General features: G+C 42.9%; 2 protein-coding genes and 2 pseudogenes across 9 annotated transcripts in view; 3 read left to right on the top strand and 1 right to left on the bottom strand.

Moving 5' to 3' along the window:
- Window positions 1–201: 201 nt before the first annotated feature.
- ABCC5 (ATP binding cassette subfamily C member 5) lies at window positions 202–88,352 on the bottom strand. 8 transcript variants are annotated; one of them, XM_067738226.1, is made up of 31 exons: window positions 88,205–88,326; window positions 86,297–86,414; window positions 84,770–84,953; window positions 60,734–60,891; window positions 60,393–60,548; window positions 59,570–59,717; window positions 54,520–54,753; window positions 54,196–54,369; window positions 53,444–53,591; window positions 50,722–50,870; window positions 50,204–50,311; window positions 45,658–46,014; window positions 41,975–42,046; window positions 39,663–39,787; window positions 39,471–39,543; window positions 37,190–37,393; window positions 36,169–36,312; window positions 33,653–33,755; window positions 30,721–30,905; window positions 29,947–30,093; window positions 29,516–29,645; window positions 27,877–28,030; window positions 27,657–27,785; window positions 24,641–24,827; window positions 22,841–22,930; window positions 20,106–20,295; window positions 16,193–16,352; window positions 5,399–5,477; window positions 4,253–4,366; window positions 3,430–3,594; window positions 202–1,668 (listed from the first exon to the last, which is right to left on the bottom strand). In XM_067738226.1, the coding sequence occupies exons 1-31, from the start codon at window positions 88,257–88,259 to the stop codon at window positions 1,567–1,569; spliced, it is 4,542 nt and encodes a 1,513-aa protein (XP_067594327.1). In that variant the 5' UTR covers window positions 88,260–88,326; the 3' UTR covers window positions 202–1,566. The 8 variants fall into 8 exon arrangements, with proteins under 8 accessions (XP_067594327.1, XP_067594328.1, XP_067594329.1 ...); XM_067738227.1 differs by lacking the exon at window positions 86,297–86,414 and having other exon boundaries at window positions 88,205–88,352; XM_067738228.1 differs by lacking the exons at window positions 86,297–86,414; window positions 88,205–88,326 and adding an exon at window positions 86,050–86,203.
- A 9,416-nt stretch (window positions 88,353–97,768) lies between these two features.
- On the top strand, window positions 97,769–102,665 carry LOC137224274 (5-hydroxytryptamine receptor 3D-like; annotated as a pseudogene).
- A 21,249-nt stretch (window positions 102,666–123,914) lies between these two features.
- LOC137225438 (5-hydroxytryptamine receptor 3C-like) lies at window positions 123,915–127,295 on the top strand (annotated as a pseudogene).
- A 14,270-nt stretch (window positions 127,296–141,565) lies between these two features.
- Window positions 141,566–144,179, top strand: part of LOC137224451 (5-hydroxytryptamine receptor 3C-like) — a 5,536-nt gene continuing 2,922 nt past the window's right edge. Inside the window, 3 exon segments of the mRNA XM_067737240.1 lie at window positions 141,566–141,642; window positions 142,940–143,105; window positions 143,545–143,589. Of these exon segments, the coding sequence (XP_067593341.1) occupies window positions 141,566–141,642; window positions 142,940–143,105; window positions 143,545–143,589 (288 nt within the window).

Here is a 144,179-nt window from a genome sequence, read left to right on the forward strand (position 1 = left end):
ACACAGGCTGGAGGGACTAAGGCCCGCCGCAGTGATTCCAGGCAAGTGGGGTTCCACGCCCCTTGCAACCAACCAGCTCTGCTACTGGGCCCTCCCATCTGTCACTCCACAGCTGGATATTCAGATCCGAGGCTCCGGGACTCCGAAGCCATTCAAAGACAGCTTGTTCCCCTCCCAGAGAATTATTTTATACACCAAGAGTTTTAGAAAATCCAAAATAATTTTATTCACTTTTTCAGATTTTTGCCTCCACAAGGTGTTCAGCAAACATGCTAAGGCGACAGAATGTCTAGTTGGTCACGACATGCAACGCTGACCATTGGACGGATGACAGCAGCGACCACGCCCACCTGAGCTACTGGCCCCAGAGCACAAACGGGGTTTGTGGGAACACACCGAACCACACGGCACTCAGAACCTGAGGTAGGTCTCTTTACAGTACAAAAAACTTCTACACCAGTGTGAGACACTGATGAGCAAGAGCTGCTTAAAGTCGCAGACTTTGGAGAGAGGAAGAGACTCTGCAGCGACCACAGGGAGAAAGGGGAAAAGACCCACAAAATCCTGAACCCTGTCACTGAACTGTGGGCTCGTGGGGCAAATGAAGGCAAATGAAGAAGTACCACCGGGAAAAGCAGCAGTTGGCTCCAGGGTTCGGACCGACGGGTTGAGGAGCCGGAGAGCGCTGTGCGGTGGCCAGCGTTAGGAACCTGAGGCAGTGGGACACTTGGAACAGACTCGATGCTTGTTGAGAAACAGCAGAGAAAAGGAGGAAAGCAGGAAGGACACTCCCCCCTCACCGAGGAACGTCTCGGCGATTCTCATTTCCGACGGAGAGAACGAAGAGGGGTCTGGGACTTTGCCCCACTGCTCTCCCGACAGAAACAGTGAAGTGACAACAGGACAGAAAGCAGGAGCCCTGAGAATTCACGGTGCTCTGCGTGGCCTCCAGTGGCCCCCGCTCCACCCCGCCCTGGAGTGGCTGCTGGGGAGGCGGCAGGGGGCCCACTGGAGGGCCCGCTATTGCCACACGCCTTCCTTTTGGACACCCAGAAAACCCGGCACCATGAAACAACCAGCTGGGGAAGAACATATGCTACCCTTCCTATAGTCTAATAGTGAAACCAGATCCTAGTGCAGCAAACTGTACAAAAATGATAGAAAGGAATCTGCACTGTTCTTAGCACAGTGCTTATTTTAATATAAAATAAACGGCTTACATTTTCACTGGAAATATAGGCTATGTACAGAATTACATATAGATATAGCTACACGTATAAAGCTTCATTATAGGCCTCTGATACATATATAATAACGGTTCCCTGAACCTTTTAGAGTGCAATTAAGAACAAAAACTAAATTTTGTTTACATGAATATGGAATAAATACAATAATCAAAATATGACTCTCCCTAAAAGTGAAACACACAAGCCAATCCTGAATTGCTGTGCTAAAGATAAAATCGGGAAAGGCAAGGTTTCGGCAGGAGGACACGATGAGGGGCCCGCCCCAGGCAGGGAATGGCAATGCTCCAAAGAAAAGAGACTTGGGCAGCGGCGGGAGGAGTCAGCCCTTGACGGCGATCTTGTTCTCTGCAGCAGCAAACATGGCATAGAACCGGGAGCTGTCATTGGACAGAAGGACCGATGGGGTGTCGAACTCCACCACCTGTAAAGGAAGGAGATGGTATCAGAATGTGACTCGGGGACACATGGGGTGATTTAGAGGATCCACTGCTCAGGAATGGGGGCAAAGCCCAAAGCCCCCTGAGGATGGAATCAAGGTGGCAATTCAACTAGCCCTGTCATGCCCAAATGGGTTCTTTTTTTTTTTTTTTCCGACTAACCAGGGTTTAGTTAAGAGAAAGGTTAGAGAGAAAAACCTCCAGACCTCCTTCACATAAATCTCAATTCTTTCAGCCTTGGGTATGAAGGAATCAATCAACAAGGTCCTATAAGCTGCAGAGGAAAAAATTGCAGCTCAAGTCAAAGGCATACCAGGCAAATGTCATCTTGTTGTGCAACCTGATCTGAATCTATGGCTAGAAAAGGAACAGCTCAGGATGCCTAGTTGGCAGGGGGAAAAAGGGAAGTGAGTATAAAGTCAGTATAATCAACTCAGACAATTATCCATTCCTGTGATGGACTTCTAGGCGGCCACTGGAAATCATATTTCAGTAGAAAATGAATGATATGCTGGCAGAACCTGCCTCCCATGAGAGAGGACACATACTCTCCCAGCCTCCCCTGCTGCAGGGCAAAGGCATGGAACACAACTTTGGCCAAGGAGAGGAAGGGGACATCTCCTAGGGTGCTTCTAGGAAAGGTTGTCCTGACCGAGAGACAGGCATAAGGACAAAGTGTTCTTCCTTAGGACTGGCTGTGTGAGGGTATGACGTTGGGTGCTAGAGCAGACATCCTGCATCATAAGGGGAAAGGTAGACACTGGCCCTATTGAGGGATAGGCAGATTATAAGCAGATCCATATGGGAGAGGGAACAAGAGGAAAGGGCATTTTCGGTAGATGGGACTGTATGAGTAAGACACAGAGGTGAAAAAGCTTAGGGGATTCAAGATTGTTTATAGCCAACAGCACTGCAAGGAAATAGCAGGAAACGAAGAAGGCTGGGAGGCCAGATTGTTGGAAAGCTGGGACCAGCAAGAAGTTTGGCACCACTACATGACTGTAAAAAGCAGACATATAGGGACTTCCCTGGTGGTGCAGGGGTTAAGAATCCGCCTGCCAATGCAGGGGACACAGGTTCGAGCCCTGGTCCGGGAAGATCCCATATGCCACAGAGCAACGAAGCCCATGCGCCACAACTGCTGAGCCTGTGCTCTAGAGCCCGCGAGCCACAACTACTGAGCCTGTGTGCCACAACTACTGAAGCCCACGTGCCATAACTACTGAAGCCTGCGCGCCTAGAGCCCATGCTCCACAACAAGAGAAGCCACCGCAATGCCTGCATACAACAGCAAAGAGTAGCCCCCACTCAACACAATTAGAGAAAGCCCACACGTAGCAACAAAGACACAACGCAGCCAAAAATTAATTAATTAATTAATTAAAAAACAAACAAAGAAAGCAGACATATAGTGGCTGGTCTCAGTAGCTTTGGGAAATTCTTGTGCATGTGAGTGAATTACTAAGTACATGTGCTCTCTGACCTAAGTCAAAATGTTACTGTTTACAAGCAACAAAAGAACAGGTAGTAAAGCATAATGAGAACCCCATAAGAGTGCTCCCAGCTCAATCTCTTGACTGGGAGGGCTGCATCCCACCCAAAAGGAACCAGACTACAGTCATTATGGCTGCTTATCTGAATGCTCAGACTACTCTAAGAGGGCCATCTGCCCAATCCTGCCAGGGGCCAGTTTTCCTCCCAGACAAGGCCACATGCCAAGCCAAGGTCCCTTGGGGGCTCAGTACCTGCCCCTGGGCCAGCACCATAATCCTATCAGAGCCCAGGACTGTATGTAGACGATGGGCAATCGTCAGCATGGTGCAGTCGGCAAATGCTTCTCGGATGGTCTCTTGGATCAGCAAGTCTGTCTCCGTGTCCATGGCAGCTGTGGCTTCATCTAGAATCAAAATCTGCCGGGGAAGAGAAGAAAAAGAGGGGTCCAACCAATTCCTTAAGCATTCTGGTTAATCTAGGTTTCACTAAAATGTATTTTATGAGTTGAATTTTACACCGTATATATTTTTTTCTAAATAGGTACACGCATATGTAAAAATACTGTTTTGCTTAGAACTGATATAACTTCAAACCCCTAGGTTTGCCTTGATTTCCATGAATGAAAGGATATATGTGAAATACTGATCTAACAAAAGACTCGCCCCACTTGCTCTGTAATTCTAAACACGTACAGTAATCTTTCTGGACCTCCCTTTTCCAGTTTTAAAATGAGGGGACTGGATTTGAGGACCTGGATGTGTCTTGTAGTTTTAAAATTTTTCAAATCCATGGTTTCCAGTACTACAACTACTCAGTGGCTAGAAACAAGTTGCCTTTGGAAACTGAAGGCTCAGGGAAGTTAAAAATAAAAACAAACAAGCAAACAAAATATCCATATACCCAAATTGTGTCAAGGTTAATTTAGAAACATCTCTGGGCACACTCTTAAGAAGTGCTGCTGGGCTCAGAGCCAGGGATGCCTTTGGACCTCATGCCACAGGCAAAAGCTGTTCTTCCATCTTCCTGCGCATCTCTGCTGATCCCCCTTCCCCGCCACCCACCAAACTGCCTTACCTTACAGTGACGGAGCAAGGCTCTAGCTATGCACAAGAGCTGCCGTTCCCCCACTGAGAAGTTATCCCCATTCTCCATCACTTCAGATTCAAGTTTCAGAGGTAGCTGAGCAATCTAGGGAGAAAGGAAGTCGAGATTAGAAGGGTAAAAAAAAAAAAAAAAAAAAAGTAAATTTTGAAAGATAGGAGAAAAAAAAAAAGAATCTAAATTTTGTCAAAAATCCAGTGGCAAAAATAAATTATTCTGAAACAGTTGAAAGAATTATTAGCCCAGAACCTAGCTCACCTAGAAAGAAGGTACAGGTGTGATGATCACGTAGTAGGACCACATTTTCTAGGCCATTCCATATTTCAGCTAAACTATTCTATTAGTCTCATATCATCAAAACGTCCCAGAAATTCCAATATTTCGTCCCCAAAGCCTGTCATTTTTGGTTCTGAAAATATGGTCATGCGATGAGAAATGGGGTAGACGAAATTACTCTCTTTCTGAAGTCCAAAGCTGTAGGCCCATGGCTGTCAAACCTTTCTTTCCATAAACTATAGAACCTGTTCTTCAAGTGAACTTGTTTGAGGCAGCCCGATATAAAGGTGAAGGCAGAGCGGATCTAGTTGAATTAGCGGAAGAGACCCTGGGCTTGTGCACAGGAACACAAGAGACCCTACTTCAGGCCAGGGGTATCTGTAGATTGTGGCCCCTGGACGGGGCCTGCTGAGTTACCTTAAGAGGTCTGTGAATCCATACACACACTTTCTCCACAAGTGATATATCTCTTACACATATATAGATGCTTCAAAAAGATGTTGTACTGTTATAATGAATAAGAATAGAACTTGATTTTAAAGCATGACTGAATTCTGAGTGGTTGTCATTAATATCTTCTCAATGAATGGATAGTAAAAGGGGCAATATGACCATGGGAGGGGGCTAAGGGGGGAGGTGAGGGTCGGGAGAGAACAACCTTTATGCCCTTTCTGAAATGCCTGGGAAGCCCTGCTCTGAAGTGCTCCTCCACAGACATCCTGGAGGTGGAGGGAAAGGCTGGGCTGGACAGAGGCAGCCACAGCAGGCTGGAGACTGACCACAGCATCACTGTGTTTCCAGCCCTGAAATGCCAGCAAAACTCTCCGTCAGTTCTTTACTTACACATTCTTTCATGTGTGTCCTTTCTAGGGCATCCCAGATCTGGTCTTCAGTGTACTGGTTGAAGGGATCCAAATTGGACCTAGTGAGAAACATAACAGGAATTCTCAAGGATCCAACATGTACGTGACCATGCTGCACAGGCTGACTGTGGTAAAGGTTTAGACACTGGGGCTCAAACTCCATCCAGCCACAGCGGGAGGCTGAGATGGGAGCGCTGCTGCCTGCCTGTCGCAGGAATGAGCCTCTTTCTTCTTTACAAAACTTTATTATTTTTATTATGTAAATGATACAAGTTAGTTATAGAAAAATTAGGAGATATAGACATACAAAGACAAAACAAAAACTAATGTATGTTTAATGACTTCTTATCAGACCCTCAGAAACAAACACTGTTAGCTCTTTGGCATAGATCCTTCTAGATTTTTTCTATGCATATACATGTTAAAATCTCTCTCTTATATGTATAAACTTAGAAAAACGCCCTCTTTCTTCTTGCTGCACCAGGGTGAGAGCCTGTCACTGAGCAGGGGTCTCAACAGCTAGCTGACCAGGAAAGGAGCCAATCCAGCAGGAAGGCAGAGGAGAAGGCTGAGCATAATGGGTTCAGGAGGAAGGATTTTACTGGCACCGAAAACTAGTTTGGGGACTCTTGCTTACTGTACTAACAGTATCCACCTCAAGGACATCAAGATTGATACCAAAAGAACAGGTCTAGGTATTTCTGGAAGTGTTAAAGACAGGAGAAAAAGCTCTTTGTCATGGAGGATGAGGGTGAACAGGTGGTGATGAAACATATTGGGTGGAAAGGGGGCTGTTGCATTAATTTGGGGTGTCTTGTCTCGATCTAAACATCGCGTTTGTGGGTCTAGTAATCTGAAAGGTATTAGGTATAATTTGCTTTGCTCATAAATTATGGTTGGCATATGGGAAATAGAAAAATATTTGAGAGAACCTTAGCTCTGATCCACACTCGCCTCTGTGTCTGTGGAGACTAATCCCAGGCGTGCAAACGCAAGCAGGTCATTAAAGCAGAATTCTGCCCGAGAGGAGAACGCAGGTAGGCACACGCCATCTCCGGACTCCTGAGCAACTCTCTAACCAGCCCTGCTCTCTCGTGACCCTTTGCACGTGTGCTTCCCCCGACTTAGAACATGCGACCTCTCCCCACCTTTTTACTTGAGAGGCACTGGTAAGACAAGGGCTCTGGAGCCAGACTGCCTGACTCCTTCACAGCTTCTATCAATGACAGCTGTGTGACCTTGGCCAAGTTAGCCTAACTACTCTACGCTTCAGTTCCCTCAACTGTAAGACAGGGATAAAAGAGCACCTTCTCAAAAAGGTTGTTTCGGGGACTATATTTCACATGTATAAAGCACTTACAGGAGTACCTGCGGCAGGACCGGCAGTGTGTACGTGAGAGCTACAATTACTGTGTTATTATTATTATTGTTCTTATTCCCTGGCTGTGATTCCTTCTTGTCCTTCAGCTCTCAACTTAGATGGGGTCTTCAGGAAGTGTCTCCTTACCCTTCAAGCTTGGACTGGTGGTCCCCCTGCCCACCCCTATAATGGCACTCGTCACTTTGTTCACTTGTCTCTCTCCTCCATTGGATTAGAATCCTTGTCTGGATCTTATTCACTGTTGTAGCCCATGTATACTGTCTAATATTTTTTGTAAGAAAGAAGAACTTATTCCTCCCATGCTTATTTGAGGTCCTGATAACACATTAGTATGTCACAACTTAAGTATTTTCAGTAATAACAGAGGCAGAAAGCAGCATGGTGGAGGGCGGTGTGTGCACACACAGGATCCGGGCAGACTGGGTTCGATCCCTGCTCTGCCTCTTACCATCCGCGTGACCTTGGACAAGTTAGTCCTCAGTCTCCTCATCTATAAAATGGGGGGATAGTGACACAACCTGGTAGGCTGCTGTGAACATTAAAGCTGTGTAGATACAGTGCCTGGAACACGGCAGACACTTGATAGCTGGTAGCTGTTAAACTGACAGGGGACATGGTCACTTTAGATGCCTGGTTGCACTGCTTGGTGGTTTTGACTCTTATATTTGATGCATTTTTCAAGTGGACACAATAATCCCAGGATCCTGAATACCAGGATCCGAAATAGTTCTGATCAAGTCCTAGCCGTGAATGGTCTAGATGGGGAAGACATTCTCTGCAGGCATGCCATCTAGGAAGAGCCCTCTCACTTAAAGAATGATGGTCTAAAACTGAAATGGCAGAGCATGGGCCTAAGTCTAAGGAGAAGCTCACCTGCTTCTAATCAAAAAGAGATGCTGAAAGCACCTGATCTTGCTTGTCCCTCTAACACTCTGGAGTCTGCCTGAGCTTGCCTCAGGGTTGATGAGATCTGCTCTCTCTCCAGCTGCCTTGTACACTGATACACCAACAGATCAGGGTGAAACCTGTGTTCTCCATCCCAAGTCTGAGGGATAAAAGGTTAATCACGTTTTTGTTTGGTTCAACACAGACTGGTGGGAATTCCCATGGGGCAAGATTAGCACAATCCACCCCCCCCCAAAACAACAACAACAACAACAAGATTAGCACAGCCTCTGAGTGACATTTATCTAGATGGCAATGCAAGTTTTCACAATAAAATATTTTCTCTCCTTTTGTGTCTAATATGGACTTTCTCATAGTTTATAGCAGATTTCCTGACCTTAGGGGTCACAACAGGCGTCTCACTTTTGAACCATAATGCTCAGAGCTCTGTTTTCTCTGTCTTTTTTTTTTTTTTTTTTTTAAAAAAACAAGTTCCTCGGAGCTCTTTACAAGAGTCTTCGGAAGTCCTCATCAAACCTAGACAGAAGGGGCACCCGCCCAGCGGGAAATCACAACTGGTTCCATACAGGGGTCATGTCCTGCTTTGCCTGGTCTCTTGCTCCTTGCCCTCCATCTCTATCCAGCTGCCCCACGGGACTGCACGCTGGAGAATGGCCTCTGCCCATTACAGGGAATCAACTCTGACCTCGGGCAGTAGGACCCGAAGTCGGTGCACATGTGGTTTAGTGCCGGGCTGCTCTGGATCTGCATCCTGCTCTGACTGTGATTCCCACTTAGCGTCATGGGACCCTATCGAGCTAGAATCTCCCCCTGTCGGACAGTTCTGCTAGGTCAGTTCCTGTTGTGTCTCCATGGGCCCAGGTTCCTATCTTGACAGCCTGCTCAGGCTCCCAAGTTTCGGGGCCCCACCGTGCTCTGGTTTTATCTGTGAGCTCCCTGATTATAAATATCTGCCTTTTGGGGTCTCTGAACACCGCCCAGTTGCCACTGCTGTGGTCTATTTGCCAGAGGAAAATCCATATTACCTAAGGCTGGAATTCCCAGCACCAATAACTTGATAAATTGCCACCTATGGTTTGATACCTCACTTTCTGGATTTCCGGTTTAGCCCATCTCCTACCTCTTAAATCTTCCCTTTCTCTACCTCTTCCTGGAAGGAATGTGTAATTCAAGGTTTTAGATTCTACCACTTGTTCAGATTCCTCCCATGTCTGCTGAGTTGAGTCCTTTGAACAGAGTTAAAGACCTCAACAAACATATGTTCAAGATTGAAGGGTCTGTAATGTTGGTTTCCAGGAAAGGAATGTGTACAGTTTCCCTAGACTTAGTCTAGGAAGTGTTCTTTAATACTGTACAGTGATGCCTAGTGTTATGGGTTGAAAAGTATCTCCCAAAAAGATATGTTGAAATCTAACCCTCAGTACCTAAGAATGTGACCTTATCTGGAAATAGGGTCAGTGTAGATGGTATTAGTTAAGATGAGGTCATCCTGGAGTAATGAGGTAGGGTGGACCCTTAATCTAGTAGGACTGATGTCCTTATAAGAGAGCCACATAAAGACAGAGACACAGAATGAGAGGGCCCATGTGGCAACAGAGGCAGAGACCGGGATGATGAACCTACAAGCCAAGGACACCAAAGACTGTTGGCAAACCACTAGAATGTAGTAGAGGCAAGGAAGGATCCTACTGGTTTCAGAGGGAGCATAGCGCTGCTGACAACTTGATTTCATACTTCTAGCCTCCAAAACTGTGAGAGAATAAATTTCTGTGGTTTGGGGCCACCCAGTTTGTGGTACTTTGTGGCAGCGTGCCGAGAATACAAATACATCTAGTAATTCGTCAGACACCTCTTACCAGACAAATAGTAAGTACGCAAGAGTGTACTGCTCACTGAGCAGCTGCCCCATCAGACTCGGCAGACACATAGAGGGGCTTGACATTCAACCCCGCCCAGGCCCATCACACCAGCTGAAGGAGACTCCCAAGACTAAGCAATGGGTTCCAGATATGTAAGGAATATTTACGTACACCAGCAGGTGGTAAACATGCACATTAAGGCAGACCAGACTGATCTCAACAGGGAACTCAATCAGGAATGAAAAAGAAATATATACCCTCATTAGAGGGGCCAGATGGTCCTGGTCTCACCCACAGATACGAATGAAAGCGAAGTTATACATCCACTGCATCAAGTACTCAGCTGGGTAGATGGAAAGAAAAGCATCTGAGCATGAAGGCACTTATTTTTTAACAGTCGGAACTCCTGGAGTCCTATGTTGCTCAAAGTGCATTTTCATCTTTGGTTCTTTATATGTTATTTTTAGCAATGTTCTAAGTTTACCTATTGACTACTACTGATTAAGGTCAAGAGTATCTCCCGGGGTGTTTGAGGATACAGCAATCCCCTCCAGGCACACAGAAGACACCATGCTCAACCACATCGTCCTCTGTCGGTGGTGCGTGCCTCCCTGCAGCCTCAGCCTCAGGACAGGAGACTACGGGACCCTCAGACCTTCGTCTCTCAGGAAGTTAAAGGAAAACTCAAAGTAGTTATTCAGAAACAAGGCTTGGCTTTTAGTTAAGAGTACATGAAAAAGACTAAAGAGAACAGCAGAGGTTGTGTGAAAATGTTTTTCAAGAAGGGGGACAGAGGCTGTGCAAATCTGAAAGCAGATGAGAGTTTGAAGATGTCGGAAAAAGAAAGGTAACTAATGGTCAAGACCCCTGCGGCAGCAGGCGCAACCCTAGTTTTTGGAGAAAGAGATTACCTCTCAAGGTAGTGAATAAGGGGGCTGTGGTGATAACTTCAGAGACAATACAGTGAGTGGAGTGAGGGAGAGCCCAGGCTCTCAGCCAGACAGCCCAGGTTCTTATCTTTGGGCAAATTATTGAACCACTCTGGGTTTTAGCTTCTTCATCTATAAAATAGGCATAATAATAGCACCTACCTCATTTGAGTTTCGAGTGTTTGATGAATTAATACAACTTAAATGCTTAGGACAGTTCACCGCGTAATAAGGCCTCAATATGCTTAGCTACTACTATTATTGTTGTTGTTCTTTAGAGCAGCAGTATCTGGCACCAAAGGACCTTTTTCTTTCTTTTTTTTTAAAGACAATTTTTTTTAGAGCAGTTTTAGGTTCACAGCAAAATTGAGAAGAAGGTACAGAGATTTCCCATATACCCCCAGCCAGAAGGACTTCAACAAAAGTTAGATAACATCTAGTGTTCTTCATACAGCGATCCTAGACTTAGCATTACTTTCTGACATTGAGATTAGAAGCTTTGGGGGAATTCCCCAGTTCCACAGGGTCTAAGACATCAAAAAAAGTAAAAGGGGGTCCCTTAAACAACAGAATAATTCAAAGACAAATGAAAGACCTTGAGATTCTAAGATTCTGCTTCAAATCTGGAGCAACTTCCATCCCCTCTAGAGCGCTAGGTGCTTGTGCTTGAAGGTGTCTGGGCCCAGAATGAACCAAAGCAGAGTGGGTCAGTGGTGGGCTCAGTTGTTTTTTGTTGTGATTTTGAGTTGAGAGCTTGAAATATTCCTCAAAAGCAGAAAAAAAAAAAAAAATTAATGGGCAGTTGGAAAAGGAGAGAGAGCAGCTGAACAGGAAGAACTGAGAACACTGCCTCCGGCTAATGAAGGGATGCCAGGCAGAGATGCTCCAGGTGATGAGAAGTGCTCACCCCCCCACAAGGAGACTGAGACTCAGAGACACACTAGAGTGACAGCTGAGGACAACTAGTCTCACTAAGGGGCAGATTAACCATCAGCCAAGGCAGGCTGCAGATAGTCCACAAGGATGGAAAGCATTTGGGCAGGAGCTGGTTACGGCAGAGGCAAAGAGATAGGCTTCCTGAGACCAGGAAGCACAGGTCCTCTGGGGAAAGGAAAGGACTGCCAGGACCACGAAAGAGGGAAGGTCAACAAAAGTGTTTAGGGCTGGATGAGAAGGGACCTCTCTTCCTGGAGCCAACCATTAGGGCAAAAGGCAGAGGAAAGGCACTGGCCACAGAAACACAGGCCTTACAATTCAAACCCAGACAGTTGGATGAGGGAGGGCTGGGTGAGCTATTGGAATGGACTGAGATTCTGGCCAATCTAGGCAGGAGTGTGCCCCTAAATGATCTGGTCTATGATTTATTTATATTTGTATGCAGAACAATTCAGAAATGTTTAACTTGCAAAATTCTCTGAGTTCTGTTTGTTTGATTTTGGTTTTACGTTGATTTCCCTCTAAGAGCTCCTGATATGTTTTAACTGCATGTTGGTATCTCCAGGAGACGTACGCACACCCAATGCTGGTTCAAGGCAGTGGAGATACAGTTTCCAAATTCAGAGTCTCCAGGAGGTAGCTGAGGAAGCAGCTGATCTACCCTGCCTTTGCCTTGGGAAACTCATTATAGGCCGCCTAATTTTCTAACAAAAGCAGAAGAACACCAAAAGCTGGATATTCTTTGAAACCTATGAGAAACCTGAGGGGATAAAGGGAAGATAGAAGGTCTGGGATTTAATTTTTCCTCAGTGTCTACTACCGACTTAAAAAGTCAAAATTACAGCAGGCAGAAAGTGAAACTTATATGATTTCCTAGGTTTGCACAGCCGACTAACCAAACAGCGCTCTGAGCTCAATTACTAAAAACCCAGTCAACAGCACACCAGCCACTGAGCCTGTCCATCAAGTGGCGACATATCTCTGGAGCTGATAGCAAATGGCCCCATCTCCCACGAAGGCTGTGCTTCCACAGTGTTCTACAAACAGTAGCCAGCAGGTCAATGCTTAACCATTAACTCCAGAAGCCCGAGTCACAGACCCAAACGAAGGGCTGTAAAAATGTGAAATGAACACTGATACTTCTTGGTGGCAGCATATTCAAGGGAAGTCTAACGTTTAACATGCCTTACTTCCTAGTTCTCTTTTTTAAAAATTTATTATTATTTTTTACATCTTTATTGGAGCATAATTGCTTTACAGTGTTGTGTTAGTTTCTGCTGTATAACAAAGTGAAACAGCTATACGTATACATATATCCCCATATCTCCTCCCTCTTGCTTCTCCCTCCCACCCTCCCTATCCCACCCCTCTAGGTGGTCACAAAGCACGGAGCTGATCTCCCTGTGCTATGCAGCTGCTTCCCACTAGCTATCTATTTTACCTTTGGTACTGTATCTATGTCGATGCTACTCTCTCACTTTGTCCCAGCTTACCCTTCCCTGTCAGAACCATTTTTTTTTTTTTTTTTTAGATTCCATATATGTGTTAGCATACGGTATTCGTTTTTCTCTTTCTGACTTACTTCACTCTGTATGACAGACTAGGTCCAACTACTTCACTACAAATAACTCAATTTTGTTTCTTTTTATGGCTGAGTAATATTCCAATATATGTGCCACATCTTCTTTATCCATTCATCTGTCGATGGACACTTAGGTTGCTTCCATGTCCTGGCTATTGTAAATAGAGCTGCAATGAACACTGTGGTACATGTCTCTTTTTGAATTATGGTTTTCTCAGGGTATATGCCCAGTAGTGGGATTGCTGGGTCATATGGTAAGTCTATTTTTAGTTTTTAAAGGGATATCCATACTGCTCTCCCTAGTGGCCGTATCAATTTACATTCCCACCAACAGTGCAAGAAGCTTCCCTTTTCTCAACACCCTCTCCAGCATTTATTGTTTGTAGATTTTTTGATGATGGCCATTCTGACCATTGTGAGGTGTTACCTCATTGTAGTTTTGATTTGCATTTCTCTAATGATTGGCGATGAGCATCCTTTCATGAGTTTGTTTGCAATCTGTATATCTTCTTTGGAGAAATGTCTATTTAGGTCTTCTGCCCATTCTGTTTTTTTGATATTAAGCTGCATGAGCTGCTTGTATATTTTGGAGATTAATCCTTTGTCAGTTCCTTCGTTTGCAAATATTTTCTCCCATTCTGAGGGTTCTCTTTTTGTCTTGTTTATGGTTTCCTTTGTTGTGCAAAAGCTTTTAAGTTTAATTCAGTCCCATTTGTTTATTTTTGTTTTTATTTCCATTTCTCTAGGAGGTGGGTCAAAAAGGATCTTGCTGTGATTTATGTCAAACAGTGTTCTTCCTATGTTTTCCTCTAAGAGTTTGATAGTGTCTGGCCTTACATTTAGGTCTTTAATCCATTTTGAGCTTATTTTTGTGTATGGTGTTAGGAAGTGTTCTAATTTCATTCTTTTACATGTAGCTGTCCAGTTTTCCCAGCACCACTTATTGAAGAGGCTGTCTTTCCTCCGTTGTATATTCTTGTCTCCTTTACCAAAGATAAGGTGACCATAGGTGCATGGGTTTATCTCTGGGCTTTCTATCCTGTTCCATTGATCTATATTTCTGTTTTTGTGCTAGTACCATATTGTCTTGATTACTGTAGCTTTGTAGTATAGTCTGAAGTCAGGGAGTCTGATTCCTCCAGCTCCGTTTTTCTTTCTCAAGATTGCTTTGACTGTTTGGGGTCTTTTGTGTTTCCATACAAAGTGTGAAATTTTTTGTTCTAGTTCTGTGAAAAATGCCATTGGTAGTTTGATAGGGATTGCATTGAGTCTGTAAATTGCTTTGGGTAGTAGAGTCATTTTCACAATGTTGATTCTTCCAATCCAAGAACATGGTATATCTCTCCATCTGTTTGTATCATCTTTAATTTCTTTCATCAGTGTCTTGTAGTTTTCTGCATACAGGTCTTTTGTCTCCTTAGGTAGGTTTATTCCTAGGTATTTTATTCTTTTTGTTGCAATGGCAAATGGGAGTGTTTCCTTAATTTCTCTTTCAGATTTTCCATCATTCTTGTATAGGAATGGAAGAGATTTCTGTGCATTAATTTTGTATCCTGCTACTTTACCAAATTCATTGATTAGCTCTAGTAGTTTTCTGGTAGCATCTTTACGATTCTCTATGTATAGTATCATGTCATCTGCAAACAGTGACAGTTTTTCTTCTTCTTTTCCACTTTGGATTCCTTTTATTTTTTTCTTTTCTGATTGCTGTGGCTAACACTTCCAAAACTATGCTGAATAACAGTGGTGAGAGTGGGCAACCTTGTCTTGTTCCTGATCTTAGAGGAAACGGTTTCAGTTTTTCACCACTGAGAATGATGTTGGCTGTGGGTTTGTCATATATCCTAGTTCTCTTCTAAATGATGATTTAAAAAATTAAGAAAAATACGGTTCTTTTTCCTGAGCCAAAATTATAAGGTTAATTTTATTCTCAAAGGCATTTCTGTGGCATCTATAAACAGAGATTTATGGGAAGGAAGAGCAGATTTGGCAACACCTTTCAATTTCTTAATTTTAGACCTGAGTCTTCAATAAATTATAATTCTCTTTAATGTTGCTTGTTTAACCTTGTTATCTCAGTACCCAAAGGGAATGATATCCTCATCAACAGATCCAGTCTATGCTGTCCAAATTCATTAGTGTTTTAGAGAAATGCCAAAGTAAACACACCCAAGAGCACTGACTCCACATGAATGCAGGTGAGAAGTCAGCTTATCCACCAAACCTCCTTAAATCAGTGGGTTCAAATGCCACTTCTGAAGAAAGCGGGGCGGGTGTGTGTGTGTGTGTGTGTGGAGGCCTAGTTTTAAAGACAAGTCTGAACATTGCCTGTGGTTATTTGAAATTAAGTTGGTACCTTTTTTTTTTTTTTTGGAAACTGCTAAAAATTAAAGAGGGAATGGCAATATCACTTTTAGAGTGATTTAATAAAAGGAGTCCTATCTAGGTCAACTGTATAGTTAAAGCTGTTTTTATTTAGAAGGAGTCAACTTAAATAGAAATGGACTCAAATTATGGAAACACATTGCTTTTAGGAGGCAGAAGCTTCAGGCTAAAGGTAGAATAAAGCCTAGGAAAAGATAACGGGGTTAAACATATATCCTTCTTAGTTATTTTATCTTTGGCAATCTGGCAGATTTCAGAGACAGGCATCATTCTAGAGTAAGAACAAAAGGCGGGGGAAAGATACTGGAAGATGAAAAAACGTGAGTAGTAATAATGCCTGAAGACCATCGTGAGAACTGTGACTTGGAGGGTACCCTGAAGAGAGTACAGCACGGGGAGGACGATGATGGCTGCTACCATGTAAAGGATGCTCACCCTTTGCCAGCCTCTGTGCTTGTATAAAATTTGCACAAATTTATTCAACCTTCACAACAATAGGGCTTAGTAGTATCCCCATTTCATGGAGGAGAAAACAAGCTTAGGCCTGGTTAACTTGTCTAAGACACACAGTCCAGATGTCTCTGACTTCTTGCCGCCACGCTGCACGGCCTCTGGGTCCCACTTAGCTAATGAGGTGGCTCGCACACTGGAGCTGCCCCTTCTGCAATGGGGAGCACATGGTGCCGTGGGAAAGCGCTAGATCAGAGGCCACTAGATCTCAGTCCCCGATGGGGGCTCTAACATGCCCACCTGGCCTGAAATGTGGCACGAAACATGTGGGTGCTGAGCTCCTCACCTGACAGTGCCGCTGAAGAGCACCGGCTCTTGGGGAATGATGGAGAGTTTGCTCCGGAGGTCAGCAAGGCCGATATCACTGATTCTCACTCCGTCGATCTTGATACAGCCTCCAGATAACTCCACCAGACGGAAGAGGGCCATGCCCAGAGAGGACTTCCCTGATGAGTCAGAAGACGGGCAGAAAAGTCATTCAATTAGCAAATTCTGTGAAGACAAAACTGGTTTATTCTCAGGGCAACCTCATCTATTTTTCTATTTCTGTTCAATCATTATTTCAACTGATTAACTCAGGTAATGTATAAAATGATAGCCAGAAACAAAAACCAAAACCAAAACCAATGAACTTTCCTGGGACTTCCCTGGCAGTCCAGTGGTTAAGAATCCACGTTTCCACTGCAGGGGGCACGGGCTTGATCCCTGGTTGGGGAACTAAGATCCCACATGCTGCATGGTGCAGCCAAAAAAAAACCCCCCAAAAACAATTAACTTTCCTGAGCTACCAAGCATATACATTTACATCACACAGCTCCAGCCTAAGAAGGAGTGGGAGGGACCGTTATACTCTCATGAGAGTAAAATGGAGAAACTCCTCCTTTTCACCTTAGGAACAGGTACACAGGGTTAATGCTTCTCAGGCAAAGTGAGAACAGACAGCAAGGAGCTAGTGGCAAGTCAGAGGACAAGCTGTTTTCTCTCTCTTCTGTCCCCTTATCTTAGCTGAGAGAGAAACAAGGCCAGGCCTTGCATCACTGTGGCAGCTGGGAAATGGAAGAAGTTCCCGGCTAAACACACAAGGGAAGGTGGTTTGGGCTTGAGAAAATGAGTGGCTATAGATTCTCTACCACAATAGGAAAATGCGGTAGAAAAGCAGGTTTGGGGGATAAAATAGTGAGTTCAGTATCACAGTGATAAGCAGAACAGCTTTGCTTAATTGACTCTTTTTTTTGGCTACATTGGGTCTTCGTTCCTGTGTGCAGGCTTTCTCTAGTTGTGGCAAGCAGGGGCTACTCTTCGTTGCGGTGCGCGGGCTTCTCATTGTGGTGGCTTCTCTTGTTGTGGAGCATGGGCTCTAGGTGCAAGGGCTTCAGTAGTTGCAGCACGCGGGCTCAGTAGTTGCGGCACTTGGGCCCTAGAGCGGGTGGGCTTCAGTAGTTGTGGCGTGCAGGCTCAGTAGTTGTGGCATGCAGGTTTTAGGGCACATGGGCTTCAGTAGTTGTGGCACGTGGGCTTCAGTAGTTGTGGCGCATGGGATCAGTAGTTGTGGCACGAGGGCCTAGTTGCTCCACAGCATGTGGGATCTTCCTGGACCAGGAATCGAACCCGTGTCCCCCTGCATTGGCAGGTGGATTCTTAACCACTGCGCCACCAGAGAAGTCCCTTAATTGACTCTTCATTTAAAAAATGATTCAAGTAATTCAAGCAGATTTAACATCAATCTCCCATAATCTCATTACTGCTTTTTTTTTTTTTGGACACATTTACTTTTAGTTTTTTCCTCAGAGTTGAGATCATACCAGAGAAATAATATTGTAACTGCTTTTCCCTCTTAACATTACCTAGCAAGCACTCAATCATATTATTACCTTTTCGAGACAAAGTTTTAGTGGCTGCAACAAATTCCATCATGTGGCTGTACTCTTACTTATTTAATCAGTCCTCTAACATTGCACATGTAGTTTATTTAAAACTTACTATACTAATGCTATGGCAACCTGGTCAGTGCTCAAACTGCTCCTATCTCAGACGATTTCCTTGAAACGGATTCTCAGAACGGAAACTACTTTGTCAAAAAGATATAAATATTTTTAAAAGCTCAGTGTTCTACCCCACCAAAAAAAAAGGTTTGACATAGTCCTATCTATCTACCATTCTGCAAGTCAGAATGGTAGATAGTTAGATGTAGAACCACAGGTTTTCATCTGTTAGAGCAGTTTTCCCCGTTCTTGACCCTCCTCCCCTCCTCTGGCTCCATGTTCTGAAAGACCTCTCATGGCAGCCTTGTGACTGTCTATTCAGAGGTCAGTGAGGGCACAAATACCTGCCTCACCCCAATGTTTGCAGCCACAGTCCTGCTGTTGAGATTTGACCCCCGTCAGACAACCTGTGGGAACCCAGAACGTCCATCTCCCTAAGGCAGGAGTCCTCAGGTCCATCTACCAGAGACGAGTTGGGAAACCTGAGTCCATGTAGCAGGACAGTTCTTGATGAGACCTCTCTTCCTGGAACTGGCTTTTTCAGGACTGGAGGATCTGGTTAGTGGTCCCTCCCAGGTAGAAGGGAGGAGGTGGAGGCCCTCCCCAGTGCCGTAGCAGTGGTTCAAGATTTAAGCTGAGGAAGGAATGGCGCTCAATTAAACAGGTTAAGTTGTTCCACTTTAACAAAAGATCTGAGACTAGACTACCTTTGTACTGATGGAACGTGCTGGTAAAAAAGGCAATGAGGTCCTCACAGTGGTTACAACCATGGTAGAGAGCCAGGGCCTATGACATAGTCTCAGAAGAAGCTTATTAGGATTACAGTTTAGACTTTGTAAGTCGGGCTATTTATAATTATTTTATTTCTGTTTATGTCTCATCTGTCACTACTCATGGTTTAATAAAGTCCTGGTGAAAATTTCGGTCTGTCTTACCTGTGTTAAAGGGAAATCACAGGAAGGGAGGTCAGTCAGAACTTTCAGGGGAGCAGTGCACCCCTGGGGGCCAATGTAGCAGAGGGAATTCGAGGGAGAAAGCAAAGTAAGAGCCGTGGGGACATTCACCCTCCTTGGCTGGGTATTCTCTTTCCAATGCACAAGCCTAGAGGCAGTACCTTGTTTTGACATGCAATAATTCCTTCAAAGAGGAAGCAGCTTTTTCTTTTCTGCTTAGCAGGTTCTTTAAAGTAAATTGTCTCAAAAAGACTTTTTTTTAATGGCAAGAAAAAAAAAGCTAAAAGAGTTTTGATGCCAAGGAAGCATGGAACTCAGAAAGCTAATGAGAAGTGACTCAGAGAGACCTCTTACACAAGGGTAAACAGGTTAATGAAAGAAGACGAGACTCAATCTTGAAATGTTATTCAGGAAGGAAAGAGGGAAAGAAACACATTATTCAAGTCTTGACTCTAGAAATCTAAGGGGCATATAGTAACACATTTCTAAGAACAAGAGTGAAATTAAATGCCTAAAATGAAGGCCTAGTCTCTATTTGCAACTGATGTCAGATCAAGAAAATAATTTGTCTTCAAAGGAACATAGGTTCCTCACTTAGAATGATGCTGGCTTCTGATAAATATGAGGCTATACAGGTAACACATCACAAAGACCTTAAATTTTTTGTATATTTTGACTTCACAGAAATAAGGATGTTCACTGCAGTGCTATTCATAATAGTGAAAAATTGACAACAACCTCAATGCCCTTCAATTGGAGCAGGGTTAATATAAATGATAGTACATCCATAAAATAGAATTTTATATAATGCTGCATAGAAATCATGTCATAGAATATTAACTGACATGGAAAATGTTCGGTAATTTTAAAAGCAGGCCATGAAACAGTGTGTATAAAAGGACCTCATTTTTGTAAACACATTTGTTGATAGAAAAAGCCTAACAAGATATCCACCAAAATGTCAGCAGTAATTATCTCTGGGTAATGGAGCTATGGGCGCCTTTCCCCTTTTGTACTTTGCTATATGTTCCAAGTGTTCTGCATTGAGAATGTATACTTCTATGATTAGAGAAAGCATTAAATGTTATGAAAGCAGCGTTGAAAATAAGCCTAGAAAAGTGGTTTCAGAGACCGAGACACTAACTGCTCATCTAACAGGAATCTGATATGAAGGGATGAGACTGGTATTCAATAAACAGGAAATCATGGGCCCCAGACTTGATTCTGGTAGGTTCAAATGTTTCTCCAGAGAGGACATCCTTACCCGATCCTGTCCGTCCCACGATGCCAATCTTCTCCTTAGGTTTGATGGTGAAGGACACTTTCTTCAAGACCAGGGGGAGATTTTCTTGGTACCTCATCTCTGCATTCTCAAAGGTGACCTCTCCTTCCTGTGGCCAGTCAGAGGAGGGAGACTTGTTCTTAATTCTGGCAGGTGCTTCCAAGGAAAGAGTCTGGGGAGACAGAAGTGGCTGGTTTAGACTGACTATAGATTCCGGGGGAGCTGCAAGACCTTGTCACAGAGAAGTAGAACCAGGACACCCAAAGCAACCACACAGAGAAAGCTGCCGCTCTGTTCCCTTGCTGAGAAAGAGACCCCTGGCAGTGAATGCTCATCACCAGTAAACTAGACAGAGACAAAGTACAGTGGTCTCTACACTTAGCAGTTTACAACGGCTACTAAGCAGCAGCTCGGGAAGGGCAGTGGCTTTCAAACTGCCTTCTGCCATAAGGAATTCTTCCCCAAAACCTCCTTGGAGGGACTCCCCTGGTGGTGCAGTGGTTAAGAATCCACCTGCCAATGCAGGGGACACGGGTTCGAGCCCTGGTCTGGGAAGATCCTACATGCCGTGGAGCAACTAAGCCCGTGCACCACAACTACTGAGCCCGTGCACCACAACTACTGAAGCCCGACTGCCTAGAGCCCGTGCTCCGCAATAAGAGAAGCCACCGCAATGAGAAGCCCGCGCACGGCAACGAAGAGGAGCCCCCGCTCGACTCAACTAGAGAAAGCCGCACAGCAACAAAGACCCAATGCAGCCAAAAAAAACAAAAAACCAAAAAACACTTCCTTGGAGACCAATGTGAGGCATGAAGCCTTCCATCCCTCTTCAAGCACAGCAGTTTTTATTGGAATTTTTTGAAAATATTCCTCTTGAAACAGGGTTCCATCATTTGAAAACCACTGGGCTGAACCCAAAGGAGGGAAAGTACATTTATGGAACATTAATGAGACCCTGGCATCCTGCCTTCTCAGTCAGTCCAGGAGAGACAGACTCTACTCCAAACTCCACCACTAATAGCTGCGTGACTCAGACATATCACTTCTTCACTCTTCGTCTTAGTTTCTCATCTGCAAATTGTGGGGAATAGATTAGATGATTTTGGAAATCCATTCTAGCTTTAAAATGCTGTGTTTAATACAACCATTGGATAATTTTTGTCATCAACAGTCACACTTCACGATGCTTTAAAACTCTCTGGTGACTAGTCATGGAGCTTATAGCCTCATAGGGAAGCAATGGCCAAAGACTGCAGTGTTCTGGCAGGCGGGGGTGGAGACTGAAGTCTAAAACTCCGTGTTGGGACAGGCATCCAGGTTGGGGACTGGCAGTGGGGATCCAGTCCTCAGGAATATGACTGGTTTGTGCAGAGTATACTCTGTACCACGGCTGACCATCACCCTGACCTTTCCAGCAAGAGACTCACACCAATAGTGATATTAAATCAATAAACACTACACACCCACAAGTACACCCACAAATTGTCCACAGACCAGAGCACTGGGCCAAGAGACTCATGTATAAACATGAAGAATGGCCTTTAGCAGATTTATCAGATAGCCATCCGCCATTCTTTCTGATAACAATCATTTATGAGTTTAAGAAATACCCTACGACTGATGAGGTTCATTGACAAAATAAATCAGCAGGGCATGTCTCTACTAGAAAATGCAGTTTACATAATATACTTGTTCTCAGTGAAAGGCTAGTTTTGTAAAACTATGTTTGTAAGTCAACGTTCTAGTTGGAACTTGGAATGTATTCATTATCTGTAAATAACGATATAAATGCTAATAAAGTCTCTGGGCTGTTCACAAAATAGGTAACTCCTGAGAAATAGATTAAATTGAGAATCCTAACTACTCAGGACTCTGCTTCTCTCTACAGACAACTGTTTTCGAGTTCCAACTATGACACCAGCAAGACACTGCCCCATGGCAGGGCTGCAAGGGTTACTGGGGAAAGGTGGGAAGAGTTAGATCATCTCAGTACCAACTCATTAACTGGTTTCTGAACTGTGAATGCAGTTTAGAATTAGCTACGTAGCTTTTAAAACGTCAGAAGTCTGGGTCCTATCCCAGACCTATTGCATCAGAATCTTCAGAGATGAGGCCCGTGTTAGTCTTTGCCTCAAGCTCCATATGGGATTCTGATGGCCTTCCCTGGTTAAGAACAAGTAAACTAGACTAAGACTTGAAATAATACATGGTTTTAAATAGTGTAAGGAAAATGTTACATTAGTCAGCTTAACTGAATTAATGAGATTAGTAATACTTTGGGGACTGCCCTGGTGGTCCAGTGGGTAAGACTCCATGCTCCCAATGCAGGGGGCCCGGGGTTTGATCCCTGGTCAGGGAACTAGATCCCACATGCACGCCGCAACTAAGAAGTCCGCATGCCACAACTAAGAAGGCTGCACACCGCAACTAAGACCCGGTGCAGCCAAAATAAATAAATAAATAAATAAAAGGAATGCTTTGGAAATTAGCTGATGAACATAGGTTCTCAATCAGGCACAATTCACAAATATATTTAGATAATCTTAAGATATTCTCTTCTCCACTCCACACATGCTGGAGAGACCGCTGCCTCTCCTGTGGGACAAGATAAGGCAGAGAAAACAAGCATCCTCCTGGGACATTCACTCGAGGCTGTAAAAGGGTAAAACTGCTCCATGAAAAGTCAGATTGTAGCAAAAGGCCTGTAGCAGCCTGACCTTGATGTAGTGGTTGATCCTCTCAACTGAGGTGAAGCGAGCTTCTGTCTCAGATGCCAGTCTGACAGTAAACTGGAACAGTCCTGTTAACTGACAACGGAAAACAAGAATCCAAGAGAGAATTTACTGTTAATACACACCAGGCCAACGCCAGAAAACCTCCTTCATCTAAGGGATCACAACTCAAGTTACAAGAACTAACTGGGCACATGCAGCAGCTGATTTTAGGGACCGAATCATTCTCTAAATATTTAAGACAATGCCTAATAGCACCCAATCAACTGCAATGCTCAGTGAGTGCAGGTGGCGTTCTGGTACTGCTGGCACTAACTTTCCTGTATCTGAGGGCTTTCCGCCCGTCTTTACATTTCCAGTAATTCAACTGTAGCTGAATAACTGCTGTGCTTCATACTTGCATCTACACCTGATGTAGTAGTCACAACAAATGGAGATTATATCAAGCTCTGCGCAGCAGTGAGAATGCTTCCAGCAAGGTCAAATAAGAGAAATGAGGCTGGGCCAAAACTGAATGCAGAGCCCCTGTGTGCCTCAGACTGAGGACTCTGAAACACAGCATACATAAAACACAGATTCTCCCCCCACCTCTAATAATCAAGGAAGTCTGCATAACATGGACAAATATCTTTGGGTATCTGTGAAGATACGTATCTCTTCTTAGGTTTCTTCTGGCTACTTATTTTTATCTTTCCAATATAGAAAAATGTCAAACGTATACAAGAATAGAGAGGAAAGTATAATGAACTCCCATGTATCAAACATCCAACTTAAAAAATTATCAACTTACAGCCAATATTGTTTCATCTATACCACCCCATCCTTCCGTATTATCTGGAATCAAATCCCATATAGGCTATCATTTCACCCATAAATATTTCAGCTTATATCTCTCTAAAATATAAAGACTCCTTAAAAACAACCATTGTCACATCTTAAAAAGTTAGTAACAATTCTTTAACATCTTCAAATATCTAGTCAGTGCTCAAGTTCCCAATTGTTCTTTGATCTATTTGAAGACCTTCAACCATTCCTAGGAGCCAGAAGGGTTTACATATGTAACAGTATTGGGAAAATCAGGGGCCTGAAAATAAAACACACAGGAGAAATGTATTGATATATATTTCTTAGAAGATTAGGAAGAGGCCAGAGATGAAAGGGTAGTGAAGACAGAAACCTACAATTAAGAAACCATTTTCAAAATCATATTTATTTAAGAAAAAAATAGCACCTATTTCATAGACAAATGCAACAGAGTTAAATCCCTTTATTCCTATACAGTCAACCTTCAGTATCCATGAGGGATTGGTTCCAGGACTCCCGCCAATAAAAAAAATCCACGGACGCTCAAGTCCCTTATATAAAATGGCATAGTATTTGCATATAAACTATACACATCCTCCTGTATCCTTTAAGTCATCTCTAGATTACTTATTATACCTAATACAACGTAAATACTATGTAAATAGTTATAAATACAATGTAGAAAATAGTTGGGCAAAAATAAATAGTTGCCCACCTACAGTAAATTCAGTTTTGCTTTATGGAACTTTCCAGAAATTTCTCCCCCCAAATACTTTTGATCTGCAGTTAGTTGAATCTATGGATGTGGAACATGTGGATGTGGAGGGCTGACTGTATACCAGTCCAGAGTGTTACTGCCAAAGCAGACGGGGAAAAGCTCTAGGAGTCGGAAGTAAAACAATGGCTTAGGGTAGAGCCCCCTACCAGCTCTCTCCTAGGCCAACATACGAGCAAGAGGACGCCCCCATCCCAGAGACTAACCTGGACAGCATAGGAGATGGCAAGCCCCGCGTAGGCCGGGGGAATCTGCCCATGCATGAGAACAATCATCAGCCCGGTGGTGGTGATCAGGGCAATGCTGATCAGGTCTAGCCGCACTGCCAGCCACCGCATCGCACACGTGAACAAGAAGAAGGGTCTCTGGTTGTTATCCAGTAGCTCCTGGTACCTGTGAGGAAGACAGAACACCTAATAGGCAAATAAAGTACCACACAACCCTGGGCATGGAGGATGCCAAAGCTCTGGTGAGTGCTGGGTGGAGGGCTAATACTGAAGTACTACTGTTTGTAACCAGGAGTGTGAGATGGAAACTTAAGGAGTGCAGAGTATTCCAGGCTCCACAGACAGGAGGACACGAGGGTTTTCTAGTTTTACCCTTTCAAAGAAACGTGTTAAAGATGCTAGGGAAAGATACCTACTTCTAAAGCGTAGGGAAAGCAGGAGGGAAGGAGACCAAATAAAGAGGCTGCTTAAGCTTTATTTGATTTTATTTTTTTTTGCGGTACGCGGGCCTCTCACTGTTGTGGCCTCTCCCGTTGCGGAGCACAGGCTCCGGACGCGCAGGCTCAGCGGCCATGGCTCACGGGCCTAGCCGCTCCACAGCATGTGGGATCCTCCCAGACCGGGGCACGAACCCGTGTCCCCTGCATCGGCAGGCGGACTCTCAACCACTGCGCCACCAGGGAAGCCCTGCTTAAGCTTTAGAAAAATGTTTTAGGTCAGGGGTCATTTCCTCAAAGAAAGAGAGGTTACAAAGGTAAACTGCAGAAATGGCACAAGACCAGAAAAAAAGAAAACCTTGGACGGAAAGTGGAAATTGCCTGCTGACACACTTGTTTCCCAAGGCCATGGAGCAAAGAACCAGGAGCAGTGATTTAAACCAGAGCAAAAAGACCTAGACAATCTGTCACTGCAGGAGCAACACACCACTGTCACCAGGGGGCTTAGAGAGTAGATCACGCCCCACCTGAAAGTCTGGCACCTACACACAATTAGAACTCCAGAGTGGGAGATCTGGGTGGGCAAATGCGCTTTGCTTTAAAAAAAATCACTACCCTCCTTACAATAAGATATGTGCACTTTAGAGAAAATTAAGAAAATGCAATAAAAGAGGAAACTGTAAAATTCCAGTACTCTCACCACTCAGCTAAAACCAGAGTTAATATTCTGCTGCATTTACTCCCAGCATTTTTTTCAATGCACTCACACTTCTGTGGGTATGTACATACACACGTACACGGTCAGCATATTTCACTTTTTTCACTTAAAGTTAGGATGCATTTTTCTGAATTGTTTAACTAACCCTTCCTATTTTAGAGTTCCTTTTTAACATTAATTACTTAATTTTGGAATGAATGATATACTCTACAGGACAGAATATTCACAAGGTACAAAAGGTTTTATCCTAAAAAGTTGGTCTTTCTCCTGCCCTCCTCCAACTACTCAGTTCCCCTTTCCAGTGGCAACTATTAGTTTCTTATGTGTCCTTTCAGAGATATTCTAAATGTTACAGATACAGACACATAATTAAAAGGAGCACACAATACCCGCCCATCTGTACCTTGCTCTTTCACTAATATACCTTGGAGATCATTCATTATCAGTACCTAGAGAGCAGTCTCATTCTTTTTAGGGGCCATATCATATTCCACCACATGGGGACAACACAGCTTATTTAACCAGTCCTCTACTGAATGACCTTTAGTCTAATTCAATCTCTTGTTAACACAAATCTCCACAATGACTATATATGTACATAAATTTCTCATACAAACAATATTCAACAGCTAAATAAAATGTCAGTCTAATATCAATGAATGTCTTTTACTGTTCAGAAGATAAAAAAGTAAAAAGAAAAAATAATAATAATAAAAAGCAAAACTCTGGGACTTCCCTGGTGAGGTGGTTAACAATCTACCTGTCAATGCAGGGGGCACGGATTCGATCCCTGGTCTGGGAAGATCCCACATGCTGCAGAGCAACTAAGCCCGTGTGCCACAACTAATGAGCCCGCGAGCCACAACTACTGATCCTGCGCCCTAGAGCCCGTGAGCCACAACTACTGAGCCTGCATGCCACAACTACTGAAGCCCATGATCCTAGAGACTGTGCTCTGCAACAAGAGAATCCACCGCAACAAGAGAATCCACCACAACAAGAGAAGCCACCGCGGACCTCCCTGGTGACACAGTGGTTAAGAATCCAACTGCTAATGCAGGGGACATGGTTTTGAGCCCTGGTCTGGGAAGATCCCACATGCCGCAGAGCAACTAAGCCCGTGCGCCACAACTGCTGACCCTGCGCTCTAGAGCCTGTGAGCCACAACTACTGAAGCCTGCGAGCCACAACTACTGAAGCCCACATGCCACAACTACTGAAGCCCGCGTGCCTAGAGCCCGTGCTCTGCAACAATAGAAGCCACCACAATGAGAAGTCTGTGCACTGCAACAAAGAGTAGCCCCCACTCACTGCAACTAGAGAAAGCCTGCACACAGCAACAAAGACCCAGCACAGCCAAAAATAAAATAAATAAATTTATAAAATAAAAATTAAAAAAATAAAAGTAACCATTCCAAAAACAGCAAAACAAAACAAAACAACAAGAGAAGCCACTGCTATGAGAAGCACGTGCACCACAACAAAGAGTAACCCCCGCTCTCCACAACTAGAGAAAGCCCACGCGCAGCAGAGAAGAACCAATGCAGCCAAAAATAAATAAATAAAATAAATTAATTTAAAAAAAAAAGCAAAACTCCATCAAATATAGCCATTCAGAACTGAAAGCTAGCAGACTCCAAATCTATGTTTTTGTCTTCCCATTTGCTCAGAAGGGAGTTCCACCAAGCAAGTGAATCTTAACCAGAGATCATTAAATTACTAATACTCTTAGTAATGAGCTTTATAATCCGGAATTCTGACCTTGAAAGGCTTCTTAAACTCTCATTAAATGCTGAGATGCTGGCTCCCCATTGAGCCCTCGGGCCCCCATTGAACTAACCTGTGCAGAAATTCCTGCCCTTTGTTGTAGGCATGGATGGTGGCAAGGCCCTGTATGCTGGATGTGATGTGGGAGAGGAAAGGTGACTGCGTGATATTGTCCAGACGCTTCAGCTCTCGGATCAGAACCCTGGAGAGAGAATGTGTTCTGTGTCAGAGGGGTAGACTAGCAACTCTGGCTTCATCCTTTGCCCTGGAAGACATGAAGACTTCCTGTTTACCTGGAGACAATGTGCAGAATTGAAAAGAGGATGATGAGGGGCCCCACTGCCACAAGGAACCACGGGAAAACTCCCGCGATCATTCCAACACAGAAGAACACAAGGATGACGTTCTGGATGAACATCTCAGCCTGGAACGGCAGGCGCACATCGACTGGGGAAACCGTAAAGGAACACGTGTCAGATGCTGGGATCCACAAACCGGGAAAATGGAATTTTAAATTTCTCCCAATTTTTAAAAAACAAAAAGAGGCTCCCTAAAATCCCTATCTGAAAGTTATGATTTTTGCCTTTTAAACAGTCTGATCAAAGAAAAATCTGGAAACCTGGTTGCTCTAATTTTTCTTATCCCAAGAGCATTTAAGTGACCTTTCTCCCCTGTGCCTTCTTTTTGGTTCACTATGCTGCCCAACCCCTTTAAACATTTCTTCCACTTTGCAAAGTAATATATGCTTGTTGTAAAATATTTGGAAAATAAATATGCAAAAAACTTAAATAAACATAGTCTTTATTCTTACCAATATCAATGAACTGCCGCTAACATTTAAGAAATTTTTCATCATGGAAAATTTTAAACATACACAAAAGTTGAAAGAGTATAGAACCTCCAACAGTTATCAACATTTTCTTCACCGTTTTTTGAACATCTCCTCCCCCCGCCTATTTTCATGCAAATCTGAGACATGTTGATACCACTGATTTTTTTTTCAATCTTTTTTCCATTTGTCTGTGTGTTTAACAGAAATGGGATCATGTCATGCACATGTGTAGCACTGTTCTGTGTATCAGTGACGGTTTTGATCCCTTGTGACCTCTGGCCATGGCTTTACACTGGCCTATCAACATCGGAAACAAACTCCTTCTATGGAGGCAACACAGTACAGTAGATAAAAACATTAGCTCTGGGGTCAAAAAGATCTGGGCTCAATTCCCAGCTTGTTATTTAATAGCTGTGTGATCTTCAGCAAGTTATTTAACCTTTCTAGGCATCAGCTTTTCCGTGTATTCAGTGGATGAAACGATATCCACACCTCATAGGGCTGCTGTGAGGATTAGGATAACGCATATAGAATATTCAGTACACAGTAAGCCCTCAATAAATGTCAGGCAGCATCACTATCATTATGGGCTACGGGAGTATAGTTGACCCTTGAACAACGTAGGGGTTAGGGACACAGACCCTCTGTACAGTCAAAGGTCCACATAGAACTTACAGTCAGCCCTCCATCTATATGGTTCCTCATCCGTATTTCCATATCTGCGGATTCAGCCAACCTGTCGTTCAAGGGTCAACTGTATTTAAGTTCTGGTGCTGGCACAGCCCATGAGGCATCCAGCATCCAGCAAACCTGTCAGAGGTTATAGGTGTCCAGGAACCTATGCACTACCCACAAGTAAATATGTGTTTTGGACTCTGAGATGCCCCTGTCCAAAGCCTCTACGCTAACTCAGTGCTCTGAACTGGTTTTCAGTTTAAATAAGATCAAATAAGAACTCAGACAAAAGGTGAAAAAGCAGATAGGTCCTTAGCCTAAAGAGTTTGCAATGTGGAGAAAATGCCAAAACTAAAATGTTCCTGACGCAAACATCGACAGCCACCGTGCTCCAGAGCACAACAGAGAGGAGCAGTGAGAAATACCTTCATCCATGTCTTTGGAAAACCTGTTGAGAATCCTCCCAGTGGGGGTAGTGTCAAAAAACTTCATAGGGCTTCGAAGGATCCTTCGGAAAAGCTCGTCGTGGAGCCGGGAGGAGGCTCGCAATGTGCCCTGAGGGGCAGAGCACAGCGTGATCAGAGATCCGGGACTCAGGCAGGCTCAGCTCCCACTCCACAGGGTCGCAGCTCCACGGGACATCGATGCCCAAAGCCGGAGAAGGGCGAATGGTCGTGGAGGAGGGAGGTGGCTAATAGGAAAAAGCTGAGGCTCATGGGATGCAGGTCACTTCGGAGAGGGCCATCCTGCTTTAAAGGAGCTCCCCGACTCAGAGTACACCTGAGGGATGCCAGGAGGAATCCTAACCACGCAGCCTCTGGGGAGAGGAGGAGCAGAGGCCCCCACCAGTGCATACCTTGACAAAGACCACTCCGCGAATGGCTTTCAGGATCAGCATGACTGCCATGGAGAGGGCGTAGATGCTGGCATAGTACTGCATGAGAGGATTGTCCTTCATGCTGCTGCTCACAGATGTCCTGTTTTCCTGAGTCACCGTGGTGTTCTGTTTGGAGGCAAGGGTCTGTGAGGCAAGACTCCCAGGGACTGCCAAGAACCCCGCATCAGGGCCATTCTTGGCTCAAGGGAGGGTACAGGATAAAAACTCTGGGACCTGGTTGAGGCAGACACAAGGCAGACTTTGCCCTGCTCCCTCTCTCTTTTCTTTCTTTTTTTTTTTTTTTTGCGGTACGTGGGCCTCTCACTGTTGTGGCCTCTCCCGTTGCAGAGCACAGGCTCTGGACGCGCAGGCTCAGCGGCCATGGCTCACGGGCCCAGCCGCTCCACGGCATGTGGGATCTTCCCGGACCGGGGCACGAACCCGTGTCCCCTGCATCGGCAGGCGGACTCTCAACCACTGCGCCACCAGGGAAGCCCCCTCTCTCTTTTCTAAGGACAAGAGCAGGCAGCCTACAGTTTGCTACTGATAAGCTCTATTGCTCCGTGAGTTGGTCAGGGAGCAATTATCTGCTGAGGTTACATTAGAGACTCATCAAGATCTTATCCTGGGTAATCTTTGTTCATTGCTTCTTTTAACTGAAAACTAGAACAGTTTCCCTAAGGAGAGACAGGGACTATGGAGAGATGGCCACTTTATGAGACGTATAATTTTCCCATTAATGAGGAACCTTACCCCACTTCCTTGCTTGATCCAGTAACTCAACCACCAGTTGCTAAAGGCGGTACTGCCCACGTTCAGCATGAAAAGGGACAGAATGACCAGGAATGCCAAGGGGCCCCCAGCAGCCTGGATGTAGACACCATATACTGACCAGGGCACGGAACCCTGCCCCTTCTCTTCCATTTGCACAAGCTGCCCTAGGTAAGGAAAAGAGAAACGTGAACTCAGAAAGGAAAGGCTGCTTTTCAAAACTAAGTCACCTGTAGAACAGCAGAATCAAAGGGAGCCTACAGTTTCACAGAGCTCTAGATGAGAATTATTTCCCCTTCATCAGGAGCATTTATTTATCCATGTAACATTTACTAAGCACTAACTATGAACCAGGCCCAGGATGAGGTCCTGGAGCGGTAACGAAGATTAAGACCAGGTCCCTGCCCTGGAGATCTGGCTCAGATCATCCTTCCACAGTCTAGTAGGACAAACAGGTAAATAAATAAATAATTATAATAAAATGTGCGAACTCCAACGCTAGAGCTATTTGCAGGGCAGCATGGGAACATCCAGGAAATGCACATAACCTACTTGCGGGAGCTGTGAGGGGCTTAGCAGGGCGTTTTCCCGGAAGACTTCCTATGCAGTCCATATTGCGTTATTTATTTATTTTTTTGGCCGTGCCACGTGGCTTGTGCGATCTTAGTTCCCTGACCAAGAATTGAACCCAGGGCCTCAGCAGTGGACACGTCAGGGAATTCCCCATACCATGTCTTGAAAGGTAAGCCAGAGTTGGCCAGATGGGGAAATGATGGGCACAGGTGTGGGGAAACAGCAAATCGGTATACACAGATATCCAATTCAGTGTGGCTGGAACATTCTGTGTGCCTAAGGAGTGGCAGGAGATAAGGCTGATTAAGGAGGCTCTGGTCAGGGGATAAAGGCATTTGAACTTTATCCTTCAGACAAGAACTCCTCAAGAGAATGGGCTACAGGGGTGTAGAGATTTGACTCCCTGGCCCTGCTGTGCACTAGATGGGCCTGGGATGGCCAGACCAGCCACCTCAGGCAGCCTCTACCATGCATCCCAGGGGCTCAAAGAAATAGTGGCGTTTTTCTGTGTGTGCCAAATCAAGAAAAAGATTAGAAAATGCGGCTTTGACATTGGGAGGCCACTGAAAGGCCTCAAGCAGGAAAGTGAGTTGGCTGGTTTTTAACTAGATCTCTCTGCTGTTCGTGTGGAGGACAGATTTAAAAGGAGGCAGCTGTAACAGTCTGGGTAGATGATAAAGGCCAGAACCAGGGTCATGGCAATGGGGACGGAGTTTCAGGAGGTAAATTCAGTAGGACGGCGTGACTGACTGTGGGAGGAGAGAAAAGATTCCAGGATATTTCCTAGGGGCTCCGTGGGCTGGTCAGGTGATTGATGCTGACAGGAGAATACAGAGAAACATCCCCACAGGAAGCAGCCTCTCCCCTTTATCATATATGATGTGTAATTACCTTGGAACAAGCAACACATGCCTTGAGCACTTTGCGATGTGAGTCTCCAGGTTAGTGGCTATGTAAATAAGGACAAATGTCCCCTAAAGACATTCTATTTTTTTTATACTGTCTGTGGCAGGAACTGACAGATGTCTCAGGCTTCTGTGCTGTGTTTGCTTTGTGTGTGAGAGAGTAAGGCATCTCAATTCACACCGGAATTCAAAAGCTCATATGTGGCTAATTGAAAGAAAGACAAGAGGCAGGGAGTGGTAAATCAGGATGGTCACCTCCTAACGCCAAATGCTTTAAGAACAAGGAAATGAAAAAAGCAGTGGCAAACCCAGGAAAGGTCCTGGATTCAACACGTCAGGTGAGGAGGTGACACAACAGAAAGAACTTTAAAACAGGACTGCATTTTTATTTATTATTATTCTTATGCTTTGCAAACTGATATGCAGCTTCAAGTTCACAAAAGTGAAAATGCCTAAGGTATTGCATATAGCTTTTCTAACTCCCAAGATTTGTTTCAGTTGATAAGATAAAGGGTTTAAAAAACAGGACCAAGGACTCTGGATAGGAAAATCAAGTAGGAAAAACCTTGGCTGTAACTCTTCACCACAGCCCTGCTGCAGTCTGCTTGGGACAAGCAGAGGAGTGTATCATTGTAACAGGAGAGGTTCTGAGGATGTAGGCATTCTTAAAGCTGGCATGCCTCTGCATTGGTTGGCATGACTTTTAAAGAGCAGAGGTGAACCCACGATTCAATTTTTGCTTAGTCAAGATGACTCAGCTATGACTACCTACACCTCACCCCACCCTGCAGAGGAAAAGAGGGCATAGGATTAAAGGACATTCTTGTTGCCTTGCTCAGCTTAAGAAAACACCAAGTGCCTCATGGTCTCCCAACAATCATACAAAAATCTGGTATTCTAGAAATATAAGGCCAGGCGCTCTACAACACACAATGCTATTAAACAGCATGAATTACCACATGGCGTAATTTCTGATAAACTTTTTTTTTTTTTTTTTTTTTTTTTGCGGTACGCGGGCCTCTCACTGTTGTGTCCTCTCCCGTTGTGGAGCATAGGCTCTGGACGCGCAGGCTCAGCGGCCATGGCTCACGGGCCTAGCTGCTCCGCGGCATGTGGACCGGGGCACGAACCTGTGTCCCCTGCATCGGCAGGCGGACTCTCAACCACTGCGCCACCAGGGAAGCCCCCTCTAGATTTGATGGGCAACACAAGATGTAGAAACATGGCAGGTCCCATCCTGTCAGTTTGGTTTCATTATACTGACAACCTCATCTAGCATCATGGACCATGAAAAAGCAAGTGTGTGAAAACACACCGGAGGGAAAACCATGGGATCCTTTTTCTAGGGATGTAATACGTATGTGCAAATAAAATGCTTCAGTGGAAAATAAAAACCAAAAAAAACTTTAATGACAAATCTCAAAAAAGTTCATTACCTTCCTCTGGCTTCACTGCTTTCTCCTTCTTTACTGACCCTGTTTTAGGACACTTGTCTTGTGTTTTCTTCTGTGAACCACTGGTTTCCTTTTTAGAATTAATCTTAAAAAAAAAAAAAAAAGTGTCTCCATCATCAATGATATGGCCATTCAGACAAATGTCCAAAGGACACGTTAGCGAAACATCCATCGAGCTCTTATTGAAAAGAGACACATCCAACTTCTTAAAAGTTAACTTCTGTAACCTCCCCAACTCCTTAAATCTTTAAGCTGGGTTCCTACCATTCCACTGACACTGCTCTCCCCAAAGTAACTGAAGACCTAAACGCCGAACACAGTAGCCTTTATGCTGTTCTCATCCATTCCAACTTGTCCAGAGTATCTGAGCTGGGGTCACTTCCATTCTGTCCATCTCTGATCCCCACATCACTAAATCAAATCACAGATCTACCATGGGATAAACTTCCGCTTCTCAGCCTGCTTTTGCAGCACCTCCACATTCTGGCCCTAGCCTGTCCGTGCCTCACATCACACTGCCATTTCCCACTTCTAGACTTTTACCCACCTGGTTCTTCACTTGGGATGTTCCTCTCCTCACCCAACTCAATCACAGTTGTCCCCATTCAGATGGATTCAAATCTTAATTCTCCCTGAGGCAACTTAACACTCCTCTAGAATAGAGTTCACCCTCCCCTGTTCTCCCAGGCACTTGTTAGTACTTTCACAGCATGTTGCTACATATGTGACCTGGTGTTGTTACATATGTACATATGTTGTTACATATGTACGAGCATAAGAGTATTGGTCTTCCCTAGAAGACTGCGAGTCTCTCAAGGACAGAGATGACATCTCACTCATGGTTATAACCTACACAGGGCCCAGCACCCAGAACTGCCCATAATGGGGCACGCTGGGACTTACGAAACATTCATCAAATTGAACCTGAGATAATAGAAACTACTTAATGTTCTCCTTTCCAAGTTCCTCTTATATCTTTATACAGGAAATTCTCTATACATGGTTTATTACATTTAATTCTATGTCACTGTCAGCCTCATGACCCCAGTTTGCGCTCCAACTAGATTTTTAAAATTGACAGTGAAAAAAACATCAGAAAATAATATAAAATTTAGAGCCACATCTGGAACATAAGATAGGACTCTAAATTTTGTATTTACCACGGTGCATGAATAAATGCACTCTCTAAAGAGAAAATTACTATTTGTTGACCACTGACTGGTATAAGAACATTACATATTATTTCAAATGCACCAACTCAAAGAGGCAGGTGCCACCCCCATTTTTAAGATGAGGAAACTGAGGCTCAGGAAAGTGAAGTGATATACTGAAAGCACGCTCCTTCACTCAACATGCTCCCTCTCGATATTCCTTTGCTCCTTGGACATTTCATGTTTTAGCTTCTCTCCCTCTCATTTTCCCCTCCATGTGTACAGTGAGGAGGAAATGATCTGAAGAGCCCAAAGCACCGTGAGAGTCACAGGGAGAGATCATAAAATCCAAATCTGGATCAGGTGTCTCTATAGCAGTTACTGATGACACTCGCAATGTCAGAGTTATATCAAAAGGCCTAAAACACATCATGAACAATGAGTTGTACTGAACCTGAAATCAAACAGGATGATACCCAAACACTGAAATAAGAGTCCCAGAAAAGGTCCCAATAACTTTTTGCTTTCATCCTACTCAACATCAAAATGACCTAGTAGCTAAGAAGCGGCTTTTAGCCCAGCCTGAGTGAACTCCTAGGACCCAAGGCGACCAGAGGATAAAAAGGTCAATATGAGAGCCAGCTCTACGCACGCCCTTGTCTTTGCCTAACTCAGAGCCCAGAACGGGCGGCCAGCTTTCCGTGTTGCTGCAGGAGGCCCGGCAGCGCAGCACTTTGGAGTCAAACTGACCTTTCCAGCAGGCTGTTTAACCCTTCTGAGCCCCCGTTTCCTCAGCTGTACAAGTGGAGGATAATCGTATCTGGCCGCAGAGCTCTGTTAAAATGGCTGAACAGGATGACAGCTATAAAGTGCCTAATCCAGGAATTGGGACACAGCTGGTACTAGTTAATGAGTGCCAAGTCGGCAGCCAAGACACCATAGATAATTTTCAAATGTATGCAGTATTTAATGTCTCTTCTCTGCCAACTTATTCATTTGATTATTAAGAAAGGAGCTTCCTAATGTTTCAGTCAGGATTTGATGGAGTTTAGGAAGCTAAGTTATGACTGAACAGCAGCACACACTGAGCCCACGTCCTTCTCCTTGTCATTGCCTTGCTGATAAACTCTCAGTGACAGAAGACCTCAGTTCTCTAACCCCACAACCCTGCCCTCGCAGAATAGAACCAGTATGCGGACTAAAGCACAGCAGTCTGGTCACCAGAGAACAGGGCCCCTGCCAACAAGACACGGACAATGAGTTCAGCTGAGATTTCTCCATCACTCACTACGGTCCTATCTCTCTTGCTGGAAAGACACACACACACACACACACCACGAATCTTACCTCAACTGGGGGTGTCTCTCCCAGCAACAGGTTATTAAAAATGGTAGCATAATCACCATTTAGATTCATCAGTTCCTCGTGGGTGCCTCTTTCTGTAATACAGCCCTCTTTCATGAAGATCACTTCATCACAGTCAGCCAGGTACTGGAGACAAAGACAGGGACAACAGCGTGGCTGATACTTGTGCGAATACATCCAAACGCCTAGACCTCAGTTCAGCGGTTCTCATCTGGAGGTGAACAAGCCCCCCAGAGGATACTTCGTAATATCTGGAGACATTTTTGGTTGTTACGGTTGGGGGGGAGGGGGTACTACGGCCATCTGGTGGATAGAGGCCAGGGATGCACAGGACAAGCCCCCGACAAGAGGGAGCTCTCTGGCTCCCAAACCCCACTGTGCTGAGACTGAGAACCCCTGCTTTAGTTTGTCCTGCCTCGTGATGTAGTTCAAAAACCAGTTCCTCTAATTTTTGACATAAATCTGCTGATGAAGCCACACAAAGGCCTGCATTAAACCTCACATCCCTTCCCTGCGCTCAGAAGTACATATAATTACAGTCTTTCTGCGGCAGAATGGGGGCTTAGCCCCCCAGACTTGACAACATATGCAAAGCGGATGGTAACATCCTTGAGCTGCTCTCTGAAGTGGCTGCTGGTCATGGAACGACAGAGGGAGAAGAACTTGTTTTCCCTAAACAGTTCCCACTCGCGCATAGATGTTAACACAACCCTTTCCAAACTGTCTCATACCCAAACTCCATTTTCAGTCTACTCCTCTCAGCCCTTTTACTTACTGATTTACATGCAGAAGCTAACATGCTCCAAGGATCTCTGACTCAGATGGCCATCTGATATAACAAGCTTTATTAGTACAATGGGACAGGGGGCTATTTGCTGAACAAGTGAACACTCGTGATTCCAGGGACCTCTAGGAGCCCCACAAAGGTACCTGGACCAAGCCCACCTCCCTGTTTCTGATTTCTCAAGCCAAGGTGGGGAGCCTGGGGAAGGAAGCACCATACCTGTAACTGGTGGGTAATGAACAGAACCGTCTTCGACTTGAGGTGCTTCTGGATAGCACTGTTGAAGATGTGGTTGCCCACATGGGCATCTAAGGCACTGAGGGGGTCATCCAGGATGTAGATGTCTCGGTCACTATACAAGGCCCGGGCGAGGCTGATCCTCTGGCGCTGCCCACCACTCAGGTTGGCTCCGCGCTCGCCAATCTACAGGAGCCCAGAAAGCACGGGAAGCCTCCAGCTCAAGTCCAGAACAATGCTCAGTGATCACCCCAGTCACCTCACATCTCCCCCACCCAAACCAGCTTCTTCTCTTCACTTCCCCACCTGGATGAAGTGCTGCCATGTCCTCCAGGGCCCACACAGAACTGGGGGGGCATCAGCCCGGATGCCTCCTCCCCTCCCACCACCATCTGGCTCCTAACCAATCCTGTATCTGAGCCTCGACACGCCCTCTTGATGCCCCGCTACAATCCATTCTCCATGGGCAGAAAGACCTTTCCAAAACACAAAGCTGACCATGTCCCACCCTTGCTTAGTCCTAAAGAACATAATCTAAGCCCCCAAATATGGCAGACAAGGCAGGCCCTTTACCACCTGGTTTCCCAGCAACTCTCAGCCTCCAGTGTCAATCCCCCTTCCATACCCTGGGATCTGAGCATTTTCAATTGTGTGTCTATTATGAACACACACCACCACTGTCATGCCTTCTCCTATACTGTGTCTGCTCAGTTCTGGCGTCCTCTCCTCTGTGAAGTCTCCCCTCCCCCTCTCCACTAACACCCAAAAGAAAGGGGACTCTTTCATCAGCCTATTTTGTGCCTATTTGTCGGGATGTCTCTCTCGATTGTAAGCTTTTTGAGGACACAGACTATTGTCCTTTTCTTTTATATTCCCAGTGCCCCCAGCAGCTTCTGCACATGCAGCCGGCATATAACAAGCACTTAATAAATATTACTAAATAAACGAATGAAAAAAAATCAATTGTCAAACGGCAACTGGCTCTGTATTTTTAAAAAAATCTTATCTAAAAAAAATTCAATTAATTCAGAGGTTTTCAAATAAGAACATGTATGAGAATTACCTGCAGGGCTTGTTAAAACATATTGTGGAGCCCCACCCTTAGAGTCTTGGATTCAGTAGGTCTTGGGTGTGGCTGAGAATCTGCAGTGATGCTACTGATTTGCTGCTAATCAGGGGACCAGGATCTGAGAACCAGTTAACTAATCAAACCATTCAAATCTGGTTTGAGGGCTTAAACTGAAGTCAGCTGAATAAAAGAGTCAGCCCCGGAGACCTCCAGGACAGGTCATGGGAGGTGAGTGTCAACACTGAAGGCACTAGCCAGTTCCAAAGACAAGCCTCTGGGAACTGTTCCAGGGCAGAGAAGCAAAGAAAGGCGGGTTTGTGCTAAGGACTCTTTCTTTCTAGAGGGAGAGGCCTCTCTAGAAACCATGTGTGAGTAAGGAAGTTGGCAGAATGAAGTTCAGGGGAAGAAGCTCAACAAGCACATGCTTGACTTTGGTTTTAAAAATGAATAGGGTAGGGGCTTCCCTGGTGGTGCAGTGGTTGAGAGTCCGCCTGCTGATGCAGGGGACACGGGTCCGTGCTCCAGTCCAGTCCGGGAAGATCCCACATGCTGCGGAGCGGCTGGGCCCGTGAGCCATGGCCACTGAGCCTGCGCGTCCAGAGCCTGTGCTCCACAATGGGAGAGGCCACGACAGTGAAAGGCCCGCATAACGCAAAAAAAAAGAAAAATGAATAGGGTAGAAAACATGAATTCTGAACCAACAATGGGATTTTGTTTAAAATCCACATGACATGAAATATTTATATGCTTAAAACAGGTAGTGTTGGGGCTTCCCTGGTGGCACAGTGGTTGAGGGTCTGCCTGCTGATGCAGGGGACACGGGTTTGTGCCCCGGTCTGGGAAGATCCCACATGCCGCAGAGCGGCTGGGCCCGTGAGCCATGGCCGCTGAGCCTGCGCGTCCGGAGCCTGTGCTCCGAAATGGGAGAGGCCACAACAGTGAGAGGCCCGCGTACCGCAAAAATCAAACAAACAAACAAAAAAACAAAAAAACAGGTAGTGTTGATATTCCTGCCCTAAGGACCAGATGCTTTCCTAACAGAAAGTCCCAGAGAAAGTAAAACTCCCGTGTAGGTTCTTCTCCCATGCATTTAAGATGCACTCCTAGGAGGTGGCTCTGGCATAGCCCTGCCACCTATCTTCCAGAATCCTCTCTGCTAAACACCCTGGCCCACCAGGGACAGAAGACTTGTACCTCCGTCAGGTCACTGTTGGGAAGGATAGCCAGGTCAGGCCTCAGGCAGCAGCTGTTCAGCACAGAGTTGTATCTGAAGGACACAAAGAGACCCAGCATCAGGGACACGGTTGGGGTAGAGCCTGCTGACTCGGGCTGCCTGTGTCTCACACAGCCAAGATGAAAGCATGACAGAAACCAAACATTCCTTGCCTTTCTTCATCAAATTTCTTCCCAAAGAGGATGTTGTCTCTCAGAGTGGCATTGAGGATCCAGGCCTGCTGCGCCACATAAGCGAAGGTTCCATTGACTGCAATGCTGCCCTCTAGAAGTGACATCTAGGGAAAGAGACACCATCTAATGGCATCACAACGCAAAACCATCACCCTAAGCCAGCAGAACCCCCGACATTCCACAGCGGAGTTGAAAATCTTGGCAATTTCCTTGGATACTTTTTGAACCCAAATCTGGACCTCACCTTTGTTCCACAGAGAGCAAAGCTACAGCAGTAGCTACAGCAGTCAAGAAAATCAAAGTTCTCCTTGCTTACGTGTGATGGGAGCCCAGCATAACCCATGACTTGAATGAACAAATACTTCATTCAGCAACCCATAAGCTACTTTATTATCCTCTTTTCCTAACTGCAAACTGTTCTAATTGAAGGAAGCACAAGCAGAAGGCCCCTGCAGAATTCCCCTGGGGAGTATGCTGTAAAGATTTAGAGCTAGTCCCTGCCTCAAGATGAGCGCAGGTCAACTCATCCACAGAATTAATACAGGCTGTTGGCTACATCAGCTGCTTCTGTAAAATGAAGACCAGAGGGGGAAACAATTCCAGTTAGACATCAACTAGTACTGCTGAGTATCTACACAATGATGACAGACCCTCCCCTCCAACATGAAGAGACTACATGATGAGCCATGTGCTTTGAATTGTGTTTTCCATTGCAGTGGTCGACATGAATCGATTTACCCATTTTATGCTCTTTCAGTGTTCCTTTTGGAACTAACAGTAGACGTTTGTCTTGGGTTAGGAATGCTATAGCTTGAAACAGTTTCATTAACCAATCTGCACATACAAGTTTGTCCTCTCAAACATGGTAATGCACAGTGTACACACACAGGCCGTAACGCAGTACCACAACTGCCCCCAAACAGGTAAGTACACTGATAACGCACTCAAGTGTTCAGAAACCCCCTGAGGGTCTAACTGTGGAAATCCAGCTCTCTCGGCTGCTACAGTACAAACACCCCACACTGCAGACCGCCAACAAAGAGTTACACTCTAAAGAAGCAGGGCTGACCGGTATTCCCAGACTCTCTGTCAGAGAGAAGGCTGTCAGGATTTGATCCAGAAGCAAAGACCCACTCATTTTTCAATTTAACTGCTGCCCACTAACCCTTCCTTCCCCTTCACTCCACCTGTATCTCTCATCACTGGCCCTGAAATCTGGCTGATGATCAGAAATTACACAGGAGGTCTTTGGTTTTTTACGAAGACCACTGGCTGAGCCCAACCACTGTACAGCCTCATAAGGCAGAAGCGGGTGTGGATGGGAAGCTGCACCTCCAGATGATTTGAATACAGGCTTCCTCAGACCACCCCGGGCACCACTGCTCTAGAGGAGAGCCACAACTCCATCAACTGTGACAGTGACGCTGAACAGGACCAAATATTCCACAAAACAATCTTCCCCAGCCCCTTCTCCCATTTGTTTAATTTCCTCAATATGGAAAAATGACTCAGAGGACTTCATCCACCAGGAGGAATAACCTTAAGTTTATCCTCATCTCACCCAACAAGTCAAGCTAGTTTAATCCAAATGCTGACAGCCTTCTTCTGGGCCCTCTGAGCACTATTCACTCACTGCCCTGTGCTGTGCTTGTGTGTCTAGAAGGCCCAGCACCCCAATCAGACCATGGACACTCCTCTTTTTTTTTGGGGGGGGGGGCAGCGCCACGTGGCATGCGGGATCTTGATTCTGCAACCAGGGATCAAACCCGCGCCCCCTGCAGTGGGAGCATGGAGTCTTAACCACTGGACCTCCAGGGAAGTCCCAGACCATGGACTCCTTGAGGGCATAATTCTTTCAATGGTTAGGCTGAAAACGGAGTGGGTCTTTACTTCTAGATCAAATCCTGAAGGCTCTCTCTCTGAGAGACAGGCTGGTGAGGCTGGTCCATTTGTTGGCAGTCTGCAGTCTGTCCATCCCTTACCTCTGACATTTCCCAACACACTGTCCGGCATACCTATGGCACTCAGTAAATACATGCTGAATAAAAGAAGGCAAGAGAAACAAATGACTCCAGCTGGGTACCAATCAGTCACTCAGCCCCCTTCCAGATACAGTGCTGTTGTTAAGGGGTAGGAAAGGCAGGGGGCGGGGTATGATACAGACCTAGGGTCATTTTGTTTCCACCCTTCCTGACTCTCTTCAGGAAATAAGTTCATTTTTCCTGAGACTCTGGCTAAGCAGAATCCAGAGAAAGAAGCAGAAAATGCCAAGGACAATCACAAAATCTTACCTGGCCTAAAATGGATGAAATGAGAGAGGTTTTTCCACTTCCCACACTGCCACAGATTCCAACCAGTTTACCCTGGACAAAGCACAGGAGAGAGGAAGGTCGTTAAAGCACTACTGACCATTCATCTCTAGGACTTTGGATTTCTTTGAAGAAAAAAATGTTAACGACAGTCCATCACTATGGGAATGTCATCCTGAGGACACAGCAAGTCACTTACCTCTTTTCTCCCTCATCAGCCACCCACGTCATAGGGTTTCTGTGGGGATGCACTGAGGTAACAGATGTGTAAGCCTTTTGGAAAAATTAAATATGTGACAGACATTAAGGTATCCCACATCACTTTTAGAAAGGCCTACCCCCTTTCCTACTTTGTTGGTAACCCATGCTTTTTGATAACTTGTTTATTTTTCTTGTTGTTTTTGGAAAAGAGGACAGGACTCTTGAAAATTACTTTATTTTCATTTTATTTTAAATGATTTTTTTCTCCAGGGTCTATAAATCATTTTCATAAAAATTATGTGCACTGTGCACTGTTGTTTCCATTTTTCTACAAAACACCTCCAAGAATCTGAGGGCATATTTTTACCATCAATCCCACATGAAAGTGGAAAACCAAGCCTGTGATTAACTGAATATCCTCAGGCAAAATGATGAGTTCTCCATGGGCAGTGTTAAACGTTTTCAAGAACAGACATGATATTAACAGGGCCACTTGTTCAGCAACACTCTGTTGCCTCAAGACTGGCAGCGAGGAGAGGCACGGAGAGTGGTGGTGTGGAAAGAGCGTGGATTCTGGAGGCAGACAGGTCTTGATTTGAATCCCAGCTCCACCAGCACTTTCCAATTGTGTGGACTTGGTCTTATTACTTAAATGAATACTGTCTCTCTAACTGAGCTTTGAGCAACTTGGAAGGAGCCATCCTTGCAGGACCAAACACAGTGTCTGGTACTTAATAAAAGTATAATGGACAAAGTTTTTGACATGGTTCAGGAAGTTGAAAGATTACAGCCCGGTCATGATGAGGAGACCAAGTCACAGGCTCAGACTCTGCTCAGGTCGGTCAGGTTAAAACAGAGAAAACGCTGTTCCGATGACTAAATGGTCACTAAAGATGTCAACAATGAAGTAAGTGCCTGGGGCACAGAAGACATCAGGTGAATATTAACTTCCTACCTCTTCCCTAAAGAGGGGGGCTGGGGGAATTGTGGTATCTCTTCAAATAGCTAAAGGTCTGTCATGTGAACATGGATGGTAAAGGGCAGAAGGAGGATCAACAGATAGAAAGGAGAAGAGTAAATTTCAGCTGATTACAAGGAATAATCCTCTAATAGAGCTGATCAGCGATGTGATATAGTTGCCTCAATCAAGATAATCGTTATTAAATAAGGAGCCTGCCGTTAAAAGTTAATTGAAGTCTGGACTTCCCTGGTGGCGCACTGGTTAAGAATCTGCCTGCCAATGCAGGGGACAGGGGTTTGAGCCCTGGTCCGGGAAGATCCCACATGCCGCGGAGCAACTAAGGCTGTGCGCCACAACTACTGAGCCTGCGCTCTAGAACCCGCGAGCCACAACTACTGAGCCCGTGTGCCACAACTACTGAAGCCCGTGAGCCTAGAGCCCATGCTCTGCAACAAGGGAAGCCACCATAATGAGAAGCCCGTGCACCGCAACGAAGAGTAGCCCCCGCTCGCCACAACTAGAGAAAGCCCTTGCGCAGCAACAAAGACCCAACACAGGCAAAAATTTAAAAATTAATTAATTAATTTTTTAAAAAGTTAATTGGAGCTATAAAAACTGACTTGTGTGCCCGCCAGGGATGAACCATGCTAGTTGTTGCAGGTGGTCTCATAGAGGACCATCTCCCCCAGCTCTTATCTATAGCTTCCAAGAGCTGGGAGCTTTTTGTTTTCCCTTTAGTCCAGCTCTGGATCTGTGTAACAGGCCTCACACCGCATTAGTACCCCCTAAGCCCACTTCCAATTAAGTAGATGAACATTCCTTACCACGTCCATTACCACCACCCTTGGTCCAGAAAACTCTTATGTTTTTCCTTGGTTCTTCTCACTTCCCTCCTTGTTTCCCTACATACTCTTCTGAATCCAGAAGCTAGAATGATTCTCTTCATACGTAAGTCAGATCGCATCACTCTTCTCCTCCAAACCCTCTAACGGCTTCTCTATCCATTCAGAGTAAAGCGGAAATCATTCCAGGAGGCTCTGGCACCCCAAGCCTCTCTGCCCTCAGCACCCTCCCCTCTCTCCCATGCTCACTCTGCTCTTGTGACAGGCACGCTGCATACTCGGGGCCTTTGTGCTTCTGTTCCCTCTGCCTGAATGCTCTTCTTCCTCCATGTATCCATATGGCTCGCTCCTTCAAGTCTTTGCTCAAATACAGGCATACCTTGGACATATTGTGGGTCTGCTTCCAGACCACCGCAGTAAAGCAAATATCGCAATGAAGCGAGTCACACGAATGTTTTGGTTTCCCGGTGTAGATATAAGTTATGTTTACGCTATACTTTAGTCTACTAAACGTGCAATTACATTATGTCTAAGAAAAACAATGTAAATACCAATTTAAGAACACTTTATTACTAAAAAATGCTAACGATCATCTGAGTCTTCAATGAGTCATAATCATTTTCCTGGTGGAGGGTTTGAAATATTTTGAGAATTACCAAAACGTGACAGCGACATGAAGTAAGCAAATGCTGACGGAAAAATGCCTACAGGCTTCCTTGATGCAGGGTTGTCAGAAGCCTTCAATTTGTAACAAATGCATTATGCCTGTTATTACTTTTTTTTTTCTTTTTTTGGCTGGGCCGCATGGCAGGTGGGATATTAGTTTAAATGAGGCCTTCCCTTAAGAGGCCTATTTAAATTGAGCACACCTGCTCCCCCCCCCCCCCCAGCAAGCACTCTATCCCCTTTCTTCGTAGCCCTTTTACTTGTTTACCATCTATCTTTGCTCAGAAGAAGGTAAACTCCAGGGGGGCAGGGATTTGGGCCTATTTGGTTTTTCACTGCTCTATCCACAACTCTGTAACAGTGCCTGGCAGGGAGCTGGCACTCAAAAATGGAATGAGTAGATATATATACACCTGGGACCCTCTGGCTGCTGCAGCCCTCAACATGGCGCTGGCTCCCAGTCACATTCTGTATTTTAAAAGCCTTAAACCTGAAGTGTCTATGGCAGCCACTCTCTATAGGAGGACCTGTGGGAGACTCTAGTCCTGTGTTACCTGGGCCGTGACATCATATACCATAACGATCCTTTCCTTAAAAAATAAAGTTACAATAGAACTGCTGAGCACAGCATCACTGAGAGTACCTATTATATGTCAGGTTCCGTGCTATGCACAGCAGAGTGCTAATAAGAAGCTCATGCAGACCTACAATAACTAGAAATCATTATTACAGCTCACGTACAACTAAATCAGATCTATTCAGGGCAAAATTGCGGAAAACCCGCTCGAATGCTTCATTTCCTTGCTTATAAAATGAGTATCTCATGAGAGCAGTTGTTATTCATTTCTATTGTTAAATGCCTAAATATCCCTTCTAGAGGCGGAACTGGCCAGATTTGCTCTTTAGTTCAAAACCACTCCCAGAGAGAAAGCCCTTTGCTAAAAGGACTGGCAGCTGCCTACCCCTGCCAGGATAGACACCTGGTAGATGGTTACCTCTTCAATTTCCAAGTCGATGTTGTACAGCGTCCTCTGCAGGCGGAGGTTCCCCAGGTGGGTGTGCTTGCCCTCTTCCTCCTCAGGACTGGGCCGCTCGTCACTGTCCAGCAGGAGGTGGCCCTTCTGCTCTGCCAGCACCGCCTGATGCTCAGTGGGCTGCAGCTGCCTCACCTTCTCTTTCTTGCCCCTGGCAGCCCTCTTGTCTTTTTTCGTTTTGGGGGTCAGCTTGGGTGAGTTCTGGAGACTGGAGTGGGAGGAGTCCCATGCCAAGGTGGCATTTTTCATCTCTATCGTGATGTGAGGGCTGGCTGGTTTTTTCTGTATCATGTGAACCTCTTCCATTAGAAACAAACTCTGATAGGAGTTGTGAGAGAGGTGCAAAGATGAGACACTGGATCAAGACCAGGGAGACAAGCCTAGGGCGTACACTCACGAAGCAAAACACATCAGGCTATACAGTGGAAGGAAGCTGAAGGGCAAAAGGTAGCTCATTAGTGTAGCCCAGCCTCAGGCCCACGGAGAGGTCACGGGAGTGTGGGGACACCCTCGGGATGGACAGGGGCCTACTTAACTGGCCCAACACTCGACGCTACCAGTTACATGCTAAACTACTCTTTCCTTTTCCACCAGTCTAATGTGGGCCAAGGGCTATTTAACTGACTGGCCTGCAGCCCCTGTTCTCACTCATGAGTCGCTGAGTAGCAGGTAGTAAAATGCAAGCAGGGAAACCAAAGGGCAGCCACGCTGCTCCCCTGCTCAGACCCTCATCACTCTGTCTGCCTTCCAGACCACTCCTGCAGAACCCCCAAGCCTAGGCACTTCCCTCATGCACATGTCAGGGGGAGAGGCAGCGCTGAGATTGTGACCAGGCCTAGCTCGCTCCGGTTAGAAAGGAGTACCTAAGGTTCTATTGACGGCGGAGTACATCTTCTCGCCAACAAGTTCTCATGTCTTCCAAGTCCTGCCTCGGAACTTGTGAGAATTCAAACAAAGGGCTTGCGTGGAAGGGAAGGGTATCTCCCTCAGAAACATCCTTGGGAAGAAAGAAAGACTCTTCCCTCCCACTCATTCCCCAAGTCCCACTGAGGTATATCAGGGGAAGAGAAATGGAATGCTTGAAAAACTAAATGTCTCTGAAATTAGATCTGAAACAGTGACCATAATAAACCTCTGCCCAGGACCAACATGTGCCCATGACTTTGAACCCACTTCTGACACCTCCCTTAACCCAGTGATCTTCCCTATAGGGTGCTATCCCAGTTGGATTCCCAGTACGATTAAAATTTTTTTTAAACGTTAGAAAGTCTTTAGAGAAAAGATGGCTTTTAATGGCAGGACTCTTTGCTTAGTTACCGAGAACCCCCAACTGTTTTAAAGTTTGCAGGTGCTATTAAATGTACCATATAATCCCCTCGCCTAAGAGCAAGCTCTTTCTCCTAAATCCTAAACTCCTAGCTTGCTCTTTGCATCCCTAAATTGGCACGTCTCCTATCCATTCCCAATCCCTGATCTTCCCAGAAATGTCATGTTTCTAAATCTCCTAGATAATCTTCACTCTTGGTCAACCTTTAAAAAAAGTAGTTTTTTTTTTAAAGTTCAGTTTTCTGAAAAGAGCCATTGGTTTCATTTGCTCAGAGCCTTCCTAAGAGACTGGGCTGAGAATAACATGCCAAATATTCTGCCCACCTTCACAGAGTGAAACCATATGCTGACAGAATTCCTATCATTTCTCTCTCCTAAAGAGTTACTAAATGGGTCTTGTAGGCCTCATGCACTATAAAAACCATGCTAGTGCCTCTGGCTTGCACAGCTCGTCCACACTTTCCCTTCCCACAGGCTCCCTGCAGCCCCGCACTCCTCCCAGAAGGATTTCAGCTTCAGGTCACTCTGCCTGGACATGCTGAGGCACACAAGCGCCCCACACACCTAAATTTATATCTACTTGGATTTGCACCTGCCAGGACAACAGAATCTTAGAGATACATAAACCATAAACCTCAACTTTACATCAAAACACTACTCTCACTCACTGAAGCAATCAAATCAGAATGTATCTTTTGAGCAGAAGAGGAGAGACTACTCATAGGGTTGCCAGATAAAATACAGGATGCCTAGTTAAATTTTGATTCCAGATAAATAATGAATAGTCTTTTAGTATAAGTACGTCTCATGCAGTTTTAACTGGGTGGCCTGTGTTTTTATTTGCTAAACCTGGCAACACTATACTGGTGACTGTCTTATCAGAAAAGTTACAAGGTGGCTTCTCACTGCCTTTCTAAAGTTATCATCCTCCCAGAAGTGGAGGCGGGGGGGAAGGAGGAGATTTGCCAAGAGGAATTAGCTAGAATGAGACTCATTCTCATGAGGCATACAACAGAGCTGGGGGTGATTTTGCTTCTATTATTAACTCTGAAGCTTCCTGGATAGAGGAAGGATCTGTAGCGTGAGAAGCCACCTGCTAAAACAGGTTCTCACTAGTAAGTGAAAAGAAGAGAGCTCTCGAGAAATAAGGGGGTTGGGGTGGTGTGTGAACAATCTGTACTATAAATTCCTATTCCTTCGTCCAAAATGCCACCAAAGCCATTCACTAAAAAGGACAGAGAAACAAATAGGGGGACAAATTTATGCTCAAAACATCTGCCTTAGGGGTGGACATTCTGCTTATCACAGATAATTTCAACTGATCTATCTTCAAGTTCACAGACTTCCTTTGTCACCTGTATTCTGCTACTAAGTCCATCCAATATATTTTCAAATTTTGATTAATATATTTTCTTAGCTTAAAATTTTTTTATTTGGTTATTTTCTATATCTTCTATTTCTCTGCTGAGACTTTCTACCTTTTCATTTCTAAGGTCTTTTTCTGATAATTCCAACATTTGGGTCATCTCAGTATCTAGACTTTCTTTGTATGCAGAGTAATGTTGGATTGTATCCTGGGCATTTTGAATATTATATTATGAGACTCTAGGTCTTGGTTAAATCTTATATAAAATGTTGCGTTTTTCTTTTAGGAGGAAATTGATCCATTTAGGATGAGCTCTGGTCTGCTTCCTGTGGGCTGTTATAAACAAGACAACAGGCCCCAAATGGAGTCACTTATGCTAAGCCCCATGTCACCAAACTGAGACTTAACTATAGTTTCAGCTCTCCCAGAAATGGAATATTAAACAAGTCAATCAGGAATCACCTGATCAGCACTAGTTAGGTAACCTGCCTGATAGACCCCTGCCATCCCCTAAAGGAAAGTAACCTTGTAATAACCAATGCGATTTTCTGCCTAGAAGAACTTCCTTGTTCCTGCTCCCTTCTACCTATAAAAGTCTTTCATCTTGTACAGCTTCTCGGAGCTCCTTCTGGTTGCTAGATTGGATGTTGCCCAATTCATGAATCACTGAATAGAGCCAATAAGATTTTTTAAATTTACAAAAAAAAAAATCTGCGTTCTTCAAAACTAGATATTGTGCGTTCTGCAAAATAAGGCTCTGATTACAATTAGACCATTTCTTTTCACGTGGCTCTGGATCTTGGCCTTCTAGTAGCCAGGCTGGGGCGAGGGAGGGCTTGGGGCTAGGGTCGGGGGGCACATTCTTGAGGACTAGTTTTCTTGACCAAACAAAATTCACCTGGTTAACCATAAACAAGTAAAATATAAATAAATCTTGGGAAGCTATTCTCCATGCTTCTTAAGAGGAAAACCCAATTTGTTTTCTGCTGAACACCTAAGGTGATGATATTAATCCCTCAAACACCTGAGCTTCAAGCCTTCAAGACCTTGCTTTTGTATTGCTCCCAGCAGCCAAGAAGAATTAGCAGGAGCTACTCTCTGCAGTGGCTTTGTCAAGAGAGTCCAGCCACACAGGTGCTGGACATTTTTTTTTTTTAAGTATTAACCACTTTCAAATATCTATCTCCCTCCACCCTCCCAAATATATCTACCTCTTGTATCATGTATTTGTATTATTCTGAAGGCACAAAAAACACAGTCAAGGCACAATCAACTAATCACCTGCAAGGAAAAAAAAAAACCCTGATACGTACTTAACTGCAGTTCTCAGTATGATCTAGTCTTATGACTATTCCCATGTCACTGCATTACCTGTATCATGAGTGGCAACCACAGGGCAGGGAAAAGAATCAAAAAGAGCTTATTCCCGACAGTATTTTGGTAGAGGTAGATGCAGATCAAGGTGAGAAAAAGCTGACAGCCTCCTGATAATTCTAATTGCCTAGGTTTGAATCACTTAAAGACCCAGTAAATTATAACATATATCCATGTTAGGTCCAGGCAGAAGGGACTAGCTCTGAAGGGGAACACTGAAATTTTGGAAGCCCAGAACTAGGCTGTCTACAAAAGGTAAAAATTCATATTTCTTTGAAAAGGTCCCCTGAGCCTCTTCCACTGCCCCCTTTCTTACCAACTTGCCGAAAGGCTAAAGGTGAAAAAAGCCAAGTGCAGCCAGCCCATGTGGCCCATTGGAATAAAGGCAGCAGTTAGTTTTGCCACAGCTCCTGACACGGAGGAGGGAAGGGAGCCACTTACCTTAAATCTGTCGACAGCAACGGATGCTTCTGAGAGGGACTTTACTGAGAACGGTGTAACTTTCAAAGCAAAAGTCATGGAATTGAAGACAGTCACCACTGTGAAAGCCTGAAAATAGGAAAAGAGAAGAAACTGAGCCTGATGAGGCTATGCGACTAAAGTAACACGACGTCGTCATCAATTTCCTTTCAGGTTTAAGGAGGGCTGTAACTTGACTGTCAAATGTTGGTAAGAGTCAGATATATTTCAGATATATATTTTTTAAGGTAGAGTTTTTGAGACCTCTAATTAAAATTCTCAGTGAATCTAAATCAAACAATGACCTGTATTTTCAGAATTAAACCCAAAGTTGTAAAACAACCCGTACACTTATTTGTGCACTGGGGCTAAATCCTCACTCTTCCACTTCTCAGATTAACCACATGAATGAAAGAAATCCAAATCTAGTAACCAGAGGACCAGAGCATCTCTATATGTGGTATTTCTAAAACGTCCCCAAGCCCTGAGGGCTCACTGACCTGTGCTGCTGTCAGATCAAAGCCAAGGGTCATGTGAACAGAGAAGGTCACAACACTGGCGATCACCATCACAATGGGAGCCACACCGACGGTGATGCTCTGAAAGTACCCGGCTTTTTCCAACATCCGACGTTCCTCCTCTCGGATTTCTAAGAATAAAAAGCAAGCCAGTTTCTAAAAAGCAAGTCGAAAGAAACCATGGGATATTGCTCCTCTGTCACCAAACAAGACTTGGTAGGTCTTCAGCCACCATAGGTTTTAAAACGACCCTGTAACATTTACGATGCAAAAAACTAGGTCAATATGGCCATCAATTACAATCACAAAAGCTGGCACACAAGCTTGAGGTTTGAAATGCATCAAGTCACAGGAATGAATCTAACAGAAAACAGTCACTACTTCTCAGTACAATGATCATCTTCTGCCTTAGTCTCATTCTTTTTGCAAATTTCTTTTGTTTAGAAGGAATGAACACATGAATCATATCTGCTAGTGGCAGTTTTGTTTGCTTCCCTGGTTGTTTATTTCTAGGTTAAGTACTTATAAGAAAGACTATACAACGATAATGGAGAATTAAAAAGGAACTAAGATTTACTAGGGTGTCTACTGTAGGTATGTTGGTGCTAGAATAGAGGCTTTCACACAAAAAGCAGTAAGGGTGATTGGAAGAAGATGAGTGAAATACAATTTTTGTAAGCAGAATGATTTTTCTTAAATATTTATAAAACTGACAACCTTATTATCAGAGCAACCATGGAGTACAAAAGACCAGGGAGTAAGAAGTATGACAATAAAGCGGTGAGGTATTTTCAAAAAATTTTCAAACATAAAAGCAATTTTTCTGGGAGACTATGAACTGACCTTTAAAGGTATTACCACTCTCCCAAACACTGGGAAATATATTGAGAGCCAGCTCTCAAGTCATAGTTTTAAAAAATTCGACTCATTGCTTTAACATGTATCACATAACTTACCCAAGTCTATAATGAGCAAGGCTGCTCTTTTCAAGCTAAAAGACACAGGTAAAGATACCAAAGTCAGGGGCTGAAGGATGAGTGGAGTCACAGAAAGAAGATTATAAAACTGAGAAAATTAGAATCTGAGAGCCGGAAGGGACTATCATTGGTGACCCTGCCAACAGGCTTAGCAGATGTCCTGTTAGCACCCAATTGTTCCATTCTATTGGCAACAAACTCACTACTTAAAGAAGGAGCCTAATCCACTGCTGGATGCTTCTGACCACTCATAATTAAAGTGTATGAAGTGGACACAATGTTCCTGAAGGTTTAGTCAACAAACCAAGCAGTGAAAATAAAACAGCTTCCTTGATCTGAACACTGTATTTCTATTCAACCCCAAATTGCACCAACTTTTAAACTTCTTTTTTTTATTTTTTGGCCACGCCACGCAGCATGTGGGATCTTAGTTCCCTGACCAGGAACGGAACCCACGCCCCCTGCGGTGGAAGCGCGAAGTCTTAACCACTAGACCGCAGGGAAGTCCCCTGCACCAACTTTTTAACTGGATCATATTCAGGTTAGCTCACTGTGAGATTATGGTCAATGAACAGCCATATCTTTTATATTTAAATTAAATTTAAATGTAACTATGTCTTCTCATTTGAACTCTAAAGCGCCTTTAAATATTTATTTATTTTATTTATTTATTTATGGCTGTGTTGGGTCTTCGTTGCTGCGCTAGGGCTTTCTCTAGTTGCAGCGAGCGGGGGCTGCTCTTTGTTGTGGTGCGCGGGCTTCTCACTGCGGTGGCTTCTCTTGTTGCAGAGCACGGGTTCTAGCCGTGTGGGCTTCAGTAGTTGTGGCACACAGGCTCAGTAGTTGTGACTTGTGGGTTCTAGTGCAGGGTCAGTAGTTGTGGTGCATGGGCTTAGTTGCTCCATGGCATGTGGGATCTTCCCGGACCAGAGCTTGAACCCGTGTCCCGTGCATTGGCAGGAGGATTCTTAACCACTGTGCCACCAGGGAAGTCCCCTAAAGTGCCTTTAAATACATTTTTCTTAACTTCACCTTTTTTAGGGCCCAAGATTTCAACTTTTGTTGAGACCTTTCGGAATGCCCAGCTAATGTGCTAATTATTCCTCCAAACTTTGCGGCATTTACCTACAACATGTTTATGTCTGCAATGAATTTACGGACCAGGATCGGGGCAGGCACTGAGAACCTTGTGACTCAACACAAATCAATTATTTGAGAAGAAACCAAATTAAAAAACCCCTGTGAGTGAGTGGCAGAGCGAGGCCCAGAGTCCAGCTGTCCTGACCTCCAGCCTAGCCCTTCTCCCAGCACTACCCCCAGGGTCTCACACCCACCTACCCGTAGTGCGCATGCACACACAGAGTGGTGGGGGCAGAAGTGCCGCCACTTGATACTGTTTTCTGTGATGTCCTCATGGCCAGACCAGAAAATTACGGGCTGGATGAGAGTATAGATAGGCGGCTTTGAAACTGAATGAATTACTCATAACCAGCTGAGTTATCTTGGGAAAAATCACAGTTTTCTCAGGTCTCAATTTCCTTATTTGTGAATTGAGGTTATGGGTGCCAGTCTCTAAGATCCCTATCAACGTAAAGCTCATAGGCGAGTATTAAGAACATAAGGTATTATGATCCTATGACATTAGGATTCCCAGGAGCTAATGTGCTCAGGAAGCACAGAAGCCAACATCCTTCTACCAGTTACACGTATGAAGTCTTTAAACTCACTTTGTACACTCTGAGAGAATGCTTTGACCCAGGCATACATTTTAATAAATTTAATGTAGTTAAGGACTTCATTCATCTTCTGGACACGGTCGTCTGTGATGGTCACACATTTTCTCCTGAAATATGCAGTGATCCGTGATACAAACATCTGAAAGGAAAAGCGATGTCATGCCAAATCACAGCTTATTCAGAGTTAGAACCGTCTAGTCTCTCTGGGAGATAAATCCGCTTAAGGTTATTATAAATAAAGTGAGCATCCCGTGGTTATACTGCTTTTTAATAAAAGTGGTCTATTAAATGATAATCAAAGAGTATTTGACTCTTATCCTTTGGAAGAAAGTTAAGACAAGTAAATATTTGTCCTCAGAGTAATCACAGATATCTACGCTACCAAAGGGAAGCGGGAGAGCCATATTAGTTAGCATCACCTTGAGGTGGCGTGACTCAAGCTCTCCTGCGTTACCTGGGGAAAGCAGGGTTCACCTGATGACCTCCTTCACTCACACTCCCTCTTTTTAAATCTCATTTAGGAGCTACTGCCTTTATTCATGTGACGTCCTCTGAAGTCAAAATGCTGCCTGTATGGATTGAACCCTGTCTAGCTCTTTCCAGACATTTCCAAACCAGGTACCTGCTTAAAGGAAATTTCCAATCAAGGATGTGATACCTCGGTGGTGCCTACTATATATAGCCCAGTGGAAGTAACTCATCTAAAGAGAAGCTGCCAAAATACGGTAAGGAAGCTTACTCACCATTGCAGGATAAAAGAGGATAAAAACAGCCGATCCCAGGAAGCCTGTTGGTCCCAGAATAATGACATTATAAATCATGCCCAAGATGGCAATAACAGGTCCTCCAGCCAACAGGCTGCCAACGGCAGCTGCCTCGAACATCCTCTGTCCGTCGTTGGAGCACAGGTTGATGAGCTACGAGACACAAAGAGCAGTGAGTGGACACTGCGAGGACGCAGGCACTGCCTCAGGAGGAAGAGGAAGGACAGAACGGGGACCCAAGGGAAGGAAGAAGCTCAGGTTGGGAGCTTTCTCTCTGCCCTGAAGCCAACACCCCTCGCTCACCTCACCCACGGACTTCTCCTTAATGTTCTTCAGCTTAAGGATCTTCTTAAACGCCATGGTCAGGATGGCCCCCCGCAAGCGGACCCCAGTTCGGTAATTCAATGCCCACGTCAGCGCAAGCGACCAAGAACGCACGATTTCTGTCAGGAGGAGGCCCAGGACTAACAGCAAGCTGTACTGGAGGTTAGACTCTGTGTCCTGGGTGTACTCCAGGAGGTGTTTCACCACGAAGGCCTACAGGGAGAAACACACACCACCGTCAGCTTCTCCACGGCACTCACACGCCACACCACAGTTTTATGTTAAGTTAGAAAGAGGAGGCAGCTCCACTGTACAGTGATAAGTGCCTAAGCAGAGAAAGACCTTCTCGGAGGACCAACTATTGCTGACGGCCCACCTGCAGCTATTTACGCAGAGCAATTTGCAGGAGGTAGGTCTAATTTGAAACTTTCTTCTTTCAGGACACCACCAAAACCCATACTCTTTCTAATGTAACATAAACCTGTCCATAAGCTGAAATTCATTCTCAACACACGGTCATTAAAAAGTATATATTTGACCTTATTTCCAGTATCTCCACACAATGATACATTTCTTTACATGAAATTAAGACCCTTTTTTTTTTTTGGATCGTTTCAAACGTGCTTATTTGATAAAAAGGAACAGTGTACCTACAGTTGGACTGGGGAAGAGTGAGAAGTGCATTTGCAAAACATTCCTGAAAATAAACATCGGCAGTTTAATAGTACAGAAGAGAGCAAACAAAGCTGACTATTCAAAATCCAGAGACCCTCCCCAGGGCCCTCCCACACTCCCCGCTCCCTCCCAAAAACAAAAACATGTTACCTCAGGTAGCACATGTCTAACACCACCTGCAGGGAGGGAAGGCAGCAGCCCCCAAGAACCACCGAGTGCCACCTCCAGCTCTGAGGTCCTGCAACGCCGGAGCACACACTCACACGAGGCACATTCAGCAACAGGATTAAATACCAGGAAGTGGGAGGTAATGTACTTTTATTGAATATGAAAAAAATAAAAAGTACCATCTTCAAAGAGCATCTCACAGACACTGTACAACAGGAGGAGCATTGCGGTAACATACATGGGAACATACAGAGTCGAGTTATACAGGGCTAGCCAGCCAATAGGTCTGGCCTCGACTGTTGTTTTAACTACACACAGTGGAAATTACAGCATAGAACCAATATCTGTTTCCAGAGTCCGGAGTAGCGCATCAAGCTGACAGCACTTAATCGGTTAGGGCTCCTGAAGTTGCAGTTAGCCTGCAATAGAGGAGATTCTCCAGGAATAAAGACCTTGCTGCTAAGGAAAGAGAATTAAAAAAACAAAACTGAAAACTCCCCAAAGAGTTGGCTCTGCTTAAAATCACTGGTCCTATTGGTTCACTAGGCTGTGAGGAGTGACCTCTGCTCAGGAGGGAATACAAAAATCTAGGCCTCAAGGAAAAATGGGTGGCATCCTTCAGAGTCTTTTCGAGTCCTTGCAGCTAAAGTTGATCTTGCCAAAAATGAAACAAAACAAACCACAACAAAAGAAAGCCAAATCAATCCCCCTCCCCGAAGGAAGAAAATAAAATTAAGGAGAAACCCATTCACCCATCTACACCGATCCTTATAGCAAAGGGTACTATAGCTGGAGACCAGCGCTTGAATGACAGATAAAAATGGAGGCCAGAAGCAATTGTCCTGAAGCAGCTAATGCTGAATTCCAGAACCCAGACTCTCTCTGGGTAAATCGGTATTTCTTGCTTTTCCTGAGAGGAAATTAATATCAGATGTCGACTAGATCCTAAGAGATTCCCACCAATCAGATTTATGTCAAGTCTCAGTAAATAACCTGATCAAATAAATAGGAGATTTCAGATTCCAAGAACTATTGTATCCCACCTCTCCCCTCCCTCAGATTTTTAGGTTTTATATCCATTGCTTGGGTCACCACTGCATACAGCTGGGTTGTTGGTTTACTAGCAAGAAGATTGGCTTCTTTTCCAGTATGCAATCCAAAATGTGGAACTGAGTCACTGAGTGGCAGGGTCAAAACCCCATTTTCCTCACGTGAAGCAACTCAGTAAGATGGCGGTGCAGTAAAGCATTTTCTCACACACCTCGGCACTGACGGAGCAGTCTCCAAAGGAAGGCGTGAAAGGACAGCAGGTTGTAGTTTGGGGTTCCTTCCTTCCCATACCTTTATTGTGCCATTTTTCAGCACCAGGTAATAGCATTAGTACCTCCCAGAGAGGAGGAGCAGAGGGAAGGTGAAAGACAAAATGAATGCTTACACTATGCAAAACTTTCAAAGGGGAGGGAAAAGAGGAAACAGCAGATTAAAGAATTTCCAACACATAGGGGTTTTTTAAAAAACAATTACATTTCAAACCATTTTGTATGGAACAAAGAAAAAAAAAAGGTTTTCATGAAAAATCTAACCAAAATTTCGTTTTAAAAGGTTACAAATTAATCATTTAAATTTAAACAAACTGGGAGAAAACTTGAGACTGTCAGCATAGTTGTCTGGCTGTGGAAAGCATTCCCAGTGAATAAACATTACCTTACCTGAACTCTTGGCGAGAGATTCTGCCCAGCTTGACTCTCTCATTCTGACCGCAGAATACAGCCATCCTGAAAATTCTAAAGAACAGCTTCTGTCACTGGTTCCACTACAGAGACACTCCCCCCAAATCCAGATCCTGACAGCATCAAGCAAGCTGCAGCTGGAGAGAGGTTGGAAGGGTGGGAAACTTACCTCTCTAGAGGCTTTTCACTGTCCTTTCCCCAAAAGGCCCGTGAGCAGAGTTAGCATTCACCAAGAGATAGCACTGCAGGAGGGAGCCGTCTCTTGCAGATCTACAGGGCGGATGCTAATTCTTTACACACAAATCATAGGTCAGGCCTGGTCTTTTAAAACTGTTTTAATCCAAGAAGGCCACAAATCACCTCTGCAAGTTTAGCAATTTGGTCACTCATCGTAGGTCAGGACCATACCCTTAGGGATTCTGGCTCTCCATTAACACTATGGTGACCCTTGGACACCGTGTGCAGAGCAGTGGTCCACTGGCATCACTGAAACCTTAGATCGTCTTGATCATTAATGTCCAGCCCCAGCTGGCCAGCAGTTAAAAAACAAAACAAAACACAGTCACTTGATTGTGTTTTATTTGCTCTGCATATGGCTACCAAGGTTCAGTGAGACCTGAGGGGAGAGTAAAAAAAATATATGGTATCTGGGGAGTCAGATCTTACGTAGATTTCTGTAAGAACAGACTAAGCCAGTTTGAAAGCCTCGCCGTATTAGAAAATGTGCAAAAATCTAAAATGGATGTTCTTCCAGAGGATTTAAATCCACAGATGGAAGGTATGCTCATTGCTAATACTAATCTCAAACCCGATCCTTCAAATTTCCAATTAAAAAGAAATTTGTCAGAATTAGAGCTCCAAAAAAGAAGTTTTCGTTGCTTACAATTTGAAATCTTTTTTTATTAATTAGAGACACTGTGGATGGGACCATTGCTTTCTTGATTGTTCTAGGGGAAAATCTCCCAAAGTAACACAGGCCTTAAGGTGCTCTTCCTCAAGAGGGTGGAGAAAAGGAAAAGCGTGCTGCTGTCTTCCTATTAAAGGAAGGCTCTCAGCTTTCCCTGGCATCTAGAAGAGTTTACTAGAGATTAGTATTCCAGTGCGCTGTGCCTTAAAAGAGAGATAAAGGAATATGCAGATGCTCAAGTGAGTGACTGTAAGGCCCCCCAAGCTGAACAAGCATAAGAAACTTTTTTTCCCAAGTAAAAAATTAAAGTCCCAACAATCTATGGAATTTTTTGGGGGGGGGAGGTGGGAGGAGCCAATTAAATTCTTGCGTTGGCCGAATGGAATCAAGGAAGCCTGTATACCGTGCTACCCAGCTGCAAGAATTCTTCCAAAGATCAGATCAGCCACCAGCCCTGTAGTGAAACAATGACAGAAGCTCTTCTTGGGGGAAGCTGGTCCTATGAAAACGTTTGCCATTTTGGTCAGTGACATGATATTCAGTTACATGGTCCCTCTTACTTAAAACTTATACAAAAGTATGTTAGTTGGTCAATGAATAAGAAACCCAATACCAGAAAAGTAGTGTTCTCTGCTCCAGAAAAGAGATCAAAACTTTTAAAAGGCATCAGACATTAAAAACAAAAACAAACAAACAAACAAACAAAAAAACATAACAGAAAAACTGCAAATTAGTTTTACCTAATCACCATGCACCTTAGGCCCATACTTACCAAAACCATGACCCTCCAGCTTACCCACACACGGAAAACGCACAGAATAAGGAGTACTACGGCTCCGATGCCTCAAGGCAAATATGTAGAGAATAGATTTAATCAAAGTCTCAAGTGTAAGGCAGCACAGCAGGTGTAAGAAACAGGTGTCCAGAAAACAGCGTGACCGTCACTCTTCTCCCCTACTCTGCTTCAGCAACACTAGGAAAACCAGGGCTGCAACCCCAACACCTGCCACACGGTTTACACTATAAACCAGAACTTGAAATGGACTTCAGGTTAGCCTCTAAGAACCTCAACAGTCCTCCACCTTCTTGAGGGCTCATGTGCCACAGAACCGTCAAACATGTGACAACTCTGCCCCCAGACCTTCAGTGTGTCACCAGCACCAACGCAACAGCCTACGCCACACAACACTGCTCTCGGCTGCTCACGGAACTGTGAGACACCTTTCCCGAACCGGGACTGTCGTTTCGTGTCGATACGCCGCAAAGCAGCGCGGCCCTGGGCAGAGCTGGAGTCATTCAGCTTCACCCCCACCCCAGGGAAGCAAGCCAGGTCCGCTTCTCCTCTGGCAACACAGCCCCCTCCTCCTTCCAGTTCTCACAAACCACCATTCACCCCAACATCAACTGCGCCCTTGCAACAGACCTGGAGGCATCTCTAAGGCTGCTAACTAGCCCAAAGGTGAGGGCAACCCCTGCAACAGAACAAGAAGGTTACAGCTGGCCATGGCTGGGGCCCTGGAGACTGTTAGGAAGGATGGTTAGGACTTACTGGTCCACTGAAGCCAGCCAGCTGCGTGATCATCAGGCACACGATGGAGAGGATGAGCCTGGTGCGGCAGAAGGTCCACACAACCCTCCGGAGGGAAGCATCGTCTGGCCCAACTTCATGCAGCTCTTCTTGCCACAGTCTCTCTAGTCTTAACAAGGGCACATGTCCTCCGTCACACATCTCCCCAGGGAATACGCAAACCCCACCCCCCACCCCCACCCCCCACCCCCCCAACCTCCCTCCTGCCACCATTCACACCAGTCTCTCCTTTCAAGTTATGTACAGTCTTCACCTTCTGGGGAAGAAAGACCTTTCCTGGGTAACTACATATTTACCCTGTATAGGGAGCCTCTCGGGATTCAGAAAATGATGAGAACGAAAAGTCTCTCCTTCCACCCAGAAAAATTATCCCTGAATAGAATCTGCCTGTGGATAAGAACTTCCTTCCTCAAGGGTCCCCAACCCTTTCTGAAGGATCCTGTGGTAAAATGTAGAGTCGTAACTAGATTTTAATCATGACAATCGGCTACCACAAAAATGTATTCTGTCACAAGGCAGCAACATAATCTCCCTGCAGACTCAGGAAGAGAAGCGGGGCTGAGAGAGAGAGAGAAAGCCCGTGGTTAAAACAGGATTAAAGATGATATAGGAGTTAAGCAGAAGAGCAAAGGGAAAGTCACCCCCAGGCTACCCTCCCTCCATAGGATAGCTCAGATCCTAAAAGGACACAGAGCTCTGGACCTGACACTGCCGGACCCACACTCCTAGCTCAGGCCCTACACAACCAGTACGTGGGAGATGAGGGTGGATCAGAGACGCCTACCTTCTACAGTTCACCTCGGAAGACTCGTGCTTGGACAAAGACCACACGTCCTCCATTAAGAGCTCCCCCTTCTTGTGGGCTATGCGAGCCAGAGGAGAAAGCCAAGAAAAAGTCATACAGGAGAAGAGCCCAGCATTGTCCACTGGGTGCTGGTGTCTGAGGACAGAAAACCCAAAGCACAAAACTGTCAACACACGTGGAGAGGCTAGCCAACACTTACAATACAATGTTTAGTATACAGAACTCCTGGCTAAACCCAGGTTTTCCCCAAATAGTCTAATCTTAGCCCGAATTTTTTTTGGTGCTTCACAGACAAGCCACTAACCAGCAGAACCTCTTACTTGGAAGTGGTCCGGATGGGCTTCAGAGCACTTAAGCTATGATGGTACTTTCCCTTGGGATGTTCCTCATCCAGGATTCTGAGCTGAGAATGCATGGAGGCATCCAGGGAAAGGCCCTCAGCTCGGGCTGCTGCTTCCAAGGCATCTTGGCAATCCAGCTGTTTCAACAGATAGGGAGGGAAGGCAAAAGCACAATTAAGGAACAGTAGAAAAACAGAGAGCACCAAATCTGCCTGACATTAACAGCTCAAACTGCAAACCAGATTCATCTTACCCAAGAAATCCCAAGGGTCAGTAGGTTAAACACTAACTTGTATGATATGAACTTGCTAAGGAACATTAAACCAGATACTTAAAATTTCTAAACTAACAGACTTCATTTTTTGAGTACTTTCAGAAAAAATTGAGCAGAAAGTACAGAGAGTTCCCATATACCTCCTCACCTCCCCCCTCTCCTCTCCCTGTTTCCTCCATAATTAACATCTTGCATGAGTGTGCTACATTTGTCACAACTGACAGCCCAATACTGATATATTATCACTAACTAAAGTCCACAGTTTACATCATTATTCACTCATTGGGTTGTATATCTTAAAATTTATATTTTTATCACTAAAATGTTTTATCTTTCATTTCCCAATACAGACTGAGAGTCAATTACTACACTACTAACTGCAAATTCTATTGCCCATTTTCTATGGCAAAAACTTCACAATCCCCCCCCACTCCCGCCTTATCAGCCCTGTCATGCAGAAAAAGCCAGGATGCACACATGCCTCCTCTCTCTCTCTTATCAGCAACAGGGAGAGCAGAAGCGGGGCTCTCACCCTGGCTGCCCCGCTAAAGAGCTCCTACCCAGACTTCTGCAGCATGAAGCAGAGAGTCTCATGGGTGGAAATACAAAGTTATACATATTTTACTATAAAGTTTACAAGTACCAATTAATCATATTAACAAAAATGCGTATAATTCAAAGTCTGACTGTGGCAGAAGAGGGTGGACCAAAAATCTGGACACGTCTACGCCCGTTTACTCTAAAAGTAACCCAAAGTCACTTAATTTTTTAAAAAGTTTATTGAAGTATAGTTGATTTACAATGTTGTGTTAATTTCTGCTGTACAGCAAAGTGATTCAGTTATACATATATATATATATTCTTTTTCATATTCTTTTCCATTATGGTTTATCCCAGGATATTGAATATAGTTCCCTGTGCTATACAGTAGGATCTTGTTGTTTATCAACCAAAGTTACTTTTGCAGTTACTGTTGCAGAAACATAAGCATTCTTTTCCTCAAGTAAGGATGATAAGGACCTTATGCTTTTCTCACATTCTCACAAATATTTCCAGCAATTATTGTGAACTAGCAAGAAAGAATAGATCCCCAGATCAAGAAAAAGTTAAGTGGTGCAGCACCTAACACACTGTGCCTCACACAAAGTGGAGTCTCTATTTTGACACACCACCTCTTTTACACACAAAACAGAGGCAACTCAAATATTAAGGATTTGTGCCTGGGGGTCACCTGCATGCCTATGTGGCTCTCTCCTCAAATACAATAGCTTTAGTTCACAGCACACTTATGAATCTTCAGATAAGTCACTGCTTAGTATCAGTCAAGTACACAGCAACTGGGAAGCATTTTTTCCCTTTTGTCAAAGGCAAGGCAAACTTCAAAACAAAGTCTACCTTCAAGAGAATAACAACAAAACATGACAAAGGAGTCAACACCAAGAAAAGAATGAACTCATATAAAGTCCTTAGTTATTAGGTGAACACTTATTTATGGCACCTAAAAATGAACTTAAGTCTACTGAGATTCAAGTACACAACAAAGGTTTTTTTGTTTTGTTTTGTTTACTTAATATTTATTTAACCTTTAAGCTGCCCATAACCACAAGGGGAAGAAAAGAAAACCATTGGATTGAGAAAGCAGAAAGACACACTAAAAATACAAACATATTCTCTATAAGGGAGTAGAAACTGAGAATACATACAGAGTAGGTACAGAAGGTGACAAGGACCAGCCTTATTTGGATGTTCTAAGCTTCAAAAGAAGACAAAAATTAAAATAATACCATTTCAAGTACACACTGGATAGCTGCCCTAAATGAGCTATATGCTGGGTCACAAGGCAAACCGTACCACATTTCAAAAGACTGATATCACAGTGTATGTACTCTGACCACGAGGGAATTCAATTAGAAGTCAGTAACAAAGATAACATGAAAATCTCCAAATATCTAAAAATTGCAACACACTTCTAAATAATACGAGTTAAAGAAGACATCAAGTCAAAATTAGTATATATATTCTGAGCTAAATAATAAGAAATTGTAACACATCAAAATCTGTGGGATGCAGCTAAAGTGGAGCACAGAGAGAAATTGTGAAGGCTTTCAAAGCATATATTAGAAAAGAACAAAAAGTGAAACATCAGTGCTCTAAGGTAGGGGTTGGCAAAATTTTCTGTAAAGGTCCAGCTAGTAAATATTTTAGGCTTTGTGGGCCAAGAGACAAAATAGAGGATATTATGCAGGTACTTATGTTACAAAAGAAAACAAATTTCTACCAAATGTTTATTGCCAAAATTCAAAATATAGTAATACTAATTGAGTACAATTTTTTTGGTGGTACAGGTCTACTAATGAGAAGAATGAAATTCTTTTATGAGGGAATAACATTTCACTTAACTGGGGTTTAAAATAGTTTTCCCTTGGTTACATTTCTTTATACTAACGATGAAATATCAGAAAGGGAATGCAAACAAATAGTCCCTTTTAAAATCACATCAAAAAAATAAAATACTTAGGAATAAACCTCACCAAGGAGGTGAAAGACTTACATACTGAGAACTATAAAACATTAACAAAGGAAATTGAAGATGATTCAAAGAAATGGAAAGATATCCCATGCTCTTGGATTGGAAGAATTAATATTGTTAAAATGGCCATACTACCCAAAGCAATCTACAGATTTAATGTGATCCCTATCAAATCATCCATGACATTTTTCACACAACTAGAACAAATAATCCTAAAATTTGTATGTAACCATAAAAGACCTAGAATTGCCAAAGCAATCCTGAGGAAAAAGAACAATGGAGGAGGCATAACCCTTCCAGACTTCAGACAATACTACAAAGCTACAGTAATCAAAACAGTGTGGGGCTTCCCTGGTGGCACAGTGGTTGGGAGTCCGCCTGCCGATGCAGGGGACACAGGTTCGTGCCCCGGTCCGGGAAGATCCCACATGCTGCGGAGCGGCTGGGCCTGTGAGCCATGGCCGCTGAGCCTGCGCATCTGGAGCCTGTGCTCTGCAACGGGAGAGGGCACAACAGTGAGAGGCCCGTGTACCGCAAAAAAATAAAATAAAACACAGTGTGGTATTGGCACAAAGCCAGACATACACATCAGTGGAACAAAACAGAGAGCCCAGAAATAAACCCATACACCTATGGTCAATTAATCTTTGACAAAGGAGGCAAGAATATACAATGGGGAAAAGACAGTCTCTTCAGCAAGTAGTGTTGGGAAAGTTGGACAGCCACATGTAAATCAATGAAAGTAGAACACACCCTCACACCATACACAAAAATAAACTCAAAATGGCTTAAAGACTTAAATGTAAGACAAGACACCATAAAACCCCTAGAAGGGAACATAGGCAAAACATTTTCTGACATAAATCATACAAATGTTTTCTTAAGTCAGTCACCCAAGGCAATAGAAATGATAGCAAAAATAAACAAATGGGATCTAATCAAACTTATAAGCTTTTGCACAACAAAGGAAACTATAAACAAAATGAAAAGACAACCTATGGACTGGGAGAAAATATTTGCAAATGATGCGACTGACAAGGGCTTAATTTCCAAAATATACAAACAGCTCATACAATTCAATAACAAAAAAACAAACAATCCAACTGAAAAATGGGCAGAAGATCTAAATAGACAATTCTCCAAAGAAGACATACAGGTGGCCAATAGGCACATGAAAAGATGCTCATCATCACTAATTATTAGAGAAATGCAAATCAAAACTATTGTACAATGAGTTATCATCTCACACTTGTAAAAATGGCCATCATTAAAAAGTTTAAAAATAATAAATGCTAGAGAGAGTGTGGAGAAAAGGGAACCTCTTATACTATTGGTGGGAATGTAAATTGGTGCAGCCACAATGGAAAACAGTATGGAGGTTCCTCAAAACACTAAAAATAGAGTTGCCATATGATCCAGCAATCCCACTCCTGGGCATACACCCACACAAAACTATAATTCAAAAAGATACATGCATCCCAGTGTTCACAGCAGCACTATTTACAATAGCCAAGACATGAAAGCAACCTAAATGTCAATCGACAGATGAATGGATAAAGAAGATGTGGTATATATACACAATGGAATATTATTCAGTCATTAAAAAGAATGAAACAATGCCATTTGCAGCAACATGGATGGACCTGGAGATTATCATACTAAGTGAAGTAAGTCAGAAAGAAAAAGACAAATACCATATGATATCACTTATATGTAGAATCTAAAATATGACAAATTAACGTATTTACGAAACAGAAACAGTCTCACAGACATAGAGAACAGACTTGCGGTTGCCAAGGGGGGAGAGGGGAGGAATGGATTGGGAGTTTGGGGTTAGCAGATGCAAACTATTATATACAGGATGGATAAACAACAAGGTCCTATTGTATAGCACAGGGAACTACATTCAATATCCTGTGATAAACCATAATGAAAAGAATACAAAAAAGAATATATATGTAAAACTGAGTCACTTTGCTGTACAGCAGAAATTAACACACATTGTAAATCAACTACACTTCAATAAAATTTTAAAAAATAGTTTTCCCTTTTCATCAAAATTGATTGTAAATTCATCGTTAATGCTGGTTTGTAACAAGATATTATAATTTCATCTTTGAAAACCTCTTTTCACACAGATAGGTACAGCCAAATACTGAATCAATCCATGAGTATATGATTTTAGTTGAGCGTACTAATCTCTTGGTAGGCATCATAGGATTCTATTAGATTTCCCTCTTGACATTTGCCTTTATCATATCATTACATTGCAGATTTGTCACTTCCAATTCAAAGTTAGGTGGAAGTCACTGAATGGCAAAATTTAGTGGACTATTTTTGTGTGTGTGGCAAAATACATGCAATATAAAAATTGACATTTTTACCATTTTTAAGTGTATTTACCATTTTTAAGTGTACCATTCAGGGGCATTACTTATATTCACAATGTTACGCAACAATCGCCACTATCTCTTTTTTTTCAATAAATTTATTTATTTATTTATGGCTGCGTTGGGTCTTGGTTGCTGTGCATGGGCTTTCTCTAGTTGCGGCGAGAGGGGGCTACTCTTTGTTGCGGTGCTCGGGGATATTCTTCGTTGCAGTGCACGGGCTTCTCATTGCGGTGGCTTCTCTTGTTGTGGAGCACGGGCTCTAGGCGCGCGGGCTTCAGTAATTGTGGTATGCGGGTTCAGTAGTTGTGGCTCACGGGCTCTAGAGAGCAGCCTCAGTAGTCGTGGCACACGGGCTTAGTTGCTCCACGGCATGTGGGATCTTCCCGGACCAGGGATGGAACCCGTGTCCCCTGCATTGGCAGGCAGATTCTTAACCACTGTGCCACCAAGGAAATCCCTCATTACTACCTATTTCTAAAATGAATGGATCTTTTCAATTAATCTACCACAAAGGAGGCAAGAATATACAATGGAGAAAAGACAGTCTCTTCAATAAATGGTGTTGGGAAAACTAGGCAGCTACACGTAAAAGAATAAAATGAGAACATTTACAAAAATAAACTAAAACATGGATTAAAGATCTAAATGTAAGACAAGAAACCATAAAACTCCTAAAAGAAAACATAGGCAGAACACTCTTTGACATAAATCGTAGCAATATTTTTTTGGATCTGTCTCCAAAGGCAAAGGAAACAAAAGCACAAATAAACAAATGGGACCTAATTAAACCTAAAAGCTTTCTCACAGCAAAGGAGACAATCTACTGAATGGGAGAAAATATTTGCAAATGATATGACCAATAGGAGGTTAATATCCAAAATATATAAACTGCTCATACAACTCAGTATCAAAAAAACAAACAACCCAATTAAAAAGTAGGCAGAAGACCTGAATAGACATTTTTCCAAAGAAGACATACAGATGGACAATAGGCAATAGCTCAACATTGCTAATCATCAGAGAAGTGTAAATGAAAACCACAATGAGTTATCACCTCACACCTGTAAGAACGGCTATCATCAAAAAGACCACAAATAACATTAGTTGGCAAGGATGTGGAGAAAAGGGAACCCTGTACACTGTTGATGATAATGTAAATTGGTGCAGCCACTGTGGAAAACAGTTAAGAAGGTTCCTCAAAAAACTAAAAATAGAATTACCATATGATCCAGCAATCCCACTCCTGGGTATATATTTGAAGAAAACAAAAACACTAATTCAAAAAGATACATGTACCCCAATGTTCATAGCACCATTATTTACAATTGCCAAGATCTGAAAGCAACTTAAGTGTTCATCGACAGATGAATGGGTAAAGACATGGTGTGTATATACATATATATGTATACACACACATACATATACATACAATGGAATACTACTCAGCTATAAAAAGGAATTAAATTTTGCCATTTATAACAACATGGATGGACCTGGAGGGTATTATGCTTAGTGAAGTTTGTCAGAGAAAGACAAATAGTATGTTATCATTTACATGTAGAATCTAAAAATTAAAACAAACTAGTGAATATAACAGAAAGAAAGAGACTCCGGCTTCCCTGGTGGCGCAGTGGTTGAGAGTCCGCCTGCCGATGTGGGGGACACGGGTTTGTGCCCCGGTCCAGGAAGATCCCACATGCCGCGCAGCGGCTGGGCCCGTGGGCCATGGCCGCTGAGCCTGCGCGTCCGGAGCCTGTGCTCCGCAACGGGAGAGGCCGCGACGGTGCGAGGCCCGCGTACGGCAAAAAAAAAAAAAAAAGAAAAAGAAAGAGACTCAGAACAAACTAGTGGTTATCAGTGGGGAGAGGGGAAGGGGGAAAGGCAAGATACAGGAAGGGGATTAAGTGGTACAAACTACTATGTAAAAAATAAATAAGCTACAAGGATAGATTGCACAGCACAGGGAATATAGTCAATATTTTATAATAACTACAAATGGAGTATAATCTATAAAAATTTTGAATCCCTATGTTGTATGCCTGAAACTATTATAACATTGTAGGGACTTCCCTGGTGGTGCTGTGGATAAGACTCTGCACTTCCAATGTAGGAGGCCCGGGTTTGATCCCTGGTCAGGGAACTAGATCCCACATGCATGCCGCAACTAAGAGTTTGCATGCCACAACTAAGGAGACCGCGTGCCTCAGCTAAGGAGCTGGAGAGCTGCAACTAAGGAGCTTGTGAGCCACAACTAAGGAGCCCGCCTGCCACAACTAAGAGCTGGTACAACCAAATAAATAAATAGATTAAAAAAAAAACTAATATAACATTGTAAATCAACTATATCTCAATTTTTTTTTTTTTTTTTTTTTTTTTGCTTTACGCGGGCCTCTCACTGTTGTGGCCTCTCCCGTTGTGGAGCACAGGCTCCGGATGTGCAGGCTCAGCGGCCATGGCTCACGGGCCCAGCCGCTCCACGGCATTTGGGATCCTCCCAGCCCGGGGCACGAACCCTCATCCCCTGCATCGGCAGGCGGACTCTCAGCCACTGTGCCACCAGGGAAGCCCCAGACCTCAATTTTTAAAAATTTAAAAATTAAATAAAATAAAATGAATGGATCTTGAAATATGGAAATTTCCTTTGTACTTCACTGAGGTTCTGAAACACACTGCTGGAACTGTAATTTAAGCTCAGAAAATATATAAACTACAAATCTTTAAGGGAATGGGGACCCCACTTCTTATTTCAAGTTTTGATAGCGTGAGAACTATATAAAGTGACTTGACATTACTTATGATTCAAACATTAGTTGTCACTGAAATTACTTTGTCACAGTCTCATTTCAGATTCCTACCAGCAATCTATGAGAGATCCAGTTTCTCCACATACTCGTCACTGCCTGGTATTGTCGTTATTTTTTATATTAGCCACCTGAACAGGTGTGGTTTAGTGTTTCATCATGATTTTAATTTCACTACCCTAATGGTTAATGATGTTTAACATCTTTTCCTATTCTTATTTGCCACTCATACATCCTTTTGGGTGAAGTGTCTGTTTAAGTCTTTTGCCCATTTTCTAAATGGATTGTTATTCTTAGTGTTGCATTTAGAGAGTTCTTTATCTATTATGGATTCAAGTCCTTTGTCAGATGATTTGAAAGTATTTTCTCTCTTAATAGGGTCATTTCACGGAGCAAAAGTTTTATATTTTGATCAAGTTTAATTTGTTGATTTTTTTCTTTTAAGGATTGGGCATTTAGTGTCATGTCTAAGAACTCTTAGCTCCAACCCCAGGTCATGAATATTTTCTACGTTTTTTTCTAAAAGTTTTATAGTTTTAAATTTTGTTCTGTGATCCATCCTGATTAATTTTTTGATTAATTTTTATATAAGGTATAAAATTTAGGCAAAGGCTCATTTTTTTGACTATAGCTGTCCAATGTTCCAACACCATTTGTTGAAGATTCATCTCTCCATTAAGTTGCTTTTGCACCTATGTAAAAATGAGTTGGCCATACTTGTATGGGTTGATTTCAGGACTCTATTCCATTGACCTATTTGTCTATCCCTTCACTGATACCATTAACTTGATTACTGTAGCTATTTAGTAAGTCTTAAAATAGCATAGTGTGATATCTCCAACTTTATTCATCCTTTACAAAACTGGTTTAGCCATTCTAGTTCTTTTACCTTTCCAGGAGAACCAAGTTCAAGATTGAGGAGAGTTTTATAAACATCTTTTGACGTTACGGCACCAGAGAAGGAAAACTTGGTATGCCATCCATTAGTATTCTCACATAAGAATGACATAGTAGCATTAAGAGAAAACTAAAATCTTCACATCTTCATTTATTCTTTCAACAAATAACTTACTAAGCACCTATGTACAAGACTGTCCCAGATGCTGGGAATAAAAAATATTCTAATTTCTATCTTTGTAGTACACTAATTTCATTTTATTCATCTCTAAAATGCCTAGTTACAATTTTCATCAAAACCTACGAATAGAAAAGTGAATGGTTGACAACAAACAAAATCGTCTTATTGCATGAGTTTTGTTCCTTTGACTATATACATGATGTCATGTTCCACGACCCCCTGGTAGTAAGTTACTTCCCTTATTGGAGAATGCCAAATTCAAAGGCTCTCTAAAAAGACTCAGATGAGAGCAGGCAGGCAAGGTTTCATTCCCAAAGGCATATCATGAGTACTATACAAGCATTATCAAATGCCTGTAACATATCAGAGACTGAGGACTCTTGCAATGTTTTTGATTTTAGAACAAGGCACTCAGTATAATTTTATTCTGACAAAGAAAAACTCCCATAGAAGTGGTTGAAAAAGTGGTTGAACTAATTCTCAAATTTTCATAGAATAATAAAATATGGAGTAAGAATGAACACAGTAAAGGTATGGAGAAGTCTATATCGTTGATCTAAGACAATCAAAAGTTGCCATTCTAAGCAACCCACTTTCCAAGTCTCATCGTATTTTTGCTATTCTTTCCTAAACTGCTTCCCAAACTGTCAATCTTGCTGTCATAGCTTACTCACTGCCCATATAAGGACAGTGAAATATCTGATGGAGATAAGAAGATTCATGCAGGATGCTCTGTTTTGAAACAGTCCTGCTCCATATTTGCACCTAGCTCCTTCAGTGACACGACTCTCAAAACAGTAAGCAACAGGTGTTTAGCTCTTGAATGACAAAATAACACAATCAAGAAAATCAAGAGAAAATCCCCTTACTCCAATAAGACTATGTTCTCTACGGTCTTAAAGTATTCATACTCCTTAGGCAGAATTTTCCCATAGTTGGAGGCCACTGTGAAGTATAATGGTTTTGCACATGGATTTCAGAAGACAGACACGGGCTCACAGGCTGATTCTGCCACCAACTTTCTGCATGTTACCTAGCCACTTTAAGCTTCAATTTCCTCATTTTTACAATGGTACATGCACCTACCACAAAGTGTTGAGAGGAATTAATGGGATAATGAAAAGTGCTTAGCAAAGTATTGGGTATATAACAAACATTTAATATATAAACTATACACCAATTTATCCATCTGATAAATCATACAGCCTATCTTAACTATTCCTCTTTCCTTTAGCTTTCCCTGACTCTTTCAAGATTAGGGAATTTATTTCCTTCCTCCTATGTCTTCCCTGCACTGTGTCACTGCAATAGGATGCTTCTACTAAGAACTCCTGGAGGGCAGGCTGACTAACTCTTGTTTGCACCCCTTGCCCCTGGCACAGTACAGAGCCTGGCACCTATTATTCAAATGGCAACCAGAACATCTCCATGTTGCCCCACAATCTGCATTATTATCATGTAAAACTGCATGACATACCACTAAGAAATCTTCTTAACCGATCCACTTCTGTTTAATTTCTCTGCTCTTTTGCTTATTATTAATTGTATAATAAACAATTACAGTTTATTTTTCTCTTTCTGGATTACTTAGGATAAATTCCATCAGTGGGATTACAGGATTAAAGAGTGTAGCTCGAAGCAACTAGACATCCATCCAGTTTGTTTAATTAACCTTATTATAAGATATGTACTCCAGTACTATTGCAAAAGAGAATTGCTCTTAGTTTTAGTACTTTCAGTTCTATTTTGTTGACCTGAGCCTGCCTCTATCCCACCTACTCTGGGACATTAGCAAGAAACAGAGGAAGTTAGGGCAATCTTCTTTGTTTATAGCCCGATCTCATGACTAGCATGTATCTGTAAAGGCAAACTGCTTACTTGAAGGTGATGGGAAAATTTGGGCAAATGAACTAATAATAAACCAACATAGCATTTACTATGTGCCAGGCATTGTTTTAAATGTTTTACAGATACTAACTCTTATAATTCTCATAACTACCCTATGAGGTAGATACTCTTATTTCCCCTGTTTTACATCTGAGGAAACTGTGAAGTAGCAGCAAAGATTTGAAGAGATCTTTAAAAGCAGAGATCGAATCCAGGCTCCAGAGTTGAGGCTCTTAATCACTATGCTATGTGCCATTCCAAGAAAAAACAAGCAAATAACTCATCACTGTACAAGATGACCTCAGATGTGTCTTTATAGACAGCCAGCTCTCCTCTCTTCCCCAGGGTGAGTATCAGATTAAAATAAACTATGACTCTGCTAACTAACCTCATTATAAGCAAATGGTAATTTCCACAGTCAAAGGCACAAGTACATGATTAGAACACTAGAATATAAATAGACTATTTTACTCAATTGCAAAACTCCACTTCCTGGTTGTTTTTCAACCAAAGATGAGTAGATGCTAAATGATGAATACATTATGGACTGATATTTAAAAATAAAATAAAAGCATCTTTATACTACCCTGCCAGTAACTGCATAGATGTCTTATACTTGTAACTGTTTGGTTGGACGCCTAACTTCTCTTTCTTTCTAGGCTTCCCAAAAAAGCATACCTGGCCAAGCAAGCCAGGGGGAAAAATGTCTATCTAAAGTAAAAACGAATTTAACCTACCATATTAACATTCTGTAATGTGAGTTACCACGTTCTAAGATTGAGTGGATTAAAAATAGAAATGGGGCTTCCCTGGTGGCGCAGTGGTTAAGAGTCCGCCTGCTGATGCAGGGGACACGGGTTCGTGCCCCGGTCCGGGAAGATCCCACATGCCGCAGAGCGGCTGGGCCCGTGCGCCATGGCCGCTGAGCCTGCGCATCCGGAGCCTGTGCTCCGCAACGGGAGAGGCCACGACAGTGAGAGGCCCACGTACCGCAAAAAAAAAAAAAAAAAAAAGAAATGAACCAAGAAAAATGACTTAATATATTTAAGCTATATGGGCTTATTATATGAACGCATAAATAATATAACACGGTAGGGAAATACAATTGAGTGAATATCATTGGGACAAATACAAACAGATTGGAGATGAACTGAGATCCAGGTTTCACACCATACATTAATCCATCTGGAATTAACCCCAAAAGTTACATTAAAATGATGAAATAAATAAAAGAGAATTAAACAGCATATTTAGCCACCTAGGGAAGGAAATAGTCTCCATTTCCCCCCAAAGCCTGAAACTTATCAAAGGCAAGATGGATGGCTTAAAATATAAAAAGGAAAACTTTTTGCATAATGAAATTAGCTTTAAGGGGAAGGGAATACAGCTAAAGGAGTGACCAGGTAACTAATATAATAATATATTTTGAACAGTCAGCTTTTACTGAAAAACATGTTTTATCCATTCATTCAGCAAGTATTTATTGAGGGGACTACACGCCAGGCACAGCTCTGGGTGCTGGGGACACAGGAGTGAAAAAACAGACTTGCACCTCGAAATCACTGCCTTAATGCAGGTTACATTCTAGTATTTATAAAAGGTCAAAATCCAGAATAATCTACTAAATTGGTTCAGAAGCTTCTCTCAGTTTCTGAATTCAATGTTACCAATCAAGAAATTAAAATTAAATTTTAAGATACAACTATATATACCTTAATAGAAATAGAGATAAAATCCAACCCGAGAAGGAGGGAAATGTAAGACAACCACATATCATCTGAACCTTGACCCAATTTTTAATGTCACTGGCAGGTACTCAGGGGAACAAACTGGTCATATGTAACACTTTACATATGCTTTGTCTCCATAGTATTATTATAGGAAGGAAAATTTTCCAAACAAAAAAAATCATTTAAACCCAATGGTTTACTGGGAACTAAATGCCTAATAGAAGATTAATGGCTAAACTACAGTAGAGCAACACTCCAGTGCAGTGCTGCTTAACGGAAATAAAATACAAGCCACAAATGTAATTTAAATGTTTCTAGTAGCCACATTTAAAAAGTAAAAAGAAACAGGAGAAATTAATTATAATAATATACATTATTTAACCCAATATATACAAAATACTATCTTTTAAAAATGTAATCAATAAAAATTATTAATGAGATATTTTATATTCTTTTTTTGGTTCTAAGTCTTTGAAGTCTGGTGTGTGTTTTTTATTAGGTTTTTTTAAAATTAATTTACTTTATTTATCTATTCTTGGCTGTGTTGGGTCTTCGTTGCTGTGCACAGGATTTCTCTAGTTGCAGCGAGAGGGGGCTACGCTTCATTGCGGTGCGCGGGCTTCTCATTGCGGTAGCTTCTCTTGATGCGGAGCATGGGCTCTAGGCGCGTGGGCTTCAGTAGTTGTGGCATGCAGGCTCAGTAGTTGTGGCTCGCGGGCTCTAGAGTGCAGGCTCATTAGTTGTGGCGCACGGGCTTAGTTGCTCCACAACATGTGGTATCTTCCCAGACCAGGGCTCGAACCCGTGTCCCCTGCATTGGCAGGTGGATTCTTAACCACTGTGCCACGAGGGAAGCCCTGGTGTGTGTTTTATATATACAGAACATCTCAATTCGGACATGCCACATTCCAAATGTCCAATAGCTACATGTGGCTGGTGACTACAGTATTGGATAGCGTAGTCCAGTAGTTTTCAATTGAGGGTGATTTTGCTTGCCCAGGGGACATTTGGCAATGTTTGCAGACATTTTTGGTTGTCACAACTGTGCGTTCAATGGGTAGAGGCCAGGGATGCTGCTGAACATCCTACCATGCACAGAACAGGCCCCCACAACAAAGAATTATCTGGCCCCCAAATGTCAGTAGTGCTAAGGTAGCCCTAGCTAAACAGCTAACACGGCTAGTACTTGATGTATCATGATCCAGGGGAATGTGTTTTATGAGGCCTATTTGTTTTTTACGTTACAATGCTTTAAATCAATTTTAGAAGTAACTTTTTAAGGCTTCTCCTGCGACGAGATGAGGGCACTCATTTCTCTTTACTTCTCTTACGGGGCACTGCAGACTGAAGGTCTCTCCATGGCCAGATGTTGCGGCCACAGAAGGTGTCCGCAGCAGTTGATTCATTCCAAAGGGAAAAATACTGCTTGATCCAGGAGTTGAGAAAACATTAAACAAGGAAATACTGCTGCCATTTGTATCTTCCTGAGGACTGTGGCTAGGAGACATGAGCATTTTTTTTTCCTACCAAGGTGATGGGGATGGAGCAGGGCAGGGACAGTGGGGAACTAAAAGGGGACAATGAAATTTAGATTCTGCCATGGTTCAAACAAAGGTCAGGGAAACACAGAGTCATTTACCTGCCCATCCCGTGAGGGAAACAAGGAACTTTCGATCCATAAGCAAACAGAGAGGTTTTCACAAGAGCCCTCCATCCTCTGTGCACTAAGACCATCCCCAGGGCTGGGATAATTAGCTCTCACTATCACACCACATGGCTTCCGCTTATCTAGTTTGTCCCATCTCATTTTAACAGGCTGCCAGAGCGGAATGTCTGCTGACAAGGCAACCACGGGCTTCCCCCTGCGTGGAGGCCCCTGGGACAAGATACCAGGGGCCAGCAATCATTCCCCAGGCTAAACAATCCTTTCCCAACAGCAGGACAACATCAGGGTAGCCTTGCTAAGCCTGGAGGCTGAGGAATCAACCAGAGGCACCTCTCAGCTTCCAAGGGTATTAAAGGCTGCAATATTCCCATCTGGCCCGCCCCACAAGGAAAGCCGCACTTGGGGCACAATCAGAACAGACAGGCCTCAGACTCTACAGCATATTCTTCCTACCCTCTCCTTAATTCACAAATACAGAGTGGGTAGCCTCTTCTCATAAACCCTTCTGGCCCAAGTAAAAGCTTTTCTGCAGGTGTCCCAGCCCCACAGCTGCCTTTACGGCAAACATTTAGAAAGACAAACTTTTAAGAGGAACTGTTACACTGTCAAATACAGTTTTCAAAAGACTCAAAATGTTAACAATTAAATAAGTTAAATTTTCTTTTAAATTAAAAAAGAAATGAAAAAGCTGTTCCTCCCAGGAACAGCTGACTCCAGGCGTCCCCAATTCTCCCTCTCCCCGACAAGTTAACACTACAAAGGACATTTCCCCTCCCAATTCTCAGCACTTCCTTATTCCAATGGGTTATTAACATGATTCTGACCGGCTCTAGCATTTCCCTTAAAAACTTCCAAACAGCGGTCACTTCAGTCAAGGGACGGCGAAATTCTAGAACGTAATCTTCACAGGAAGGAAGCAGAATATAATAGAAAGGGCTCACTATTCATTCAAAGTCAGGGAACCTGCTAACTTCAGCCCTATTGCTCAGCAGCTATGAATTAACTTGTACCCCAGCTCACTAATCTGTAACTAGGCTGCATTACCCTCATGCTGAGGATAAGCTATTACAATTCACAAGTGTAAATATGTAAAACCAATGGATATAACTTACCACCATCACGGTGAAACAGGTATTTTTCCGCAGCTCATAACCTAGCATTGCCCCAGAATCCGGAGAAATTTGAGGGCTTTCAATTGTTTCATAAGCTAAATTCCAAGGAACTTTTCTAAAGTTCCTATTACACTGGGGTGTGAGATTAACTTTGTTATTATAATGATAAGGTTTCAAAGGACTAAACTGAAAATAAATCACAGAAGGGATTGGAGCCCCATTGGTTGAGGGGACAGAAGAGACTTTATTCCATGAGATCTAAGGCAGAGGTTCTCAGTGCTGCTGACACATTAGGATCACCAGGGCAGCTTTTAAACAACATGGATGCCTGAGCCTGACCCCAGAGACTGGTTTAATGGGTCTGGAACATTGGTATTTTTTTTTAACGCTCTTCAAATGATTTTAATACACAGCCTGAACTGAGAACCACTGATGTAGACGGTAGGATGCTGGTCATTTGCATTTGACAAAATCCCTTCAAGATTTTCAGGCTTTAGCTTAAAAAAGCCAAAATATAATTTGTAAATGAAACTCCCTTCAGTGATCAGTAAGTACCGTGTGAGCCCATGTTAAATGCCTAGAATAAGACATTAGTGGGTCCAACATGTGACTCCTGTACCGCAGAGCAGACTGGAGCCGCTGACAATGGTGGGAAGCAAAGGCAAAGGTGAAGATTTGGGCAGTCTGGCTATTTTTCCACTGTGAGAATACAACATTTCAGGAAACTAAGTGACTGCTCAACACCACATCTGCTTTAGTAAACAGAAGTTTTCATCGGATATCTAATAACAGATAAGTTGATTCTTTGAACAGCTAATTCAGAAAAAATCTTAAATAATTAAAACATATGTAACATCTAATTAATTATCTAAATAGGTTAACTCCCTAAAAGGGGGGTAAGGAGGGAAGGAATAGACTTAATAAGCTTAATTCTACGGACAGGTTCAACCATTGCAAAGACTTCCGGAGGCTTTGTTTCCTGTTTCCGGCATTGACCTTTTTATTTTTGATTAAGAGAGAGGGAGGGACAGAATGGTGAAACATTCAAAAAAGCATTAGCAAAAGGCTACCTCAAAGCAAAACCAAAGTTTCACTGAGAAAGTTCTCACTAACCATTTGTAACTTCCAAGTTATAGATCTTAACAAAATAAAGGTTTGGGTATTTAAAACTGCTTAAAAAACAAAAAGCTAGTTCCAATACTTTTCATCCCTTTTGACAGAAAGCTCCTTTAACTCATGCCAACAAGCTATATTTATTTCCCTTAAGCAGCATTTCCTAGGAAAGAAGCAGCAGTCCTGCTGCAGATGGCATAAGAGAGCTCATGATCAAGGCAGCAGGCCAATCTTAGGAGACCCACGTGGTAGACTCAGTCACCACGCAGGAAAGCCACCTGGGCTCTGCACCAATGGCAGCACTGTTGTCATCTCTACCGGAGAGCTCTGGGCTGCTATTGGAGACCAACATCTGGCACCAGGCCAGACACCGTATCATACCGTACTAAGATTTATAAAGCTTTATAGATGCCTTCAGGGAAAAGAAAAAAAAAAAAGGCAGGTGTTCTTACGCATCCTATTACTAACTGTCCAGAAAATGTGCTGAGTCACTGAGTAGCATTCAAGAGAAAAATAATGCAGAGACTGCAAATACTAATCTCCTTCACCCTGCTCTCCTTCCTAACAGCAAGGAGACTCACAGGTAATACTTTCGACACTGAAAACACAAGAGCATGGAAAAATTCACATACCCTTAGTCCATAAAGAAAAGCTTTCAGAGTTAAATTCTCTAAAAGTGTAATGTACTAGACAGAACTATTTTATGGTAACAATAGTTGTCTCTAGGTAGAGGGGTTAAGGGTGATTTATTTTTTCTATAATCTTCTACAATTTGCACATTTTCTATAATGAGACCATAATTCTTTCATAGTAATATATCTTAGAATCATATTTCTTGGTAAGAGATTACACCCACATCTTTGTCTCCAGCATGGAACTTCAATTCACCCAAATATTTCCACTCACTAATTATGAACACTCCAACCAGGGCTACAGTGTCAGCCAAACAAGGAACTAAAGGAGACACTAAGTGAAGGTCACTGGACTTTGCAAATACTTGCTTTGTTACTTTGCCTAGAAGCAGAATATTCTAACTTGGTAGAAAGCAAATTCCACCAGTGGTACACTTCTTTTTTTTTTTTTAATTTATTTATTTTTGGCTGCATTGGTTCTTCGTTGCTGCACGCAGGCTTTCTCTAGTTGCGGCGAGCGGGGGCTACTCCTTGTTGCATGTGCAGGCTTCTCATTGCAGTGGCTTCTGTTGTTGCGGCACATGGGCTCTAGGTGCGCGGGCTTCAGTAGTTGTGGCATGTGGGCTCAGTAGTTGTGGCTCGCGGGCCCTAGAGCGCAGGCTCAGCAGTTGTGGTTCACAGGCTTAGTTGCTCCGCAGCATGTGGGATGTTCCCTGACCAGGGCTCAAACCCGTGTCCCCTGCATTGGCAGACGGATTCTTAACCACTGCACCACTAGGGAAGCCCTGCTTATTTTCCATCTTTCCTCCTTTCCTAGATTACACATGCTAGGGAAAAACAAGTCACCTTTGGCTTTAGCCCGAGCACACTGAGAAAACAAACAACCACCACAATAAAAAAACTTATAAAAGCGTCAAATAGTTTGGTCTTGCTTTTGCTTAACTTTTAATTTAAAGCAACTAAAATCCAAACTCCTTGGCCTATTATTCAAGAACACATCATCTGAAACTCACTGACCTATCCTTCTACATATATGACTTCACACTTCATGTTCAAAGCCAACAGCACCTAGTTGGTCCTACCCACAGCTCTTTCTTCTACCAGGCATGTTCTTATTTCTCTGAATTCTAACTGTTCCTCTAAGTCTCCAACCAAATGCTACCTCCTGCTGAAGTCTTCCTTGACCTCAAAAACTGAAGCACTCTCTCCTTCTTGTTAATCTCCATAGCATCTAAATTACAGTAATCTATGTACATGCCTATGAGTTTAAGATACGGAGGGCAGGCAGGCCCAGCACTAATTTATCTTCATGTGCACCAGAACACTTCATTCAGGGCTGTGCGTGCATCTTGGAGAGTGCTCAAATGTTTGCTGAATTAAAAAAGTGAATAAACATCACATCTTAAAACAAACCAAGCCGGGGGCAGGGGGATGAATTGGGAGATTGGGATTGACATATACACACTAATATATATAAAATAGGTAACTAATAAGAACCTGCTGTATAGCACATGGAACTCCACTTCACTGTACAGTAGAAACTAATACAACATTGTAAAACAGCTATACCTCAATTAAAAAAAAAAGCACACACAAACCAACCAGACTTCGTGGAGTTATGTGATCGACATGTGCATATCTGAATGCAGTTATAAGAAAAGGAGCTGTGCTTGGAGAGTCATGCCTCAGACACAGGAACAGTGTTAAGGAGCGGTCTGGACATAAACCTTTGTTAGTTGAAATAATGCCAGCCTAATGCCAACCAAGATAATACTTAGGCTCAAAGAACTAACAGCAACAGAAGGCACCCCTATTAGCACTTCAGGATTAAAGGATGTCTGCAAATCATCAAGTTGTGTGTGGCCATAAGCTTTAACGCAATAGTCCTGAACAAAGGGGAGGTGTGAAAATGCATTATTTTTAACTGAATTAGCTCTAAGCAGATGTGATACAAATATCTGAAACGCAAATGATTAGAGCAATTTTCCCAAAGAGTATTCCAAAAGATTTGGTCACAATATTAAGAAACAGGCAAACTGTGTACTCTGCAACTTTGCTTACAGCTTGAGAGAAAAAAAAAAATCACCCGCCTGTTTAAAATGAGAATTTAATCCCTGATGCTTTGCTTCTGAATTCTGTTTGACAGTTCCATGTGTCCATGTTAACTGGACCTATTGAAGGCTAATGGTGGTGAATAAAACCTTGTTTTCCAATTAAGAGCCACAGATTATGTATCCTTATCTTTTGCTACTTTGGGAGGTACTGTTTTTTTATTTCTGATGGATAATAGACATGCCTGGCATCTGGGAGGTCCCATCCCAGATTTCGTCTCTAAAAACTAATATGGAAACAATGGTTATGATCAAGAGACACGAAACTGTAATCTCTACCCAATTATCTACTTACATTCCTTTTTTTAAAAAATTAATTAATTAATTTTTATTTATTTTATTTTTGGCTGCATTGGGTCTTCATTGCTGTGTGCAGGCTTTCTCTAGTTGCGGTGAGTGTGAGCTACTTTTCATTGTGGTGCGCAGGCTTCTCATTGTGGTGGCTTCTCTTGTTGTGGAGCACAGGCTCTAGGCGCCCGGGCTTCAGTAGTTGTGGCACGCGGGCTCAGTAGTTGTGGCTCACGGGCTCTAGAGGACAGGCTCAGTAGTTGTGGCGCACAGGCTTAGTTGCTCCACGGCATGTGGGATCTTCCCGGACCAGGGCTTGAACCCATGTCCCCTGCATTGGCAGGCGGATTCTTAACTGCTGTGCCACCAGGGAAGTCCCTCTACTTACATTCTTAAAACGGTATGCTTATACAGCCATTCTACTTCCCAAATACTTAAATTACCCATTTGTAAACTATCGCTGAACCAGAAATTTGTCATCTTGCTGATTTCCTCTATTAGCAAACTGTTATATGAGACAAGTTCAAGATATATTTATATCTAAGATTCTGGATTTTGACAGGTAATATGCAAAAAGATTCTAGGTGGTATGTGAACTTTTAAAAACACTTGATATTTACACATTCCTTTTAACGTGTGTAAAAAATAGGTTGCATAAACCTATAATTCTATTGCTTAGGTCAAGGCTGAGCAAAAAAAGCCAGTACATTAAAGGAATTAAGGACTTTCCTGGCGGTCCAGTGGTTAGGACTTCGCCTTCCAATGCAGGGCGCGCAGGTTCGATCCCTGGCTGGGGAGCTAAGATCCCACATGCCTTGCGGCCAAAAACCCGAAACATAGAACAGAAGCAATATTGTAACAAATTCAATAAAGACTTTAAAATGGCCCACATCAAAAAAAAAAAAATCTAAAAGAAATAGTTTAAGTAAAAAAAAAAAGTTCAGAGGGTACAGGATATGGTAAAAAACAGGAAAACAGTACTCAAATGTAAACGTTTAGGAAACATCAAAGGATAATGAAAATGAAACTCATGTGGACTGCTCAGATTTTATAAAAGGGGTTGGTATCAGCCTCCCGTTTCTTCAGGATGAGGCTGAGCCACACAAAGGAAACTTGCTGTCTGGTGCCTGACTTAATAATTTAGGGGACAAAAGGCACAACAGTGACTCCGTTTCCAGTTCTTCTCCACCCACAGAGGAAAAGTTTGCTGCTCCCACTGCACACCCTAATGTCAGTTCTGCTCTAACCAACTGGACAGGGCCTCTGTCGCCAGAAATTTCACAGGGCCACACACTACCTTCCCAGGTTCCATCTCTTCCTGCTCTACAAGCTACCCATGGGCAAGCTTGCTCACTCCTAAGGCTTCATCTACATGGATGCACTAATGACTCCAGAACTTGTGCCTGCTCTACTCCTTGCCTATGCTCTAATTATCTACTAATCATCTCATGTGGATGCACTTCAAACTCCACATGTTCAAAAGCAAACTCATTCTTACCTCCTCTCCTTCCTTCTCTTCCCATGTGTCCATCAATAGTTTTAAATCCTTACCATGAATCCCAGGCACCCCAATGTTTCCCTTCCCTTCCAGAGATGCCCTCAAATCTCTCCCCTCTCCTCCATCCTCACTATTATTCTTGGACACAGACCCCTGGCCTCTTTCACATGGGCTGGCACAGAAGCCTCCAGATTGCTCCCTGCATTTTGTCTCTCTCTTTCTCTCATACAGGTTTTTCCTACACTGTCTCAAAACTAATCTTCCTAAGATAAAAATCAAGTCTTAAAAATCTCAACTCAACTGCATTAGCCATTAGGTAATGCAACTTAGAACTACAATGAGATATCAGACATACCTATCAGAATGGCTAAAATAAAATTAATAACATCAAGTATTGGCAAGAATGCAGAGAAACTGGATCACTCATACATTGCTGGTGGGAATGTAAAATTATACAGCCACTCTGGAAAAGAGTATTGAAGTTTCTGATAAAACTAAACATGCACTTACCATATGACCCAGCAATTACATTCCTGGCAATTTACCCAGAGAAATGGAAATTTTATTCACACAAAATCCTATACACAAATGGCTCAGAGCAGCTTTTTTTGTAATAGCTACAAACTAGAAATAACCCAAATGTCCTTCAACAGATGAATGGTTAAACAAACTGTGGTCTATCTATAACATGGAAAATTACAATTAAAATGAAAGAACTATTGATACACACAACAAATTAGATGGATCTCAAGGGAATTAGGCTGAGTGAAAAAATCCAATGTCAAAAGGTTACGTACTATATGATTTCATTTGTACAGCATTCTTAAAATGGCAAAATTACAGAGATGGAGAACAGATAAGTGGTTGCCAAAGACTGGGGGAGAGACTGGGACTTCCCTGGTGGTGTAGTGGCTAAGAATCCACCTGCCAATGCAGGGAACATGGGTTCGAGCCCTGGTCCGGGAAGATCCCACATGCCGTGGAGCAACTAAGCCTGTGCACAACTACTGAGCCTGCGCTCTAGAGCCTGCGAGCCACAACTACTGAAGCCCACATGCCACAACTACTGAAGCCCGCATGCCTAGAGCCTGTGCTCTGCAACGAGAAGCCACAGCAATGAGAAGCCTGCACACTGCAACAAAGAGTGGCCCCCGCTCGCTGCAACCGGAGAAAGTCCACACGCAGCAACAAAGACCCAACACAGCCAAAAATAAATAAATAAATAAATTTATTTTAAAAAAAAGATTGGGGGAGAGGGCAAGGGAGGTGGCTGTGGCTCTAAAAAGGGAGCATGAGAGATTCTTTTGGTGGAGCTGATTTGTATCTCTACTGGGGTGCTGGTCATACAGATTTACACATGTGGAAAAATTGCATAGACTACACACACACAAATGAGTGCATGTGAAACTGGTGAAGTCTTAATAAGGTGGCTGAATGGTATCCATGTCAATCAATATCCTGTTGTGATATTATACTATAGCATGCAAGAAGTTACCGCTGGGGGAAGCTAGATAAAGTACGTATGGGGTCTCTCCATATTATTTTTTACAACTGCATGTGGATCTACAATTATCTCAAAATAAAAAAGTTAAAAGAAAAAAATCCTCTCAATAGCTTCCAATAGTTCCCCAACACCCATAGTAAAGGATTCCTTAGCATGGCGTGCAGAGCTTTCTCACATACATCCTATGCTCTAGACAACTAGCTCTAAGACCTAACACTTTTTGAGCACAGGCTATGTGGCAGGCACCATTCTAAGCATTTTATATGTATTAGCTCATTTAATCCTCAAGGGAACTCATGAGTTAGGTTCTACTGTTGATACCATTTTATTCATAAACCACTAAGGCACAGATGACTTAAGCAGCTTGAAAGCATCCCCACCTCATCAGTCTTCAAAGCCCTGCTCCAGTGTTACCTTTGTGACTTTTTCCAGTTTAAGTCCTATACTAACAGTGTCTAGCATTCAAAAGATACCCGATATGTGTTTAATTAACATAAGGTTTGGACAAAGGGACAAAGAAAAGGTACAAAACTGGCCCCTTAAGGATTTGATACTGATTACCTTGAATCTATGTTTCCCCAAAGTTAAGCTCGAATGGGAAAGCACTGTATAATATACAGTAGAAACAGAAAACAACCATCAGTTAGAAAATGTTGATTAATAAGGCAACAGCTTTCAGGTAGCAAAGAGGGACAGGTAATGTCAGGCTAATGAAACTCCAGTGTCAGCTGCAGAGCCATATCTTTCTCCAATTTTCATGGAACAAATAGATGAACACAAACCTCAACTTCCTACCCAGCAACCCCCGTTCTTCCTTATCAGTTACTTCTGCAATTCAAGAAAACGTATAATTTTTTCCCCTGAATAAAGATATTTCTTCCAGTTTAAAATGTATATTCATTATTTCCCTTGGAGGAAATTAGGTTATTAACTAAAGGCTCCTTTACACTCATGGGTTTACTTGAAAATTTTACTGATTATCCTCCAACAATCTAGAATTGTTCCAAGTACACGCTGAAGTCTGAATGAAAATCTCCAAAGGAGTCACCTTTTAAAGGCAGACAACAGAGGCAGAGGGAGAAAACAATTTTAAATACATGAATGAAGTTTAATGGTTCATATTCCCTCTGCTCCCTGCCCAGGCCTTCCCCTATCCCACATGGCATAAACTGTCTTCTCTCAAGCAAAGCCTTTTTAGAGGAGAACCCAAGGGGAAAAATAGGTGAGAAGCTGAGAGCTAACCTCTCCTCTTTCATAAATAACCATAAATTCTTAACAGTGACCTAAAGTCAATAAAGAAAAAGAAATTTATTTTAAATTAGGCATCTTGTGAAGAGAGAAAGTGTGGTCTAGCACCGCAGCAGGTAAGAAGAGGGACTCAAGCAAGGCAGTACTGACCTGTTGAGTTCTCTTGTACTTGGAGTCCTCGCGGTCTCGGTGCTGCCCTGAATTGCTGGTTCTCTCCCGCACATTTCTATAACCAGGGCTGGGGATGATATACTCCTTTCTTATGTCAATGTCCTTCATCTTCTCTGAGTGGAGGTGCCAGGGCTCACAGACTCTTGGTTCCACTTGAGAATTTCTGAAATTAAAAATTCATCAAGGACAGGTATTTCCTAAATTGTGCTTCATCATAAGTGAAAGTGCTCTAAAATAGGGGAAAAAAGGACAAAAGCATTACAGTTTTCTGTCATTATATCTATAAAAATAAATTTTCAAAAATCTTTCAGTTACCCTTTAATTTTTTCAAGAAAAAAATTCAGTGTGATAGAATCAAGAAGAATTCTCTCCTCCCACCTCTAGGGGGGAAAAAAAAGATTAAAAAAATAAACACAGTGACAGAGACACCCGCCTTCTTCACCTTCAACTATGTTCAATCACAATGTATAGAGCATTTATATACGTCTTAAAAAAAAAAAAGACTTTCTGGAAACAATTTAAGTTTGTTCCAAGCATTACAAATTCCACAATTCTAAAACAGATAAAGTTTACTAAATGAAAACTTATAAAACACTTATTCTACCAATGATATATCTCATCTCTGTATTTTTATAATTAAGTAATGGGTTAACTGATGCTTTTAAAGCTCTGTGAAGTTACATAGCTAAAACACAAAATAGTACTACACTTTACCTTTAAAAACAAATTCCCCTTGGGTTACTTAAAGTGTTCTAAAATTAGACAGAAGTGATGATTGCACAATTCTGTTAATATACTAACCAAACACCACGTTGTATACTTTAAGGGGTGAATTTCATGATACAAAAATATCTCAACAAAGCTGTTATTAAAAAACAATAACAAAAACAAATTCCCTACCCTGTCCTACTAAGTCTTACCTCGTATCTACCTGAAACTCTGTTCTAAACCCCTGCTAGCCTGGTTATCTCTAATCAATATCTGATATCAATTCTGGTTACTTCTGAAAAAACAAAACACATGCATACGTCTCTAAAACATTTCCCCCACTCTAACATGGTTCAAAGCTTCCCAGGTACAAGTTGGGAAAACAATTTTCATACCAGCCTCACTAGAAATTAAAGAAGTGTAGCTGTGTTGCCTTTTGAATTCCATAAATTCCTAGCTATCACTGAGACTTAAAAGTACAACAGTACGGACATAATTCTGATAGCTACAATTCATTTTTTAAGGTATCAGAAAAAAAGGAGAACACTTACAAATCCTCTAAATAAAAAGGACTAAATCTCCTCCAGAGACGTATTTCCAGCACAAAGAAAGCTTTACTTCTTGCCTTTCAGGGGTCTGGCTCAAGTACCCTGAGTTGATTACTTGTAAGTTACTTATCTTCAAAGAAAAATGTCACCTTGTCCAATGACAAACTGCACCATAAAGAGCACCGGCTTACAACCAAGAACGCAGCACTCATGTCACTGAGACCTCAGCAAGCCTAAACTATAAACAGACCTGGCATCTGCCAGTGTCCCCGATGTCGGGATGCCGCTGCAGATCAGAATAATCCTTCTTACAGGGATCACTGAAGTCCAACCTTCCCCTCCAAAGGTTCCCCAGACTAGCTGATTATCTGGAAAGCAGAAAAGATTAGTCCTATTTTGAAAGAAGGCAAGTGGAGGGGAGGCAGTTTGAAAGGGGAGAGGCCAAAGTATTGTAACTCACTCACAATACCAAATGCCATGTCAGGAAGAACACAAAGATCATCTCAATTGTCTAAGAATTCATGTAACCTCAGTTTCTTTCAATCACTTTATTCCAAGTTATTCTATGTTGGAAAGGTGTGGGGAGTAATTTCCCATTCCCTCTAACACTCCTGCTTCTTTAATTTCCTGGGGAAAGAGGCACAGCTATGAAAGTAGGCAAGCCTTGTGCAGGGACAAAGCTAGTATCTCCTGGCCTTGAACAGAAGGAGGATTCCAGCTTCTGTGGATCAGGGATATAAGACAGGGCAGCCCACATGGAGGCCAGCCAAGAGCTAGGAAGTCCAATGGGTCTGGGAAACAAGGGCCAAATCTGAAGAAAACAGTTAAGGAAAGATCACTAGCTAGACTTTTTAGGGATACCTTTTGTATTTCTCTCTTTTCTTCTTTCTGTTCTCCCTTAAAGTTGTTTAAAAGTCTTTTTTAAAATGCTAACTTGCTCCAACTATTAAGAGAGGGAAAAGGAAAGGTATTTTTATTTTTGAGTCAGAGCTGAACGATGGCACTAGCAGAATATTCGAAGTGGGAGAACCCAGAGAGGTGCTCAGCGCAGAGGCCACTTGGTCAGCTCCCTTTTTTTTTTTTTTTTAACCAAAACTCTCTTTCCAGTGATAAAAGTGTAGACGTTCTCCTGCACGATGATGCAGTCGAAACTGCATGGGGGGAGGGGGCTGCACAGGATTACAAGGACTGTAAGTAGCCAGACTGGTGTTTCCAAATTGCCTTCATTACAACATTCCTTAGGTTTCCAACACCTCAGGAATCTGGTTCCAAGCCCTGCAGCTACACAAAAAGACCTGAAGCTACAAGGATATGTATTTACCACACCCTTGATATACACTTGCTGTGCCCCAGCCTTCTGCACATTTCACTTACTCACGCTGGAGACCACAGAATGACCTATTCATCTTCTTCAAAACCTCCTGAAACTTTGCCAGTCTTTCCTGTGCCCATCTGCCTCCTGCCTCCCCACGTCCGTGCAGAAACCAAACGACCCCTATGTTTTAAATACAAAGCACCATGCAGCTCTGTGCGGCGGAAGAGGACAGGGCACTAATGACAGTCAAGAAATCTAGATTCCATTCCGGACTCTGCCAAGTGTTTGCTGTGCGTGCTTCTGTCACGAACCTCCCTCTACCCATTCGCCAAAACGAGAGGTTGGCTTCTGAGGTCGCTGGCAGCTCAGTCTCCTCTGTGGGGATTGAGCGGGGGTGCCCCAAGCCGCCTCCCTACAACCTTGAGGATGGGGGCTTCTCTCAGGCCAGCTTCGCCTGGGATGCCGGGGCCCTAGGGCGTTCCCGCGGCCAGTTCGGGCCCGCAGAGGCGATAGCTACCCACACCCACGGGCCGCGGGCGCAGCACCCCCTGGTGGCGTTAGCCGGGAATGTGGCCGGCAACCCCAACCACTCATCCCACCCTACCTGCCTTCCGACGCCAGGACCTCACCACCTCACCACCAGCCCTCAGGGGTCAAGTCCCGAGGAGGAGGCGGCGGCGGGAGACTAGAGGGAAGCCTGGCCCCGTTTCTCAGGTCTCCGGCTTCCCCCGACCTGCTTGCATCCTCGATCGCAGTCCCCCACCTCCGGACGAAACACACGGGAGATAGTCCCCGCGACAACCCGAGGGAGAAGGAAGGAGTACGGCGATCGCCGCTACCTACCAGTGCCCCAGCTCCAAAACGACCGCGTCGGCCACTCTACCACGCTCCCGAGCATCAGCCCCGGAGCAAAACAAGCCTTTATAGCGGCATTGGCCGCCAGACTGCGCAGGCGTGCTGCACAAAGAATTCCCAAGACTGAAGGGAATTGTAGTCCCCCTTCCAGGAGCCCGAGGCTCGATTCGCGGCAAAGAACTATATTTCCCAGAAGCACCGTAGAAGCCCTGGAGGAGGTGCAAGTCGCTCCTCCCTTCCACCGCGCTGCAGGCTCTGCACCATCCTTCCCAGAGGTTCTGCGATCCTGTCTGGAATCTTCTCTGAGGCCCTGTGTTCCAGTGGGTGGCCGGGAGGGTTGACAGTAGCCCTCTGTGGGCGGGCAGCACAGTCAGTGTTTGTAGGCAGGGCGGTCACGGCGGTGCTTGGCCGTTTATGCACCGGAAAGCACTGTGAAGGTCATCATAGCCTCTATGTCCTCTCAACCAGCCAGCCCCAAATCTTATGTGTGGCCCTTCACGTTTTACTACTGCTTGCTCACGACTCTGCGCTATCACCTTTCTCCTTTTAATCCCACTGCCCATCACATAATGTTATAATGCCTGGTTTCTAGCAAATAAAGGCCAGGATCACAGTTTTTAGAGTGGCAAGAGCCTTAGAAATGGCATGCCAATTCATCCCTTTCTTTTTATAAAAGAAACTGAGGTTTCCAAAGGGACTGATCACTTTATTTCTCTTGGTGTTTCATCTGTATCTTCAACATGATCATAACATAAATAACTACTGTGTTGAGTGCCTACCTGTTCTGTATCTGGTGCTTTACACGCTTATTTTTTAAAGTCTCCATATCAACCCTATGTATAGGTATTATGATTATCCATTCCAAAGATTTAAAAAAAAAAAGTAAGGGAAGTGACTTCTACCTTTATACAACTAGCTAGTACAAAACACAAATGGAGGGAATTCCCTGGCGGTCCAGTAGTTAAGTCTCTGCACTTTCACAGCCGAGAGCGCAGGTTCAATACCTGGTCAGGGAACTGAGAACAGAGATTCCACAAGCCCCATGGCACAGCCAAAAAAAAAAAAAAGCATACCAATGTACCATAAAGCTGAAGTAATTAATACAGTGTTCTTACACAAGGATGGATTACTATACCAATGCAATAAAGAGCCTAGAAACAGACTCATTCATACATGTAAACTTGATCTGTAACAGAGAAAACATTAGAAATCAGTAGAGGAAGAAAGAAGATTCTATGAATAGCTCTGGAACCACTGGTTATACATATTTTTTAAAACTCAGGAATTACTACTTCATACCACACAGAAAAATCAATTTCACGTAGATTAAAGGCCTAACTGTGAAAGGGAAAACTTTCAAACATTTAGAAGAAAATGTGAAATATCTATGTGAACTTAGGAGTAGAAAAGAACTTCTTAAACAAGATACAGAAACAAATTAATAAAGGAAAGTTTGATAAATTTGTACTATATTAAAATTTAAACTTCTATATAAGATGCCATTGAGTACAAAGATAAAGCACAAATTATAACTGACAAAGTTTTTAATACAGAATATACAGATAATTTCTACAACTCAATAAGACATGGTAAATAACTTAATAGGAAAATTGGCAAATGACGTGAACAGACAGTTCACAAAAAAGAAAACTCAAGCAGCCACTCAAAGATGAAAAGACACCCAGGGAGATTAGCTCAAGATGGTGAAGTAGAAGGACGTGAGCTCACCCTTTCTTACGTAAACACCAGAATCACAACCAACTGCTGAACAGCCATAGACAAAAAAAAGCTGGAACCTACCAAGAAAGATACTCTACATCCAAAGGCAAAGAAGAAGCCACAGCAAGGTGGTAGGAGGGGCGAAATCACAATAAAATCAAATCCCATACCCGTCAGGTGGGTGGCCCACAAACTGAAAAACAATTATACCACAGAAGTTCTCCCACTGGAGTGAAAGTTCTGAGCCCCACGTCAGGCTTCTCAGCCTGGGGGTCTGGCGACGGGAGGAGGAGCCCCCAGAGAATTTAGCTTTGAAGGCCAGCGTGTTTTTTTTTTTAAATAAATTTATATTTTTATTTTATTTATTTTTGGCTGCGTCGGGTCTTCCTTGCTGCGCTCAGGTTTTCTCTAGTTGTGGTGAGCAGGGGCTACTCTTCGTTGTGGTGCGCAGGCTTCTCACTGCGGTGGCTTCTCTTGTTGCGGAACGTGGGCTCTAGGCACGCGGGCTTCAGTAGTTGTGGCTCGCGGGCTCTAGAGCTCAGGCTTAGTAGTCGTGGCGCACAGGCTTAGTTGCTCCCCGGCACGTGGGATCTTCCCGGACCAGGGCTCGAACCCGTGTTCCCTGCGTTGGCGGGCGGATTCTTAACCACTGCACTACCAGGGAAGCCCCACATGTGTGTTTAAAAATATAGAGCCAGGTGCTTCCCTGGTGGCGCAGTGGTTGAGAGTCTGCCTGCCGATGCAGGGGACGCGGGTTCGTGCCCCGGTCTGGGAAGATCCCACATGCCACGGAGCGGCTAGGCCCGTGAGCCATGGCCGCTGAGCCTGTGCGTCCGGAGCCTGTGCTCCGCAACGGAAGAGGCCACAACAGTGAGAGGCCCGCATACAGCAAAAAAAAAAAGAAAAGAAAAAAAAAATGTAAAGCCAGGCTTGGGCATGATCAACAACAAATTTGAGGTGTAATTACTTCTGGTGTTGGAAGGAGGAGAATAAGATCAGAGAAGGATATACAAAGGGCTTCAACTGTTTCTGTAATATTTTCTTTCTTTAAGAAACGACTTTGGGCTTCCCTGGTGTGCAGTGGTTAAGAATCCGCCCGCCAACGCAGGGAACACGGGTTCGAGCCCTGGTCCAGGAAGATCCCACATGCCGGGGAGCAACTAAGCCTGTGTGCCACGACTACTGAGCCTGCGCTCTAGAGCCCACGAGCCACAACTACTGAGCCCACATGCCACAACTACTGAAGCCCGTGCTCCTAGAGCCCGTGCTCCGCAACAAGAGAAGCCACCGCAATGAGAAGCCCGCGCGCCATAACAAAGAGTAGCCCCCACTCGCTGCAACTAGAGAAAGCCCGCACGCAGCAACGAAGACCCAACGCAGCCAAAAATAAATAAAATAAATAAATTTTTTAAAAAAACAGATACACACTACAATATATAAAATAAACAACAAGGACCTACTATATAGCACAGGCACCTATATTCAATATCTTGTAATAACCTATAATGGAAAAGAATCTGAAAAGGAACGCATATATATATTATATATATTATATGCATATATATATAATATATATATATATATAGCTGAATCACTTTGCTGTACACCAGAAACTAACACAACATTGTAAATCAACTATACATCAATTTGTAAAAATGACTTATAAATGTTAAAATTTTAAAAAGCTTGGCAGTGGGTACACAGGTGCTTCTAAAATCATTTGCTGTACTTTTGGGTAGCCTTTAAGGATTTCATAATAAAAAAGTTTTAGTATCATAGAAACAAACCATTTCTCCTCTCAGTGGGGATATGTTCAATTTAACAGAAAAATCTTGAGGATTTATATAGATATAGATATAGGTATAGATATATAGATATATATCTACTGAGAATTCCTTACGCACCTCTGGCCATCTGGTGGGATAAGAAAAACCTTTTTCAGTACACCTCAAGTCACCTTTCCAAGGCATACTGGTACTTCCAACCATGCTTCAAACATTGTAGTACCCAAAAGCTGCATATCTGATACCTTCATATAAAATAAAAATCTTCAAAAATCTCCCTGAATACTTCAAAAATAGGTTTTTAAAAAATGAATGAGCACTATACAACCCTGGTTCAACATCTCAATACACTATGGTACTACCTCAGCCTGTCCAAGAATAGCCTGGGCCAAAGACTTAACTTATTTACGTGGTATTAATTGCAAAGCATCCCCTCCTTGAAGTGTATTTATGTTGTGAAGTGTTTTGGGGCAGAGGCTGATATTCTCCAACCTTCAGGCAAGGGGCTAGAGAATCTATGTTGCAATGCAGAATTGTTAAATATATTTATGTTGTGTAAGGTACTCAATATATTCATTTATTCAATATTTGATAGAGATACAATGGAGCTAAAACAGACAAGTTTCCTGCCCTCGTGGGGTTTAGAGTCCTGGATAAACATTAATTCAAATTTAAACTATAATTGATATGTACAAGAAAAGAAAGGTTAGTTTTACATCTGAAGAGTAGTAGGAGCTAGCGAGGTGAAGATGGTGGAAGTGAGCAGAGGAGAGAGCTCTCCAAGCAGAGGGAACAACAAAGGCCGGGTGGTGGGAGAAGGAAGGGAAGGTCTCCAAAGGTAGATCATGTTATAGGTCTTTAGAGTAAGAGCAAAAACCAACCATTGCAAGGTTTTAAAAGGTGAATGGGTTAAGCGTTGAGAAATCAAATTTACATTTTGAAAACTTCCCTGAGGCTGGCAGACTGGAGAAAGAATTAAAGACAGCTAGAATGGAAGAGAAGAGTCAAGCTAGGAGTGACTGTCATCATCCAGGATGGTGGCTTGGACTAGAACTGTGGTGGAAAAGATGGAGAGAAGTAGGCGGACTCATGAGAAATTTAAGAGGTCAAATGGACAAACGTTGATGGATTAGATACTGTGGGATGAGAAAGAGAGGTGTCATGGGTAACAGCTTGGTTTCTGGTTGCAGAACTGGATGGACGGTGGTCCCATTCATTGATATAAGAAATGCTCTACTCCAGCAGCCCCCCGACACCCTCCTCTACCCAGCTTGTCAGGAGCTAATGTCAAGTGTGATCACCGCACATCTGCTGTGGCACTCCTGAATTCTTCTGCCAGTTATAAAAACAAAACTTCACTTTTGCAGATCAATTTTGCAATGAAAGTCATTTTCATGGAATAAGACTTTTTAAAAAATTAGTTAATAAATGGAATCTTTTATTTAACATCATGGTAACAATATAGTGCAACAGAATAATGCACCTCTTTAATGGTCTCAGGCAAATTAAGAAAGAAGAGAAGGGGATTTAAGATGTAAACAATGCTGAATAAAAGCCAAATAATATCATAGCATGTTATAGAGACAAAGGTTTCACAGAATTTTTAATAGAGAACTGCGTGGGAGAAGCTGAGTGTTCACAGAGTACACAGCGGTATAGGCATGTTATGATAAGTCATATCACATATTCACCTTATGAAGAAAAGAATTACACACTCCCCACCTTTGCAGTAATAACCTCCTAAGTTCATTAGCAGTAGCAGTAGTAGTTAGAATGAAATGAAGAATTACTTTTTAAAAAATGTTTACGAGCTATTATATTTTGATGCACTATCAAATTGGCTCAACAAAATAGCCAACAAAATAACAGATAGGTGTTCCAAAAAACTAGCTCTGTATTATAAAGAGGGAAAAAAATGACATCAATTATCTAATTTTAATAAAACAATATTATGCACTACATTAAATTAGTGTTGTGTTGATTCTGTAGTCTTGTATGTAATAATTTGTAAATTTATTTTAATTTTATAGTGGTATGAGAACTATAAAGGATATAAGGACTTTATACATGGTTTTATGAATATACATATTTAAGTAATATTATAATATAAATAATTTAGGTCAACATCAGGGGTTTAGGATAATTGTTTCCCTTAAAAGAGGTCTGAGACTTATTCAAGTTTGGGAAACACTGGGCTATGAAATTAAACCAAACTTTAGCTTGGTATACAAGACCTGTGATCTGGACCCACGTTATACCACAGCTTCATTTCCTGTCACTCTCCTACTCAAATATGAGGTCCTGATAACACTGTAATTTCCATGTTTTTACTCTAGCTGTTCCCTCCACCCAGAACAATCATCTAAATCTACTCAGCTCAAATAACAAGCATCACAATTAATAGACAGGCCTTGGAATTTTACTCCTCCCAAAATGACAATTAAGGATTACTTAAGCAAACAAAAGAATGCAGTATGTCTAACATCTCTAATGGTAAAATGTGCATGAGGGATTTTCCCACATTGTGAAGTATCGACTGGGTACCTGTCAGGTCACAGACAAGAGGCAACAGGGTCCCACTAAGCCGGAGAAGACAGAACCAATAGTCCAGCCAAGATGGAGGCTTCTCACTAAACAGGCCTAGACAAATTGGAAGAGTGGTCGCTCCCAGTCATCCCCCAAAGCTTCTCAGGTGTGTTGCTTTATAAACATGGGATTTTGATCAGAAGAAGAGATAAACAACTTTGGTCTACACTGGTGATAACCTTTCTGGCATGAATATCAGTCCAGGAAAATTTAAAACTGATGCAGGCTGTGTGTATTTTTCACTCAAAATAATTCACTTATTGAATTCCATGAGGAAAAACTATATACTGCTAAAACACAAATTATATACGTTATCGATTGCAAGACCACCAATGAGAAAAATCAACATTGCCCGTCTACTAAAATGTTACTGTCTGAGCATATTTGAGAGGTAACAATACCAGAGAATGTTTTTAAATTCTCATCTTAAAATTAGATCTAGGTGGATAACATATGGCCAGCAGCTGGTAAGCCATTGATCTAAAGGAAAAGAAAGAAAAAAAAGCTTCCTCCTTGAGGCAGTCTAAGTTTATATTGCTCAGGGATTCAGAAACAGCTTGAAATCGGTATCTATTTACCTTTTATTTGTTTGTGGGTTCTTACAGTTCTAATCAAAATTCAGATTTAAAATACTTATCTAAAGAAAAAGCCCTTATCTTGTTTATTTTTTAAATTTCTTTTTTTAAAATTTATTTATTTACTTATTATTTTTGGCTGCGTTGGGTCTTCGTTGCTGTGCACGGGTTTTCTCTAGTTGCAGCGAGCGGGGGCTACTCTTTGTTGCAGTGCACAGGCTTCTCATTGCAGTGGCTTCTCGTTGTGAAGCACCAGCTCTAGACGCGCGGGCTTCAGTAGTTGTGGCTCGTGGGCTCTAGAGCGCAGGCTCAGTAGCTGTGGCGCACAGGCTTGGTTGCTCCGCGGCATGTGGGATCTTCCTGGACCAGGGCTCGAACCCCTGTCCCCTACATTGGCAGGCAGATTCTTAACCACAGCGCCTCCAGGGAAGCCATATTTTTAAAATTTCTTGATTTATTTATGTATATGCTGCAGCATTCTATGTTCTATCTGTAGCAGGTCTAAGACAAATTTTTCAAGTTTTCTTTCTTCTAGATTTACGCTATTTACCTAAAGCAGTGTTTCACAAAAATATCCGTGGAGTACTAGTCCTGCAAGATATTCTGAGAAAAAGGAATTTCCAAAAGTCAACTACATTTGGGAAATTATATACATGATATTCAAATCACATTAGCATTTTTTTTAAATACTCTGATAAATCCTACAGTAATAAAACCTGTTTCTCCTTGTTTAATTCAGCATTTCTCAGACTTATTTGAACTTGAACAATGAAAAAAAAGTTTTTCAGAAAAGCATTGAACGGGCTTTCCTGGTGGCGCAGTGGTTAAGAATCCTCCTGCCAATGCAGGGGACACGGGTTCGAGCCCTGGTCTGGGAAGATCCCACATGCTGCAGAGCAACTAAGCCCATGTACCACAACTCCTGAGCCTGCGCTCTAGAGCCCACGAGCCACAACTACTGAAGCGCATGCACCTAGAGCCCATGCTCTGCAACAAGAGAATCCACTGCAATGAGAAGCCTGCACACCGCAACAAAGAGTAGCCCCCACTCACCGCAACTAGAGAAAGCCCGCATGCAGCAACGAAGACAAAACAGAGTTAAAATTTAAAATAAATAAATAAATAAATTTTAAAAAGAAAAAAAGAAAAGCATTGAACATCCTATAGAACTAGTGTTCTGCAGAAAATGCTTTGAGAAATGCTGATCCAGAGGAATCTTTTAAAAAAGAAAAAATAAATAAACTTCCTGAAGGGGAAAGGATTCTCAAAAGATGAAGAGTGGTGCTAAGGAGAGTAGAGGGAGGGTCCTTATCAGTATGCAGCTGAGTGAAGCTGAGAGAAAACACTTTTCTGCTCATGAGAACTGGGGTTAATTCAGTCTACTCAGACGTTGTAAGTCCAGAAGATTCCATTCAGGCTGAAGCAACCTGAACAACCTTGACAGAGTGAGGATAACAATAACAACTACTCTTACTGCCACTTTTAATGTTATTGCTGCTCCAATTCATAAGCTGCTTAGGATGGGATAGGCAACGTACAAATATTATCTCAAACCACATAAAACTCCTGCATGACAGGTTTTATCCTCTCAATCTTAAAGAGGAGGAAACTGAGGCAGAGAGCGGGTGACACGACTCTAACAGAAACAGGATTTGGCCTTAGACTTTTCTTCCTGTCTCATACCAACTAGTCTGAAAAGCTTCTTCACTGAAGCAACCTCTCCCTTGGTTTTCCTAGCCACTGATGACACTCCCTGGGGCCTTCCCTCACAGAAATCATTCTAGAATAAAACAGGTTAAACAACTGATGACTTTGGCCCACTTTCCCATATGTCTGGTTTCCACCAGGAACCAAATATGTGCACATTCTAAATCTGACAAGACCCGTGATCACCTAGGCATGGAATGGTATTTTGAAATTACTTCCTAAGGTCCTTTAAGAATCGAACAAGAAAATTAATCTTAACACTCAAAGGCAAACTTAAACACCAACCAAGGCCAAGCAGGTAACGTAAATGAGGGGAGCTGGTCAGGAATAAGACAATATGGGTGACAGAAACTGTGATGATCTAGAGAGAAATATTCTCCATCCAAAGGGCTTAACCACTTCTTAGCTTTGGCAGAAAGCATTGCTGTCAAGCAGAAATGTGAGCCCCGTACTGCTTGATCTTATCTTTCAAACAAAGCCAGAAACAGTTTTTACATGAAATCTCCCTATTTTTAAAATGTTGACAACTAACTAATTTCCTAAAAACACTAGCAGGGCCAAAAACAACATGAATTTGCAGGCTGATTGGTCATGACCTCATAAAACAACTTCTACTGAAAAACTCTGTGATCTCCCCTCCACCCCACCCCCTCCTCCAGTATACCTGGGTCCAAATTGCTTTTGACACACGCAAAAAAATCAAAAGTTAAGACTTGCCAGTACAGAAGTCATATTTAAAACCTCAGAGTCTGAAGTTGAGTATATAAAAGGAGACACCCCCCTGCAATTATTCTGAAAGATGGCAGCAGGGTTAAAATAAGTACGTGTGCCACTTGAAGGCAATAGAGTCATTTTGTGCCTTTCCTATGGTCCATTATATGCCAGAGTGACTCTAAAGTATGAGGAAGCCATTAGCACTGCTCCAGTGACCAAATATTTTTTCTTCCTCCTCTCCAAACTGATTTGTCAGATTACTTTTGGAGACCAGGTTCAGGTCTAGTTAGGGCATGGGGTGGGGTAGTCCTCCATGATATTCTGTTGTCACTGGGGGTGCTCATTAGAGAGATGGCTAACGCTACCTGACACCTGAATTATTCAAAGCTAAGGCTTGAGGTGTGGCCTATGGTCTTTTAAGGTCAACATTATCACTAAATCCCCAGAGAAGAGCCAAGCAGAGGAAGATGGAAAGAGGTTGGCTCCATGGGGAAGGATTCCCCCTCTGCCTCATTCTCTACCTGCTGCTTCAAGGTAAGATGGGACAAGAGTAAGAGAACAGCATCCACATAACTTCTGGGAAACAGAGAAACCAGGCTAATTTTTATTTCTAGATAGTCAATGACTGGGTGTTCATTTTGGTAAAAATGGAAACTCATGACACTGACAGCTTTGTAGCTCTTTCTAGGGTCCTAAACAGTTAGTTGACGCCTCTCTTAATCTATTTCTCCACTCCCCATACATCTATGGGCCTCTTCCCTTTCCCCATGTCATTCTCTTTCCAGACATATAATCTACCCCACGGTTTCTGGGTATCGACTGACATTGAGAAGAAGAAAATTCTTTCTCAGTTCCCTTAAGCAAATGAAAAGAAAGATGCCAAGAGGAAGGAGGTAGAAGAGAAGATCTGTTGTGAAAGAGGGAAACTTTTTCAGCACAATTTTCCCAGTCTAGAGTAATTTCTTGTTCATTATTGAGAATAAGCAATGAGGGATAGGACAACATCAGAGACAGATAAGAACAGACTCGACCAGAAGATGTTACCACATACATTCTCTGTTTCTGCCCCACAAAGTATGACAAGAAAAGGTTTGGGTATAAGATGGGTATCAAGGAACTCTTTTTAAGATAGTCTCAGTGGTGATGAGTCCTGAGTTTTAGAAGAGAACAATTACAGCACAAGGCAAGGACACAATATATACCATTAAACTGAAAACTGAGTTCCTTCTTTAAGGAGTTCCTTCCTTAAGGTCCCACAGATTGCTCACTACCTACCTGATTATTTCTCTCATCATTAATTCATGACCATCTATGCCCTGTTCATATAGTGAGGAGGAGAACTGTGATTGCAAAATCTGTCACTGACATTCACCCAAATGGCTCAAGGACAAAGGTTTGTGGTGAGATTGTTAAGAACACAACAGGACACTGAAAAGTGGTGGTCAGGACTGAATTTGCATACACATTTAGACAAGTTTTGTGTAGACAGAGAGACAATGAAATTGAGGATGGAGCGCTGACTCGGCTCACCTCATCAACTTCCACCATTTGCCTACCAGCCCAGCCCAAGCTCCCTGGTCCAGGAAGGAGGAGTCCAGACATTTCTCCCATGACCCCTGTTGTCTCTCTGTGCAGAAACACTTCCCAGACCCCAGTGCTGGCACTCCTTTCACAGTCTCTGCTCTCTACAGGAAGAGGAGACAATTTCACCATCACTTGCTCAGGATTCGACCAGCATGGGGTGGATCCCGCTGCCTTCCAAGCAGTGTTGGACAGAAAGGCCTTCCGTCCAGTCACCAACTTCAGCATCCCCACTCATGTCCACATCTCCTTCACCCTGTCTGCCATCCTGGAAGTAGTAAGTCCTGACCCAACTCTGTAATGGTCTAGTGGTGAGCAGTGGGTTCCCTGACTGGATTTTGGAAAATTAAAAGCTCATTCTATGGGGTAGGGAGGAATGACAGGGAATGCTACAATGACATCACTGCAGGCAAAAGCTCTCCCTTTTTGGGAATACGCCACAAGAAACATGATCCCAATGGACTCTCATACTGGTGCTTTCACTTGCATTTCTCATGTACCCTGGATTATATGACCTACCATTTTTAGTGGCTTATGAAAATTTTTGTAATTGCCACACAGAACAGCCTTGGAAATGAGTAAAAGGTGGGTGGTGGCACTGGACCTGACTTCATAAAATTAATGATCCTGGATGAAAATTGTTTTTCCAGGATACACATCTTTAACTGATGACATCATTCCTGTGGCTAAATGTGGTGAGATAGACTCCGTTTCCCCTTTGTTATGACACCTCTCTTTTTCCACTCCAAGGTCCAACTTCACAGATTAAAATGGATAAAGCTGAGAATACCCACAAATTAGACAAATTCATACAGAACCAGCCAATCATGAAAACATAAAACTTCCTGATTATTCTGCCACTTTAAGGAGGGCAGAGATGGGGCTCAGGGAGCAAGTGGCATAAACCAAGGTCATGGAAACCAATATTTAAGTGGCTCCAACACAGGGAACCCAAAGCCAAGCTCAAGGTCTCCCTTGAGACCACTGAGGGGGAAGTGGAAGCAAGTAACACTTAGTGACATCGTAACAGCTGTCACCAGAGAGAGGGTGGGAGAGTAAAGAAATGAGTAAAAAAAGGAATGCAAAGTGCAAGCGACAGAGGAAGACTAAGACCAGTTTTCACCCCCTGTTTGTCCCACACCACGGTTTCCTCTAGATCTGGTACAATCCATTCCTTAGGTGGAACCCAGTGGAACGTGGGGGCATCAGGAAGCTGAGCGTGGCAACTGAGAACCTGTGGCTTGCAGATATCTTTATCGAGGAGTTGTGAGTATCGGGGCTGAAAAAAGCCAGAAGGAGACCATATCTCCAGGGAAGAGCATGAGTAACCAACAGGGGCCACACAAAGACTCACCTTAGAAAGGAGCAGTGCCTGAAACCCCCAAAACATGGCAATAGGTGGAAGGGGGAGGTCAGATGAGTGGGGCTGGAGCACAGGAATGGGTGACCTGAGAGAGGAAGAAGGCCAAGTCTGATGGGGAACCCACAGCACTCACCTCCCTGTCCTTCTCACACACAGTCTGGATATGGATCAGACCCCTCCAGGTCTCATGGCTTATGTCGACGGTGATGATCACATCAAATACAGTAAACCAACGCAGGTGACCAGCATCTGCAACCTGGACATCTACTTCCCCTTTGATGAACGGAACTGCACCCTCACCTCCAGCTCTTTCATCTACACAGGTGAGTGAGGCTCACATGTTGAGAGCTAGAGAAAGGGTTTGGGAAGAAGAGGATAGGAAGCTGGGAACAGTGAGGGAATCTCACCGAAAGGGGTGTGAAAGCTAAGTGGTAAGGAATCCAACAGTCTGGGCAAAGGGGTTGGGAGCGCTGGGGGAAGCTGAGTTGCCTGGATCTCCTTTGTAGTGCAGAACATGGTGTTGGGCATGGAGGAGGACGTGCAGGAGATTTTGAAAACATCACAGAACATCGTTTGGAGCAAGGGGGAATGGGTACTTCAGGCTATCCACCAAAGAATGATGAAGATGCCTGTGGGCACCAATGAGTATGACCAAATCATCTATGTGAGCTCAGGGGCCCTGGATGAGATCTTCTCCTTAGATACATAGCTTATGTCCTCCACCAGGATGTAAGCTCTCCCACGAGAAAATAAGCTCCCGAGGGACAGAAATTGTTATCACTTTTTTCACTGATAAATCTCCAGTACCTAAAACAGTACCTGGCACTCAGTAAATATTGATTGAATGGATCCTCCCCGAGGAAGAGACAAAGCTCCCATGGCAGTGATTTATAGTGAGCATGACCCTCCGCCCCCTGCCAGGGCTATCAGAACTTTTTGGAGGGCAGGAATTTTTATATTTATTTTTTAAAAGAGGTGGTGGAAAAGTTATGCAACACTGTCTTAGGGATATTATGATTCCAAATCCTGGTGACTCCCAAATGTCTGCTCTGTCTTGTTTTCCCTCCCCCTGGTTTTAAATGTCCACCAGCAAAGTCACTAGAGATTAGACCTTGATGAGGAAAGCAAGCAGAAATACAATGCACGCAATACCTGAGAATCTGGTCCCTCAATTCTGCTAAGAGCACATTGGTAGTAATAAAAATTTAGGTGGAGAAAGTTGAACTTTGGGCCAAGAAGGAATGAGATACATTTCAACGGTAAGCAGCATGGTAGAATCAAGCCATGGAAAGGCAGTGTAGTGATTCCGATGGCTTTGCTGGAGAGGCAGGAATGAGAAAGGGACTTGAGGTGATGTTTCCTTACTAGAAAGTAAGGAGCAAATCTCAACTCTTGCTTCTAACTGGCTTGGCAGCCTCCCAGGCTTCTCCTCAGTTGCCTCCCTCTCCCCTCCCTACCAGGTGGCCATCAGGCGCAGGCCCAGCCTCTACGTCATAAGCCTCCTGGTGCCCAGGAGTTTTCTGATAGCCATCGACGCCCTCAGCTTCTACCTGCCGGCAGAAAGTGAGAACCGCGCCCCATTCAAGATGACACTCCTGCTGGGCTACAACGTCTTCCTGCTCATGACGTTGAATGACTTACTCCCTGCCAGTGGCACCCCACCCCCCCATCAGTATGGTCCCTCCCACTTTCTGGGGAAGCAAAGGCAGCAGGGGACATGGTGGCAGGCAGGTAGCAGGAGAACCGCTGCCTCTCCACTTAAGGAGGGAATGGATTCTGAGGAAAGATTGGATTTTGGGGAAAAAAATTGTAGTGAGGAATCTGCCCAGATTTATTTATAGTTTGCTTTGCCTTCAGGTGTCTATTTTGCTCTGTGTCTGTCACTGATGGTGGTCCGCCTGATGGAGACCATCTCCATCACCTACCTGCTGCATCTGGCCCCCACCCAGGCCTCGCTGGCTCCGTTCCCTGCTTCTACACTGCACCAGCCCAAGGAAACGTGCCCCGCTGCACCCCAGAAGGGAACACGGGCCTGGGCCTCAGCCCTGCCCACCTGCCTGGTGAGGGAAATCAGCACTGCCCACGCGTCCTTTCCCATCACCTCCCCTTCTCTGCTCCCGCCTCCTTCCTGTCCCCACAGCCCCCCAGCTGACCTTGGCAGCCCACAGCTGAGTCTCTGTCTCTCCCTAGGTGTGAAGGAGCCCGTGGAGTTGGTGGGGAAGGCGCCAGGTTCCAGGGAGGCAGAGCTAAATGGGTGCCCTGGGTCAGCGAGGGCCCAGCAGGAGGACGAGGCTCAGAAGCAGCACTCGGTCAGCCTGTGGATGCAGTTCAGCCACATGATGGACACCCTGCTCTTCAGCCTCTACCTGCTCTTCCTGGCCCCCTCCATCGTCACGGTCATCATCCTCTGGAACACCTAGGCAGATGCCCACCTGCAAGCTCCAGGCAAGAGCTTCTCTTGCCTCCAGGAACCAGCCGGGCTCTCATTCCTGTCCAAATCCCACCTTACAGCCCTGGCAACCACCTTGTTTTCAACCCAGCCCTTCTGTTCAGTTTCAGACCAGACCTGAATGGTCTCCTAAGCTCTCCTGAGTCAGGTCCTTGCTCCTGCACTCCATCAGCTCCCCTCAGCCCTCCCACGAATCCTGCCTGCCTGGTTCCTCAGGATTCAGGTTCTTGGAATACTTCCTTGATCAAATCTCCTCCAATAAACCCCTTTGCAGAAAGCACTGGCTCTTCTCTGCAGTATATTATAGTTTCAAAACCCTTGAGGTTGAGAGTCTTCTTGCAGAAACTTCTCATTACCAAAGTAAGAAGGATTTTCTTGTTTGTTGTTTGTTTGTTTTTTAAGTCTATTAGGCAACATGTGAAAGTGGGGAGAGGGGAGAGAAGAGGCCAAACTCTATTACAAGGAATTATAATGAAATAGGGATTAACCTCCTAAATCCAGTTATCCCAGATTTAAGCTTCAGAAATTAATAATGTGCCAGAACCAGGCATCTCTTGTTTAAAGAGTGAAGCCTTTTGTCACAGCCTGACATATGACTCATTCATCATTAAACACTTAGAGTGTTAACATAATCCCGAATTCTGCTAACTGTCTGTGTTGCAATTAGAGTTGATCCGTCCCTAATCATGCTAAGAAAAGAACACTGGGTCAAGGAGAGCACGCTTGAAAATGGCATCTGCTTTACTTGGGAGTAACACAAATGCCTCCATATGAACTGGAAAATCCCCCTTCCTGGCACTTGCCTTATCATTTTGAAAGTCTTTGTCTCTTGGCCCATTATTTCCAATAGCTTCTTGGGGGAAGTGGAGACCCCACTGTATCACTGTACACCAGAGCTGTGGCATGATTTGCTGGACACCAGGTTCAGAAAAGCACAGATTCGAGAGCAACTTAATTACAACTTGAACACAATCTTTCATTTTTAGCAACCATTTATTTTCCTTTCTTTAGTTTATTCTACTACTGTCTATCTGAAGCCTAAATTTCCCAAGTTATAACAGGCTAGGAGTAAAAAGAAAGTCATAGTATTGTTCACTAAAGTATATTTCCTTGGTTCCTCCCCTCCACTGCTCTTCCTCAAACTCCTTTGGCTTCCTCTGGTCACAAAGGGCAGCAAGGCTGCCAATGTCCACTAGAAGTGCTGCTGCTGGTGGTGTGGGCCTGAGGTCCCATCCCAATGTTCGCGGCAGGAGCTTCTGCCCTCTCAGAGCCCAGGCCGCTGGAAGGCTGAACCCACAGTGCAGATGTTCCCACTGGATGCTGAGTCACCAGGACCAGCTGGAACTTGCTCTTTCCCTGCAGTCCCCTTCTGCTGGGACTCAGGCAGAAGTCCATGGGAATCTGGGCATACTGAGGCAGAAATACACTGCTATACTCTGAATGGCTCATTTCACTCAGGCTCCTGGTCTTCCAATTAAACTTGTGCCCCTTAATTCTCCTTTTTTTCTGCTTTTTTTTTTTTTTTTAATTTCAGGAAGGTCTTTGGCTCTTCGGTTTCTAGAACCTTGTCAAACACTCCCTTCACCATCACCAGCCCTCCAGGCATGTCAAAGATCTAGCTAAGCTTAAATCAGGAGCCCTGACATTCACCTAAATAAATGAGCATGTCTGTTATTATTTTGGATATCTGTTATTATTTTGGCAGTTCCTCAACTCACAGCTTTCTACAAAGTGGGCCTTTAGAAAGGACACACTATAGGTATACTAATAACCAACACTTATTTATCTATTAATATGTGACAGGCACTTTTCTAAGTGCTTTATATGAATAAGCACACTTAATCCTTATGGTAACCCTGTGAAGCAGGAACTACAGAGCCACACCTACCTTGGAGCCAAATGTGGAATTTTTCAGATTTTAAAAAGGTAACAATCATGCATGTACTATATGTTACTAACACCCCAGGTCAGCTATGGAGTAGCACCCTCTAATCAAACACAATTAATATTTCTGCAGTGAAATCTATGAATATTCACACTCGGTAGCAAAAATGAAACTACAGACAGACTCACAACTGTTCATGTCAGGCTTTGCCACCAAATAATTTATGAAAAATAATTTGGTTTTCAAAGCCCTTTAGGTTATAAAACTGTGGTTTTGTATTATTATCCCCATTTTATATATTCAAATAAATGAAATAAATGAGAAAATGAAGCACAGAGAAGTGTAGTGATGGCCACTGAGCTGTCTCCCAAGTTTCCACAGCTAGTCAGGTGACAGAGCTTCAGTTTGAACCGAGGAAGCTGGCTCAAGACACGGGACTCAGCCTCTGCCACACGACCCTCCAGACTGAGGATGAAACCAGACAGGTTCTCCAGGAGTCCCGTGTTGGGACATCAATCCACTTCAAGTCTTTTTTTTTTTTTTAAATATTTATTTATTTATTTGGCTGCACCGGGTTGTGGCATGCGGGATCTTCATTGCGGCATGCAGGATCTTAGTTGAGGCATGCAGGATCTTTAGTTGCGGCATGTGGACTCTTCAGTTGCGGCATGTGGGATCTAGTTCTCTGACCAGGGATTGAACCCGGGCCCCCTGCATTGGGAGCACGGAGTCGGCCACTGAACCACCAGGGAAGCCCCCACTTCAAGTCTTCATCGGCTAACACTATAGGAGAATTAAAACAGGAAGCGCAAGTCTCTGACCAGGGTCCCTAAGACAAACTTTCTTTTCAATTTCCTTTTACTCCCTCCCTCAGTTTTTTCTACTCCTCACCCCTCCTGCCCACCCTCATCATAAGTCATAACACCCAAGTCCACTACCTGTACTTTCTCCACTGCTTTCTGGAGTATATATTTCCCCAAATCTGATCTGGGCAATCCTTCTTTCCTTTGTATTCTCTATGGATTTAGCTTTTTGCTGCTGATATCTATTGCCAGATACTTTAGGATGTTCCACTCCTATGCCCTATCCTGAGACACTCACCTCACCTGGAGACTCATCCTTGACTTTGCTGAGTAGCTCACTTACCCAGATTTCAAGAGGTTCTAAAATTATGTGAGGTCCATTTGCATCATTTTGTTCGTTCTTTCCACCGATCATCACGGTACATATTTCTCTACTTATTTTCTTCACATTTTTTCCATTACATAGCTTTATGTTTTATTTGAATAGTAAATATGCACTTTATCTTTTTTGACATATGGATTAAGATACTAAATCTCCTTTCAGTAAAAGAAGGCATGATATAATTATAGTGATTTTATTTTTCCACAATCAAAATCTGAACATGTGATCTTAACACACACTGGATAATCATACAGAACCTTTGAAATCAGAGAGCTCCCAGAAAAGTAACAAATGTGGTAGCTGTCTTTCTATTCCATCTATAACAGAATCATACGATAAGCACACTTTGTGCTAATGACTTTCCTCTTGTTAGGTGGCAAAGCTTTGAAAGGGCTTTGCAAGGTAATTTATGACCTCTTTAGGAAAATCTGCTGACAGGCAACTGGTCCAGCCTGGGCCATCTTGCATTTGATGGCCTGTTTCTGCCAACAGCTCCTCACCGCCCACTCATCTGCACTGCTACCCTTTGGTTCTTGCACACATTTTTGTTCACTTTCTTTTTCTCTAAACCATTATAAGCAGTACTTCTCCACATTCTCTACATATTTTTTTGGTTCCATATTAACACAGCATTAAAGTGTATTATCTCATTATTGTCTTTGCCTCTCTCTCCTCTTCCTGAAGACCGATTCTAGGATATGAAGTCACGGAATTCATTTCAAGCCTATCCTTTTCCTCCTCTCCAGTTTATGATTCTCCCTTTGATAAACTCTCTTATTTAATCATCGATTGGCACTGGCCCTTCTATATAGCAGGGAAAAAACTAGCATAGTAGAGAGACTTTGGGATCTGGCAGCCCTAATTTGATTCCATTACTTGTACAAGTGGCTTAACCTTACAAGTTTAAATGTCTTCATTTATGAAATGGAGCCAATAACACAGATTAAATTGTTTTTTATTTATTTATTTATTTATTTACTTTTGGCTGCGTTGGGTCTTCGTTGCTGCACGCAGGCTTTCTCTAGTTGCGGCAAGTGGGGGCTACTCTTTGTTGCGGTGCGCAGCCTTCTCATTGCAGTGGCTTCTCTTGTTTCGGAGCACGGACTCTGGGCATGCGGCCTTCAGTAGTTGTGTCACAAGGGCTCAGTATTTGTGGCTCGCAGGCTCTAGAGTGCAGGCTCAATAGTTGTGGCGGACAGGCTTAGTTGCTCCGCGGCATGTGAAATCTTCCCGGACCAGGGCTCGAACCCGTGTCCCCTGCATTAGCAGGTGGGTTCTTAACCACTGCACCAACAGGGAAGTCCCAGATTAAATTATTTTTAAAACATGGATTTAAAAAACCATTTATAGGCTTACAGAAACTAGAAAGGCCAATGTGATACTATAGAGAGCATCTTTTCATCATGCAGACTGACACCTAGAGTGCAAAATCGACATCTATGTGGGAGGCACTAGACATAAAGAATTATAGACTTTCTAGCACAACCCCCTCATTTTTTAGATGAGAAGAATGAAGTGGAGAAAAGTGAAGTGATAAGTATGGGGTTGTCACACTTCAAGAGAATTCAAGCCCGTTAAAGTGGCAGCCACAGCTGAGTGGTTGTCTTGGTCTCTTTTCCCAGGTGCCTCTGAGGAGTCCCAGGACCCTCCCTCTTTCTGTTCCAGGCACCATAGCCAACCTGACTTCAGCTAGTGACTCACCCTGCAGTTTGGATGTTTTGGCTGCCTCCATGCTCCTGGATCCTTAGCCCTGGCCAATGCCCTCTGTATGTGATTGCCACCCATCAGGGCTGCAAAAGAACGACCTTCACTTACCCTCCCTCCTCTACCAGCTAATTCTGCCCTTGCCAGGTTACAGCTATATTCCCAAATCTGATCCCTCAGGATACCAGACGAATGGGGCCACCAGAGGGCCATGTAGTGTGATCCCCTTTGGAATATAAGCTAAGGTGAAAGGTGCTGGTATCTGACTTGCAAAACTACAGCTCCTGTCCCTACTGTTTACCTTTGGAGCCAAACGTTGTCTAGGCCAAAGGATTTCGTTTGTGGAAACCTAGGGGCCTAATAATCTAGTCCACAAGACTCCCCAGCTATAGAGTAATGAAAAGAGCAAGGAAAGAACAATGGAACTAGACTGGCCTGTGTTTGAATCTAGATTCTACCAATATCCACCTGGATGGGCACTGAGCAAGATTTAGATTTTTTTCACCTCTCTATACCTCAGTTTTCTAATCTGTAAAATTGGGAGTAATAGTGCTGACCTCTCAAAGCAGTTGTGAGGATATGAACACTGTACGTAAAGTACATAACACAGTATAGAGCACATGGCACAAACTCAGTAAATGGTAGCAAAGCAATCTACAGGTTCAATGCAATCCCTATCAAATTACCAATGACATTTTTCACAGAACTAGAACAAGAATTTTACAATTTGGAGGGAAACACAAAAGACCCTGAATAGCCAAAGCAATCTTGAGGAAGAAAAACGGAGCTGGAGGAATCAGGCTCCCTGACTTCAGACTATACTACAAAGCTACAGTAATCAAAACAGTATGGTAATGGCACAAAAAAAATTTAGATCAATGGAACAGGATAGAAAGCCCAGAGATAAACCCATGCACATAAGGTCACCTTATCTTTGACAAAGGAGGCAAGAATATATAACGGAGAAAAGACAGCCTCTTCAATAAGTGGTGCTGGGAAAACTGGACAGCTACATGTAAAAGAATGAAGTTAGAATACTCCCTAACACCATACACAAAAATAAACTCAAAATGGATTAAAGACCTAAATGTAAGGCCAGACACTATCAAACTCTTAGAGGAAAACATAGGAAGAACACACTTTGACATAAATCACAGCAAGATCTTTTTTGACCCACCTCCTAGAGTAAAGGAAATAAAAACAAAAATAAACAAATGGGACCCAATGAAACTTAAAAGCTTTTGCAAAGCAAAGGAAACTACAAACAAGATGAAAAGACAACCCTCAGAACGGGAGAAAATATTTGCAAATGAATCAACGGAAAAAGGATTAATATCCAAAATATATAAACAGCTCATGCAGCTCAATATTAAAAAAAAAAAAAAACAACCCAATCCAAAAATGGACAAAAGACCTAAATAGACATTTCTCCAAAGAAGACATACAGATGGCCAAGAGCACATGAAAAGCTGCTCAACATCACTAATTATTAGAGAAATGCAAATCAAAACTACAATGAGGTATCACCTCACACCAGGTGGAATGGGTATCATCAGAAAATCTACAAACAACAAATGCTGGAGAGGGTGTGGAGAAAAGGGAACCCTCTTGCACTGTTGGTGGGAATGTAAATTGATACAGCCACTATGGAGAACAGTATGGTGGTTCCTTAAAAAACTAAAAATAGAACTACCATATGACCCAGCAATCCCACTGCTGCCCATATGCCCTGAGAAAACCATAATTCAAAAAGAGACATGTACCCCAATGTTCATTGCAGCACTATTTACAATAGCCAGGACATGGAAGCAACCTAAATGTCCATCAACAGATAAATGGATAAAGAAGGTGTGTCACATATATACAGTGGAATATTAGCCATAAAAAGGAACAAAATTGAGTTTTTTGTAGTGAGATGGATGGACCCAGAGTCTGTCATACAGAGTGAAGAAGTAAGTCAGAAAGAGCAAAACAAATACCGTATGCTAACACATATATACGGAATCTAAAAAAGCAGTACTGATGAACCCAGTGGCAGGGCAGGAATAAAGACGCAGACGTAGAGAACGGATTTGAGGTCACGGGGGGTGGGGGGGAAGGGGAAGCTGGGATGAAGTGAGAGAGTAGCATTGACATATATACACTACCAAATGTAAAATGGATAGCTAGTGGGAAGCAGCTACACAGCACAGGGAGATCAGCTCGGTGCTTTGTGACCACCTAGAGGGGTGGGATAGGGAGGGTGGGAGGGAGGCTCAAGAGGGAGGGTATACGGGGATATATGTATACATATAGCTGATTCACTTTGTTATACAGCAGAAACTAACACAACATTGTAAAGCAATTATACTCCAATAAATATGTGAAAAAAAATAATGAATAAAAGCAATAAAGAAAAATAAATGGTAGCTCCAGTTAGGCCATTCTGAGCATGGTCTTCACTGGAAACTTAGAGGGGACAGTCAGAAATAAAAGGCTGGGCCCTGGCTCCAGCTCTCTGGAGGCTGCTGCGCCTCTGCCAAACCCCATCTCCACCAAACTGCACCCAAGGTGGAGGCCCACACCTCAGTCACACCAGAGGAACAGCAGGTAACTTCTCTGATATGGCCTCAGGACTCCCATGAGGATCCCAATCACCTTTCTTACATCTGCAATAGTGACTTCATCTCTCTCCCCATCCATGGTAAACTGACAGGCCAGATATTTAACTAAAATTTATTGAGCATCTTTTCATGCCTGCTGGGCATCTGTATATCTTCTCTGGAACAATGTCTATTCAGGTCTTGTATCCATTTTTAATTGGGTTGTCTGGTTTTTTTGATATTGAGTTGTATGTGTTGTTTATATATTTTGGATATTAAACCCTTATCGCTAATCATCAGAGAAATGCAGATCAAAACCACAATGAAATATCACCTCCCACTGTCAGAAGGGCTATCATCAAAAAGTCTACAAATAACAGATGTTGGTGAGGATATAGAGAAAAGGGAATACTAGTACACCGTTGGTGGGAATGTAAATTGGTGCAGCCACTATGGAAAACAGTATGGAGATTCCTCAAAAAATTAAGAATAGAACTACCGTATGATCCAGAAATTCTACTCCTGGGTATATATCAGAAGAAAATGAAAACATTAATTTGAAATGATTCATGAACCCATGTTCACTGCAGCATTACTTACAATAGCCAAGACATGGAAGCAACCTAAGTGTCTATCAGCAGAGGAATGGATAAAGAAGATGGGAGATAGATATAAAGATGTAGATATAGAGGTATGACGGAATACGACTATAATACTATATATAATATATATGTAATGGAGTACTACTCAGCCACAAAAAAGAATGAAATTCTGCCATTTGCAACAACATGGATGGACCTAGAGGGTATTATATTTAGTGAAATAAGTCAGACAAAGACAAATATTGTATGTTATCATTTACATGTGAAATCTAAAAAAACAAACAAATGAATGTAACAAAACAGAAACAGACTCACAGATATAGAGAACAAACTAGTGGTTACCAGTGGGGAGAGGGAAGTGGGGAGGGGTAAGATAGGGATAGGGGATTAAAAGGTATAAACTATTATGTATAAAATAAATAAGCTACAAGGCTGTATTGTACAGCACAGGAAATATAGCCAATATTTTATAGTGTTTTAAATGGAGTATAATCTATCAAAATATTTAATTACTATGTTGTACACCTGAAACTAATATTGTAAATCAACTACATTTCAATTGAAAAGCATTTATTGACTACTTACTGCTGTATGCCACACACTGGGGGACCAAAAAAAAAAAAATGTTTCCATCTCTCCCTGAAATTACAGAGCAGGAGGAGAGACACACATGTAAAGAGATGTTTCCAGTGTAAGGGTCACAACAGCATTCAGCAGCACATACGCAAGTGTGCATGTGTGTGTGTGTGTTTGTATAAGAGACAGAAAGAGAGGAGAGAGAGAGAGATTGAGGAAGGCTTCACAGAAGACTAGATGCTTGAGTTGAGCTGAATCTTTAAGAATTTATTAGTGGGACAAGAGATCAATGGTAGAATGTGTATTTTAGGTCGAGGGAATGTGGAGAAATAAAATCACATACTGGATGTTGAGGTGCTACTTAGTATGTAGTGTTTCTCCCTGTGTAGTCCAAGATCCACGTGCATTAGAATCAGCTGTGGATCTAGTTTAAAATGTAAATTCCTGAGCACTGTTGCCTGCAATTCTGATTTGGGGCTAAGATTCAGATTTAGGGCCAGAGTGGTGAGGGTAAGGCACATTAGGTAATTCTGATACATACTAAAGATAAGAACAACTCTTTTATAACGTAAAATCAAAAGTGGGACTTCCCTGGTGGTCCAGTGTTTAAGACTCCGTGCTCCCCATGCAGGGAGCCCAGATTGGATCCCTGGTCAGGGAACTAGATCCCGCATGCTGCAACTAAAAAAGATCCTGCATGCTGCAACTAAAAAAGATCCCCCATGCCGCAACTAAAGATCCCAAATGCTGCAACTAAGACCCGGCGCAACCAGATAAATAAATAAATATTAAAAAATAAAATAAAATCCAAAGCAAAATGATGGAGAGATAGGTGGGACTTAAGTCAGACAGTACTTTACATCATGCTAAGGAGTGAGATTTCATCCTATAAGCCAGTGGTTCTCTAAGTGTGGTCCCAGGATGAGTAGCTGCAGCAGCACCTGCAAAACTTGTTGAAAATACAAATTCTCAGATTCAGCAATCTTAACATAACTGCTAGAGAAAACGGGAGCCAGTGAAAGATATCAAGTATAAGAAGGACATGGTCAGCTCTGCATTTCAAATTACACAGCCTACACAGTGGAGGATAAGTTAGAAAAAGCCAGACTAGGAGTGAGACCATTAAGGAGGTGACCGGATGTGAACCCCGGGGGCTTCGATGGTACTATACAGTCTTGAGAGATTCTTTACTGTCTAGTGTCTGCATAGGGCTTAAGAATCAGGATGAAGGTGACGCCTGCCCTCATCTTGGAGGAGAGCAGGCTCTCAAGGCTATTCACACAGACCCTGCTGACTGGCCTGGGTGCTGGAGCCTCTGAGCCTCAGACACTGTTTCTCACCTGGGCTCCTAAATCCAGTGTCTGTGCCTCTGGTCTTAATATCCAAAGCCATAGGGAATCTAGTGCCCAACCTGCCTATTCCTGATTCCCCAGAGTACAGCCATGGAGACACCAGACACCAATACTAAGAAGCCCGAAAAGGATGTGCAAGTGTCGGCTCACAGTACATGCTGGGAGTTCCATGAAGATAGGCCAGAAATTGCCCAGCCAGTCAGGACAAGGAATGAGAGGAGAGGACACAGTGACCATCCTATAATCATTTGGGATTTTTTTTTTTAAGTGTTGGGAATTCCCTTGCAGTCCAGTGGTTAGGACTTGGTACTTTCACTGCCAGAGCCCAGGTTTGATCCCTAGTCAGGGAACAAAAAAAAAAAGAAAAAGAAAAAGAAAAGTTAAATCTCTAGGAATCCAAGTTGCCACTGCTCAGGCTGTGGGATATTTTACCCCCAAATGGACCTTTGGCAATGTCTGCAGACGTTATTAAGGTTATGACTGGGGTGGGGAGTCGAACTGGCATCTAGTGGGCCAGAGATGCTGCTAAATATCTTACAGTGCACAGGACAGTCCTCCAGACAAAGGATTATCCAGCACCCAGTGCCAACAGTCCTGAGGTTGAGAAACTCTGCTCTAGGCAATCCCAGGTTCACAGGAGTCCTAACTGGCCCCATATTTGACTAAGGAGGCAGCTAAAGCCCAAATTCAGAGCTGCTGTTTTTTAGGTGCCATGACTGAGTGCCCAAGAATCCTAAAGATATATGAACCCAAGACGGAGGCTCCAAAGATGCCCAGAGAAAGCTGAGAGTGGAGGAAGTCCCTGACCCTTCCATGATGACCCCTGAATCAGCTAAGAGTTGCTGAACCATCTCCTAGTTCTGAGTCACCATGAAAGCCCACAGCTTGGTTTAGGAGAGACATGCATCTGGAGCTAAAATGGGAGTCTTAGAGACTCCCCAGGATATTCCAGAGAATGCTGAGGACAACTATTCCTAATGGGCTCAGAAAATGATAATCCAGCTACTGCAGCTCTGTCTAAATATAGCTAACGTCCCCTATCTGAGAGCCTAGTGGAGAAGAGAAGGAGGAGGCAGGCATACCCAGGAGGGATGTCCAAACCACATTTGTAACAGGGAACTCTGCCCTGGCATTAACTCTAAGTGAGAGCTAGCCTAAGCTAGTATGCCTCCTAAACAAGCATTCCAGATGCTTACTAATTTGTCTGAGATGCAGGACTGGCCAATGTGAAAAGTACCCTGTACACATAAAGAATTCTGAAGGTAGAAAGAGACCCAATGTTCATGCTGAAAAAATATGTGATTCTTGTATGGCTTGTTAAAAAGCCATAAGCATTGGAAAACCTGCAACCCTGGTTATTTTAACTACTATCATTTTTATTGTTTTACTTGAAAATGGTCCCTAATTCATCATTTTAGGTATTTTTATATAAGATGATCAATAGGGGGGACCTTCAAGATGGCGGAGGAGTAAGACATGGAAATCACCTTCCTCCCCACAGATACATCAGAAACACATCTACATGTGGAACAACTCCTACAGAACACCTACTGAATGCTGGCAGAAGACCTCAGACTTCCCAGAAGGCAAGAAACTCCCCACATACCTGGGTAGGGCAAAAGAAAAAAGAAAAAACAGAGACAAAAGAATAGGGACGGCACCTGTACCTCTAGGAGGGAGCTGTGAAGAAGGAAAGGTTTCCACACACTAGGAAGTCCCTTCACTGGCGGACGGCGGGTGGGGGTGGGGGAAGCTTCAGAGCCACGGAGGAGAGCACAGCAACAGGGGTGCAGACAGCAAAGCAGAGAGGTTCCCGCACAGAGGATCAGTGCCAACCGGCACTCACCAGCCTGAGAGGCTTGTCTGCTCACCCACCGGGGCGGGTGGGGGCTGGGAGCTGAGGCTCGGGCTTCGGAGGTGAGATCCCAGGGAGAGGACTGGGGTTGGCTGTGTGAACAGAGCTTGAGGGGGCTAGTGCGCCACGGCTAGCCAGGAGGGAGTCTGGGGAAAAGCCTGGACCTGCCTAAGAGGCAAGAGACCATTGTTTCAGGTTATGCGAGGAGAGGGGATTCCTTCCCCACGTGCCCACAGAAGGCAGAGCACCACCTAAGCACGCTCCAGAGACAGGCGCGAGCCGTGGCCACCAGCTTGCACCCCAGAGAGAGGCAAGAAACGCTAAGTCTGCTGCCGCTGCCACCAAGAAGTCTGTGTGCAAGCACTGGTCACTACCCACACCCCTGGCCCACCACTGCCAGGGTCCCAAGATCCAGGGACAACTTCCCTGGGAGAACACATGGTGCACCGCTGGCTGTTGCAACTTCATGCCAGCCTCTGCCACTGCAGGCTCACCCCGCATTCCAATTATGACTACTGTACCCCTCCCTCTCCCCGGCCTGAGAGAGCAAGAGAGACCTACTCATCCGCTGCTTTAACCCCCTCCTGTCTGGGCAGGAAACGGATGCCTGAGAGCGACCTACATGCAGAGGCAGGGCCAAAACCAAAGCTGAATGCCAGGAGTTGTGCAAACAAAGAAGAGAAAGGGAAATTTTTCCCAGCAGCCTCAGGAGCAACGGATTAAATCCCCACAATCAACATGATGAACCCTGCATCTGTGGAACACCTGAATAGACAATGAATGTTCCCAAAATGGAGGGAGTGGACTTTGGGAGCAACTGTAGACTTAGGGTTTGCTGTCTGTGACTGATTTGTTTCTGATTTGTATGTTTATCTTAGTTTAGCTTTTAGTGCTTATTATCATTGGTGGATTTGTTTATTGGTTTGGTTGCTCTCTTTTTTTAAAATTTTATTATTTTTACATTTTATTATTATTATTCTTTTAATCTGACTTGATTTGATTTTTTTCTTCCCTTTCTTCTGAGCTGCGTGGCTGACAGGGTCTTGGTGCTCCGGCCTGGTGTCAAGCCTGAGCCTCCAAGGTGGGAGAGCCGAGTCCAGGATATTGGACCACCAGAGACCTCCCGGCCCCACATAATATCAATCGGCGAGAGCTCTCCCAGAGATCTCCGTCTCAACACTAAGACCCAGCTCCACCCAACAGCCAACAAGCTCCAGTGCTGGACACCCTATGCCAAACAACTAGCAAGACAGGAACACAACCCCACCCATTAGCAGAGAGGCTGCCTAAAATCATACTAAGTTCACAGACACCCAAAACACACCACAAGACGTGGCCCTGCCCACCAGAAAGACAAGATCCAGTCCCAACCACCAGAACACAGGCACCAGTCTCCTCCACCAGAAAGCCTACACAAGCCACTGAACCAACCTCACCCACTGGGGGCAGACACCAAAAACAACGGGAACTACGAACCTGCAGCCTGCAAAAAGGAGACCCCAAACACAGTAGTTAAACAAAATGAGAAGACAAAGAAATATGCAGCAGATGAAGGAGCAAGGTAAAAACCCACCAGACCAAACAAATGAAGAGGAAATAGGCAGTCTAACTGAAAAAGTATTCAGAATAATGATAGTAAAGATTATCCAAAATCTTAGAAATAGAATGGAGAAAATACAAGAAATGTTTAACAAGGGCCTAGAAGAACTAAAGAGCAAACAAACAATGATGAACAACACAATAAATGAAATTAAAAATTCTCTAGAAGGAATCAAAAGCAGAATAACTGAGGCAGAAAAACAGATAAGAGACCTGGAAGATAAAATAGTAGAAATAACTACTGCAGAGCAAAATAAAGAAAAAAATGAAAAGAATTGAGGACAGTCTCAGAGACCTCTGGGACAACATTAAATGCACCAACATTCGAATTACAGGGGTCACAGAAGAAGAAAAGAAAAAGAAAGGGACTGAGAAAATATTTGAAAAGATTATAGTTGAAAACTTCCCTAATATAGGAAAGGAAATAGTCAATCAAGTCCAGGAAACACAGAGAGTCCCATACAGGATAAATCCAAGGAGAAACATGCCAAGACACATATTAATCAAACTATCAAAAATTAAATACAAAGCAATAATATTAAAAGCAGCAAGGGAAAAGCAACAAATAACATACAAGGGAATCCCCACAAGGTTAACAGATGATCTTTCAGCAGAAAGTCTGCAAGCCAGAAGGGAATGGCAGGACATATTTAAAGTGATGAAAGAGAAAAATCTACAACCAAGATTACTCTACCGAACAAGGATCTCATTCAGATTCGACAGAGAAATTAAAACCTTTACAGATAAGCAGAAGTTAAAAGGATTCAGCACCACCAAACCAGCTTTACAACAAATGCTAAAGGAACTTCTCTAGGCAGGAAACACAAAAGAAGGAAAGACCTACAAAAACAAACCTAAAATAATTTTTAAAATGGTAATAGGAATATACATATCAATAATTACCTTAAATGTAAATGGATTATATACTCCAACCAAAAGACACAGACTGGCTGAATGGATACAAAAACAAGACCCATATATATGCTGTCTACAAGAGACCCACTTCAGACCTAGGGACACATACAGACTGAAAGTGAGGGGATGGAAAAAGATATTCCACGCAAATGGAAATCAAAAGAAAGCTGGAGTAGCAATTCTCTTATCAGACAAAATATGGAATCTAAAAAAAAAAAATGGTCATGAAGAACCTAGGGGCAGGACGGGAATAAAGACGCAGACCTACTAGAGAATGGACTTGAGGACACAGGGAGGGGGAAGGGTAAGCTGGGACAAAGTGAGAGAGTGGCATGGACATATATACACTACCAAATGTAAAACCAATAGCTAGTGGGAAGCAGCCGCATAGCACAGGGAGATCAGCTAGGTGCTTTGTGACCACCTAGAGGGGTGGTATAGGGAGGGTGGGAGGGAGGGAGATGCAAGAGGGAAGAGATATGGGGATATATGTATATGTATAGCTGATTCACTTTGTTATAAAGCAGAAACTAACACACACAAAAAAATAAATAAATAAAATTAAAAAGTGAAGTATAATAATAACATTCTTATTATTAAAAAGAAAACATTTTCCTAAAAAAATTGACTTTAAAATAAAGACTATTACAAGAGACAAAGAAGGACACTACATAATGATCAAGGAATCAATCCAAGAAGATATAACAATTGTAAATATTTATGCACCCAACCTAGGAGCACCTCAAAACATAAGGCAAACACTAACAGCCATAAAAGGGGAAATTGACGGTAACACAATCATAAGGGAGGACTTTAACACCCCACTTTCACCAATGGACAGATCATCCAAAATGAAAATAAATAAGAAAACACAAGTGTTAAATGACACATTAAACAAGATGGACTTAATTGATATTCATAGGACATTCCATCCAAAAACAATAGAATACACTTTCTTCTCAAGTGCTCATGGAACATTCTCCAGGATAGATCATATCTTGGGTCACAAATCAAGCCTCGGAAAATTTAAGAAAATTAAAATCGTATCAAGTATCTTTTCCAACCACAATGCTATGAGACTAGATATCAATTACAGGGAAAAAACTAAAAAATGCAAACACATGGAGGCTAAACAATACACTACTAAACAACCAAGAGATCACTGAAGAAATCAAAAAGTACCTAGAAACAAATGACAATGAAAACATGATGACCCAAAATGTATGGGATGCAGCAAAAGCAGTTCTAAGTGGGAAGTTTATAGCAATACAATCCTACCTCAAGAAACAAGAAAAATCTCAAATACACAACCTAACCTTACACCTAAAGCAATTAGAGACAGAAGAAAAACAACAACAAAAAAACCAAACCCAAGTTAGCAGAAGGAAAAAAATCATAAAGATCAGATCAGAAATAAATGAAAAAGAAATGAAGGAAACAATAACAAAGATCAATAAAACTAAAAGCTGGTTCCTTGAGAAGATAAATGAAATTGATAAACCATTAGCCAGACTCATCAAGAATAAAAGGGAGAAGACTCAAATCAACAGAATTAGAAATGAAAGAGGAGAAGTAACAACTGACACTGCAGAAATACAAAGGATCATGAGGGACTTCTACAAGCAACCATACGCCAATAAAATGGAAAACCTGGAAGAAATGGACAAATTCTTAGAATAGCACACCCTTCCAAGACTGAACAAGGAAGAAATAGAAAATATGAACAGACCAATCACAAGCACTGAAACTGGGATTAAAAATCTTCCAACAGGGACTTCCCTGGTGGTGCAGTGGTTAGGTCTCTGTCCTCCCAATGCAGAGGGCCCAGGGTTCATTCCCTGGTCAGGGAGCTGGATCCCACATGCATGCCACAACTAGGAGTTCGCATGCCACAACTAAGAAGCCTGGAAGCTGCAACTAAGGAGACCACCTGCCCCAACTAAGACCCAGCACAACCAAATAAATATTTTAAAAATAAATAAATATTTTTTGTAAAAGGATAAAAAAAAATCTTCCAGCAAACAAAAGCCCAACACCAGATGGCTTCACAGGTGAATTCCATCAAACATTTAGAGAAGAGCTAACACCTATCCTTCTCAAACTCTTCCAAAATATAGCAGAGGGAGGAACACTCCCAAACTCATTCTACAAGGCCACCATCACCCTGATACCAAAACCAGACAAAGATGTCACAAAGAAAGAAAACTACAGGCCAATATCACTGATGAACATAGACGTGAAAATCCTCAACAAAATACTAGCAACCAGATTCCAGCAGCACATTAAAAGGATCATATTCCATGATCAACTGCGGTTTATCCCAGGAATGCAAGGATTCTTCAATATACACAATTCAGTCAATGTGATACACCATATTAACAAACTGAAGGATAAAAACCATATGATAATCTCAATAGATGCAGAAAAAGCTTTTGACAAAATGCAACACCCATTTATGAAGAAAACATTCCAGAAAGTAGGCATAGAGGGAACCTACCTCAACATAATAAAGGCCATATATGACAAACCCACAGCGAACATCATTCTCAATGGTGAAAAACTGAAACCATTTCCTCTAAGATCAGGAACAAGACAAGGTTGCCCACTCTCACCACTATTATTCAACATACTTTTGGAAGTTTTAGCCATGGCAATCAGAAAAGAAAAAGAAATAAAAGGAATCCAAATCAGAAAAGAAGTAAGACTGTCACTGTTTGCAGATGACATGATACTATACATAGAGAATCCTAAAGATACTACCAGAAAACTACTAGAGCTAATCAATGAATGGTAAAATAGCAGGATACAAAATTAATGCACAGAAATCTCTTGCATTCCTATACACTAATGATGAAAAATCTGAAAGAGAAATTAAGGAAACGCTCCCATTTACCATTACAACAAAAAGAATAAAATACCTAGGAATAAACCTGCCTGAGGAGACAAAAGACCTGTATGCAGAAAACTATGAGACACTGATGAAAGAAATTAAAAACGATACAAACAGATGGAGAGATATACCATGTTCTTGGATTGGAAGAATCAACGTTGTGAAAATGACTATACTACCCAAAGCAATCTGCAGATGCAATGCAATCCCTATCAAACTACCAATGGCATTTTTCACAGAACTAGAACAAAAAATTTCACAATTTGTGTGGAAACACAAAAGGCCCTGAATAGCCAAAGCAATCTTGAGAAAGAAAAACAGATCTGGAGGAATCAGGCTCCCTGACTTCAGACTATACTACAAAGCTACAGTAATCAAAACAGTATGGTACTGGCACTAAAACAGAAATATAGATCAATGGAACAGAAAGCCCAGAGATAAACCCATGCACATATGGTCACCTTATCTTTGATAAAGGAAGTAAGAATATACAGTGGAGAAAAGACAGACTCTTCAATAAGTGGTGCTGGTAAAACGGGACACCTATATGCAAAAGGATGAAATTAGAACACTTCCTAACTCCATACAAAAAAATAAACTCAAGATGGATTAAAGACCTAAATGTAAGGCCAGACACCATAAAACTCTTAGAGGAAAACATAGGCAGAAGACTCTATGACATAAATCACAGCAAGATCCTTTCTGACCCACCTCTAGAGAAATGGAAACAAAAACAAAAATAAACAAATGGGACCTAATGAAACTTAAAAGCTTTTTCATAGCAAAGGAAAACATAAACAAGACGAAAAGACAACCCTCAGAATAGGAGAAAATATTTGCAAATGAAGCAACTGACAAAGGATTAATCTCCAAAATATACAAACAGCTCATGCAGCTCAATATCAAAAAAACAAACAATCCAATCCAAGAATGGGCAGAAGACCTAAATAGACATTTCTCCAAAGAAGATATACAGGTTGCCAGCAAACACACGAAAGGATGTTCATCACTAATCATTAGAGAAATGCAAATCAAAACCACAATGAGGTATCACCTCACACTGGCCAGAATGGCCATCATCAAAAAATCTACAAACAATAAATGCTCGAGAGGGTGTGGAGAAAAGGGAATCCTCTTGCACTGTTGGTGGGAATGTAAATTAATACAGCCACTATGAAGAACAGTATGGTGGTTCCTTACAAAACTGAAAAGAGAACTACCATATGACCCAGCAATCCCACTACTGGGCATATACCCTGAGAAAACCATAATTCAAAAAGAGACATGTACCCCAATGTTCATTGCAGCACTATTTACAATAGCCAGGACATGGAAACAACCTAAGTGTCTATCGACAGATGAATGGATAAAGACGATGTGGCACATATATACAATGGAATATTACTCAGCCATAAAAAGAAACAAAATTGAGTTATTTGTAGTGAGGTGGATGGACCTAGTGTCTGTCATACAGAGTGAAGTAAGTCAGAAAGAGAAAAACAAATACCATATGCTAACACATATATATGGGATCTAAAAAAAAAAGAAATGGTTCTGATGAACCTAGGGGCAGGACAGGAATAAGACGCACATGTAGAGAATGGACTTGAGGACACAGGGAGGGGGAAGGGTAAGCTGGGACGAAGTGAGAGAGTAGCACTGACATATATACTCTACCAGATGTAAAATAGACAGCTAGTGGGAAGCAGCTGTATAGCACAGGGAGATCAGCTCGGTGCTTTGTGACCACCTAGAGGGGTGGGATAGAGTGGGTGGGGGGGAGGTGCAAGAGGGAGGGGATATGGGGATATATGTATACATATAGCTGATTCACTCCGTTATACAGCAGAAACTAATACAACACTGTAAAGCAATTATACTCCAATAAAGACGTTTAAAAAAAAAAAGATGATCAATAGATTGTGGGTGTTTGTGATTCTTGCAGTTAATGACAAAATTTATTTTGCCTTAAATTTATTATGTTCTAAATTATGATCAGAAAATACAAGGTCCAATTGCCATCTCTCTATTTACTTGGCTCTATTTCTTTTTTCTACATACTCCTATCCAATATCTGCATTGTAGGATTGTTGGGGAACTACATAAAATGAAGTATACAACGCCTGGCATACAGTAAAGTACTCAATATGTTAGTTACCACCTGCAGCAGCAGCAGCAGGAGCAATAGCTCCTGAGATTTCCAGATCCCAGAGTTGAAACTCTGACTCCCCAGGTCGGAAGAAACCTGTGCCTTACTGCTTTATTTCTCCTGCCTCTATCACCTCCACTTCCTGGCAGCTATATCTACTTCTAAGTCCAATTGGGACTTAGGTCCCGTTTTTCAGCCAACTTTGATAAAAACAAGATATATGTCAACTATCTTCAGCCACTTTCAGCAGGGCTTGAAGTTAACCCTCCTTTCCTAGATCCAAGGTCTGGGAGCCTAGCCTACCTGTGGAACTCAAGTGTCCCTTGAAAGCCCTTCACTCTTGGCCAGTCCAAGAGTCCGGTGCCCCATGGGTGTGTCAATGTGGACACAGCAGTACTTTGACCCAATCCTTTGGTCAAGTTTCCAAAGAAGGGAAGAAATGACTTACAGAGCTGGTGGGGCTGAAGGACTGCAGACATTTCAAACTTTAAACAAAAGATATTTCAGCCTTCTGTCCTATACTTTCCCACTTTGGGCTCCTAAGTCATTCCTGCCTACCTTAGCAGTTTCTATTTTGGGCTGTCGTGATCGTCCATTCTAAACAAAGTTTCTTTTGTACTCTAGGTCTTACTCTTCACCCTTTCTGCAAGGAAAAAATTTCTAACTTTCTGGAAATGTAGCTAAGATACTTGATATAACAATGCCCCAATTCACTCATTTGGTCCGATTGTGTTTTTCTACAGAGATGTGACATAAGACATAACATTGGCACAGACCATTAATATTTATGCTAGCTGAGATGACTAGTTTATGATAATGTATAACACTATTGACAACATAAAGATGTTAAAAACAGATCTGCTCTCTGTTTTGTGACATCTAATTATCATGTAATCAGTGCATAGAGTAAAAAATTGTATGGAGAACATTAGTCTGGGGGAGAATGAATTAGGGAGGCAGAAAGACTGGAGAGAGGAAATCTAGCTGTGGAATGTTGGAAAAATATGAACAGTAGATAATGAAGCTATGAATCAAGATTTATAATTTGGTATTTGCAATTATTCTGAATGAATACATAACCAAATCACTACATATTGTCACCTTTCCAAATCTGAAGATTCCTTGGCCTTAGAAAAATAATAATTCATATTTCCCCAGCCCATGCTCTATTATTAAAGCGAGTTATTTTGTTATTGATCTCAGCACAGAGCTGCCAAACAGGATGCTCCTCCCTTAATCTTGGCCCAACCTTCTCCCTTCCTGGAGCCCAGAAAGCATACCTGGACAGGGGCAAAGCAGGACACTCTGCTGTGACCTCTCTGGCCACAGCCTCTCACCAGGGTGTGGTCACTTGTCATGAGCAGTATTCAAAACCAGGAACCAAGGGGTGGTCTGAGCTCCTTTAAGCCCCAGGGTTTAGGGGCTCCTGGTGAGTCCTCAGAGAAGAGTCCAGAAGAGGAGGATGGAAGGGGGGTGGCCTGCTAGGAGGGGAATCGTCTTGTGCTTCACTATCAGCCTCCTGCTTCAAGGTAAGATGGGGCAAGAACCGGGAAGACCAGAGTGTGGTTCTGAAGGATATCTAGGAACTTCCTTCTGGCACTCGAAGGACATTAGAATTAACATGTTAAATAGTTCTTCCATAATGTCAGTGTTTTGATTTCCTTTTGGTGACAAATAGAAAGACATTCCACTGCTCAGGACACACAGCCCTCCTCTCTCCCTGACTGCATAGAGATCTACCAAACTGTCCCATTACACCACCTCTCCAATTCTATGTTTTCATTGTCCTCCAGTGCCTCTTCCACCACACCCTCAACCTACCCTCCCTGTCTTTTTCCTTTGATATGGCGTCTATGAAAAGAGTAGCCCTGAAGGAGTAAGTAAAATACTAAGAGAGGGTGGCAATCCATCTGAGGGATTGCCTCCATGAGGGAATATTTGTTCCCAGGCTGGGTACATACCTTAAATGTTATGGAAAGAGATGGAGATCACACAAAAGATCACACAAAAATGATACACACTGTATCAGCTGAGAACCTGTGGCTCCCAGACATCATCATCATGGAATTGTGCGTATCTGGGTGGGGGAAAGCCAGCATGAAGCCCATCTGCAAAGAACAGCTGAGGGTCAGTGCAGGGCATGGGGACACCAACAGATTCAGACTGGGGCACAGCCTCAGTTAGGTGACTCCCACAAAACACTATGAGCAGAAGAGATGAGAGAGTGACCTTAGAGAAAGAGCCCAAAAGGAGCACAGTAGGGGAAGACCTGGGATGGAAGGGAGTCAAAAGCTGATGAAGGCACCCACAGCACCCACCTCTCCCTGACTCTCACAAGCAGCGTGGATGTGGATCAGGGACCTCCAGGTCTCACCGCCTATGTCAGCAGCGAAGGTCGAATACAGTAAGACAGGCCAATGAAGGTGACCAGCACCTGTAATCTGGACATCTTCCACTTTCCTTTTGACCAACAGAACTGCACGTTCACCTTCAGTTCCCTCCTCGACACAGGTGAGCGAGACACATTTTGGTAACCATTTAAGGTTCAAGGGGAAGATATTTAAATGATGTAGGTGTTACTTAGGAAGGTTTTACATTAGTGTTTCTCGACTCTGGCTACCCACTGAAGCTTTTTAAAAATACCAATAACTATGCATTACCTCAGAAATTCCAATTTAATTGTTCCAGGTGGGGCTCAGTTACTGTGATTTTTTATATCTCCCCAGGTGATGCTAATGTGCAGAGAGGGTTAAGAACTACTGCTTTAATTCCTCAATAAAGTAAATAAATTAAATAAATAAATAAATAAATACTACTACTTTAGATCTTAGATGGCCCTTGCACCAAAGAGGCCCACCTGACCCTGAGTTGCTGCACATCTATAATTTTTAGTTCAAACCTTTTAACATTAATAACTAACACACTTAAACTGATAATTAACGTAACTGAATGCCACCAGGTATCCTGTGGCAGAACTGGACAAATTAATCATTATAATAGGCATGTGTGTAATTATAAAAATATTGAGCTGTTCAAGACTGAGTCCACTAAAACAACATCATAGAACTGGGGAATTGAGAAGAAAAACAGGAAAGTTCTTGACTCATGTTTGAGTCATATCTAATCTTCCCATAACTTTGACTTCAACAACAACAAATAAAACTCCCAATGCTGCAGCCCACACATATATGAATTGCTGGTCCTGTGACCCATCTGAGACAACCTGGATGCCCTGCTTTAAAGGACAGAGAAGAGAATTTGTTGAAGAAGCTCAGTGAAGGAGGAATTGAATCTTGTGTACAGGAGACTTGAGGAGACTTCTGGACTGAGCGGCCCCGGCCTCCCTTGCAGTGGACAGCATGCTCCTGGGCATGGATAAGGAATTGTGGGTGATAACAGACACGTCTCGTAACGTCATTCTGACCCGAGGGAGTGGTAGCTCCTGAACATCGACAAGGCCACCCCAGAGACGCTGGTGGACAGCAACCTATATGACCAGATCATGTTCTTTGTAAGTCCAGGGGCCCCTGTTTGACTTCCGAGCCCAGTTGCTCTGTGATTTTCCTCTTGATCTAAGGCCCTTTGGGATGTAAAAATAGTTCCAGGGGGTTAAGCCCCTGCTCCTCACTCTACCCCCTACCATAACTGCCCTCAAGAAGGATCCCCAAGGCCTCTGCCCTGCAGAGAGGAAGAGCAGCTGGGCTGTTGTAAGAATGGGCAGTCCTGTCCAATGCTCCAAAGTGCCCCACTTGCCCCTAAAAGTCTACAGTTGTGTTCCCAGCAGGTGGAACATAAGGGAAAATTAGACAACAAAATTGGGGGCACTTTAGAAGAGGTCACAATTAAATGCATCTGTTACCCAACGAGGTCATCCCATGGCCAGCCTAACTGGACATCAGCAAGGATTGGATAATCAAATATAGAGTTGAGGGACTTCCCTGGTGGTGCAGGGGTTAAGAATCCGCCTGCCAATGCAGGGGACACGGGTTCGAGCCCTAATCTGGGAAGATCCCACATGCCGCGGAGCAACTAAGCCCGTGCGCCACAACTACTGAGCCTGTGCTCTAGAGCCCATAAGCCGTAACTACTAAGCCTGTGTGCCACAACTACTGAGCCTGCGTTCCACAACTACTGAAGCCCGCACGCCTAGAGCCCGTGGTCCACAACAAGAGAAGCCACTGAAATGAGAAGCCCGTGCACCACAACGAAAACCCAACACAGCCAAAAATAAATAAATAAAATAAATTTTAAAAATATATATATATAGAGAGAGAGAGAGAGTTGAGTCCTCTGGCATCGGTTATTTGCCACATCCTCCACACTCCTCCCCACCAGGTGGCCATCAGGCGCAGGCCCAGCCTCTACGTCATAAGCCTCCTGGTGCCCAGGAGCTTTCTGATAGCCATCGACACCCTCAGCTTCTTCCTGCCGGCAGAAAGTGAGAACCGCGCCCCATTCAAGATGACACTCCTGCTGGGCTACAACGTCTTCTTGCTCATGACGTTGAATGACTTACTACCTGCCAGTGGCAGCCCCTCTCATCAGTATGGTCCCTCCCACTTTCCGGGGAAGCAAAGGCAGCAGGGGACATGGTGGGAGGCAGGTAGCAGGAGAACCGCTGCCTCTCCACTTAAGGAGGGAATGGATTCTGAGGAAAGATTGGATTTGGGGAAAAAAATCTTTTTTAGTGAGGAATCTGCCCAGATTTATTTATAGTTTGCTTTGCCTTCAGGTGTCTATTTTGCCCTGTGTCTGTCACTGATGGTGGTCCACCTGCTGGAGACCATCTTCATCACCTACCTGCTGCACCTGGCCAACACCCAGCCCCCACCCAGGCCTCGCTGGCTCCGTTCCCTGCTTCTACACTGCACCAGCCCAAGGAAATGCTGCCCCGCTGCACCCCAGAAGGGAACACGGGCCTGGGCCTCAGCCCTGCCCACCTGCCTGGTGAGGGAAATCAGCACGGCCCACGCGTCCTCTCCCATCACCTCCCCTTCTCTGCTCCCGCCTCCTTCCTGCCCCCACAGCCCCCCAGCTGACGTTGGCAGCCCACAGCTGAGTCTCTGTCTCTCCCTAGGTGTGAAGGAGCCCGTGGAGTTGGTGGGGAAGGCGCCAGGTCCCAGGGAGGCAGAGCTAAATGGGTGCCCTGGGTCAGCGAGGGCCCAGCAGGAGGACGAGGCTCAGAAGCAGCACTCGGTCAGCCTGTGGATGCAGTTCAGCCACATGATGGACACCCTGCTCTTCAGCCTCTACCTGCTCTTCCTGGCCCCCTCCATCGTCACGGTCATCATCCTCTGGAACACCTAGGCAGACATCCACACCCACCTCTCCCTGCAAACCACAGCTTGAAGTTTCTCTTGGTCTTAGGGCCAGCCAGACACAGGCCCTTTCCTAATCTTAAACACCCCCAGTGACTACCATGTCCCCTCTATATTCCCAAAACTCCAACAGGGCCCTACCGAGCAGGTTTAGAACAGCCCTAGACAATCTCCTGACTTCTCATATGCACAGTCCTCAATCCTGCACACTTTCAGTGTTTCTTAGCCACACCTAACCTCTGACTCCCTTACCACTGAAGATCAGGGTCAGTGGAGTCTCTCCCTGATTGACTGTCCCAATAAACAACTTTCCAGGGCTTCCCTGGTGGCGCAGTGGTTAAGAATCCGCCTGCCAACGCAGGGGACACGGGTTCAAGCCCTAGTCCGGGAAGATCTCACATGCCGTGGAGCAAATAAGCCTATGCACCATAACTATGAGCCTGTGCTCTACAGCCCGCAAGCCACAACTACTGAGCCTGTGTTCCACAACTACTGAAGCCCGCACGCCTAGAGCCCGTGCTCCACAACAAGAGAAGCCACCACAATGAGAAGCCCGCACACAGCAACAAAGAGTAGCCTCCGCTTGCTTCAAGTAGAGAAAGCCCAGGCACAGCAACGAAGACCAAATACAGCCAAAAATAAATTAATTAATTAAATAAATTAAAGAAGACAAAAACAAAAATGACTTTCCAGGAAGCACTGGCTCCTCAGTACGTTTATTATAGCTCCACAAACACTGAGGTAAAGAGTTCTCTCGCAGAAGCTTTGATACTTCACCCTAAACAGGTGTAATCTGATTTGATTTTAAGTCTCTCAGGCACTTTCAGAGATTCAAAGGAATGAAAAGGTCAATCTCATTTCCAAGAAATTACTATAAAATACTGACAATTGCAAAATGTCCCTTTCATCAACCACTTCCATTTCATTTTCTTTTGTGTCATTTTTTTACTCTGACAGTTCTTCTGATTTCACAAAATCAAATAGAGAGGGCTTTCTGAATATACATGCCTGGAGGAGGGCCAGGAAGACTAGTTAAGGGCCTCAATTAAAGGGTTCAGGTTACATAGTTGTACAGCCACACAATGGAATGCTTTGTAGCCATTTAAAGTGAGAATACAGATCTCTGTTAAAACCATGGAAACAGGTCCATGATATATAAAGCGGAGAAAACAAGTTACAAAACACTATGTATACATAATTTCTCTTTTAAAAAATAGAGTGCTAGATAGAAATGCAGAGAAAAAGGTATGGGTGGCTAGACACCAAAAAAAAAATAGAGCAAATTTTGCCCTGCATAATAGGATTATGAGTGATTGCTATCTTCTTTTATATCCTTGTCTGTGTTTTCAATGAGCATGTATTATTTTTACAAAAAAAACCCAAAAAAACCAACAACAACCTATTTTTTAAAAAAGAGTTCCGTATTAACAGTACTTCACACCGCCACCAGCAGATATCCTGTGGAGGACTCTTAACAGCTAGCTGGGAGCAAGGACCCGAGGAGAGAGAGAAATTGAAAGGGAAATGAAAGAATATGAAGGATGAATATCTGGATTATGTTTTAATTATATTCAGTTAGATGAACAGATTTCAGGGATTTATTTATATTTCTGCCTCCACTTGGAGAGTGTGCCTTCCTAAAGGTCAGGTATAATGTCTCATCCATTTTTACAGTTCAGTATATGGTACCATGATCATGATGTCTGACACATCATAAGTGCTTAATAGACTTGTTGAACTATTAAATGCATGAACGAACACCAGCCAACCAAGAATCAGTGTCTATTAGCTCTAGGTGTAATCCCTTTATCCCATCTTGGCATTCCATCTTTCATGTATTATTTAAGCCAGTCTGAGACATTTAGTCACCCAAAGTAGTTTCTTATTTCAGTATTCAATAATTCTTAAGCAATATCTTGAATCTTTAACTCAGCCTTTTAACATATTAAGTGCAACACACAGCTGGCATGCCGAAACCTTACATAATAAAGAAGGTTTTTCTTCCTTCACATAACTTTTTAAATTAAACTTTGTATTGCAATACAACATACATACAGAAAAGTGTATGCATCTATGTGTACCACTCAATGAATTTTTAAAATTGATCACACCTGCATAACCACCACCCAGGTGAAGAAATAGAACAACTTTAGGAAAAACACTCCTTGGGGCCCCTCCCAATCATTACTCCCATTTATTCTCTCTGAAGATAATCACTAACCTGACTTCTAGACTCGTTTAGCGTGTTTTAGGATTTTAGATGAACGGAATTACAGTATGTATTCTTTTATGTCTGGCTTTTTTTCCTCAATATTATGTTTGTGAAATTTAGCTATGTTGTGTGAATAGCGATAGTTTGTTCATATTCATTGCTGTATAGGTTTTCATTTAACTACTTTTAGGTTAGTAATTGTAGTCTTATTTAGGAGTTAACAGACTCAAACTTACATTAGTTAAAATCACTGCTCACTTATTGATATTAAAAGAACATTGGGGGACCTCCCTGGCAGTCCAGTGGTTAAGACTCCATGCTTCCAATGCAGGGGTGTGGGTTCTATCCCTGGTCAGGGAACTAAGATCTCATATGCTGCAGGGCACAGCCAAAAGAAAAGTTTAAAAAATAATAAAATAAAAATAAAAGAACATCAGCAGATTGCCTTCAATCATGCATTAAACTAGATAATTTAACAGTACTTGCTTATCTCCCTTTATATCCTCAGTTAAAGGGTATAATATCTTAAATCCTTCTTGTAACAAGGAAGGGGATGAAAAAAGTTGGGATGCTAGATGCATGGTCCAAAGCCTTCTCTCTTCAGGAGAGGGTTCACTCAAGAGTTGAGGGTTCCCTCTTGACCATATGATATTGTGCTGGGAGGAGGAACTGGTTTACAGTGAGAGTATGTCTCCATCTTTCCTACCCATTTCCATGTGGGTATTTTCTCATTTGCCTGATATGTAAGAGTCACTCAGCTAGCATAAATATAAAATTATAACTATAAAACTTCTGGAAGAAACTAGAGCAAAACATACTGCAACACTGTGATAAGCAAAGATTTTGTACACTGAACAAGGGACTATAAAAATAACCAGGTGTATTAGAAGAAGCAAATATAATTTCTAAAAACAAAAAATATAATTATTGAAAAAAAAACTTCAGTGGATAAGTTAAAGCAAATTAGAGACAGATAAAAAGGAATTGGTGACTTAGAAGACAAGGCTGAAAATATTTCTCTGCCAGAAAGTGGCAGAGAGAGACAAAGGAATGGAGAAGGAAAAATGAAATGAGCAAAGAAAATCCTAAATGAAACCAAAAGTCAAAAAGGAAGAAAAAAGAAACAAAGTGTGAAATAAGATGGCAGAAATAAATCCAAATATTTTAGTAATAAAAATAAATCTAAATGTACTAAACTCAACAAGGTAGTTAGTATTTGTTTAGTTGGATTTTTAAAAGACACACCTAAAATCTAAGGACACAGAAAAGCTAAAGGTAAAAGATAGGAAAAGTTATGTAAAGCAAATACTAATTAAAAGCAAGCTGGGAGGTGGAGTCAAGATGGCAGTGTGGGAAGACACGGACTTACCGTCTCCCCACAACTAGGACGCCTGCCGGCCGCTGGTGGGGGACTCTGTTGCCCAAGGAGATGGGAGGAACCCCAAAGTGAACTGGTAGGAAGCAGAGGGACTGAGGGGGAGGAGAAGTGGAGGCCAGACAGGATCAGCGCCCCTGAGGCCAGGGAGATCAGGACAGGCAGGTGGGAGGGACTCTCCAGGAAGAGCGGGAGAGGAGCAGAGGGCGATCGCCTGGCCCACTGGGGCTAGGGAGTCTGCTGAGCTCCCAAGCTGGTACCCCCCCCAAGGCCCCCGCCAGGCCACGTGGGTCCCTGGGGGCATAGGAGGGAGGCCTGGAGAGATCAGGAGAGGCAGGCAGGAGGAGCCATCTGGGAGGAGCGAGAGAGGAGCAGAGGGCGATTGCCCTGCCCCATCGAGCCCAGGAAGCCTGCTGGGCTCCCAGGCGAGGTCCCCTGCCCTCTGAGACCAGGGGTGGGGGGCACACCTGGGCCCCTTCTGTTCCTTGAGCCTAAGCCTCAACCCCCATAGCCCCCAGGGCCTCTTCCAGCCCTGTGGGTCCTAAGCACAGGCCCAACCCACCACCCAAACCTCACCCTTGCTTAGGCCCCGCCCTCCACAGCCAAGACCTTCCCCCTCCCCCCCTTTTTTTTTCTTTACCCTCCTCTTTTTTACTACTGTGGTACTGATGTACCTTCTGGTTGTTGATTTATCTATATTTTTATTTTTATATTTTTCCTAACATATCTGTTAGTTTCCTAGCCTAATTTATTTTTTACTTTGTTATTGTTTTGTTTTGTTTTGTTTTGCCACCACACGTGGCTTGTGGGATCTTGGCTCACGAGCCAGGGGTCGGGCTGAAGCTCCTGCAGTGGGAGCTCTGAATCCAAACCACTGGACTAACAGAGAACCTCAGACCCCAGGGAATATTCATCAGAGTGAGGTCTCACGGAGTTCGTCATATCAGCACCAAGATCCAGCTCTACCCAATAGCCTAAAAACTCCAGTGTTGGAAGCCTCAGGCCAAACAACAAGTAAGACAGGAACACAATCCCACTCATAAAAGAAAAAAACTGAGACGGCAAAAAAATATGTCACAGATGAAGCAGCAAGGTAAAAACCTACAAGACCAAATAAATGAAGAGGAAATAGGCAATCTACCTGAAAAAGAATTCAGAGTAATGATAGTAAAGATGACCCAGAATCTCAGAAATAGAATGGAGGCAGACTGAGAAAATACAAGAAATGTTCAACAGAGATCTAGAAGAACTAAAGAACAAACAGACAGAGATGAACAACACAATATTGAAATGAAAAATACACTCAAAGGAATCAATAAGAGAATAACTGAGGCAGAAGAACGAATAGGTGAGCTGGAAGACAAAATGGTGGAAATACCTGCCGAGAAGCAGAATAAAGAAAAAAGAATGACAAGAATTGAAGACAATATCAGAGACATCTGGGACAACACTAAATGCACCAACATTCAAATTATAGGGGTCCCAGAAGAAGAAGAGAAAAAGAAAGGGTCTGAGAAAATATTTGAAGAGATTATAGTTGAAAACTTCCATAACATGGGAAAGGAAATAGTCAATAGTCAATCTACCCAGCAAGGATCTCATTCAGATTCAATGGAGAAGTCAAAAGCTTTTCAGACAAGCAAAAGCTAAGAGAATTCAGCACCACCAAACCAGGGTTACAACAAATGCTAAAGAAACTTCTCTAGGCGGGAAACACAAGAGAAGAAAAAGACCCACAAAAACAAACCCAAAACAATTAAGAAAATGGTAATAGAAACATACATATCAATAATAACCTTGAATGTAAATGGATTAAATGCCTCAACCAAAAGACACAGACTGGCTGAATGGATACAAAACAAGACCCATATATATGCTATCTACAAGAGACACACTTCAGGCCTAGGGACACATACAGACGGAAAGTGAAGGGATGGAAAAAGGTATTCCATGCAAATGGAAATCAAAAGAAAGCTGGAGTAGCAATACTTGTATCAGATAAAATAGACTTTAAAATAAAGACTGTTACAAGAGATAAGGAGGGACACTACAAAATGATCAAAGAATCAATCCAAGAAGAAGATATAATAATTATAAATGTTTATACACCCAACATAGGAGCACATCAATACATCAGGCAAATGCTAACAACCATGAAAGAAGAAATTGACAGTAACACAATAATAGTAGGGAACTTTAACACCCCACATACACCAATGGACAGATCATCCAAATAGGAAATAAATAAGGAAACACAAGCTTTAAATGACATAAGAGACCAGATAGATCTAATTGATATTTATAGAACGTTTCACCCCAAAGTGGCAGAATACACTTTCTTCTCAAGTGCACATGGAACATTCTACAGGATAGATCACATCTTGGGTCACAAATCAAGCCTTGGAAAATTTAAGAAAATTGAAATCATATCCAGCATCTTTTCTGACCACAACACTCTGAGATTGAAAGTCAATTACAGGAAAAAAACTGTAAAACACACAAATACGTGGAGGCTAAACAGTGTGCTACTAAATAGCCAAGAGATCACCAAAGAAATCAAAGAAGAAATAAAAAATACATAGAAACAAATGACAATGAAAACATGAGAACCCAACCTATGGAATGCAGCAAAAGCAGTTCTAAGAGGGAAGTTTATAGCAACTCAACCTCACCTCAAGAAACAAGAAAAATCTCAAATAAACAATCTAACTGTAAACATAAAACAGCTAGAGAAAGAAGAACAAAGAAAACCCAAAGTCAGTAGAAGAAAAGAAATCATAAAGATCAGAGCAGAAATAAGTGAAATAGAAACGAAGAAAACAATAGCAAAGATCAATAAAACTAAAAGCTGGTTATTTAGGAAGATAAACAAAATTGATAAACCCTTAGCCAGACTCATCAAGAAAAAAACGGAGAGGACTCAAATCAATAAAATTAGAAATGGAAAAGAAGAAATCACAACTGACACTGCAGAAATACAAAGGATTATAAGAGACTACTACAAAAACTATATGCCAATAAAATGGACAACCATGAAGAAATGGACAAATTCTTGGAAACGTACAATTTTCCAAGACTGAAACAGGAAGAGTTAGAAAATATAAACAGACCTATCACAAGTAATGAAATTGAAACCATAATTAAAAATCTTCCAACAAACAAAAGCCCAGGACCAGATGGCTTCACAGGCGAAATTCTATCAAACATTTAGAGAAGAGCTAATACCTATCCAGCTCAAACTCTTCCAAAATATTGCAGAGGGAGAAACACTCCCAAATTCATTCTATGAAGCCACCATCACCCTGATACCAAAACCAGAAAAAGATACCACAAAAAAAGAAAATTATAGACCAGCATCACTGATGAACATAGATGCAAAAATCCTGAGCAAAATATTAGCAAACAGAATCTAACAGCACATTAAAAGGATCATACACCATGAACAAGTGGGGATTTATCCCAGGGATGCAAGGATTCTTCAATATATGCAAAACAATCAATGTGATACACCACATTAACAAATTAAGAAACCATATGATCATCTGAGTATATGCAGAAAAAGCTTTTGACAAAATTCAACACTAATTTATTATAAAAACTCTCCAGAAAAATGGGCATAGAGGGAACCTACCTCAACATAATAAAGGCCATATATGACAAACCCACAGCAAGCATCATACTCAATGGTGAAAAACTGAAAGCTTTTCCACTAAGATCAAGAACAAGACAAGGATGTCCACTCTCACCACTCTTATTCAACATAGTTTTAAAGTCCTAGCCACAGCAATTAGAGAAGAAAAAGAAATAAAAGGAATAAAAATTGGAAAAGAAGAAGTAAAACTGTCACTTTTTGCTGATGACATGATACTATACATAGAAAATCCTAAACATGCCACCAGAAAACTACTAGAACTAATCAATGAATTTGGTAAGGTTGCAGGATACAAAATTAATGCAAAGAAATCTCTGGCATTTGTATACACTAGCAATGAAAAATCAGAAAGAGAAATTAAGGAAACACTCCCATTTATGATTTCAACAAAAAGAATAAAATGCCTAGGAATAAACTTGCCTAAGGAGGAGAAAGACTTGCACTCAGAAAACTATAAAACACTGATGAAAAAAATCAAAGATGACATAAACAGATAGAGAAATATACTATGTTCTTGGATTGGAAGAATCAATACTGTGAAAATGACTATACTACCCAAAGCAATCTACAGATTCAATGCAATCCCTATCAAACTACCAATGGCATTCTTCACAGAATTAGAACAACAAATCTTAAAATTAGTATGGAGACACAAAAGACCCCGAATAGCCAAAGCAATCTTGAGAAAGAAAAATGGAGTTGGAGGAATCATGCTCCCCAATTTCAAACTATACCACAAAGCTACAGTAATCAAGACAGTATGGTACTGGCACAAAAACAGAAATATAGATCAATGGTACAGGATAGAATGCCCAGAGATAAACCCACGCATATATGGGCACCTAATTTATGACATAGGAGGCAAGAATATACAATGGAGAAAAGACAGCCTCTTCAATAAGTGGTGCTGGGAAAACTGGACAGCTACATGTAAAAGAATAAAATTAGAAAACTACTTAACACCATACACAAAAATAAACTCCAAATTGATTAAAGACTTAAATGTAAGACCAGACACCATAAAACTCTTAGAGGAAAACATAGGAAAAGCACTCTTTGACATAAACCACAGCAAGATCTTTTTTGACTCACCTCCTAGAGTAATGGAAATAAAAACAAAAATAAACAAATGGGACTTAATTAAACTTAAAAGCTTTTGCACAGCAAAGGAAACCATAAACAAGACAAAAAGACAACTCTCAGAATGGGAGAAAATATTTGCAAATGAAACAACAGACAAAGGATTAATCTCCAAAATATACAAACAGCTCATGGAGCTCAATATCAAAAAAACAAACAATCCAGTTTAAAAAAATGGGTGGAAGACCTAAATAGACATTTCACCAAGGAAGACATACTGATGGCCAAGAGGCACATGAAAAGATGCTCAACATTACTAACCATTAAAGTAATGCAAATCAAAACTACAATGAGATATCACCTCATGCTGGTCAGAATGGCCATTATCAAAAATCTAGAAACCATAAATGCTGGAAAGGGAACCCTCTTGCACTGTTGGTGGGAATGTAAATTGATACAACCACTGTGGAGAATATGGAGGTTCCTTAAAAAATTAAAAATAGAACTACCATATGACCCAGCAATCCCACTACTGGGCATATACCCTGAGAAAACCATAATTCAAAAAGAGACATGTACCACAATGTTCATTGCAACACTATTTACAATATCCAAGACATGGAATCAACCTAAATGTCCATCGACAGATGAATGGATAAAGAAGATGTGGCACATATATACAGTGCAATATTACTCAGCCATAAAAAGAAACGATATTGAGCTATTTGTTGTGAGGTGGATGGACCTAGGGTCTGTCATACAGAGTGAAGTAAGTCAGAAAGAGAAAAACAAATACCGTATGCTAACGCATACATATGGAATCTAAAAAAAATGGTACTGATGAACCTAGTTGCAGGGCAGGAATAAAGAAGTAGACATAGAGAATGGACTTGAATACTTGGGGTGGGAGGGGGATGCTGGGGCGAAGTGAGAGTAGCATCAACGTATATATACTACCGAATGTAAAATAGTTGGCTGGTGGGAAGAAGCAGCATAGCACAGGGAGATCGGGCTCGGTGCTTTGCGATGACCTAGAGGGGTGGGATAGGGAGAATGGGAGGGAGGCTGAAGAGGGAGGGGATATGGGGACATGTTTATGCATATGGCTGATTTGCTTTGTTGTGCAACAGAAACTAACACAGTACTGTGTAGCAATTATACTCCAATAAAGATCTATTAAAAAAAAAAAGGCACACTGGAACGGTTCATCAACATCAGACAAAATTTTCATTAAGACAAAAATAATTATTCAGAATAAAGAGAATCTCAACATAACGATAAAATGTTTAATCACTTGGAGAATATAAACATTATAAAGTTGAATGCATCTAATAAAATAGCCTCAAATATATATAAAGCAAAAATAGAAAGAATTAAAAAGATAAAGTGACAGTTCTGTAATTATAATAGATTTCAACACATCTCAAGCTGATAACACATTATTGAAAAAATAATATACTTTAACCACACAGTTAAATTAGATTTAATGAGAATATATAGAACTCTACAGTTAACAATTGGAAAATACATTCTTTGCAAGCACATTTGGAATATTTACAAAAATTAACTATATATAGACTATAAAGCATGTCTCAAAATTTAGTAGCAGTCAGACTGTATTCTCTGAAATTATTGTTATTATTATTAACACTTAAATAGTACTAATTATGTACCAGCACTGTTCTAAGCATTTTATAATTATGACCTTATTTAATCCTTATAACAACATGATGAGATAAGAGCTATTACTATCATCCATTTTATAGATGAAGAAACTGAGGCAAAGAGGTGAAGTAACTTAAGTAACTTACACACAAGATCACACAGCTTGTAAATGGTGGACCTGGGATTCACACTGAGGGAGTCCAGCTTTAAAGTTCATGCTCTTAACCACTTTTCTATGCTGCCTCTTTAGTCACAAGCTAGAAACAAAAAACTTTTCCACATTTGTAGACTAAAACGTATGTTTCTAAATAACTCATAGATCAAAAAAATAATTGATTTTTTTAATCCCTTAGAATTGAAACTAGTACATAACAACACTTGAGGGAGATAAATATTTCAAAGGAAATGTGCAACTTTAAATAAATATATAGGGATTTCCCTGGTGGCGAAGTGGTTAAGAATCCGCCTGCCAATGCAGGGGACACAGGTTCGAGCCCTGGTCCGGGAAGATCCCATATGCCGCAGAGCAACTAAGCCCGTGCACCGCAACTACTGAGCCTGTGCTCTAGAGCCTGTGAGCCACAACTACTGAGCCCGTGCACCACAACTACTGAAGCCCACGTGCCTAGAGCCCGTGCTCCACAGCAAGAGAAGCCACCGAAATGAGAAGCCTGCACACCACAACGAGGAGTAGCCCCGCTCGCCGCAACTAGAGAAAGCCTGCACGCAGCAATGAAGACCCAACACAGCCTAAAATAAATAAATAAATTTATAAATAAATATAAATGAAAAGAAGAAAGGATGCCACAATTCTCGGAAATGTGAAAGTAATGTGTAGTAACAGATCAGTGGTTACCTGGGGTCAGAATGGAGTGGGGAAGGGCAGGAGGGAGTGGTTGCAAAGGTTATAACCACTCTTTGGTTGTGATGATGGTTTCACAGGTGCATATATATATGTCAAAACTCGTCAAAGTGGAGTCTTTGAACAGTTTATTTTATGCCAATTATACCTCAATAAAACAATTTTATAAATGTGCCCATAGGGAAAAAAACTTAAACGTTATATGAGGGTGTAAAGTGAAAAGTCCTTCTGCATTCCCCACCTGCCACTACTAATGTCTTTGAAGTCTTCCATGAGAACTTTCCCAAGCATATCCATCTATCTCCCTTTCCTCCAAGGAGGTAATAACTCTTCTAAATTTTGTATTTATTATTCTCTTACTTTTTGAAATTTCTAAAAATGCAGAAAAACTGGATCACTCACCCATCATTGGTGCTAATGTAGAATGGTACTGCCACTCTGGGAAAGAGTATCCCAGTTTCTTTAAAAACTGTATATGTAGGGAGTTCCCTGGTGGCCTAGTGGTTAGGATTCCAGGCTTTCACTACCATGGACCACGTGGGGCAGCCAAAAACAAACAAACAAACAAACAAAAAATTGTACATGAGAATACCATACAATCCAGCAATTACACTTCTGGGTATTTATTCCAGAAGACTTATGTGCACACAAAAACCAGAACACAAATATCTCTAGCAGCTTTATGCATAATAGACAAAAACTATAAACAACTCTGTGAAGAAAAACATATTTGACCCCTGCTCCCAGTTCCTGACACAGAGTTCCTAAAACCCTGTAAATTCCTGAGTGATAGGGGTGTTAGGAACATCTTTTGTTCTGATATTTGGTCTTTGATCCTGTTCCTGACACAGACCTCCTAAATCCCTTGAATTTCCTGGATGATAGGAGCACTTTTTGCTCTCCTGAGGTGACTTTTGGTGGACCCCTGGATAGCTTCAGGATGGGGACTGTTCACTAGAAAGACCAAGCCATGATTAGAAGCTCCAACCCCCAGCCTCTGAAAAGAGGAGAGGAGCTGGAGATTGAGTTCATAATCAATCATGCCGGGCTTCCCTGGTGGCGCAGTGGTTGAGAGTCTGCCTGCCGATGCAGGGGACGCGGGTTCGTGCCCCGGTTCGGGAGGATCCCACATGCCACAGAACAGCTGGGCCCGTGAGCCATGGCCGCTGAGCCTGCACGTCGAGAGCCTGTGCTCCGCAACGGGAGAGGCCACAACAGTGAGAAGCCCACGTACCGCAAAAAAAAAAAAAAAATCAATCATGCCCATGTAATGAAGCTTCCATAAGAAATCCTGAACTATGGAGTTTGGAGAGCTTCTGGATGGACGAATACATCCACGTGCTGGGAAGGTGGCACACCCCAACACCACAGGGACAGAAGTTCCTGTGCTCAGGACCCTTCCAGACCTTGCCCTGTATGTCTTTTCATCTGGCTATTTATCTGTATCCTTTATTATATACTTTATAATAAACCAGTAAACACAAGTGTTTCCATGAGTTCTATGAGCCATTATAGTAAACTATCAAACCTGAGGATGGGGCTGTGGGAACCCCTAATTTATAGTCAGTTGTTCAGAAGTACAGGAGGCCTGGGTTTGTGACTGGCATCTGAAGAAGGGGGCAGTCTTGTGGGAATCAGACTTTTACCCGTGGGATCCGCACTAACTCTGGGTAGTTAATGTCAGAATTGCTTGGTATGAGGGGGGAAGAAAAACCACACATTTGGTGTCCAAAGTGTTGTGAGTAAAACAGAGGAAATAAGTGTTTTCCCTTAAAACTCAGAAGTCCTTCGCCAGGTGAAAAACAAACTGTGGTACATCCATACCATGGACTACTACTCAGCAATGTAAAAGGGGTGAGTACTTATACAGGCAGCAATCTGGATGGATCTCCAGAGAATTTTGTTGAATGAAAAAAGCCAATCCCAAAGGGTTACATCTGCATGATTTGATCTATATAACATTCTTGAAATGACAAAATTATAGAAATGGAGAACAAATGAATGGTTGCCAGGTGGTGGAAGAATGGGGAGGGAGGTAGTTGTAGCTATAAAAGGGTGACATGAAAGAATCCTGGTGTTAATGTTCTGTATCATGAGTGTAGCAATAGCAATAGCAATATCCTGATTGTTGTATCTCAATATAGCCCATCCCAAAGGTTTTCAATAATGTGAGTGTGAACCAGAACCATCCGGGGAGCTTTCAGACATACACACACAAACCTCCAAATGATTTTTCTACTCACACACATTACCTGACAGTGCCAGGGCTGTAGGCCTTTATAGACATTAGATAAGGAAGGGTAAGTGGGAGAGTTCTGTTTTAGGAGAATGGCAAAATAAAGGATTAGGTTGGGGGAAACTAGATAGAGGAAACCTTATGAAGAAGCTATTCCAACAGTACATACAAGGGATGACGCAGTTCTGTACTGTGGTGCTAGCTGCGGGGACAGAGTTCTGAGAGGTTTATGTCTCAGAAAAGGAGCTTAGGGCTTCCCTGATGGTGCAGTGGTTAAGAATCTGCCTGCCAATGCAGGGGACACGGGTTTGAGCCCTGGTCCCGGAAGATCCCACATGCCGTGAAGCAACTAAGCCCGTGTGCCACAGCTACTGAGCCTGTGCTCTACAGCCTACGAGCCACAACTACTGAGCCTGCGTGACACAACTACTGAATCCCATGCACCTAGAGCCTGTGCTCCCCAACAAGAGAAGCCACCGCAATGAGAGGCCCGCACACCGCAACAAAGAGTAGCCCCTGCTCACCGCAACTAGAGAAAGCCCATGCACAGCAATGAAGACCAAATGCAGCCAAAATAAATTAAATAAAATAAATTAATTTTAAAAAAAGGAGCTTAACCTCTCAAGCAAGCTTCTTAACTAAGTATTGACAGTAATCCCTAATGTCCACAGTTGGATAGAGGATATACTTTTAGGTCTGCAACAAAATAATTACATGTTCTTGCCTCGTGAAATCAGCAAGTGTCCCCGCCACAAGAGAGCATACCATCCCCTCCTGGTGGTCCTGCACTTTCTCTGAGGCACAGTTAGTTCCAGAAGGACCTGAGGCGACCTTTATCAATGGCCTCACCTGCCCCATCTCCCAAGTCCCCCAGTTTTCCTGAAAGGTCCTTGTTACTCAAATTTAAACCACTTATCTAGACAAGGCGGCTAAACAGGCACTTCTCCCCGAGTCTTGGCCTAACTTCCTCCCTGCCTGGAGCCCAGAAGGCATACCTGGACAGGGGCAAAGCAGGACACTCTGCTGTGATCTCTCTGGCCACAGCCTCTCACCAGGGAGTGGTTACCTGTCATGAGCAGTATTCAAAACCAGGAACCAAGGCGTGGTCTGGGCTCCTTTAAGCTTCAGAGTTTGGGGGTTCCTGGTGAGTCCCAAGAGAAGAGTCCAGAAGAGGAGGATGGAAGGGGGGTGGCCCACGACAGGGGAATTCCTCCTCTGCCTCCCTGTCAGCCTTCTGCTTCAAGGTAAGACGGGGCAAGAACAGGGAAAGAGGGGAATACTGTTCTGGGAAAATTCCAGAAACCCCCTCATTCCCCAGAACTAGAAAGCATCTAAAATAACTGGATTATACATTGCTTTTCTCTGTAGTATCTATATCTTGGTTTCCTTTGGGAAACAGATGAAACGCCCATTTCACTGATCAGTACGCATAGCGCCCGTCTCATTTGCCTGCATAGACATCTACCAAATTGTCTGTCCTTCCTTTTTACCACCTTTCTGATTCCACCCCTTTATAATGTTCAACTCTTCCTTTATACCAGGATTAGTAACTATGAACGGGCCGTTTGGGTCCTGTTAATAATAATATAACTCCTTTCCCACCTCACTTGGGAAGATCTTGTAGAGGAGGTAATGTGGAGGGGAAAGGACAATGTTTGCTTTCCCCCAGATATGCTTCTCCTCAGTCTGGAGATGTACCTTATGAGTTAACTGGTATGGGGAGACAGTAGAAGAGGCATGGGAAAGAACTTGCTGGGCTCAGCTACAGGAAAAACCGGAGTCACCTGCGGTTGGCGTGTGGGTGAGGTGGGCAGAAGGGCTGTTACGTTTCGTCACATAGCTCCACCAGTCACGTGGTAGATGATCAATGAGATCTTTTCAACATGGTGATGATGAAAATGGCTCCCACAGATCTTAGAGGAAGTCATCGGGTTTGAGAAGGGCACAGAGCCCAGAACAGTGTAGGTAGTCAATAAATTTACATTGAATACAACGTTCCTTAAGTTCCCACATGTTTTACATCACACTCATGTTTACTTCTCCCCAAACTTTTCCTTTCAGGAAATGAGAAAACATGAAAGTGGGAACGGACCACTGAGAAACAAAATTTTAGGGGAGTTTTGTTCAGTGTCTATGAGGAAGAATCACAATAGAGCTAGACAGAAAAAAGTATGGTCAGACAAAGGCCAAACCTTTAGGGTTATGACTATGGAAGGAATAGGCCTCCCCAGAGAGGCAGTCTGCATACAGATTTGGGTAGGATTTATATGGGAGCAAAACCACAGGAAGAAAGGGCTGAGCCCTGACTCAGCTCACCACATCAACTTCCATCATTTGCCTACCAGACCAGACCAGCCCCCCCCCCACAGCCCTGGCAGGAAGAACTTGGCATCCGGGAATCTTGGCCTAAGAAGGAGGGGTTCACATGCCCACCCCATGTCCACATTTTCTTTCTCTGCAGAGAGGCTCTAGGGTCCCAGCCCTGGCACTCCTCTCACTTAGGAAACAGAAAAGCCCTATTCCCATCTCACGGGGTCTCTACTCTCTACAGAAAGGGCAAACATTTCAGCATCAATTGTTCAGTCTTTGAGCAGCGTGGCGTAGACCCTGCTGTCTTCCAGGCTATATTTAACCAGAAGGACTTCCGTCCAGTAATCAACTACAGCATCCCCACTCATATCAGCATCTCCTTCACCCTGTCTGCCATCCTTAAAGTGGTGAGTTTTGACTGATAACATTCTTTCCATAGCCTGCTAATAGGAAACAAGAACTCTTTACCCTGTCAATCCAACACTGCACCTGTCCAGTAGTGAGCAAAGAGTCCCCTGAATGAATTCTGTACAAGTTAAATGTTCATCCTATGGGGTGGAGAGACATGAAGGGGAATGCTGCTGTGACATTTCTGCAGGTAACGTTTGTCCTTGAGTCCTGCCCTTATGGGAAAATTATACTAAGAAAACATTCCCAATGGGCCCCCATGCTGTTTTTTCCCCCATATTTTCCATGCAACCTGCATTTTTCTGAACTACTTTCTTTTGAGACTTGTAATTGAAAAGCTGAACTGTCACATGGGACCACTTAGGAAACAAAGGAAGGAGGTAGACTAGGACCTGATTTCATGGCATTAATGATCCGGGACGGGGATCTTTTGGTCAGGATGCACAACTTCAGCTGCTGATGTCATTTCTGTGGTTAAAGTTGGTATGTAAGCTCAGCTTTCTTCTTCTCTTTTTCTCCTTGCCTGATTTTCTGGCTTTGCTTGCAAAAATCACATTTGTTGAAATTGACAGTGCCCAAGGAAATACACAAAGCCAACCAGAATGGGGCCAGTGCTGGTGACAAATAGCTTTCTGGACTGCCAATCAACTTTGAAATTCAGATGGAAAAAAAACAGAAAGATGGAGGGCGGCACAGTTGGAAGCCCCTAAGTAAGCTTCAAGGTCCAAATGTATCCAGCACCCAGCTTAAGATTTCCCTTGAGCAGGAAGTGAAAGGCCAGTAAGACTTTGTTAGCTAGAGAAGAGGGACATTATCACCAGAAAGAGGAGAGGAATCAGAGTTTAAAAGGAAATGTGGTTTAAAAAAAAAAAAAAACCCGCAGGGAATTCTCTGGTGGTCCAGTGGTTAGGACTCCGCACTGCCACTGCAGGGGGCACAGGTTCCATCCCTGGTCGGGGAACTAAGATCCCTCATGCCATGCAGTGTGGCCAAAAAAAAAAGACCAAAACAAAACAGAAAAGCAAGATGCATAACAATGTGCACAGTATCATTCTATCTGTGTAAATAAAAAT

Source organism: Pseudorca crassidens, chromosome 5 (assembly GCF_039906515.1).
Source record: "Pseudorca crassidens isolate mPseCra1 chromosome 5, mPseCra1.hap1, whole genome shotgun sequence".
NCBI lineage: Eukaryota > Metazoa > Chordata > Mammalia > Artiodactyla > Delphinidae > Pseudorca > Pseudorca crassidens.

What these genes read in the sequence shown, in the direction of transcription:
- ABCC5 (XM_067738226.1), bottom strand. Translation starts at nt 88,259, where the DNA reads ATGCTCGGGAGCGTGGTAGAGTGGCCGACGCGGTCGTTTTGGAGCTGG. An exon ending in GTTTTGGAGCTGGGGCACTG is followed by an intron (nt 86,415 to 88,204) that starts GTAGGTAGCGGC and finishes TCTGCTTTCCAG; the next exon opens with ATAATCAGCTAGTCTGGGGA. An exon ending in GGATCAACCACTACATCAAG is followed by an intron (nt 20,296 to 22,840) that starts GTCAGGCTGCTA and finishes CTGTCTCCCCAG; the next exon opens with ACTCTTTCCTTGGAAGCACC.